Source organism: Prinia subflava, chromosome 11, assembly GCF_021018805.1.
Source record: "Prinia subflava isolate CZ2003 ecotype Zambia chromosome 11, Cam_Psub_1.2, whole genome shotgun sequence".
NCBI classification, from domain to species: Eukaryota; Metazoa; Chordata; class Aves; order Passeriformes; family Cisticolidae; genus Prinia; species Prinia subflava.
In genome coordinates, this window is record NC_086257.1 from 15145135 (window position 1) to 15275892 (window position 130758).

General features: G+C 45.0%; 1 long non-coding RNA gene across 6 annotated transcripts; it reads right to left on the reverse strand.

Annotated features, from left to right (window-relative positions):
• Nucleotides 1-22700: 22700 nt before the first annotated feature.
• LOC134556235 (uncharacterized) lies at nucleotides 22701-95991 on the reverse strand. Of its 6 annotated transcripts, XR_010081626.1 has the most exons (11): nucleotides 91697-91845; nucleotides 90845-91062; nucleotides 68991-69089; nucleotides 56418-56481; nucleotides 50391-50539; nucleotides 50105-50185; nucleotides 44922-45076; nucleotides 44533-44736; nucleotides 43381-43539; nucleotides 32873-32971; nucleotides 22701-23508 (listed from the first exon to the last, which is right to left on the reverse strand). It is a non-coding gene; the product is annotated as an uncharacterized LOC134556235 (long non-coding RNA). The 6 variants fall into 6 exon arrangements; XR_010081625.1 differs by lacking the exons at nucleotides 44922-45076; nucleotides 91697-91845 and adding an exon at nucleotides 95828-95991 and having other exon boundaries at nucleotides 22703-23508; XR_010081624.1 differs by lacking the exons at nucleotides 44922-45076; nucleotides 91697-91845 and adding an exon at nucleotides 91857-91979 and having other exon boundaries at nucleotides 22703-23508.
• Between the last annotated feature and the right edge of the window lie 34767 nt (nucleotides 95992-130758).

A 130758-nucleotide genomic window follows, 5' to 3' on the forward strand; every position in this document is an offset into this window, starting at 1 on the left:
TAAGAGCTCTCCTGATTTCAGTAACCTGCAGTGAGGAATTCAGCCTATGGATCTGCCAGGCCTGTGCCAGGCAAACACATCCGGGCTGCTCTGCAGCAGCCAGGCAGACAGAGACCCATCAAAAGGTGATAGCGATGGCACAGTTGGATAGTCCCGAAATACCAGTTTCCCCATAAATAGGCAAATCAATTAAAGGTTACGAAATGCAGTAATTTTCTCTGGGTGTAGCTACATGCTTCTGAGTTTAATGAGCAAGTAAATGAAGTTGGGAGAGAGAAAGCAAAAACACGCTTGGGACTTCTACTGTTTTGTTCCTCAAACCCTACAAAACTTCACAAGCCTTGGATCACACCTGGTGACCCTTTCAGAACCTTCCAGTTCATGCCATCCTGCAAACAGTCACTCCTGCCCACCATCCCTTTGGGCCTGATGACTCCTGGGAGGAGGGAAAAGTAGAACTGCCTGTCAGGTACAGAAAGTCAGGCACAGAGATGGGATACTATCCAACCCATTTTACAGATGACGTGGGGAAAGGAAAAGGGCTAGGAAAAATGTCAAAAAGCAAAAACCTGCAGAGAGAGTTAGGACTGGAAATGGACTAAGTCAAATATTGCCCCATTATCTGTCCTTTGAAAAAAGTTTTTGCACCTTTTCTTTTCCAAAGCCAGATAAGGACCTCAAGCATCCAGAGAGGTTTTGTATCTCCTGCAGGAGCATGACCGTATCCCTACAAAGGACAGACACTCGTGCATGATCCTCTCTCTTAAAAAGCAGAACAGTTTTCCAGATGAACTCCAGCAGAACCCTTCATTGTGCCCTTACTTTGACTCCTAATTTATAACCTGATCTCCCTGTACCCTACCTTTAAAGCTAAACAATTCTTTGCTTCAGGGGCAAGTGTTCACATTTGCCTACGAGCCTTTGGGCTTGTGTGCCTTGCTTCCTTTACACAGTGAAATTTCTGCTAATTCAGAGCCATGATGGACAACTTTGCCCTGATTTTATTCTCTGCTGTATTTTTTGGGAAGTTCCTCCTTCACAGCAGCCCAATTTGTACAAAGAGGTGGCACAGTGAATCCTTCCAAGTCTTCCCAGCTCTGGGGGAATGATGGGGACTAGCCCATGCACAGGCAATAATAGGCTTTCTGAATCATTCTGCAACAATTTCTTGGCTTTGCATTTGGGGGATGAGATACACCTCCAGAGTTTTCCACTCCCCAAAAATAGAAGATACTGCCACTTGAGCACATTTAGTAATAGAAAAAGTAGGAATAAAGTTCCTGTTCCATTAGAGCTGGCCACAGAATTTCCTTCTGTTGGTTTTTGGTGCACAGAACCATATTTGGTTGCAATTTGCTGGTTGAAGTCACTTCTGGGACCACCTTTGTTGTGCTATGGGCCCTAGTCCTGAAAATGCTCCAGCCATGGTCAAGGGCTTGGTCCTTGATCAGATAGGAATGGATGCTCTCAGACAGGACCAGGGATCTGGCATTCCTTCCAGGGGAGGGCAGGAGCCCTCTCTCAGCGCAAGGCCCAGAACTACTAAAATCACTTTTTTCCTGTCACAGGCAGTTTTGATAATCAGAGTGAAAGATGCACATGCAGACAGGAGCGTGGTGATTTCACTGCATAGCACATATGGAAAGCAAAGACTGCTTCTGATGGAAATGTTTTGTCTTACCAGGAGAGATTGCTTAAAAGAATATAAAAGTTCAAACACTATGGAGTAAATTAAAGTGAGAAGAAAATTGTTAGATGCAAAGTTATTTTCACCAACCTTACCAACTTTAGATTCCCTTTTTTAGATCAACTGTAAGCTTAATAATATTACAGCATTACAAGTAAACAAAATAATTCAGTAGGACTGAAAATTACAAACCAAAAGACCTACAATTTTCCATTAAAAAACAGGCCTAAACATTTTGCCTGACTTCACAACCATTAAAAAAAAAAAAAAAAACCTGAATTCCAACACTGCAGTATTTGAACAGTATGTTTAACTAACAGATGCATCAGCAGGATCAATATGACAGTATTCATGTCCTGGAATAATTTGAGCTTCACATCAGGTACAGAAGGGAGATTGTGAGTGTCACTGCAAACACAAGACCTGCCCTTGCTAATTTTGTGCTCTCCCAAACCAGATCTCAGCTTTGCACATTTGGCTCCTCCTGAGGTCCATTTACTGCTGCACAACCACTCCATTCTCCATGTAAAGGGACAAGAGGAATTCATATTACTTCTAATAAAGAACCACTCCACAGCCCTTATTTTAAATTTGCATTACACAGACACCTTTAAAAAGAAGGTGTCGTTAGGCCAGAGGAGCTGGCTCTGCAACATGCTCCTTTGGTAATAATATCTTCCACATTCTGTAACTTCTGAAATATAGGTATGACATAAACCCTATGGGGCTCATATCACGGAGATACTGCTCACCCCAGCCCTGCAGCCCTTCTCATTGGGTGCACGGGGCAGGCACTGCAGCCAACCACCCTCCCAGGGTAAGCAAAGATGCTTGGATACTGTGCTCTGGAGTCGTGTCCTGCCTTCAGTGGTAACCTTAGAAAGACTATCTTTTCAGTTTGGTCATTAGATAATTTACAAAAATATCCCATGCTGTGATCTCAGCACAAAGAGCATACGAGAGCACAGGTGGAGGGAGATCTGCCTCGTCTCAGGAAGATGCTAAGAGGAAACCAAAGTGAAAGCTGATGATGGCAAGGACCCTTCAACAATATTTGTCTTTCTGAATTTGTCCTCCTCCTTGGAGAACGTTTATTGCTGCTCTGGGAGATCTGAGCTCAGCTTCCTGCTTGGAGACATGCCTCTTTTCAACCAGGAGTGTGTACACTGGTTTTGAGCTGGAGTAAAAATGCCTTCAAGATAGATTTGCAGCTACTGTGATGACACAACCACACAAGGATGTCAGGAAATTGGATGGTCTCCTTCCCATCCTCCTCCCACTCTGGTCAGGATGAGAAGATCTGATGTGTGATGAAGTTGCTATTGCCTAATGAGCTATTGCACATCCTCTGACATGGTGCAAGAGATTATGTCCTGGGCCTTGCCTGCAGCAAATGAAGCTTGGCTCTCTTTCCTCACATTAAATGCAATTCACTGCAAAGTAGGTGTCTGTGTGTGTGCACTGTTGTCATATGACAGTGGATATTGTTGAGCTGCTGTAAAGGGAACAGTGCCTGTGTCCTTTCCTAGGAAGCTGCATTTAACACAACAGGCAGGAACTCAACCTCTTGAATGAAAACTCGGTAAAATGGCGTGGCTTGTAAAACAGGATGAATTTGGGAAAAAAAAAAGATAGGGAAGGAAAAGTGCTGAAAATCTGAACACCAGAGAGAGATCTCCTGTGAACTGCATCTGTATTGAGACTCTTTTTGAGTAAGGCACCCCTGTCTCTCTGCAGCTCCATCAGGGAGTTGTGTGCCTAAAACTCAACAACGGTACTCAGGCTCATGGGTCCTTCTTAATCCCAGCTGAGCCAATCCTTCATGGTTTTGATCAAAGAAATGCAATCCTGCAAAGCACAGGTAAGAAAACCAGATGCATAAAGCAAGGCAGAGGTTGAGCTGCAGTTCCCCAGAGGCATTGAACTCCCAAGTTGTTAGCTTTCTTTTTGTGAGACTCTACCTACAGAGAACAATATGGACTAAGCAGTGTCTCAGAATTGGGCTGTATTCCAGACTCTCTCTTGCCTCTCCTGAGAGTGTCTGAAAAAAATCTGGCATTGCAGAACAAGGGATGTTTGAAAGTTGTAGCCTCTGGGTGCTTCTACGAAGCCTCAGGTGCTTCAATACCTGCATCTGTGATCTTGGATAAATACTAGATTTCATGGAACAATTTTGCTCCAAGTGCATTCACTTCATGCACAACAGAGAGCATTTTTCCTTAAAAAAGAAAAAGAAGGGTGTTTTCCTTTGGCAAAGTCCTTGGAGAAAGACAGGGAAGGTTCACAAACACTTCACTGAGGCACATTCACCTCGAAAGTGCTTGTGTGGGCATCATGAAAATATTGTGGGCTTCAGCTCACTGGGGAGTGAGAGCTGTGCTCGTGAGGCAGGTGACTGATGAGACACCCCAGGGAGCAGCTGCTGCCTGGTGCACAGTCAGAACAATCCCTGCACTGACGAACATCTGAATAACCAGCAGGGTGGATACACCACCAGCAGAATCGGGGTGAATAATTCTGCACAAACAAATATATAAATCTGTCTGTTTGCACAACGTGAGCTCAGACTTCAGGAGAAAATTCAGTAATAAAATTAAATTTTGACTCTTGAGATGAGAAGTAATGGTTGCGCTGGATTTTGGAGACAAAATAAGATGTTTCGTAAGAGTCCGTTTTCAATTTGAGGGACACCTTTTCCTCTGCCAGGTCCTAACCTGACATACCTCAACCTCAGCAATGTTCTGACAGCTGTTGGGATGGGAAAGGCCATGGTCTGTCAAGTAGGAGCCATGTTCCAGGATCACATCCAGGAGGCAGAGCACTAAGAAAAAGACAAGCAAGATTCTGCCACGCAAGGGCAGCGAGATCTGCAGCATTGGACACTGCGGGGTCATCAGCTCAAGGAAAGGGCAGGACACTAAAAGCTTAAACGAGTGGAAGAGGTGACCAAACACATTCATGGAATTTGCAGCTATTAAGTATCATGAAGGTATCAGGATGGTCTGGGAAAGCACCTGGTTGCAAGCACCAGGACGTGTTCTGCTTTCAGACTTATTCCGAGCCATAAATGGGTGCAGCCAAAGGCAGCGCTTGGGTTACTCCAGTCCTTAGCCTTTAGCAGATCTCTGGGCTCCTGGAGTTCTCCTCTTGGAAATAATTCCCTTCCATAGAAATGCTCAGATGTCCATTCTATTACAGTACACACATTATAGCTCACTGGCCAGGGCTGGCAGAGGGTATGGAAAGCTTGAAACCCCTAATTTCTCTTGGGTTTCAGCATGTGAACACTCCATCTGTCATTGCAGTGAGAGACAAAACTACATCATCTTGAGACTCCCCAAAATTTGATTCCCCCCTCAGCAGCTACAATTCTATGAAATGCTGAATTAGCAAAAGGTGCTACAATATTATAAGCTGATGAAATCACTGAAGACACTGGCAAATGGCTCAAAGGTCCCAAACCCTATTTGCTGGTAACCATGGCACTGCAAATTCTGTTTGCTAAATACTGGCCCTGAAGGGAAGGCAAAGGTGAGAGGCTTGCAGGAGGCAGGCTACAGTGCATGTTGCTAAGCCACTGAGCAATAACATGTTATGTGTTTCATGGGTGTGATGGCATCAGTCAGAGCAGGCATGTGACTCAGCCCCTCCAACACTGAATGGAACCTTGTAAAGCACATGGCTAAATTCTCTTCTTATCTCCTGGGGTTACCAGAGGAAGAAAATAAAAACCTGTCAAGAAAAACTTTTCAATTCACTTGTGTTCATAGAAGTATCAAAAGATTAAACTGCTAAGCAGGGTAATTTTTCAAATGCTTGATACTTCCTTGATGTAGGATAACCAGCCTTTTTGAGTTCATCCATCAATACTCAGTCAGTAGGAGCAAAGTTAAGTTCCCAGTCACCAGGAATAACCACTCTCAGCTATCTCAAGCTTTCAAGATGAAGCTGGTTTTGGACAGGAGAGCAAGTAGTGAGTTGATCCCTGAACCCTTGGGGCCTTAGGAGCCCAGCTTCTGCTAATGTCCCACTGACAAGCAAAGAGTTTTGATGCTATGTAATAAAACTCAGCACAGAGATCTTGGCATTCATGAAACAGCCAGTAGGAAGTGGCCTGGCCAGGCTCTGGCAGGGCTGCAACCAGAGCCCAACAATATGGTAATGGGTTCAGCCTCCCTAAAACTCTGCACTGCTTCTTGAGCAATGTCCTTTGGCCAAACCCCCCTTGTATCCCCATTGGGACAATGTGACTTCAAAAATACTGCCCTGCCTGTCCTACAGTCTAAATGTCAGTCAGTAAAAAAGAAGGAAGGAAAGTAAAGAGCTGTTGTAGAGTATGTGCTCTCAACTGCCACTCTGCTGAGCCATTCCTGCTGTCTACAACACTCTTGGGTTTTTGGGCAGGATAAGGCTCTCTCCAGTCATCTTTCATGGTCACCCTATGTAGGTGTTTCTTGCAAGTATGTGTTGAAGAGCCTCAAGTGCTTCTACAGACACTAAACTGCATGTGGTTAGTCAAAATCATAATTTACTGATACCAGCTGACTCCTGGGATGAGCAGAAACATGCTGGGGTCAAGCTGTGCAAATTAACCCTATTAAATTATTCTTCAGTGGCTGCCTGTGCTCGTGAATGCAGTGTGCACATAACTCATGAGGGGAGCTGTGGTGAGAGCAGGTGAGGGCGAGGATGAGGCTCCTGCTCCCCGTGACTGCAGTGTGGTAAGCCTGGGAGGCACCGTGGCAAGACCTCTGGTGAGGAGCAGCTCCCTCACTGATGCTCAGAGTGCAGGAGAAGGCTCACATCAGGAGTTTCACTTCTGCCTCACAGCTGACAGCCACCCAAAGACACGAGGTCAAGGATCAGTGGGTGGATTGGGATGGAATGAAAGCAAACCATTTTGATTCTTTCTCCCAGCTCCCTGCAGCACGTGAATCTGTGCTTTGGGAAAGTCTAAATTCACGCTCTCTAAATCTCTTGATTCCTACATGCATCAACTCGGTCATTCTCCAGCACTGTAGCATAACCTCCAGACACCTTGTTGGGTTTTTGGCTTTGGGTTGTTTTGGGTTTTGGGGATTTTTTTCAGAAATTGTACCCTCACAGCATTTTCAACTCAATTTAGGGCACCAACACAACTGACACCTCTTCTTGCACCCAAAACTATGAACGAGCAGCCTTTCTACCCTATCTTTGTGACAGTTTCTGGGATAGGTCAGCACTATGCTCTCATTTGGAAACTGGTCGATTTTCATAACACATGGCTCAGATTCTAAAGCCTGCATAAAGGATTGAAGTAAAGTTTGTCCCCATTATTTCAGAGGCAGTGTTCTCATGCTTTGTAAAGGTTCCCTGAGACCTGAGCCTTCAAATACACACATGCCACCCACAGCAGAAGACCTGTCCCAAAGCTCAATACCCTGTTATACAGGCAGTGTCCAAGGTGCATCCACTGCATCTTCCACTGGGAAATGTACTGCTGCACATATGGGTGCTACCCACAGCTTTCTAACTCCACTTCTTAATTTCTATCTCAGGAGAGATCTTCAGCATCAATGGGTGATGCTCACAGATCTCTGTGCCTTATAGACAATGCAGGTACTAAGCACAGTCTGGATGCCTTAAAGTAACTATGAACCAGAAATGCTTTTTTAGAAGATGCTGTACTAAAGTTTGGATAGATCAAGAGCATGCCATGGACATTAAAAAGATGACAGATTTCTTCAGTTCTTTAAGGTGTCTGAGGGAGAGAGCCTTGGATGCTTCACTGTGTCACTACACCAGCATTTTCTGTGACCACTTGTTGGTCACCTTCTTGCAAAGATCCACCTGGTCAATTGAGTGTTTACAGAGGTAAAGGTGGTGCAAAAGGAAAGTTCCTTTTGCTCTTCCCTCCTCATTTTTTTTCAGGACCCAGTTTAACCATAATACATATTACTTTGGACTTCAGGGAGAGAATTGTATTTGGCACAAATTCTGCATATTTTTCAGATCTTCTCCATTCCTCATCAGATTGCACACAGCATCTAGATCTGTGCTCTCTTTGGAGCAAGGACTTATTGTTCACATACAGATGGAAGCCAGCAGACCCCATCTCTGCAGCACTGCACTATCAGTAACAAAACCTGGCAATGATTTTAAAAGAAGACCCATTACAAACCTGCTTAGTTTTCTTGTGAGGTTTTCACCAGATTACGACTGCAGGATCCCATGTATCTCATTAACCACATTAAGCTCTTTAAAAAACAGCTTCTGTACGACAAAAAGCCCTAACTGAACACGCAGCAGCCGAGGAAACCTCGTTGTGTTACCTTGTTGGAGGCACACTCAGTTAATCCATGTGGAAAGTCCCCTCCAGTCCCCTGAAGTCATTGTAACATACACGCGAGTGTGCGTGCTTGGGTATAAATAAAAAAATGCATCATGGACCTCGGTCCCCAAATCTGGCCTTATTTGTAAGTGCTCCCCTCGCCACAGCCTTATCTAGCCTTGACGAGATGGGGAGGAGGAAGGTGTCACCTGTTGGTGTCCTTGACAGATGTAAGTGTGGGCATGCGAGGGGAGACATTTTAGAAACAGGGAAGGAGGGAAAACTGCTCTCAGCAGCCACCAAGGGTCCAGCAGAGCCCCTGATGAACAGTTCAACCCTGAGCAGGAACAAAAGGTACCAGAGTGAAAGGGAGGGAGAGACTGGAGAAAACGCAGGGCAGTGCATCTCTGCTCTGGGAGCAATGGAGGGTGGTGAGCCCACCTCCGCATGACCTGCTCTGCCTGGTGATGATCAGAGTTGGTTAAAAAGTTTCTAAGAAAACATAAGGGAAATATGGGTTTTGGATCACATTCATCACACCATCACCCCTGTGACAGTGAGATCTGTTCCATGTGTCTTGCATGTAACCGTCAGGTATGAGCTATCTTCTGGTGAAAATTTAAGATTTTATGGCAGTTTTGTACTTTGTTTGTAATTGTTTGTGCTTTCCAAAAAAAAAAAAAAAAAAAATTCCAAACCCAAAGAAACAAAACACCAAAAACAAAACAAAAAACCCCAAGAAAAACTGAAAACCCAGCCAAACAAAAAAGCCAATGGTTTGGATGTAACATTTTCCCTGAAAATTTGAAACAGACAGAAGAATTTGTTTCCTTGCTATGCTTCTTTACATGAAATTATTGAGGAGAACTTTTCACAGCACTTTACAGATTCTGGTCTCATCCTTCACCCATTTCATCATACATTCTCAGGCTTACATGAGTGTGTGAACTTCACTGTGCACAGGGGTGAGCACAGTCAGAGCATCAGGGGTTCTGGAGTTCTGGACACTGCTGTAATGCAGCCACTCACAGGGCTAGGCACAGTTCAGCATCTGGAGTCATGACATTAGAGCAAAGGAATGGTTCCATGAGTTAATTCCATGAGATATTAGTTGCTTATCTTTGGCTTTGGCTGCTTTAACCAGAAGTAAATGGATCCTTGAAGCATGGTAACAGCACATTGATTTAAAGTGTGCCTTTTTGCAGTCACACGAGTGCCTGTGTACAAAGCCTAAAACCAAAGACCAGCACTGAGTGTGCACACAAAACCCATTCTCCCGTGTGTTAGCAGTGCCAGAAAGCCACAGGGAATGAAAAGCATTCCCTCCTTAGCTGAGCACTGGGAACCTGTATTTCAAGTCATTTCTGTTTGCAGAACTAAACTGAACTCCTCTGCAGCCCAGGTGGGAGGCAGAGCAGCCCTGGCTCCTGGCAGGAGCAGGAGCTGCAGAGCTCCCAGAGCCCCAGACCCAAAAGAAAAACCTCCACAGCAGGCAAGGGCAGAGCAAATGCCACTTCCCCAGAAACCTGACTCTCAAAACACCAGAGACAGCAGCTCTGCTAACCCTCCATGAGCTGAAGGGCAGAGAAAGAGGAGTTTGGGAAGCTTCCTCCAAGGTTCTGAGAAGCAGGAGAAGGTCCTTCATCCTCTAATACCCAGGTGGCAAAAAGTGCCCAATACCCTGTTATTTGAGCAGTATTTGGGCAGCACAGGATGTTCCAGGGTGGAGCAAGTTTTGACAGAATATTGCCAGTGTTCCCAACATAAGGGATGCCCCATTTTCTACACAAGCACACAGCTGCCATACCAGAACTGGGCAGAACTGGAAAATTATACCAGATATTAATGTGGCATGTGAGAGGGTTACGGTTTACCTTTTGTTCTTATTTAATGAGAGAGTGGGAGAGGAGGGGGTTAAGGGAGGGGTGAGATCATGATAGATGAAGGGAACTGGCTTGGCTAACTCTCCATAGCCTGTAGCTACTGCAATATTTATGAAAGAGAAGGTGCACCTTGGCAAGCTAACCTGCCTGAAATTGGAAGGTTTCAGATGAAAGGGAAACCCTGTAAAGTAAAACTGAGTGGTGCTTGAGAGGAGCACGATGGCAGGGAAAGAAAAGCTATCTCTTCACCAAGAGTTTCCATTCCTGAATGCTTTGCTTTGCCGCCCCCCCCCCCCCCCCAAAAAAAAAAAAACAAACCAAAAAAACAACAGAAAACAACCCACAAAGGAAAGCAACTTGGCCAGGCCTGCCTGCTCCAAGAGCACAGGAAACAAAGTGCCAACAAACACCAAATTCCCTTTTCACAACTGGCAAAAGTCCTCTGGTATGTGCTAACACTGCACATTGCTCTGCCTGCGAGGCTGGAAGGGTCCCATCCCCAGACTGGCTGATTTCTACTACATTTTCCTGAATTTTGAGGTTATTTGCACAGACAGGGCAGGGCCCTTGGGTGTCCCTTACAGGTCTGCTTTTTCAAGAGGAAAAGCTTGAAGATGCTATCATGAATGGCATTTCCTGCTTCTCCTACAATGCTTATTGACTCCAAAAAAAAAAGAAGAATTTTCTGTCAATGTTACCGAGACTTCTTATTTACCAAACTCTGTATCAGCACAGGCCTTGGACCTTTTTAGAAGAAAAAAAAAAAGTATGTAGATAATAAAAGCATAACGTCAGGATCCTGCAAAATATTCCCTTGATTTCTTTTTAGCACAAGACATGGAAACAACTTAAAAAAAATCAGGAAAATATTTGATGTAATACAGATAATTTTTAATTAAGATCTTGCCTGTGGGCAGACCCACAGCCCTGGCATCTCTTATCTGCCAGCACAAGGCACTCCCAGTATCCTGTATTCCTGTGGAAGGAGCAAGCTCTGTTCATGCAGGGGTGGGTTTCTTTTAGTTGCTTAGCAGTTTCTTCCACAAGGATAGCTCCAAAGTGAGCTGATAAGCCACTGGAATTGGAGGAAGTTTTATTTTTCAATTTGGATGAAAAATACAGATCTCATTCTCTCCTCCCACCAAAAAGAAGGGTTTCAACCAGACTGGATGAGTGACTGTGCTTTCTATTGCTCTCATTTTTTAAATTATAATTTCCCTAATTTTGATCTAAATCTATCACTAAATACAAAAGAGCGGTCTGAAAGCTTCAGAAGAGAATGGTGTCATTTTTCCAGCAGTTTTTCTTATTGTCCCTGCCTTCCCACGCCAGCCCTGGCAGGGGCAGGGGAGGAGAGTGCTTGGCACTCTGGAGGTTCTCACACCCCTCTCCTGTCTAGACCAGGGCTATGTCTGATTTTCTATCACCCCAAGGCTACAATTTCCAGTGAAGAAAGTATTAAATTCAAAACCATCTGCCCATCTCGGCTCCTTCCGAAAAGTCAAAACCCGTCAGAGGCCAAATTCCCACGTCTGGCATCAGCAAGGCTCCCGTCCCATTTGCAGCTTTAACATCGTCATTGCCCAGCCCATGACGTTAAAGGCTCTCACAGCATGTTTGGGGCAGGGACAGACACTCCTGGAAAGCCAGGATTTCACAGGGGCACTGAGAAAAGGCTGGGTACAGCACGGAGGAGAGGTTCTGGGAGCTGGGCAGGATTTAACCCATTTAAATTCGCTCCTTGTCGGACTCGTTCCATTGTCCTCTGACTTTTCCCTGCACAGACCTTTGGCTCAAGCCTGCCTTGCTGCTGACTGGGCCAGAGTCTCATTTGCAGCATTAATCACGGGCAGCTCTCCCCGGGGCTCGGTGGCAAGGCAGGGTCAGCGCCGGGGTGCTGGGAGGGGAGGAGGAACAAGGCGAGTCACTCAATCTGCTGCCTGGTGTCACAGGTGATTTATGGCCCGCTTCAAACACAGCCATTGATCTGTCCTGCTTTCCCCAGCACGCTTGTCATCGTGTAATAAAGCCAATGGGAATTCCTGGGTGTTGAGTCAAAGTTAAGTATGCTCAGGTTTACTTGTTTAAAAAAACACACCTGAAGTCTCCCCATTTGGGAAACAGCTCAAGATTTACAATCCTGCAGAAATTTGCAAGGGTAAGAACAAGAAATACAACCCCAACCAGCCCTTCAGGCAGCTGGCCAATTAATCTTCCCTTTGCTGTCTGCTGCTTGTTCTCCTTTCTGCCTTCAGCAGTTTGGGAAGATCTAAGCCAGGCAGGAGCAGGGACTTCCTCACTCCTGGCCCGCAGTGAACCCCCGAGAGCCGTCCCGGAGCTGAACCCAGCCATCCCCTGGGCTGCATCTCCCAGAAGGGCTGCTCTGGAAATCACCTGCTGCTCTCAGTGCAGGCCAGCCCCGAGGCCACGCCAAGCACAGTGTGGGCCACGTGAGCTCAGCAGCGAAGGTCTGCTCAAAGCTTTGCTCACCAGCAAAGGTCTGCTCAAAGCTTTGCTCACCAGCAAAGGTCTGCTCAAAGCTTTGCTCACCAGCAAAGGTCTGCTCAAAGCTTTGCTCACCAGCAAAGGTCTGCTCAGCTCCACATTGGGTTGAACTCAGAGCACACTGACCTCAGCAGCTCTGGGGCTGGGGGGCCTTTCCAAGAATGGTTCTCTCCTCACCTGGGATTGCTGCAAGGAGGGAGGAGGTGCAGGGGCAAGCCAGGTCAGGCAAAACATGACTGTGCCATTGGCACTGCAGGATGGTGCATGGTAAGGGATAGCACAAGGCTCTGAGTCCTCCCGGGTCGCCTGAAGCCACAGCCCACGTGTGGGTTTGCATCCAGGCCACGTAGGCTGAAGGAGAGCAGGACTGAATGACAAGAGAGGCACCTTGCCCAGGAGGCAGCCCAGATGTCACCAGGCCGTTCAAACTGTTCTGCCCTTGCAGGATCTGTCCTTGATTGTAACATCAGTGGTTTCTCACTTCCACCAAGAAGGAAACACTGCTCTACGGCATTGCATAGGCTACACATTTAAAATACTGAAAGAGTAACACTTCTGCCCAGTAAAATGATGTAAGGCATCTTATTCTCTTGCTTTGCTCTTGATTAAAAAGCAAATAATAAAAAAAAATCAATAAAACAAATCCACATTTTCTTATGCAACCTTTTAAAACAAAAAATTGCATCTTGCATCACAAATATATCAGCAAACTCCCAAAATTCTGCTTCTCAAGAGTAATTTTCCTAAAACTAGCATTTCCAACACATTCTTCTTTTTCTAATCAGAAAACATTGACTGAGGAGCCCAATAAGAAAGTAGTTGATAAGCTCCACCAATTTTTATCCTTGCAATATATTCACATTCTCAGCAAGGAGAATTCTCATTAACAATTACAAGGCAGTAGAATAATGAGATTGCAGGAGCTGCTCCACGGATCTCATTAAAACTGCCAACCTAGGAGCACATCATGCTGTATTTCAGAGCACTCACAAATGCTCAGCTCCTCTGGAAAGGCAGGGGTGAACCATTTGCCACAGGTATCTAAAAAAAAATTACAGAACTCCCAGTCAGTGGCCATTGAGAAGATGTTGGCCCCAGTTCAATGGATTTAAAATTTCAGCTACTCTACATGTCATAACAATCGAACTGTGTGAAACAGAGAGCAGCGGGTTCCTAAGAAATACTAATGCCAAGTCTGATTGAGTAATGAAGGAAAATGCACACCTATGGGACTTTCCACAATTCTTATCTGTTCTCAAAAAAACCCCAAGGGACACATATCTCCCAGTCTCTTTTTTTTTCTGGGATGAACATCCCAGCACTCTGGGGAGGAGAGAGAGAAGTTGGAGGAATAAAAAATCCCTTTTGAATGAAACATTGGATTAAATGCCAATGAAATGTTGATATTTAAAACACCCACTCACATATGGACAGCCTGGGAAGGTCAGCCCACAGTAGTGCTGGACTCCCAGCCCAGTGCATGAAACAGCTTCAAATTTTCCCTATCTGAGCACTATTTTCATTAAACTCAGTCCTCATTATTGTGTCTTCCCATTTGAAGATGGTGACATCCAAAGGGACAGGGAGAACTGGAAAGAGGTGAACTCCTAGGAAAAGAGGCCATTTTGTGGCCAGAATCAAAACTGCTAGGACAGGAAGAGGCAGTTCTTGCTTTTTGTACTTCAGTTTTTATTTGCCCTCCCAAGTCACAGCAAAGCTGTCACTACAAGTGCAGCAGAGACACCAAATGCCCCCGCACTGGGAGTGCCAGCATCTTTTGTACAGATTAACACCACTAACTCCTTTGCCTTTCTGAGGCAGATTTTGTGACTTTTCTTGTCCAGAAGGCAAGTCTTGAGGTGATAAAACCAGCCAGCTTGTCGTGCTAGCAACACAGACACTGCCTCATCCCTGTAGCAGAGGGAAGTTTTTTCCCTGCCTGGCTAAATCCTACTGTAGCAACCAGCTGGAGTCTGCAAGTAAACAGCACACACACCCGAAAGCAGCTGAGCAGCTGGGCAGCTTGAGTAAGTGCTGGCATTCACAGCCGAGCCCTTGGAGCCCTGCTCAGGCACAAAAATTGTCTGCAGTACAATCCTTGCAGTATGGAGCTCTCAGCTTTGTGACTGAGCCCAGGAGTGGTTACCCTGAAGAATCCCAGGTTAAACTGCTCGCAAGGAAAAGATTCTGCTGGTGCACATCAACCCCTGACTTCAGTGCCAGCATTCTCCCAACTGAGCAGAATTAGGTCTAGAGGTATATGGCATCACCTCAGCAGAAAAAGGATTTGTGGGGATCTGAGGACATTGTTTTATACTGCCTGAAAATCTGGCCCTAAATGTTTTACAGAATTTGGTAGGAAAGTGCACAGACAGCTGCCAAGAGGGGTGCTCATTCTGGGGCTTTAGAGGAAAGACAGAGGCAGATTTGAACAAGTGACTGCCCCAGAATCACACAGTAGAGACCCAGCAAGAGAAGCACTGCTTTGAAATAGGCTCATACAGTGCCAAACACTCCCTCACACTCTCCCAGATAAAGTGAGAGGAGTTGCTCTTCCACTTCTCAGATCAAGCCTTGAACAAGGCAATTAATTTGAAAAGGGCAATTTTTTTAGACTCAGTTTTGCCTGGAGTAAAAAACATCCATTAACTAACACCAGTGAGTGAAAGGGTGCTCAGTTTCCCCTGGGCTTTCTGGCTATGCCAGTTGGGAGTATACATGGTAATGGATTCATCAGAGCTAAAGGTGACAACCTGGCATTTAATACAAGATGCTGTAAACCTGGTATTTTGTATTTTTCAAACTTCACGTAGGAAATAACCCCAGGATGCTCAGGTCTTGACAAGAAGGGGTACATGGAAAAGTGACAGACACCTGCCTGTGTTCCTGCCACCCTGAACACTGTCCCAGTGCAGGAGCTGCCACACCAACAAAACCAGCATTAAAGTCACTTCCAACCAACCAGGATAAAGCCATTAGTGGAAGCTGGGAGATACTGCCCTTGTGGGAGATACTCCCATGATCAGGCTACAACCAGATTGTCTCACTGGTTCAGATATCTAGAAATCTCACATCTCTGCACTCAGGAATGACCTTACAGCCACAACTTCCTTTTACCAGTTCAAATGTGGTCTGTTAAATTTATCTGAGCAGCAGATGAGAGTCCTTCCTGGAGGAAGACAGGCAGAGCTACAAAAACAGTGGGTGAGATGCAGAGCCATCACTGCCCTGTGCTGTGTGTGCTCTCCATCCAGGGTGCTGGAAATTGCTGTCTATGTTCCAGTTCAGTGGCTGTGCATATCCACCCACTCCCCTGGGCTCATTCACTGCTCTGCAGCATTTTCTAGGTACAGTCTGGTGATGAACAGCCCACATTGACACAACCTGAGGTACACTGCCACCAGGCACATGCTTGCACGTTTAATCTGGTAGCAGAAGCAGCAGTGGCTCTTGGGACACCCAATTCAGAGCCATGGAGAGGAAAACCAGTACCCCAATCATACAAATGCCTTTGGAAGCATCTGTCAGTATTGCCATAACATGGTATCTGCTGGTTCATGCAGCAACAAGCTCATTTAACACTAAATGGATAACATTTTGACTAGCTCTGGCTGTTTGAGCCAAGGTTGCAGAGGACACCATTAACCACAGTACACAGCACTACTGCATGCCCCTATTGGGCTCGAGTTCATGGCAACCCCCTTGGAAAAACTTGGAATATCTGCTTATTGTGCAAATTGTAACAATAGCCTTTGTGCCCTGCCAGTACGGTAATGGAGCATGTTTAAGCCACTGACAATGCTGAGTTCCTTGAAGCTGCTAATGGGTTAAAGCTGGGACATCTGGTGAAACACTAGCCTCAGCTGTTCCTCAAGTGACATCTTCTTGGGTCAAATTTATCTCTTCTTGCCAGTCCATCTGCTCACAGCCTGTCAATGATAAACACTTGAGAGCCACAGAGCAAGCGAGGCAGCAGACAGCAGTGAAGGACAGCATCTTGGAGTCTAACTAGATAGTGATATGGGAGCAAAAATAGCCCCAGTGCTCTCCCCCTCCCAGTCATCTTCCTCCCGTTGCGCTCCAGGGTCAGGGTCAGGCCAGGGAAGCAGCCTGTGCCATGCTGAATGCAGAGCCCACACCAGGCCACCAGAGCTGAGACCAGGCTGAGGAGAGACACGTTTGCTCCCTAAGGCAACAAGGAAAAAGCCAACATGCACAACTCCACACACTGCTGTACTTGCATGTCCTTCCAATGTCCCAGGGGAAAGGTTCACACCCGTGCTTCCAGCTGGGGAATGTTCATTTCCTTCTGCAAGGCACTCCAGAGCTTCCCAATCTTTGCTGGCCACCCCTGGGCAGCCCTGCCCACATACCAGCCCAGAGCAATGCAGCAAGAGGCACAGGGGAGCTGGAGGCTACCAGGGAAGGCACAGGAGAAATGGGCTGCTCAGTTTGCGAGGAGTTGGTACATTCAAGGTCCATTGCCTCCTTGCCTATGTCTAGGAAGGACACCTTTCTTCCAGAAGGCACTGACCCTCACTGTAGACGTGGCTATACCACACACACACACAGAGTGCTCTCCAAAGAGCCCCAGGTCACCCCACAGCCTGTGAAACAACAAGGTGGGTGTTGAACATGACTTCCCCCACTGCTCCAAGGGGATTATGTATCTGAGTCCAGAATGATATAAAACCATCCAAAAGGGGAAATAGTCCAAGGATTCTTTGAGGTTAACTGGTGTGTGTATGTGTGTGTGTGAGAGAGAGTGGGCAAGGAGTCACCTCACATTAAAGGTGACATTAAAGTCTGGGAAAAAGAGAAAAAACTTTCCTTGGTGTCAGCTGACCAGCAATGACCTCTGAAGATGCATTAAGCCAATGGGTCTCAATCTGGTGAATAAATATTTTGGTTTAAAATGGGCAGACACAGCACAAAGACCACAGTTTTGCCCCGTGAGTTACAAGGCTATATTCACAGTTAAACAAGCACTCTGTGCTCTTATGCCTTGCTACCACAGAGGTGATGTCCTGCAGCTAGTGAGGATCAGTTTCAAGCTGGCCTTTTTCTATGCAATGAGAAACTTCTACCTTGAGCCACTTGGATTCTTGCACAGCAGTGTCATAACACTGCACTGTGCTATTGCAGTGCACCTGCTCGTGGCCCGACGCTGCCCCAAACACTGTGAGGAAACACCATCATGACCTCCACGAAGCAACAAGGCTTCTTGGCGTGCTACGAATACCCTTGAAGAGAAAAAGCTCTTTCGTGCTGCCAGTGCTATGCAATTGCTCTAATGAGCCACACGACCGTAAGGAAAGCATTTGCCTTCCCCTTCACAGGCTTCTCCATCCCCCCAGTTCAGTGCATTGCCACCACGCCTAACCCCTGTGCCCGGCGCGTGCTGGCAGCTGGCAGAGCCCGCGGCTCAAGGCGTGCTCGGGGCGCTGCTGCTCAGAGGATCAGGGCACAGACATTTCAGTGTGCGTCAGACTCCGCATTTCTCCATCCTTGAAACCGATCCTGCCGGAGTGTGCTCTCCACAGAGCCAGGACTTTAACCCGAGAGCGCAGCTGCATTTGTGAGTATCATGTTAATACACTGTTGTGATGGGGATTTTGTGCAAGGGAGGATGGCTCCACTCTGACCTTTGGCTCCAGAGGCACACTTTAAATTTAAAATCGTTCTTCTTGTGTGACCCACCACTAATTTATCTCCATTCATACAACAGTGTGATTCTAAAAAACGTTTGCATTTTCATCTGGTAGTCTGCACGGCACTTGGCACATGCCAGCAAAGGCCAAGAGAAGAACAATTAGTACTCTTTATTTTTAACCCAAGAAGTCTTTTATAGACGCTTTAACTCACAAAAGGGAGAAAGACCTTGGTATTGACCATCTGGCATGGTGGTATCCCAGCTCTGAGATTGGAGTCGGAGCCACAGACCAAGAAATTACGTTAAAACAATAGCAGAGCCAAGCCAAAGGGCTCCTTTGGGAGTCTGGACTCTGGTGAGGAGGGAGCAATGAGGATGGTAGCCAGGAAGAGCAGCAGCAGCACTGGGAGCCCTGCTCTGCTTGTGCTGCCTTGTGGTCCTGACCCATCCTGGCAAGTCCTCTCCTCGCCATGAGTTTGCTTCTGCTCCTGCACTCCCCCGTCCAGCGGGCAGCCCTGTGTGTCCACGGGTCTGACCATCCCTGCCCTGCATCCTCGGCACAGCCGGATCCACTCCGGGAAGGGAGACTTTCGATGCTTTTAATTGTGCTACCCTCTAGTGGCCAACGCCATCCCCTTGGAGCTCGATCTCCACCCCTGGCTGAGGAGAGGCCTTGGACCACAAACCTTCATAACCAGGAGTGAGCTTGGAGCTGTGCAAGAATGACTTGCATATTTGAAAGGAGAAAGAGACCTGGCAAGGTCAAATGCCATCCCAGACTCCACCACCCCAGCTCTGCTTTGGTCTTAGGAAGGTCTCCCTGCTCAGGCTGAGAGGTCTTGACCAGAGCAGGGTGAAGCCAGCTCAATATCAGGTGCTTGCAACACAAAAAGCATCACCAAATTATCACTCTTGGCAGGCTCTGGCAGAGAACACGCTGCTTTCCTTCTCCCTGCTGCCTCACACCCGGGGCTCCAGCAGCTCAGGTGGCAGCAGGAACACTCAGCATCAATAAAAACGGGTTAGAATTCAAGGAACGTCCTTGCAATTACCGAGATAATTGCTACATTTCAGAACCAAACATTACTTAATGGCGCTCAATTATCTTGTGGCAGGGCCTGCAATGGCAGCAACTAATTGCTTAACTAAAGACTTTCTTCTTTCCACCCTGTGTAAACACGCATGCATGCAATTAGGCCATTGGTGCAGGGAGGAGAGGAGATACCTGTTGAGAAAAGAGGGGTTAAGTGGCAGCCACAGCCATGTTCCAAAGCTCACAGGACAGGTGTCTTGCCTCAGACTTTATAGGGATGTGAAGCAGAACCTCAAAAGCCCAGGAGGGAACAAGGATACAGGCTTTTTCTTCCTGTCTCTGAGCAAAGACCTCAAATGACTACACAATGTGACCAGTGCCCCTCTCACAAGCCTATAGGTCTGCCAGGCTCAGAGGCATGTCAGTAGCCTTTTCATAGTTTATAAGTCTGCAGAGTTCACAGATACTAACAAAAAGAAAAAACACAACTGCCTAAAAGCTAACAGAAGACTTCCCTTTGGTCACTTTCAAGCTTTTTGAAACCCTGCTTGCTCTTAACCTCATCACTGAGCATCTCTCTCATATGAAAGAGAAGCAAAGGGAGAACAGGTGCACTTTCCTCATTATTTGCCATTTCATCACTTCTTCACAATTCTCTACTTTCTTAAGAACACTCTTAAGCAGACCCTTTCACTTTGCTTTGACAAAGAATTACTCCTTGTCCCTTAGGTTCCTGTCCCTTCTCCCTGGCTTTTTCAGCCTCCCCTCTACTTGAGGTGCAAACATAAGACCCCAGATCAGGCCTTAACCCTTGTGAAAACACCAGGTCCTGGTTTCTACCCCTCACTGGTCATGTTTGTTTTGCTCCTCTGACCAGACAGGGTTCACCCAGAACCAGCCCCAGGCCTTGTATCCTGAATATGGGCCACCCTGGATCCAAGGGTTGTGCCAGTTCAGCTCTGCTCATCCTTTCCAGTCTCACATTTCTCAGACACGAATTCCCAAGGCCATTTTGCTGATCAGTTACCAGCTCAACTCCCTCCCTTTGAAGCCTCTCCTTGCTACTCTTAAGGACAGTTTTTTTCTACCATTCATTATAGTTTCCACAGAGGCAGTAAATAAACTAGGGTTGACTGTCCAGCTCAGAGCCCACCTTGGGGGCCTTCAGTTTGATGTAAAACTGTCTGTTCTCGCTCTGGTTTCGTATGTTTGTCTGTTTAACTTATAGTCACAGTTTACTCTCATCCTGTAAGTTACTGAACAGTCCTGGGAAGAGTCAAGACAAAGGCTTCAGGGTCACAAATTTTATCTTTCAAATCTCCATTTTCCTCTTTGCTACATAAGGAGCTTTCACAAGCTAAGGACATGGTCTTGTCTCCAGAACACCACACTAGTTTGTCCTCACTTCTCCCCATTGTTTTTGTCCTGTGCGTGCTCTTTGGACTTGTATTCCAGTTACAAGCTGAGAAAGGGGACAGGAGCCAGTGGGGTACTAAGACCTTGTGGGCTCAAACTGGTCACTTAAAAGAATCATAACCCAGCAAGGGAATAGTTAACATTCCCTAAAACTGAGGCAGTTTCATAGAACAGAGTTCAGTTTGCTAGCAACGCACCCTCTCCATTTTCACACGCACGCACATGGGCTAATTGTTTCACAGGAGTAACCTCACCTGCAATTAGCCACTGTTTCAAGTCTTTGATCTCTATAACTCTCCAGAGGACAGCAAGATTCTCACATGAAAGTGTTTTATTATTTTATTCCACATCTGGGAGTGACCCTATGCTCCTGGATTTATTTAAAAAAAAAAAAAAAAAAAAAAAAAGCTCTTACCTGATCTCAGCAATTCCCATTGAGCTGAGCAAGGCTGTGGCAAGTGGAAAAGCTCCCTTTGGGGGATGGTTCTCCCAGGTGTTAAAGATAAGTGAGTACAGCCCCCACCTGATGGCCTTGACCTGCTCTCTGAGCAGACTGCTGCTCTGCCAGCATCAAACCCATCCCGGAGATGGACTTTTTGGGGACATGTCTTGTCTTGCTGATTCACTTCCTAGGGTAAATTTATTTCTTTGAGCTATTGTCCAACTCACAGTTAAGGATCAGCACAGGTTGTTCCTTTCCAGGAGCCTACCTTAGCCAATGGATAGGAGACATCTGCATCTGATCCTGTAGCACCAGCTCAGGCCAGAGGGTGCACACAGCCCCTGAAGAGCCAGCTGCCTGATTTTGCCTGGCTGTTTTTCTAGGGAAAGGGATGGGGCAGAGCAGGTTGCTCAGAGGCCCAAGCCATAGGTCTGGTCCCAAAGAAAATAAAACATCAGGGCCTCAAGGCTCTTAATTAACTCTATTAGAGTGATAATTGTGGCCTGCCCATCCCCAGGGGAATGGAAAAAACCCTCCAGTGTGAGATGCATGTGAAGGTACTGGACTGAAACATGAATATTTTCACCCACTGTCAGCAGTTAGAAAGCAGTGGGGGGGTGGGAGGACAGTGAAAAGATCCTCAGCTCAAGGAGGTTCTGGTTTAGCACCAACATGTAGGAAACAACCTAGAAGTCAAAGAGATTTCTGTGAAGTGTATTTGCTTTTTGCAGGGCTGCTTTCGAAACATCTGAAAATTTTAACTATATCCTTTACAGTTCATTAGTGCACAGTAAAATATACCCTAACCACTTCCTTTTTGTATTTTTTTTTAATTAGATGTGGCTTAAAAATAAATCTCTCACATTTCCTTGCAAAAGAGCAGACAGGACAGTGCTTTAAGAGAGCCAGCACTGCTTCCATGCCTCTGTGCAAGAGCTGGGCTCCAGTGATGAGACTCTTTTCATCTCACAGGGATGTGCTTCCAGAAACTGGTTCAAGGGAGCAGGAGAGGTGTCGGGACTTTAGGAGAAATGACCTTTTTTCATCTGAGGCAGGAGATGCTGACCCCAGCCAGTCAGTGGGACAAGCACAGCTTTTTCCCCTGTCTTATGTGGTTGTGGACTCCCAGCACATGCTGATAAAGGAGGCTTTAGAAGACAGCCCAAAATGCAGTGCTGGCAGGGTGCAGACCTAGCAGGCTCCCTGGCTCTGCTTTTGGCAGCAGCTTCTCCTGCCAGCCACCCACCAGTGCAGGGTTCTTGTGTTTAAGCACATGGCACACCAAATTCAAAAATCTTTAGGCACCAGCTTAACTCATGGTCTTAGCCCTGAAATGTCTCTTTCACCTTCTTTGGTTGTAAAACCTACAGTGTCAGCCCACCACTTATAAAAGCCTCATATTGCAAAGACTCTCTGAAGTGTGGTTTGCCCCAGTTGTAAAAAAACCCCACAATCACAAATAATGTGTACTCAAAATAATCAGTTAAAGGTTGGCTTTCTGGCTTCTTCACTTTCAGGCAACACACATTTCACCCTTTCAAACTTTTCTAATCTGAGGGAACTAAAATTTCACTTTGATGTTGGTGAATATTGAGGTCAGAGAAGTGCAAGTGGCTGACTGGCCCTGGCTTAATGCACAACCATTCCCCAGCTGAAGCACAGGCTCATCCCCCTCCCACCCTGACCCAGCAGCTCAGCTCAGCTGATGGTGCAGCCACTCTTCAGCAGGAGAAGCAGGTTACTGCCACAGCCTGGACCCTCTGTCACGCTTCCAGGGCTGGCATGTCAAGGGGGAAGGGAAGGAAAGGGTAAATAACATGATTTTCCCAATTAAAAAATCACTGAGTGGTGACACTCAAACTCAGACTTTATTTTCATCTTTAAGCCCAAGAATCCTCTGGGATCCTTCATGCCTCTGCAGAAGGGATGAGCCCTTCTGCATTGGTGTTACTGCATCTCACTGAGGGCAGACCTTGTCAGCTGTTTCATCCTCTCCTTTCGTCTCACAGGCCCCTGACCTTCCCACGTGTCTGGCAGAAGTCAGAAAACCACGGTCTGTGCTGCCCTGGTACCTGCGGGTAGTGTTCGATAACAGGTGCTGTGAGCACAGGGCTGCTCCTGCCCTGACCCTCCTGCCAGAACACTGTCAGGCAGCTGCTCTCTCTGAACTGTACCCTGCTTAACAGAGGACAGTGCTGGCCTTTTTTTTCTCCTCCTCCTCCACTTGGAGCTCTTATTTCTCGCCTCCCACTGCAACAGTTATCAGAGGGTATATCCTCCACCTCTAGCTCAGCGTCCCTTTCCTCAGACTGGAAAGTCACTGATGATGGGGGTGGAGGTGGCAGCTTGTTCTCAGCTCATTAATCTATCACAAACCTCTGCAGCACGCTAGCTGCCTCCAGCCCTGATTCATTTTCAATCACAAAGGATGTTTGTGTTTGATTGGATATGCTGGATAAATGGTTCCAAGCTGTGAATTTCATTTCATCACTAATCACAGACACGGGTTGAAATCCTGTGCATGAAGTCGACAAGTGAACTTCCATTGACCTCCATGGCAAGGTGGGACACTGGTCACCCTGAAATAAATAATAATGTAAATTAGATCAAAGGGGTCTACAGGGAGGGGATATGCAACAAAAGCACATTCACATCATCCTTATCTTTAGTCCTGGTCTGTGGGTTCACATGTGAAGGGGATATTTGCTTCCCTGTATCTCTAGTAGCTGTGAAACAGAAACACATCATTAAGGATCCTCATAGTCCCAGCTCAGATAAATCCCAGGGGCTTCTAACCCAGCCCCAAGATACTCTTATAACATCAGTCAGACCTTTGAGCTTTGCTGGTAGCTTTGATATCCCAATGGATAAGGGATGCTTCTCCTTTGGACACAGAGAAATCTCTGCCCACCTCCAGCAGAAGCTTTCCCGTGGGGCTCTCACCATCCCTGGAAGTGTCACTGCAGGGCTTGGGGCTGGTGGCACAGCTTCAGCACTGCTCATTTTCCAGCAGAGGAGATGACTCAGACTCCCTTTCCAAGGACATAAAGGGTCCCCCCTCCAAACTGGTAAATCAGTCAGGTGTTCAACATGGAGCTCCTCCCAGGAATCAGGAGAAGCAAAAAAAGAGTTTAATTTCTTATTCTTTTCTCTTAAATGCTAGTGACTGTGCAGTAAGGGCTAGATGTGTATGACTGGCTCTTTTTTCACAAAGACCTCAAACCCCAAAGTCAGATCAGGGAAATCAGTTACAGGTTTCAGAGTTTCACTCAGCACCTCACTGTGCCCAGGGAGAGTTGTTCAGTCCTGTATGAAATCAGCTGTCAGTTCTCAGCCCAGCCCTGTAGTACAGCATCCTCTCTGAACAAAGCCCCTGTATCACACATAACATCAAACAGGAGAGATGGGGGGAGAAGGAAAGGGGAGGTAAACAGGTGACAGCAGGAATAGAGAAGAGAACAGGACACACAGTCATGACCTGTGCTTGTTACTAGTGCATCAATGCACATCTGCATTTCACAGCTTGTGGTCTGTGCTCTGGAGCTGCTGAAGGTCTAATGGCTTCTCCCACTGCTATGCCATGATGTGACATGTCCTTGTCTGGGCATTATAGGGACAGGAGGAAACTTTTATGGAAAAGCTGCTCATTATTAACCGTGCTCAGCAGGGCAGCGTCGGCGCTGCCTCCCTGACTGAGTGATGAACGGCTTCAGCACTGCAACCTCCACAAAAATGCACATCCCTGAATCTCTCCATGGCACCTCACTGGCCTCCAGAGTCTAATTCCTGAAATTAGGTACTAGGGCAGAGGTTTTTGGTTTCCAAACTAGACAATGTGCTGGAGAGTGGCCAGAGGCTGTGGGTACACCGAGCGAGGGTGGGGTAATTTGGGGGGAAGCTTTCTGCCTACAGGGAGAGCAGGATGCGTGAGAGCAGGCCTAGAGAGCTCAGCTGGAGCAAAAATTACCGGCAGATTATCATCTTGATAGCAAGATTTAGTGCAAGGAGGACCAGGCCAGGTGAGTCACCCTGCTGCTGCTGCCAGTCCTTGGGGCTGCTGATGGCTGTGATAACCCAGTGAGCAGAGAGCGGGGACCGGCAGGGAGATTGCCAGGTTAGTTATGGAGCTGGGCACTCTGGAATGTCAGCAGCTGCTGTCTGTGCCCCTTTGCAGCACCAGATACTGGAGGCCAGGGCCCCAGGCATGGGCCCCAGGCATGCCAGCTTTTGCCACTTGTCACTCGGGTGGGCTGCACCCTGAGCACAGTGCAGTCAATCCCACCCCAGGAATTGGGTGCTGCAGCAGACTCTGCTCCTCTGCAAGCTCCTCCTCTGGGGTGCACACGAGGAGCTGAACAGCTCCCAACCCCAACAGGGCAGCAGCTGAACCTGGCTCACCGAGCCATGGTGGAGCACCAGCAACTAAAACCTGTGGCAAGCCCAGACCAAAGATCTTAAACAGCTAAAGCAGAAGGGAATAAATTCCCCAAAACAAGAAACAGCCTCTCTGGTTGTTCTCAAGAACACCAGGCCCTAGTGAGACAGGAAGGCCTGGGCTCTGCTGTCTTCACTTCAGTCATTTGCTGCAGCAGATGAATGAGCTCAGATACTCGTGCTTTGCTTCAGAGTTTTACCCAGCACCTCAGATAGTGTCACATCAGGTATAGCTTTGACACCGTGGTCTCTAACCCTCGGTGTGGGTCTAACTAGAACTGGGATGGGCTCCCAAGCAGTCCTGCTCAGTCTATTAGCCAGGGAGCACATCACACCAGAGGGTGTGGAGGGGCCCTTGACACCAAAATGTTTTGACAATCGAACATCCCCAAGCAGCTCTAGGCATCAAGCACAGCTGATGCACGGGTGGCCAAAGCAGGTTTGAGCTGTCCAGAGCTACACAGACACATATCAGAGAGCTCAGCAAATCCTTCCTGAGAAGTGGTGTGAACTCTTGGGTTACTGCTGCACACAAAGCCAGCTGTCCTCTCTGCACACCCAGTGCCACCTAAGCTGGTGATGGGAGCCCCAGCCTGTGCACGCTGAGATTCTGGTGCACACTGGTGCTGCTAACAGCTTGCTTTTCAGGAGCCACATACACCCTACAGAGCACAGGAAAGCCATCACCCTCCACAGACCCTTCCACATGGCCAGCACTGCACCCACAGCCCATCCCACAGCAGAGAGAAACAGAGATTGCAGATGCTGAACAGTCCCTGCAGGCACGAGGCTCCACAGACCCCACTGTAACCCCCAAGGGATGGAGAGCTCAGACTGACACTATTGCAACTCCTGCTTAAGAGCAGAGATAGAGGCTGGCCCTGCTTTGCATCGAGGGTCTCTCTCCCATGGATGCACTCTAAGCCCAAACACATAATCCTCTGCTGGGGCTCCCATCTTCCCTTTGCTCTGGGTGGAAGTGGTGGCTGGATGTGATCAGGTGCTAAAATTTTTTTGGCCTGAAAAATCTTTAGATGTTGCAATTTGTTGCTCAGGGGCTGCAGCTGGACTAGATTAGATTACACTCTCTAACCAGAGAGATTTTTGCTGGGTTTCTCCAGCACCAAGCTAACCACAAATCATGAAACAGCAAGAAGACCTACAAAAATGTTCACATCTGAAATGCTTTCTCACAGAGAAAGTCCAATTAACAAAAAAGTCCCATGAGGTCAAAAGAGAAATGAAAAGTGATCATTTGGGTCAGAGATTGTACAGTGCACTTAGTATTGAAATGACTCACCCTGCTGCAGTCCAGCTGCAAGATTTCCTGTTTGCTTTGCCCTAATCTTTTGGTGTTTTACAGTTATTGGAATCATAAACTGAACTCCTACAATAGAAAATAGCTGGTGGTAATGGAGGTGGGGTAATTTCATGAATTAGCTGTGACAGAACAATGTGAGAAACATTATGGTCTTATTTTGGTTTAAATTTGGAGACAAAAGTACACCTCAGTCCTTATTTTATCGAAATGGCTTATTCAGCTCAAGAACATATTTTGCATCCCTATTTCCCCTGCTGCACAGTGGAATATGATGCCGTGCACTCTGCTTGTCATAGCTCAGATCCTGTCTTACATTTCTGTAATGCCTTGCATGCTGGAGAGGCTCGGCATGCTTCACAAACTGCTGTGTACATGGCCACAATCAGACATGCAGCCACTTCTGGGGTGGAAGGCAGCAAGAACTGTGTGTGCTGCACTGGGGGGGAATAAGATTCTGTCGTGGAAGAGATGTTTTTGCATAGCATGTCATTAACATCAATCTCTGAACACCCAGCAGGCTCCTGGCTACAAGTTTAGCTGCATCTCAAGGATTGGAAATTTTACTGCTGGGATGTGAACCTGTAGTCCCAGGCAATCTATTTCTGCCTAACCTCCTAGGCTGTCAGTAGCTGAGGAGGTACAGAGGAAAGTGCAGTGCCTGTGGCCCTGAGCACTGCCTGAGGCACTGGCTGGCAGCTGAAGAAGACCTGGTGTGCAGCCACACACCCAAGAGCTGTGCTGTGTGTCCTACCTCAGCCTGAATCACAGCTGCCAGCGGGAGTGAACACCTGGGTTTGCAGGGAATGCTGCACCCAGCTGCTCCTGCTCAGGAAACCACAGCCCTGGCTATGGTGTAGCTGAAACTCGGGTGTCTTTAAACAATGGGCAGACTGCAGCTATTTTTTAGAAGGCCTTTCCACTTTGCTGGGGTAAAGGTTACACAGTGGTTGGCTATAAAACGGTATCTCACATACTGAAAAAATCAATTGCTGCTGACACACGATAGCCCCGAGCCAGCTGATCCACCGCTGGTTCCCAGTGGCCATGAGGACACAACAGCCTCCCAAAGCAATCAACTGAATGTTCTGCATGCAAGGCCACAGGATGTGGGTACCCTGCAGGCTGGAGTTTGCTGGAATGTTAACTTAATTTCCTAAGCATGGATGTAGGAGTGAGAGGCCACTGGCAAGCCTGTGCACCAGCCTGTCTTTATGAGGTGCTGTGGCTGAACAGGGCTGAAGCTTCCCCTCCAAAGCCAGTGTCTGGATAATGAGCAAACAGAAGAAAATCATACTCTTTCCAGGTTCTGCCTTTCCTTGCCACCCTGCACCATCCCAGATGCTTCCTGTTCCTCAACAGCACCTTCCACCTTGAGACATCTGAGAGAGTGTTTCCTTTCATCTCAAAAAGCACATGTGGGCAGAGAGAAAACAAAGCTCTGATATCTCAGAGCCACATTTCTGCCTTGTGTATTTCTGTGCAGTGCCAAAAACCCATCAGGGTGGGCAGCTCTGGGATAGCTGCTATCCCCAGCCCTGATTCTTCTCCCTGACCACAGGCAAACGCAGCTCTGGTTTGGGCCAGGATCTTGTACCAGCCTCCAACGTCATTTGTTCCATCACCTGGACCTGTTGTTTTCAAATGTGCAAGGGGCCAAGGGATATATTTGTTGATAGTATGTATGTTGGTTACTACCAGGATTGCAGTTTTAAGGATTTTCCACATATCGTGTGTCCTGTGTCCGTCCATGTTGCAGTGCAGTGACCCAGACACAACACTGACAGCTGCAGGGTAAATAAATAAAAACAGAGTATTTTGATCTTGGAAGGGGAGGTGGTTTGCAGGGGAAGGGGGGCCAGGGTGTCAGCAGCCAGGACAGGGTGGCCACAGCTGTGATGGGAACAGATGCGGCGCAGGGAGCGGGAGCGGGGAATAGAGTTCTGCAAATGCAAGCAATGCTGGAGAGTCTTGGAGAATGGCACGCGTATTTGGGACAGGTGGGAAGTGTTTACATTGAAATAAGAAGGATGATGGCCTGACAGAATGCTGGTCATGTTACCTGTGACCCAAACTGACCGGCCACAGCTCTCGCAGGCCCAGAACATCTGAGACCAGCATTTCTTTGTCACAGCAGGGCCCACTGCATTCATGTAGGGTCCTAAGGAGTGGTAGGGCTGCTGCTGCTTGGAGGTGTTTCATCCCTCTCAAAGCAAGCTGATGTTGCCTCTAAGCCAGCCTTTATCCCTGTCTAGGTCGTGGTGGGTCTCTGTAGGGTCCCTGTGCAAGCCTTGAACAAGACCTGAGCCAGCAAACCTGTCAGTGTGGTCTCCAGCACAGCTGGAGCACAGCTGGCAGTGCCCAAGGACACATATCTGACTCACCCCAAACAGCAGCTCTGCTGTGGCTGGGCCCCAAGCTGGTTACATTGGTTTATTGGCTTTGGTGTTGGTTTTTGTTTTGGTTGTTTTGTTTGTGGTGGTTTTAGTTGGCTGTTTTTGTGTAAGTCTAACAGAAGCTGTTTCTCAACTGATGTTTAAATGATGAAACACTAGAGTTGCACACCCTTCAAGCTCTCAGAAGCTGCCAAGAGGAGCTCAGTGAGGCTCTTGCAAAGCAGGTAACTGGCTGAAGTGGCATTTGGGTACAGAGCCCAAATGTGCTGTGTGCCCTCTGCTGATGGTCATTAAAGACAGGAGGTTATAGGCCTTGTTGCAGAGGATCTTTGCAATGTTTCACTGAATTTCCTCCATCCAAAGGACTCATCACAACAAATGATGTGAACAAAATCCTTCTTCTGGCCCTTTATACCCTTTCCATAAAACGTTAAGGGCTGGGTTTTTCAAGAATCCCAGAGGCATATGTATCCCCATTTGAAATTAGTGGAGGGCTGCGAACCCATCTTGAAACCCCAACTAAAGGGGTTTAGCTGAGGCAGCAAAGGCAGACAGCATGGCTCTGTCACACCTGGATTATCCAAGGGTGGCAAGGAGACGTGTCCAAGGTCATTTGAAGTGGTGCACTGAAGAAGAGAGGCTAGAGGATCCATCTCCTAAGCCTCCAGTCTGCCTCCAAGCTTCCCTTCTGCTCCTGGCTGCTTGCTGACTCGTGAGACCCATGGGAGAAGAAATCCTTCTGACTGCAGCAATGCCACAGGAGGATGCTTAAAGGCAGCTTGCAAGAAAGTTTGAGCATTTCTAATCAAGTTGGAGAAAGGCTCACAAACACAAAGTCATGTTGAGAGACATTCCCTGCATTTATTCACACCCTAGCCCCTAGATAAAAATGGCTTTGTATGTTAAGTTTAGGACCACAGAAAGTCCCAGCGGATAGCAAGGGATTATCACAAAAGGGCAGCAAGGCAGTCAGAAAGAGCCTGAGGGACATTTTGTACGATTTCCATGAAGAGAATAATTAATTCAAACTGTATACAGAGAGCTCTGGGAGTGTCCACTCTGGAGATGTTCAAAGACTCCTTTGCTGCTTTGGGCTCACTTTAAAATCGAGTGTCCTAAAAAACCACTTCAGCTATGCTTTTCTTTTCAGTTGTACAGAATGCTTGAATGCCAAGGGATCAGGGAAAACTTTGTTATTAAAGAGCTGCAAGACTTTAACAAGGTACAGAGTCATTAGAAAGCTGTTGAGTCATGAAAATACTCTCAATAATTTGAAATTAATGTTTAGTGTGGGCTGTTCCATAAAAATGCTTGGATATCGTGGGCATGGATACTAAAGAAAAGCCTTAAGGCCATGACTACATGAGCAAGTTACCACAAGGGGAGCGAGGGTGTAATTTTAGAGCACACCACTCATACAGAGGTAACTTCCCTTTCTCCAGCTCTTGTCCTGGGACCAGGGAAGGTGGTTAAGTCCTTGCTGAACATGGCACAGGCTGTCTTTTGAAGGCTGCTGGCTGAGGGCATGCATGTGGCTGGGTACAGCAGAACAGATAAGGTGTAGTTAATCTGTGCAATAACTGATCTGATCTTTAGTAATTTTGCTCTCCAGCAGAGATGCAAGGATGGATGGACTATGTATAGCAGCCAATGCTGTAGGAATGGACAATCAGATAATCAAGAAGGTAAATAGAAAGGGCTGGACCTTAATGTGAAGATTATGTTTCATAAGAACACACACACACATATATATATATATATATATATATATATATATATATATATATAAATGTTTGCAAATAACAAACAAGGCTGTAGTTCCCCTATACCAGCAGCTCTATTGACAAGGCCGGGAAAAATAACAAACTAACAAGTGTTTCCTTCTTTCTTTTCCAGAAAAACACAATTATCTGAATTTAGTCTGCTTCTGGTAGTCTGTCCTTTCTTTTCCATTTTTGATTGTGCCAGGCAAAGTTCATCAGGTTTCATTTATGATTTGTAAAACTTATTTGTGGAGTGTGTTCCTGATAAAACAGGGCTTCTATCCAAATGAACAGTTCATCCTAGAGCCTGGCCTGAGCCTGTCCAGTGCTAAGTGGAGAAATACTGTCTTTCTAACACAAGACCAGAGTATCATGGAGATTTTTATTTTCAACACAGTAATGATCATTGTCTCTCTCTTCTCTTCTCTTCTCTTCTCTTCTCTCTTCTCTTCTCTTCTCTTCTCTTCTCTTCTCTTTCTCTCTCTTCTCTTCTCTTCTCTTCTCTTCTCTTCTCTTCTCTCCTCTCCTTCCTCTCCTCTCCTCTCCTCTCCTCTCCTCTCCTCTCCTCTCCCTCTCCTCTCCTCTCCTCTCCTCTCCTCTCCTCTCCTCTCCTCTCCTCTCCTCTCCTCTCCTCTCCTCTCCTCTCCTCTCCTCTCCTCTCCTCTCCTCTCCTCTCCTCTCCTCTCCTCTCCTCTCCTCTCCTCTCCTCTCCTCTCCTCTCCTCTCCTCTCCTCTCCTCTCCTCTCCTCTCCTCTCCTCTCCTCTCCTCTCCCTCTCCTCTCCTCTCCTCTCCTCTCCTCTCCTCTCCTCTCCTCTCCTCTCCTCTCCTCTCCTCTCCTCTCCTCTCCTCTCCTCTCCTCTCCTCTCCTCTCCTCTCCTCTCCTCTCCTCTCCTCTCCTCTTCCTCTCCTCTCCTCTCCTCTCCTCTCCTCTCCTCTCCTCTCCTCTCTCTCTCTCTCCTCTCTTCTCTCTTCTCTTCTCTTCTCTTCTCTTCTCTTCTCTTCTCTTCTCTTCTCTTCTCTTCTCTTCTCTTCTCTTCTCTTCTCTTCTCTTCTCTTCTCTTCTCTTCTCTTTCTCTTCTCTTCTCTTCTCTTCTCTTCTCTTCTCTTCTCTTCTCTTCTCTTCTCTTCCTCTTCTCTTCTCTTCTCTTCTCTCTCTTCTCTTCTCTTCTCTTCTCTTCTCTTCTCTTCTCTTCTCTTCTCTTCTCTTCTCTTTCTCTTCTCTTCTCTTCTCTTCTCTTCTCTTCTCTTCTCTTCTCTTCTCTTCTCTTCTCTTCTCTTCTCTTCTCTTCTCTTCTCTTCTTCCTCCCACTAATTATTTTGAAGAAGGGAGAGCTGTAAGTGTATTTCCTATCCAGATTTTGGAAACTGCTTATACCTCCTCTTGTAAAAATATAGAGCTTCACCAAGAGAGTCCTGCTACTGCTCAGGTAAGCAAGAGGAAGATCAGTCCTCCAGGGCAGGTGAGTAATCCTGATGTTCAGACCATCTCTACAGTCTCTCCTTCCATCCAGATTGATGTTATCAACGTTTGGGGAGTGAAAGAGGCTCCAAAGGAAGCCATGAGCCTGATGAGTACAGCAATCAGCTTTCATTGCCTCTGACAAGCTAAAGACTTTATTAGACAAGAGTGCAGCCTTTGGAAGGCTGTATTATACTCAGCAATAACACCCCTGCACAACCCTCTTCTTGCAGGTTGAGAACTCAGGGTCCCATAACCCAGCTTGCCTCCTTCCCCTGTGGGCTGGCCTTAGGTCAGGGTTGTAGGATCTCACTGGCACATGGCACCTTACCCAAAGCAAAATTCTGAACATAAGGTTATAATCCTAAATGCCTGTTTATATGCCCCAAGCCAAGACAGAACTAAGGTACCTGCTGAAGGCCTGGCCTGTACTGCGTAAGTTTTGCAGGCATTGCACAATATTTTGTGTTTTCTAGGTGTGAAAAGGGGAAGAGGATGAATGGGAAGGGTGGGAGGACTATGAATGCCCTTTCTGGCCAAGGGCAGAGGGATGTGTTTTGGGGCTGTCATACCTTTGGCTGAAGAGAATCAAGTTGTGGTGGTGCTGCTCAGCGTTCCTCATACTCCTTGTGGAAGCAGAGAGAGAATGCAAATCCCAGCCAGCACAGTGCCTGAAATGACACAGAAACTGGGAAGAAATTATGCTTCCCTTGCTAGGAAAGAATAACTCATATTTCTACACTTGCCCAGCTCTACACTTAGGAAATATTGTTCTGATGGTGGGTGTCTGTAGGCATCTGTTTTCTTGAGGTGCTTGTTACACCAGTGTCTCAAGAGTTAAACTACCTGGAAGAAGGGGATTTTAGCAGAGGATCTCGAGTGGTGAACATTATCAGCAGAGTTAATCTGTCACATCTTTCCTGGACTGTGCATACCACGCTCCACCACTCTGGCGTGTCACGGCCTGCCTTGTTACAAGATGTGCTGAAGCTGTAGCCAGCCATGGTTTGGCACCTCAGCAAACCTCCCGATCCAAGAAAATACGGGAAGGAGAAAATAATAGTGCCATTCTCAAAAAGAAAAAACCCTACATGCACAGACCAACCCACCTTAGAAAAATCAACCAAAACTTACCCCTAGACTTCTAAGTAAGTACCAAAATAGAATTTTTTAAATACAACTTTAGAACAAACCTGTTTGAACTAAAGGGGAACTAGACCCTTGATTGCACATCACTAAGGGATGCCAAATGGCTCAAAATACAGAGTTTTTCTCTCATATTCAGACACATACAAACTTTAAAAAAAAAGTATTTGTTTTCCTGGTTCCCATTTCCCACTTCTGGCAAGAACTCGGCCAGCAGCCAGGCTGACCTGAAAACATCCTGTGTTATCTGAGCTTGGAAATGCAGCAGACTCAAGCTGGAGCCATCCTTGGAGCTGACTTGGAGAGCCCACACCCCAGTGCAGACACTGGACTGCAGACACCAGATGAGAGGAAAGGCCCTTGGCCCTATTGTTGTTGTTGAGCTCCTGGAAAGGAGCTAGTGAGAGGAAAAATCTTCTGGATAGGATAAAAAAAACTCTCACAGGAATGGATGATCTCACTTGTCCACACACACACACCCAGATGCACAAATATATATAATTAACTGGAAAATACTGTGTGGTACAAAGGTTTCTTCAGCTTGGGATCATCACAGTTGGGCTAGTTAAGGTTGGTACAACCATAACAAAGATTACTTCCCACACATCTCCTGCTAAGAGCCCTTCTACCACATCACAGCCTTTTAGTAGGCATTTATATCTGCTGATAGGTACCTCTATGCTTTTCACACAGAAAAAACTAGGCATGTGATACAATTATTAAATGTACATGTAACAGCCCATTTAGTCATCAGTGGAGCAGATGGGCTCTGTGTGCACACTTGCTTTTATATGGACAGTCTGTGGACCCCTTTAAATGGTCACAAGGGTGTATAAGGGACAGGAAACTAAAAGACTGTGCTTTTTGAATACCATAAAGAATAAAAACAAAAGGAAGAATAAAACCAAAAGCCACTCAAGGCAGATCCATCTGGTTTTGCCTCTGTGCAGGACATCTGTGGTGGAACAAAGGGAGGACCACTGAGAGTACTGTGGGATTCTGGAGTTTCTTAAGCAGCCCCATGACAACCTGGACACAGTTCCAAAAAGCAGCTCAACTTACAGACACAAGTTATCAGTGTCAAAGGTGTCACAAAACATCTCCTGCATCTCTTTCCCCATTTCCTAGACAATGCTTGCTAAGGGACAGACCAGAGTGCTCCTCAGAGCATGGCTGAGACTTTACCAGCTCACCAAAGCTGCAAAACCATTGCCAGGAACTGCTGGGCTGCCATATCACAGGACAAACAAGTCCTTGCTCCATCTTGTTCCAAAGATGATATATATATGTACGCATATATATATATACAAATATGTATAGATATTTATATTTTTTTTATAATCTAGGCTTGTTTCTTTTAAAAATGAAACACATATGCCTCTATTTGTTTTGTGATTTGGTTGGATTTTTTGGGCTTTTTTTGCTGGGTTGTTGCTTGGGGGTTTTGGGGGTTGGTGGTTTTTTGTTTGTTTGTTTGTTTTTTGGGGGTTTTTGGGGGGGTTTTTTGAAAGGGGGGCAATTTGTTTAGGTTATTGTTTTGTTCTATGAAAAGCTATTAAGCATTCCCACATACTTTCCACTCATGCTGAAAATGAAGTTGTGTCCTTAAACAGAGCTAGTGCTACCCATTGTTTCCCCCTCGGAGGTGCACACAGGCATCCATCCTTTTCCTTACAGAAGGCCCACACAACATTTCTTAGAATTATGCAAGGACTAAAACTACCTTAATAAAACCAAGGACAGCAAGAAAGGAGGTATGTTACCTCTGCTTTGATAACTCCAGAAGGCACTTTGTGCTTGTAGCATTAACTGGAAACAGTTTGCTGCCTCCAGTGTCCTGCCAGAGCAGGAACTGCTCCGTTGTTTGTCTCGCCCTGAAGAAGTGGGACAGTGTTTCCCAACAGGAAGTCTTGTCTGGATCCCAGACAGAGAGGACTCAGGAGCATCAGCCCTCAAATAACCCAGCCACTCACTCATCCCAGCCCTTCACACCTTGAAGAAAACTCACCATCACAGCTGTAGGTTTCCATCCAGCTTCCCCAAGAAACAGTTAACGTAATCCCTCAGAAGAGATATTAACGTGAGAAGCCAAGAATGGTTATTTTTTAGGTAACGAGAATGCCCCAAATTTTACTGGTGTTACATAACTTTTAGCTTCTTGTTCCAAGCCCCAAGCTACTGAAAAGCTTCTCTGTTTTTTAGGACTACAGGTCATTCCTTTCTCTGTGTCCAAGCTGCTCTTCCAATATATTTTTAAACTGTATGCTTGTTTCCAGTGAGTGGACTCCAAGTGACAGGAAAAACTCTGTAAGAGAGATTGTCTTCTTGCATATAAATCTTACTTTGAAAGGAGACAGTATTTTTGGAATTCAAGAGCTTTTTTTTTCCTCTGCAATATTTTTCTTCTGCCACTTACAGAAATACTTTCTCTGTAGAAGGAAGTTGCTTAATCAACTCTAAACTGAAGCAGGAGGCACAAGGCAAAAATGTCCTTTCTAACCCACATATATTGGATGGAGGAGGTATTTTCTTTTAGACTGTTCAGGACATTATTCATTTGTCTACATCTAGGCATGCAGGATTTCTGTTAGGGAATGCTACATCTCCTCTAAATACAATAGAACACAAATTTTTGGTTGTTTGGTCTAACTCTAAAATGCCCTAGGATGTCAGTGCTTCACCTAATCCTAAATCAGGAGGATTGGCCCTCATGGTATAAACAACTCAGAGACACTTTGAGGTTCACCGACCCATTTTAAGAGTCTTGACCAAAACATTATTTATTACTGGTTACTCAAACAACACAACAAATATAAACTTGCAAGAATGAGTTGGGAGTGTCAAAGGCAGAAAAGTTCTACCCCAAAGGCTTGTTCTTTATACAAACTCGATGGAAAGAAGGAGCACAACACAATGATGAGAAGCTCAGAAAATGGCTTAGCATCTCAGACAGTGGACAGGTTTCAGATGGGTGCAAACACACTCCTAAAGCCAGCTCCTCACCCTTGATGGCTCCTTGCATCCATCTCCTTATACACTGCTGTTCTGATGGACTGGCTGCTAGAGCTCCTGATGAATGCTGTGCCTATCACCAGGATCTGGAAGCAGCCCAGAACAGGAGAACAGCTAGCAGACCCTCAGCCACACAGTTAGAAATCACTTAGAATCTCCTCTTTTTGTTGAAGCCTGGTGCTGTGGGCTTTTCTTCACTAAGGAGCCCAACTTATCCCCACACAACAGGTAATGATCTCATGCTTGGGCAAAGGAGACATCAAGATATTTGGGGACTTTGTGTGTAACTGATGGTAGCTCTTAGTAGGGTCTGACTTCCTAGAGAGAGATACAATCTTTGCTCAGCACTGTGCCCAGCTGGCTGCACTGAGCACACTGAGGCACACTCCAGGTGTACAGTTCATTATAAGAAGAAGAGGGATACATAAAAATTCAAGATGGGGCACTGACTTGATAGTTGAATGTTCCTTTCTCAACCCCAGAAACAACAGAAGACCTGGAAGACACAGAGACCAGTACAGAACAAAACCAGCTTTCTCATCTGTTGATGTTTTACATGGCCACATCCAACACAAAACCAGGGAGAGGGATTCAGCTTGCCTTACAGTGCAGGATCTCCAGCCAACCTGAGCACTGTGGGCTTGTGTTGCAGCTTCTGGAAAAGAACAGGCATCTTTTTAGGGCAGATTAGCCAGGCTTGTTTGGGCTGTCAGGTTAAAATGACTCAGCCTCTAGCCACACCTCTTGCTTTCTGCTTGTTAGAAGGGGTGTCTTGACAGCTCAGGTAGGGGTTGCTGTGTCCACATTCAGTGGGATTAATCCCTGTTGGAGTACCACAAGCTGACACCACCTTGGTGAGCAGGGCAGAGGGCTGGGAACAGGCAGAAGAGGCTCAGACCCCATGAGGGTTCAGTGGTCTCAGTCCTCAATGACTTGCACAGCCACACTGGCTGCAAGCAAAAAACAGTGCCCAGAGCCCAGCTCTCCTCTGCTCCTCGGGTATTTTGGTAACTGTCGTTCCCCTCCAGGAGCTCTGCAGGGGCAGCAAGGAGCCACATGGCAAGGAGGGCCAGTGCTGATGAATGCCCCGATTAACCTCCCTGATGGACAGGCTTCTCCAAGCCTTATAAAACTCCCAGCATCTGGATGAGAACAGGAACACTGCCCTTGCTGCCATGTGGTCTCCAGGGCAACAGCCCCAATGTGTACACAACAGGACCATCAGGTAGCTGTTTCTGTGTCACTGATCATCACAGCCTTTTATTCCTGGCATAGGACAGGGAGATGAATGAGGTTGATATGAAAAATGGCACCACCCTGCTGTAATGGAGATAATTCCTCAGTGTCATTCTCCAAAGCTATGTGTCTACATACACACACACACCTCACTGCCCCTTGTCTCAGATTCTCTCAGTTGTACCAGCACTGCTTACCTTTAAAGGTACCTTTTAATTTTGTTTTCCTTAAATTAATTTTCACTACTTGTGGTCCAATCTTAGTGATGTCCACCTGTAGCAAAGAGCATTAGAAATCACGTTTATGTTTGGGAATGGACTCAAATGGTTTGACTGGATAGTAGTAAGTGAATAGTTTTCATAAAAATGTCTAAATGCAAACCAAATTTGGAGTCCAGCCCTGTGTCCATTTGCAATCAATTGCTTCCACAGCCAGGTCCCAAGAGTAACTCAAGATATTTCCAGTGAGAGAATAAGCAAGGTATGGAAGATCCTGCGGACACACTGCCTGTCCTAAATGCAAAAAGGACTCCAAAGAGAGGATTTAACAAATGAGATTTAATGCCTCACCCAGCCAGCATTCATGTGAAGACCTTTACACTCCATGAACCAGGTACAGTGATTTCAATGAGCACCCTGGTGCTCTTGCCTGATACCCAGTAGGTTTCCAGTGGTCCAAACTTTGGGAAGCACTGTCAAACAGCTTGTTATAGTCTTGCCACATATATCAAAGTTGAAATAGCTGTTGGTACCTGAGGCTATCATGATGACCATGAACTTAATCAATGAAGGACTTTTCAAGCACTTCCCAGACACATGAAGAAAGAGCAGCCCTGGAAGCCAAGGCACAAGGAATGCACTAACAGGTAGGTATAGAGGGACTTGTGCAGAAATATCTGCATGTGCATGTGTGAGGGGAAAAGACAAGATGAACTAATCCCTTTCCTCGGGGCTATGTCTTTACTATTTCAGACTGGCACGTGTCTCCTTTGTTTTCGATAAAAGGTAATTATATCTGAAATGTTAAACTGTAAATCCATCACATAATTAAGGGAATTCAAACTGCACAGAACTCTGGGAACATTTAAGGATGGATTAGGGACAGGGACTCAGAAAATCACAGTCTATGTTTTCCATTCCTTGACTCAAAGGCTCAGGGAGTTTACTGCTTTCCCCAGGGACTGTCTATCTCCCCACCACAAGATAAAGGAACCACAGGCTGATTCCAGGGAGAATCACTAGTGTACTGTGGTGGAACAAAACAGTCTTCAGAGAGGGGTTTATGGCTTGTGTTTCCTTTAATTTTTTTTGACCCTTCTTATCACTAAACAAAAGCTTGTGGTCTTTCCTAGATAATCACATTTAAGCTCTTATAAAACCACATGCCTGGATAAAGCAAGTCTTATGCAACTCAGATGAAGCTGGTTTTCCCCAGTGTCATTATTATTGAAGAAATCTATCATATTTTACAGCAAAGCCCAAAATGCAAAGTGCTTAATTAAAAATACAGATGAAGCACTGTGTTTCCAAATCCTCCCACCCCTCTACCACTTGTATTTGCAAACAAAAGAAGGAAAAAAAGGAGTAGTACTAAAAAAGGAGACTCATTTTTTCCTCATAGGATCACCAGTGACACTCAGCTCCCGTGGGCAGTGAAGGAGGGAGTGCCTGGGCTTATCCCACAGTACTGCATGGAAGCCTCTCCAGGACAATGCTGGAGTGGTGGTTATGGTAAAAGCAGGGATTCAAGCCATGGAGGCCTTAAATGCAGGCTCTGATGCCCTGCATATCTCTCCCTATTGCTGGCTGCTGGCCAAGGCATCAGTCCTTGCTTAGAGTGAGCTTGGCCCTGCTGCTACTGGGAAGGTGCACATCTGTGCACAGCTGGCCTGGGCTGCCACGCCAAAAGAGAGGAAGGCACCATGTGCTTCCTTACAGAAAAGGGAGGAGAGGGTGGTTTGAGCACAGCTTCAGACACTGGCTTCACCACAACGACAGGGCAGACATCAGGAGCTAGAGATTGTTTGGGTCCTGCTGGGTCTGTCCTGTTCTTGGTGTCCAGGTGATCTGTATCAACATCACGAGCAGAGGCAACAGTCATTTGCACCTTTCTCCCCAACAGCTCTTTCCAAACATGAACAGAGAGTGATTTTTGGGGGCTGATCTTTGGGCAAGGAATGCTATTACTTACACCACAGTCACCTGGGATAATATTTATTACTGATAAGCTTTCGTGGGGCAAGCTCAGGCAAAAGAGATCAAATCACTGCTTCAGGGCAGCCCATGACTTATAACTGCAGAAATGCCCACACCACAAAAAGTTAAATGCAAAGTGGAATATGAGTGTACAGGGCTTGACTCAGAAACTGTAAGATTTGGTGAGGTATTTTTATTTTACTTTGGGGTGTACATGGGTCATATTCTGCATAAGTGTAAGGGCTAGAAACACATTATGGACTGGTTGGGTTTTTTTAAATGAGAACTCAACTTAGATATCAACAGTTTTTGGGGTTTTTTTGTTGTTGTTTGTTTGTTTGTTTTTTAATAGCAGCACAGTTCAAAATTCAGAATGAAATTATGAGAACTGGCTACATAATAACTACTGCTCCAACTTCTGCATCCAGTATTGCAAAAATGTTGATTAAAAGCTAGACAACTTTCTTCCACTCACCACATTTGGATTGTTAAACAACCCAAATATCTTCACATATCAAGTATCATCCAATATTACTTGAAACCTTTTGACTGGCGTGGATTTGTTTCCTTGCTGGAATAGGAGGAACAAGTACTCCACCCTTTCTTTTAAATAGACTTAAAATGTATCATTGAAGTTACTTGGAACAGGGTGCAGTGACCATCAGGAAAGGATTGACTGTAACAAAATCTTTGTGGGGTTAGAAACTGGGCAAGCTGGTCATTTAAACTCTGTGACGGGTCATTTGCCTGTAGCAAATCAACTTTTCCAAAAACCAGCCTAACTGGGTGTTTCTACCTTGAAGGGGTTACATGAGGAATTCTGCTGTTGCTGGAAGATGCCCCGATGGAAATGCCTCCATAAAGTTTTTAAGGAGCCACCAACTCGGCCAGAGCGGACGGGTGGACTGCAGACTGGGATTTATTTAGTGAGAGGCGTGAAAAGCCAGCAATCCAGCCCAGCATTCCCTGGATTTTGTCTCTGGCACAGGAAGGGTTTGCATGTTTCCCGCTTGTGGCTTCTATTTTAGCCTGTGTTCATTGCTGGGATGCTTGGACACAGCTGTGCCGGTTCATTAACTGCCCAGCATGTCACTCAGCCCAAGCAAATGGCTTTGGGGTGGTGTTTTCCAGTGACCTGAGGGGAGGGTGACCTCTCTGTGAGGAAGGGAAGGTGTTGGTCTAGGAGGTATTTGATAATCTCCTGAGATACATTTAAAATTAGGAACGAAGAAGAAGACTCAAGCAGGAGCAAGGCAGATTCCCACAGCAAGAAGGCTGGGACTCAAATGAACATTTTAGGAATAATCCTCAGCCTATGAGAAACCATAATGAGACATGACCCAAGACCACAAAGTGATCAATGGACCAATATCCCCTTTGTGTTACAGCTAATAGCTGCAATAGAGAGCTCACTGCTCCTGTGGTTTTCCCTGTAGGCTCAGAACTGAACTGTTTGAGGACACTAACTGGACACCAAGAACGAGGGAAATGGATCTACAATATCCCCACCCTTTTCTGGTCATTACATCCTGCTCTCGGGTGAGAGCCATTCACAAAATTAGAGCATGCTCAAGCCTTGCCCTTGAATGCTTTGGTTTGGAAGGTGCCCTGCCCTGTTCCAGAAGCTGTGTCAGGGACGTGCTGAGCTGTGCAGCTGCTAGTTGGGTGCTGCTTCCAAAGAAACAGGGTCCACATCCTGCTGCAAGTGACTCATGCTGAGATCATCCCACTCAGGAAGACACAGAAGGAGCTGTCTCTCTTCCTCCCTCTTCCTCCAGCAAGGACTCGTGGCACGGAGGAGCAAAGCAGGTGCTGTGAGTGCCGAGGTTTGGGGCTTTTCCGTGCAGAGGAGAAGAGACAGCCCCTAAGGAAGGTGTTGTCTGCCAGCCCATGCTATGGCATCTATCACACTGACAGCCCTTGGCTGGGAGAAGCATCCCTGGCATGCCTCTGTTCCTTCCCTGAGCCCGGCTGTAACCCCTGCAGTGCCCTGCCACAGTGCTGCCCCCTGCTCCTGCCTACATGGGCATTAATACAGCGCCCAGGGACTGCTCACTTCAGCCTCCCCGTGGGCATTAATACAGCCCCAGGGACTGCTCACTTCAGCCTTTCCATAGGCATTAATACAGCCCCAGGGACTGCTCACTTCAGCCTTTCCATAGGCATTAATACAGCCCCAGGGACTGCTCACTTCAGCCTTTCCATGGGCATTAATGCAACCCCCAGGGACTGCTCACTTCAGCCTCCCCATGGGCATTAATACAGCCCCAGGGACTGCTCACTTCAGCCTCCCCATGGGCATTAATACAGCCCCAGGGACTGCTCACTTCAGCCTTTCCATGGGCATTAATACAGCCCCCAGGGACTGCTCACTTCAGCCTTTCCATAGGCATTAATACAGCCCCAGGGACTGCTCACTTCAGCCTTTCCATGGCTAGTCTCTGGAAGGCCCATAGACTTGGGGCTGTGGATGCTTGGCTTTAAAGGCAGGAAATTCACATGACACCATGACAAGCACAAAGTCCCCGTGACTATTGCCATGCTGGTACCAACCCTATCTCAATAACGAGCTGTGGAAGCCACTCATCCTAAATATTTCCCAAGGCATCTAAAACTAGTTCTAGCTTAAAAATTCAGGCTTAGACAGGCCAGCAAGAAGTGAGCCCAGCAGCCCTAAAGCTGTCAGTCCATCCTGTGGCACAGCATTGCTTGGCACAAACCATTGGGAGGTCCATCCTTTATACACTCATGTCTACGTCTCTAGAAACAGGTATGCTTAAGAAAATGAGGATTCTGTAGGGTTGCTTCCCCATCCATGCCTGTCTGCTTGTCACTGGGTTGTTGCAGCCTTTGCTCTGCACCGTTACAGTTCTTCCCCAATGGGATCCTCTGTAGTCACTTCCATGCACATGCACTCACACGTGCCTGCACCACACAGGCTGCTGACTCCTGCTCCTCCAGGCACTCAGAGCTGCTCCAGTTGCCCATTGGAAACCCAGCTTGGCCCAAAAACTAAAGAGATTGACAAAAACACATTTCGCTGCTCTTCCTGCAAAACCCTTGAACTCGTGAAAGTTGAGCACATGAAAGCACTCTGAGGTTAGCATGTAATACAAAAACCACATGAAAGAGATAATTTAGCATTGGGCACATGTTACCAGGAGCAGGTTGAAACTAATACAGGTTTTGCATTCAGGTCATAAAATACAGCCCTTACATTGCCTTGTGAGGTGTCCCTACTTAGCGTGCCTTGACGGGGGAACAGCTACAAGTGCTTCAGTGCTGATACAAGTTGAACACACGAGACATCCTTTTCCTTCACTCTTTTCACCCACTCAGTGAAGGAGATACTCATACCTGCAGGACAGACTCTGAATGGGTCAAAACCATTTTCTGTTCCCATTCCAGACCTACTGAAAGGCCAGACCAACAAGCTGAGTCCAAGCACTCCATCAATCTTGTAACTGCTGTTTATCATTGCCATAACATACCTCAAAAACCTGGTGCCAGTGATCCAGCTGGAGCACCAGAAGGGAGAGTGAGTGGTCCCCAGCACTGCCCCCTGACTGAGGCTCTGGAACACAGGGATGAGGGCAGACATCGGTCCCCAAGCAGCACTAAGGAACCTTTGTGGGATCTCTGTTCTGATCCTGGAGGAAATCACACACAACCTGATGTTAGAAACATCTGCCCGTGGTTGACTTCTGCAGTTTCAACCATGTTACCACTATTTTTACAGAACCCAAAGCACTCACTCTCACTTTAGGCCGGAAAAAACCCAACAAATTTCAAACAAAATGAAGTTCTGAAAACAGAGCTGTGTTGCACCTTTAAAAAGTGTGTTGGCAGAGAAACTGGATTTACTTTGAAAGTTAGCTTGGTATGAAAGAGCTACACAGCAAAATTCTAAATCCCTTTAGAGAACAGAATGAAATAAAAGCACATCTTTCATCTCTTAACACCTTGTCAGCAAAGTTCTCCTTCTTGGGGAAGACTTTTTTTTCTTTTGAGAAATTACTGTGCTTGTTTGCCAGTGAAGCTTTTCTAAGAACAACATAGCTGTTTCTCACCCTGCCTCTCCCAACACACCAACACTCCCTTCTGTAGGCCAAGCAGAAAATTCCTTCCCTTGGGGCCTGCAATGAAGCTCATACAAGTTTTTGGGAGAAAATGCTGCACTGGTGTAGAACCCACGTCCTTCTCTCCTCTCTCCCCTCCTTTTTAAGTTCCTGGCCCTGACTTTCAACTACTGTTCTAGCTGAAGTCCCAGAAATGGATTTGATTTGAGATATTTCTACTGGTGTGCTTTAAACAAAAATAAACCTGTCAAGGGGCACTAAAAATATGAAGATCAATCAACTCAGAGTGGGGCTGAACAAAGTTCCAGTGTGACCGATTGCCAGTGATGGACTGGAAAATACAATTCAATTGATCTTGTGGTCTGCAATCAACCTAGGCCTTTAAAGAAAAACCTGGATGGAAATGTGAATATTAATCAAAACACATTATCACTGAGAAAGGTTCTATAAACATGCTGGGCTAGCAGTAAAGACCACAGAAGAGGACACTCTATGTCCTATTTTTAACTCTTTATTCACCAGCCGAGAATAGCTGGAAGAATAACAAAGGTATCACATACTGACCTTAATTAAGGCAGTGATTCACCCTTTCTCTCTGCACACAAATGGAACAGCTCAGAGCTGGAAGGCTGACATGAAATTAGAGTTTTTTGGGTGAAGAGGTAACGTTTACCCACGCAGGGCATCTTTGAAGGGGGAATATAGAGTTCCTGATAGACACATTATCCCAGAGAACACACACAGTCATTAATCTGTTTTTCTGAAAACCTAGAGAAATACAAATATGAAAGGCATTGATTTTTGAAAAACTGGAAATCACAAATTAATTTATCATTTTATTCTGACCCTTATACAAAGAGGGCTTTCATCAGTCTAATTATAAAATATATTTATTTTACAAAAAAACAAAACTTGTGACATCCAAAAAACTATTTTTTTTAATTCTTCCTCACCTGGATTTTATTGTTCCAGGTGAAATGTCCTTCCAGAATAGCTCCAGAAAGAATGTTTGTCTTGTAAGAATCAACACAATTTCAGTGTTCTTTTTGCTTTGACTGGATCTTCACAGAGTTAATTTCAACAGCAATCTTTTCTTCACTAAGGAAACCTGATATTGACAGTATATTTCAAAAGGGAAAATTTCTTTCTAGTTTTATTATTAGGTTGTTCCAGAAGTTTCCAACTAATCCAAACCAAAGCCACTTCTTTATAAAACAGAATATATTTTAAAATATATTATTAATGGTATTTCTACCACTGCTCCACAAAGGTATCAAACGTAATCATCCCACAACCCATCTTGAATGCCTATCAACTGCTGATAACTAAAATATTTGTATCACTTTACAGTCATGATACCAAAAACCTTCAGATGAAACAGGGAACTACATCTCCATCTACCACATTGATAAGGAGCTTACAGAGAAAAAATGAACAAGAGGTATCCTTTAGAGTTCCTGGGGGATGGGATTTCAAAAGCTCAGCTTTACACAAGCAATTGAATAAACACACCTGCTCTGATGCCCAGAGAAAGCCAAGGGCCCTGTGTAGGGCCAGCATGGAGAGCCCAGGACAGACCATAACCAGCTGTGGGTGCTTGTGCTGGGCTCTCTTCTGCAGTCTGGGTAGGGATAGAAAAAGGGAAGTTTCTCCAGTAAAAATAGGGAAAACTAGGAGTACAGAACAACTTCAATCATAGCAGAGTCTGGGTCTTACAAAAGTGCTCCTGGAGAAAGCTATATATAGACATGAAAGTAAGCAAAAAAACCTCCCTTGAAAGAAAACATTTCACATCAAGGCTTCAGCAAAATTGCCTCACATCATTCTGGTCATAATACTCTTTTGTAGGAGGAAGCAAAGTGCCCTCTATTTGTTAAACTCTGAGCTCAGAAATCCAAGCAGCCCAGTAGGGAAGTGGAGAAAACCACAGATCTGGTTTTATTTGAAAAGTTTTGAGTGGTTTTAGATAGACAGACCAGAAAGTAGTATTTCTAAAATGTCAATAACCCAAATTCAAGGCTCAGACATCCTCCAAACTTGAGGTTTGATCAAAGGATATTAGAATTCAATACCAATTCAATGAACACTGAGATGTGCCATGCCCACTTCTGTTTTTAAGGGCTGGAGAAGATTTCAGAGGCTTCTTTCTCACAGGGCGTGCACAGTGTGGGCAGCAGAAAGGCAGAATTTCTCACTGTGCCATAGCCAATGTGCTTTTTTTTTTTAGTGCCCCAGAGGAACTCTCTCCTCAGAGAGGAACAGCCAAGGCCACAGGGCACCACACAGACTGACTGGTAGTCAAATTGCAAGGTCAGGCTCTGTTACAGGGAACATCAGGGGTAAGACCTGGCACCAGAGAGATGGTTCTTCTCTTCCCTGCTCTCCTGTGTCCATTTCACAGATGTTGGTGATCCTTCTGCCAGACCACGACTTCAAGCCTTGGAGGAGAGGAGCCTGACTCTAACTGTTCGTTCAAGACCTCCTGCCCTGCTCCCTGCCAAGGGCTGTGTGCTGATATGGGGACTGTAAACATGGAGAAATGGTTTTAAAATTAACCTTAGTCCCCAAGCTTTCCACATGGTCAAACAAAATCTCACATACAAATTCTTCCACAAATTCTTGCTTTTTCTATCCAATCCTACAGTGAAACTGAAGAATGGGGTTTAGCACCAGCTGAATTAGTATGCTGAATGATATTGTATCTCTAGATCACAAACAGTTTGGAGTGAGAACTCTGATCTGTAAATTAACAGAGCCAGAGGGCAGCCATGGTCAGCTAGGTTTGACTTCTGAAAGGATGCCAGAAACAAGGCTGCTCTGAATGAATATCCTGCATGGACCTGAGTGTAGCTGATGGGAAAAGCATCCAATCTCTGCTGCAAATGATGGAATAGAATAAATCATAGCCGTGGTTTTTGCTCCAAGAATGGTTTCAGCTGTTAAATGTTGAAGATTTATATGCAGTATGAACTCGTCCAGCTTCTAACTACTAATTCTTATTACACTATTGCCCAAAGGAGCTTCTGTTTCTGAATTTCTCATCCTTATATAGCATACTTGAAAACCAGACTTCTCTTGACTTGTTGTTTGGTAAGCTGAGGGGATGGACTGCACTGAAAGGCGTTTGCCAATCCTCCAGTCATTCTTGTGGCTCCCTCTGAAAGATTGCCAGGTTTTCAACATCCTTCTTTAATTGTGGGTACCACAGCTGGATGGAATGTTCCCAAAGCAGCTGCACCAATGCCAAACACAGCAGTAAAGCAATCCCTGAGTATAGAGACAGGGAATATCAAGCAGGCATTAGAAAGGCTCCAAGGATTGCTTTAGACCCTTTGGCCATGGCACTGGAGTGAGAGATGACACTCAGCCAATTATGCACTCAGGCCCTCAGACATTTGCCAGGTTGCAGTTTCTCAGCCCAGTCTATTCCATCTGGTACATAGATCTCAGATTTTTAATTTCCTTTACCTGTAGGATCCTGAAAAGAGAAATTATTTGCTATTTCCATTCTACAAAAGGACCATAATAAACGGGTCCTTCTGTCATCTGCTAACACCAGCAGAATGGAGTTCTCCCCTTCTGGCAGTCACTGCCACACCATTAAGCAACTCAGTGCAACAAATGGAATCGCACTAGGAACACAACTATTTGATGTATTTATACTTTAAACCTCTTTACAAATCCCACTTTGAAATTTGTAACTGAAACAGCTGGAATCCATCTGCTATTTCTTATTTGGTACTATACCCTATGAGTTCATGAAAAAATATCTATGGGAGCAAATTTAAGGCATACAGAAAGTTCTTCCATCAACATTAGTGTAACAATCAATCAGATAGATTTTTTTTTAAATCCAACTGAAGCTGACCCTAATTAATTTCCAGAAAACAGTACTAGATGTCTCTTCATGTGATACATTGCTTTAGTGTGTTATTCCTTACATATTCCTTGCGTATCCTTGAATATCCTTGAATTAATATTAATGTTAATTATTAATGATCGTAGCAATCTATTTAAAATATTGATCTAAATTTAGATTTCTTTAGCCTCTGGAACTTCCCTAGTGTTTCTTATCAGAAATCAAAATAAAGACCTAGGGAGCTCTTTGGCTTTCTACCTCTAGGATTGGGAGTTAGAAAAACCCAGCGAGATTTGCATATGTAACTTTAAAACCTGATTAATATACTTACAAGTACCAATGAAGTGAAAATTATTCCATTATCCAGAGAAAACATTCATCTTCTGTTTATTCATAAGATACAAAGAAGGTTCTTTTTGTGCCACTATTATCAATTTTACCACAACCAGTCAGCCAATTGAACTCCTATGGATTATTTAGTTTAAACTCTATTATCTTCTTTATTTATCTGATTTTCCAGGCAAGAGTGTCCTAATCAGACCTTCCTTGAGGCACCAGCATTGAAGTCTAATTGGGCATTGGTGTGCAAAGAAGCAGAAGCAGTTTTCACACTTATGAAAACAAGGAATCCAAGCATCCTAAAAAAGATCTGGTGCACAGCATTTTTTTTGGCCACAAATCTACTGTGAGTATTCCAGTATTTTCTTACTCTATGAAAAACTCTAGGTTGCCTTCTGCCTCCCTGGTGGCAGCCCCACTCTGCACTGGTTTGGCTGCTGAAAACAGGGAATTCATATTTTTTCCAGGCAGCTGCTGGGGAGATGCTGAATTCAGTTTGTGACTCTACTGAAGGTCATTTTCTCCCGTGTGCAGCCTGACTGCTGCAGCAGAATAAACAGATGCTATCAGCACCAGCAACAAATTATCTTCCTAGGCTTTGTAATTTCTGGAGAGTAGCAGGTTGCAGCAAGTCAATTTACATTGAGGATGGAGAGGGAGGGAAGAAGAGGTTATATTGGCATTAGCAAGCAATTCAGTGCAAGGGAAAGGGAAAGTGAATTGGAGCTAGACAGATACAATAATGACTCCAAAGAAGTCATTATCTGTGCACCCATATTGCTCCTAGTGAGGGTACACAGCAAACCAGACATGAGGATATGGAGGTTTCACACCTGAAGGGGATTTGTGTTTAATGCTCAAGTAAAAAAAAAAAAACAGAGAGAACACATGCATATGCTTGTAAATGTTTAGGGAGATGTAACTGTCCACATGAAATGCAGTTCCTTGCACCAGGACTTGGGGATAGGCTGCAGCAGGAGGGGACAATTCACTCTTTGTTTGCTGTTTCCAGGAGAACACTTTTCTACAAGGGAGATTCCAATCCCAAAACCAGAGTGGTGCCATAACTGCACTCAGGAATCCTTGCACTGCTTCTCTGCAAGAGTGGGAGAGCACAACTCCCTATATATTTTTAGATGGGCAAATATTTTAGCCTATAGTGCTATGCATTAGTACCTACCCATAAACTGGCAGAACTGGCAGAAAGACATGGAAAAACTCCATAACAAAATGAGGAATGGAGCTCCACGTTCCTAAAACCCAACGTGGGGTTCCAGGGAACAAGACCTGCTCTATTTCTGTGACCCAGGCTGGTCTCTGCTCTGCTCAGACAGGGCACACATACCTATTTGTGCACAGAACTGCAAGATAAGCACAGAAGTTTATGTAATTTCTCCAGATAAGGTACCCATTTAAGGCAAGCCTTACACTTCTGCTTTTATCCATGGTATAAAATTTCCTATTTCACACCGGCACACAAAGCCTGCACTGCTTTTTCATAATATTTTCCTTCAGTGTTTTAAGAAGAATTAATATTTCTGATTGAGACTGGGGAGCAATGAAAACATCTGCTGCAATCATATTTGCAGGAGACAGGAGACACTCATTTCAAAACTAGTCTGGCTTTATCATCAAAGTGAAAGACACTATTTCAGCATTCCTCTGCTGAGATGGAAAGAAAGAGCTGCCACACATCTCCATGCAGGTGACTCTTCCTACCTCTAGACTCAAGGGAATTGTACTTCCTTTCCCATATGTGCTGACAAAAAAAAAATTTCCAGCACCCCACTGCTCCTGCCCTGCTTTTTTCAACTGCTGTCAAAAAAATATCTGCAGATATTGATGAGTTTTGATGATTCATTCATATCAATCCACAGCTGCCTACACAATCTAGTATTAGTTTGCATTTGCCCAGCCAGAAAAGGAAATTAATCTTACCAGTCATGAAAGACTTCAGTACAAATGTGAGGAGGTAAGCTGCTCACGAAACTCAGAGATATAGAAATTCCTTTAGTTTTTCTGTAAGAACACATTTATATTTTTAGTCTAGAGGAACACAAAAAATTTAGTCATCAGTAACCTTTGTGGACTATATTAGAGACAAAAAAAATTAAAAAGCCCCAGCCACTTACAAAGCATTATTAATATTACTCTATGCTCTCTACATCATCCTTTAGATACTTATGGGTTTCCACCAGTTGTCCTGATCCCTCCTTTCCCTTACCTGACAGAGCACAATGAAAATTCTACTGCCATTCTTTGATGTTCACTAAAGGTCTCCAAGGGGGCATATGCAGACCAAGGGTTTCAGTGGAGCAGGACCAATCTTTCCTTCAAATGATTCAAGGGATTTCTCATGCCTTCTCCTCTCCCCTATTAAATAATCAAATCAGAACAAAAAAGTACATTCAATAACATAGCTCATAACTAAGACTTCTCAACAATTTCAAGTTAGTAATATTCCAAATTCCAGGACAGCTATTCACACAGAGCTGAAAGCAATCAGTATAAATCTAGATTATTTTATGAAGAGTCTGATGTCTCCTTTTCAAACTGCTGGGTAACTGTAATACAAACAAAATCAGGCTGCTGATTCTTTGATTTAGGAGCTTGCAACATTAGAAATAAAAGAATCCAGTCTCCTGACTCATTTCCATGCCTTTGGACTGCTATCAAACCTGGGTGGGTGCAGCTTCTCATCCTTCTAGCATAATATTTACAATATTCTGCTATTCCTCTCTCAAGCACTGCTGAGGCTCCTTGATTTTTCAGTTCCATTCAAAATAGGAGCAGTACCTTTTCTCTCCTAATATTTGTTCATATTTTAGGCAAATCTTGTTGAAATAGCCTGTGGTTAGCTTTCAAGGGGCATATCTATATGTTATGTTATAGGTTATGTTATGTTTTGTTGTGTACAAATCCCTGCATTACTCAACATTTTAAATGGTGCTGAAAAAGAAATCTTAGCAGAGGGACAAGTCCAAATATTCTCCCAAGAAAACTGGGCTAGCACATTTAAAGCACAAAAGTTTCCATAGCCAAAACATTCACATCTGGATGTTTTTAACTTAGTCAGCATGGCCAGACACCCACTTGTATCTGGGTGTTGTGCAATTCCAGCATGAAACTCAAATTCATACCATGAATCCAGAAGCAGCAGCCTAACACTCTGCCCTCACACCCTTTCTTGTAAATCTTTGGTCCTAGAGAACTTCTTCCAGCTCTAGGGTTTGGAATAACTTGTTTTCAGACCAAAGCTGTCTTCTCCAAACCAAGTCCTGTATCCTGGCTGAATTAGCTGGAGTTAAATCAGCATAAAACTAAAATAGTACAATGGAAAGTCAGGCTTACTGTTAAATCATGCTTCTATTTTTATCTGGCAAAGCACTTAAGCATGTGGTTGAGATGCACAGAACTTAAGCATATGCTTAAAGTTAGTCCTCTGTTTACATGCATTATTAACTAAGGGCTTAAAATACATTGATTTTGTGAATCTGGCTGAAATATTGTGATTTTTTTAAAGAAAACACACAGTGCTGATCTCCAAATATAAAAAGGGATCCACAGGGTCAGGATGCAGAAACTTGTACATCAAGCAGGAAAAGCTGAGTATCAGCAGTTGGGCCAAAAGCTCACACAAACCTACAGAAAGGAAAAGGAATATTTCCAAGTGAACTGCGGAACAACACAAAGCAGGAAACAAATTTTGGAGTTAGGCAAGCTTAACCTTAATAGAATAGGGATATAAACATGGTGGTGCAGGTAAAGCCAAGCCTTATCTGGGCCAGCACTTTAGCTGCAGCTCTTGTCCAAAAGCAGATACTAAGCAAACACAAGACACAAACCATGCACAGAATGGTCACAGTCTCCCAGCTTCTGGCCATTTGCAATTTAAGGACTTGAAGCAATCTCCAAGCCCACACAGGCCCTTGCGTTTAGCAATCTCTGGTGAATGGATCCTACAGAATTTTGACTTACCTTCTCTTAAATTTATTTCATTTTGCAGTTTCCAATATCTGTCATCACTTCCACAATAAAATAATGAATGTTCTCCTTTTATTCAATGCCCTATCCATCTAGTTCCTTTAGCACCCTTAGTTCTTAGATTGCAAAGAGAAAGGAATAGTCAGTTCCCATTCACCTCCTCCATAGCACTCATGATTTTATGAATCTCAGTCAAATGCTTCTTCAGTTTTTAAGGGTGAGAAGCATTACTTTATTTAGACTTCCCCATTAAAAAAAAAAAAAAAAAAAAAAAAAAAGATATTTCATACTTCTAGCTACTCTTAGTGCTCTTTTCTATGCTTTCTACTTCTAATACTTTTTTTTTTTGAAATTGAGCAGTCCTTCATGCAGGAACACTGCAGGAAGGTCCATATCTCTGTCTCTCTCCTCTACCTACTGCACTGGCACAAGTTTTTTATTTTTCTGTCAATTATTAAAAAAAAAAAAAAAAAAAACCAAAAACAAAAAAAAAAAACCACTCCAAAAATTTCTCTTTAACATTTATAGGACTTCTAGCACTTGTCTGACATTTCAGAAAAATGAGCAGCTATGACTTTATTAATCATTTTCCTGAGTACAGAAACCACAGAAAATGTAGCAACCTGGAGGCAAGAATTATCAGGATTATTTTCCCCCCTGTTATTTATGTATGTTAACATCAACTTTTGCCTGCCACTGTATTGCTCAGTCTCTCAAGATCCCTGAGAAAAGGACCAAAAAGGTTTAGTTATCACTGTGATAATGATTTTTTTGGCCTGAATGACTTTCCTGCTCTCCCTAATTCTTTTTTCAGGCAGGGCTATTGAACAACATGGTTTCCCCTGCCCCAGAAACTCTACAAGGATTGCCCTCCCCTCCTCACCCCCAAAGGATCACTAAAAGGAACATGAACATTTTCTAGTGTGAAAATTGGCTAGTTACAGCTATCTTTTTCTTCATACCTTGCTGAGACTTTTTTAAAATCCATTCAATACCCCAAGCACACCATATTAAGTGTCACATGCTTTTCCAGATGCTTATTCATTCCTTTGAAGTTCTCCAGGGTTTGCAATGCATGCCTTAATTTACAAAGGTCATGTTAGCACATCCAAAATACATCGTATTTAGGTATGCTGCCACTAAATCTGTTGTAATTTCCTTTCAATTTTCCTGGTAGACAAGCCAGACTTGGGTCACCTGCAGGTTTTTTCATCCCTGCTGGAACACTTTTTAAGATTGGTGCCTCATTAGTTATCTCTGCTGGGTAAGGTAACTGAAGCTGACTGAACCCAAAAGTTTCACATCAGAGCCATTAGAATATTTGAGTGAATATCATTTGTCCTGATGATTTGCTATTGTTCATTTCATTTCTTTCATGTCTGTTTTAAAAGCTTTTCTGTTAACAATTCAATTCAGGACCATTCCTTGGCCTCAGCCCTTGCAGGACTTTGCTGTTTGCTGTGCAGGCAGTGTCTGCTCTCAGTGGGTTTGCTGATCTCCCCTGCTCCTTTCACACCTTGAGTGTTTGCTGAGCCCACCAGACTGTCAGCTCCTGTGGTATCTGAAGGAAATTTGTTACAATTTTCTATGGGTTTTGTGAGTCACCCCTTGAGCCATTTTAGTTTGTGTCGCAATGGGTTTACATTTAACTTGTAAAAAACTATATTTCTCTCTGATTTCTTAGGCATGATTTCCACTTTTTAGAGGACACCATTGTATTGTCCCCTTCCTCCACTGTTTAACTAGTAACTTTTTGGGGGGGTTAGGTGAATTTTGGAAACTGGTATGTTTTCTCCAGTATACAGGCATAGTACTTACATTCTTAGTTAATTTACTTACTAATCAATGTTGTTAAAATTAAATTTCTTGATATTAAAATGCTTTTGAAATAAAAAGTCATGGTCTTTGGGTTTTTCTTAATGTTATTATTCTTGCTAAAGTAATGAAATTGACCATGAATGGTCACTATTGCCAAGCCATTCGTCAGTGCAACAGCTATAATTTAAACAAGGTCTTAGACAAAAATTACTTTTTTACTGGTCTGTTTAGAAAGGTAAATTAAAATTTGCCCCTTATATCCTTAGTGTAAATCTTCTCCAGTCTACTTTTTTGTATACTCTCCATTGCCTCTAATCTTTTTTAAGTATTTCATAGATATTTTCACTGCCATGGTCAGCTGTTTAAAAGGATAAGTTTATTATAATGTTTTTCTTGATTTGGCATGGCAACATCCAGTTCATAGAGAGTGGGTGGCAAATGATGATACAGACAATTGATTTATCTTACTGGACTCTGATTTCCAACAGACTGTGAGTCACTTCTCCAAGGGCAAAACCTATTCCTGTTATTTCCACATCACGAGTATCGTGGTAGTGCAGTGCTGGTACTGGTCAGCTTCATTCAGTATGATTTCTTTGAGGCTAGTACAGTGAAATTCACCCATCCTCATCTTATATGCCTTTAATATTTCCAGGAAAGCACAGATACTTTTGGTCTTGGTCTGCATGTGCCTGGTTTAACCGGGCATTTGCTTAGACTGTTGGATTGTCTGAACATTATTTGTGGCCATTCTGTCCTGCCATGAAGGCACAGGAGGAAATTTGCCATCAGGACGAATGTGTTCTTCTCCAGGACCTCATCTCAAAGAATTTGGAAGACTGTCCCAGTGTTTGTTTTCATCCATAGTGCCACCAGCCTGGCTGGCCCCATTTCAGAAGACATCATCCCCCCTTCCATTTCTGAGCTTCTCTCCTGTTTCTGAGATGTCTCTTCTGTTTCTTCCCACACCATTTCCTTAGATACACAGTGGGTCTCTCATTGTCTGGAACATTTCTTGAATGCTGTAATGGAGCTCCTCTCCTGCTCTTTATCATCCTCTCGTATCAAAATGTTATGTTTTGCCTCCTGGACCTCTCCCTTGCATTTCTTGGTGCTCACACAACCATGACCAGACACAATACACAAGGAAGGTCACCAGCTCCTCTCCAGCACCCTCTCAAAGGCTGCCCAGACACCACAAGATACAAAGGCCCAGAGCACAGGCAAACCACTCCATGTTCCCTCCTGGCCTTGTATTCCCAGTTATCCCAGCCTGTTCCTCCTCAGCAGGGCTGTGGTTCTGCCAGCATGTGTCTGCCTCAAGTGGGTACACAAAGCTGCCTTCTGGCAAGAGAGAGAGGGCTCACATGGACAGTATCTTTTGCACACATGTTTACTCATTCAGTCTGAAACACGATTTTACTGTTTGTCTCATTGTCTCATAATTCAAGCACCAACAGCAAGTCAAGCCAATTTTCCCAACCAAATCTCTTCTAAATTTTCTGAATTTTACATTCAGCACCCAGAAAACAAAGCTTCTTTTACCACACACATAAAACTAGCGCAAAAACAGGTGAACTTGTGTTTTCCAGAGAGAAACCTTGATGCTTATACTTCCCATCACCACAGTCCTCACTTTCCTGTGCTTAGGGAAGTTTTCTTCTATTTAGAAGCCAATCTTCTGGGGAATACAATTGTGGTTTTTGCAATATTTTTATTTTCTAAAGACTGACCCTGTGCTTAATTTGCAGAAAGCACATGGTACAGAACAGATCAGGGAGTTTGGCACAGAGGCGGGAGGTACCTTCAACCCTTGGTCAATTAAACAAGAAATGTAAAACCTGGCAAGTATTGCATTTAATCCTCTTTGCACCCCTTAGCCTCCTGCCAAGGATCAAAAGTACTTCTCTTCTTAAAAAGAATAAAAGATTTCAGAACACATCATCAACTCCTCCCTCCAGACTCAATACTGACAGTGTTATCTCCATACACAAAGCTTCTCCCCCTTCCTCCAGCTTGGCAACAAAACCCAAGCTCAATGAATATTTTATATGTGTGTGGTTAATGGAGCATTCTGGCTCCAGTCCATTAGGAACTTTACACAACGGTGTATTAACTGCTTCTCAGTGTAACATTTTGAGTCTGTCCAAAGGGGATGTGTGTTTGCCAGTTCAGCCAACACACTATTATTGTCCTGTCAGCCTAGTTCCTGTCTTTGGCTGAAGAGCAGGGTCCCCTGCCACAGCAATTTGCCACCATTGTGCTCCCAGCAGCAACCCAAGAAGATCAGTTTGCTCCAAGCTTTATTTTCCCCTTTGTATTTTAAGGTCTGCGTCTCATGCAGGGTGGGGAACGCCTGCAGTATTTCCCCTTCAAAGATATACACAGGGATAAGCAATCACATCACAGATTAGCATAAGGGTAAATATAAAGTAGTTGGGATCTTTACCTTTAGTGGAAATCAGGCCTCCATATATTTTCATCAGCTCTGAAACTGTAGACTTAAAATCCACCTGATTGATTGAAAAAAAAAATGATAGCAGAATGACAACATTTGACAAAGTAGTTATTATCTTCTCACTTTACAAACCTCCTCTGTTCCTCTGGGCCACTACAAACAGAACACCATCTCCATCAAAATGAAAATCATCACAAAGACACCTCAGCAGTCAGATGGGCACAGGTCACTCCCCTTAAAACAAGTGACAGTGTAATTCTACCTTGCACATAGGCAATATCCATGGTAAATGGTAAAAAGAAGCAGGTGCTGGATTTCTCAGATGAAGAGGCCTGTGAGGGTTAGGGGTCCAGATCTGAATGTTCCCCTACGCCTCCCAGACAGTTTGTGGAGCACAAGGGCTTCCAAAGTGTGAATCATCCCAACCCAAGGCAGATGTCTAGAGTGGGTAAGGTGAATGGCATGGGCTGTTTATCACTCCTCACTGAGCAAAGAGGGAGTCTAGATGACAATCTTAAACTTTATGTCTAAGTTTTAGATAACTAAAATCAGGTGAGACGATTCCCAACCCCAAGGTTTGCAGACTCATTACCAGGTGAGCCACAGACCCTGACAGACTTAGGGCAGAAAACAACAAGATAAGAAAAGTGCTGATGTGGAAGGACTGATCTCATTCCTTCCTGCCCAAAAGCAGAAAGAGCTGATGTTTCAGAAGGCAAAGCCCATCCTCTGCTCTCACATCATTGCTGAAACCCACTGGAAGGAAGGGAACGCCGTTGCTGGACTTGCCAGGATGCTGCAGTGCCTTCCATAACATCTGTAGGAGGCACTCACCACCCACAAGGGGCTTGGGGATTGCAGGCTGGTCAGGAGGGCCCAGAGGAGCCAGGGAGGGACAGCTGGCCAAAAGACAGACAAGGTGGAGGCTTTCAGTAGGTAGGGAACACCTCTAGACAAATGGTTCCTCCTCACCCAGCAGTGCCTGCATACCCATGACTTACCCAAAATGGGCACTGGTGGAAGGGTCTGGAGCTGAAGGGTGTGGGGAAGGGTCTCCAAGACACATAATTCGGGGAAGCTCTGTGCAAACTTTGAAGGAATTTTCCATTGCAAAGATTTGGAAGAAAAAGCAATGGTTTCCCCAAGCACACTGACAGGATCACCACATCTCATGCCACTCTTGAGAAAGGACAGGCTCTGCACAAACACAATCAAAAGCCATAAATTTGGCTGGCCAGAAGCTCAGCTGCTCTGAATACAGCTCAGAAGTCAGGTTGTTTCCCTCTCCCAGAGGCACAGGCAGCAAATCAGTCATCCTACCAGTAGATAATGCAGTTACCAGCCCTCCCTCTTCTCCCTTCCAGATCCCTCAGCTCCCCCCACGCCCCTTAGTGCTAGCATCAATGGAAAGTTTTAGAGAATTAGCTGAAAACAAGCAAAGTGCTTAATTGACTGAAGAAGGGAAATGGCAACTTCCATCATCTCAAAAAGCTGCACCTTTCTCCTACTCATCTCAAAGCTGAATAAAGGAATTAAAAACACAGCCTGGGGCAGCCAGCAGAGATTTACAAGAAGCAGACATTAGTTCTAACTCTAAAGGCTGGGCGTGTTCATGAGCCAGGAGGAGCAAACAGAGAAAGGGAGCAGAAACATAGAGTCTTTGCATTTAAAGAAGAGGAAAGAGAAGGGAAAAAAAATCAACAACCTTTAAGCCCTTCCTAATAAAACAAAGATCATCCTGGCAACATGAAATGCTACCCTACTTTGTTTATTTATCGACACAAAGAAAGAAGCAAGTTGGCACCTCAGAGGGTATTAAATCCTCGGTTTTTTGCTGACTGAATGACCTCAGCTGAAATATTTTCCATGACAAGAGCCCAGAAGACGCTGGCAGAGTGTCAGACAATAAGATTTTCAGAGTGTATTTACATTCTATCCATGGCCCCAGGCTGTTCCAAACCCATAGGCAGGTGCTGCCTTTATCTGTACTTTGCTCACCTGGCTCCCTAGCAAAATGTTCTGAGACCTGTGGCTCAGCTGCCTTAACTGTTTGCTGCCTGGTGCTCAGAAAGCTTCAGAGACATCTGGAATCCTGCAAACAGAGATGGAGACACTGATTGCCCCTCAAAGCTGACCACTGAGTGGTGTATAAGGCACTCTTGCCAAAAAGCAGAGGGAAAACAGTGGTGATGCAATGAAAAGACAGCTAAAACCCCATTAATTCATAATGAGAAAAGTGATACTTTTTAAAAAAGGAAGGGACAAGGTGGTTCTTTCAAGGATGCACTGCATTTTCCATTACTTAGGATCTTTAAACTAGGTCTGGGGAGCTCTTTAAGAAGCAACAGTCAAGATCCTGAAGAAGACCAGAGGCGAGGGTCAGAATTTTACAACTTTTAGCCTTGAAGTCTGTGCAGGGCAATACTCCACTGTCTAGCAGAGGATAGTCAGCAACTCACAGCTGTACAGCAGTGGACAAAAGGGAGAGAGGCAGGCTAAGCCACTAAGAACCACACTTGTTCTGCCTTTCAGCTCCATAGCACAAATTCCCTACATCACAGGCATCCAGCTCATTCTCCCCTAGACCAGCTCCCGACCTGGTCTTCAGAAAACAATCTGTTTCATCCCTGCAGTGGAAATGGCCTCCTCTTTGCTCAGTTTAATTTGGCTTCTGGTGCACAGCTCCTCTCTCTTGAGTAATAAGCCTGCAGGAGATGCTGTGAGAGGCGACGCCCTTCATGCCGCCCAACCAGGAAGAATGATAATTGCACTTCTAACAGCACCATGTACAAGGCAGCCACCAAAGCAGAGGAAGCATGGATTAAAGCAGGATAAAAAGGAGGGGCTTTACCCTCTCCCTAATAAGGTATTATTCATGCTTTTGGAAAGCTTCCTTGTAGAGAGATAAAAACAGACATAATGGGTATTCATAAGCAACTGCCTCTGGAAAAGGAAAGGCCTGCCTGCCATCTCACCCCCACTGTCATGCTGGGCTCACCTTCTACCTTCCCAGCCTTCAGCTCCCTCTCCCCTTCCCACCTCCTTGCCATGTGTCCTTGATTAACCTGTTTTGTACCCAAGTCAGCTCCCCCTTGCCCTCATGCATGGCTCAGGCCTGACCCACTCACTCACATCTTCACCAGCTCCTCCAGTCTCATCACCTTCACCCAAACAAGGAAAACTTCTTTCTTCCTTTCTTCTTCCCTTTCTCTCATTCCTGTCCTCCCTGCAAAGTTCTTCAACTCAAAGTCCCTCCAGGCCTACTGTGAGCAAATAATTTCCCCTTTCATACCCCTCCTCCAGCCCACAACCACCAGGTCACTCATGCCACCCCATACCTGAAAGGATGCAGACGTCTGCAAACTGTGCTGGTAACTCTATTTCTTTATTTGTCTGGCATTACTTTTCACCCAGGAAACAAAAATGTGACCTCACCCTCTGAAAAATTTATCATAATAAACTTCTACTCATGAGCCCAAAACAGTGGTGAGTTTTTAATATGTTCACAAAATGAATTACCCACTGCTCGCTTGCATAACCTGCCACTGTCCTGCTTCAATCCAACTGGCTATCACAGTGTGTGAGCACCTTTCAGCCTTTGCCATTTCTGAAGCTGTTCTGTCCAAGCTGGCATGACTTGCCATGCTGGGAAGTGCAGCTCCAGGCACAAACCCAACCAGCCAAAAAACAAACTCTGGTTATACTTTGCAAGGATTTTGGGTACATGGCAAATGGACTCCTGGAGGAATTTTCAAAAGATCCTGAGATCTTTTAGATAGATATATCAATCCATCAAAGTCACATCAGTTTGGGTATCCAATGAGCTAAGGGCCTTTGAAAGCTCTGTAGGCATCTTCAGGCACTAAAATGCCTTTGGAAACAAGGCATAGAGGCTGCAGCTAGGTGGTAAATGTTTAACCAGGTCTGTGGGCAGCCCTTTGGTGCCTGTCCTGGGATAAGATCATATGCACACATACACTAAGACCACCACACAAGTAGATGTGCAGAGAACTTTTCAAAGCTGTCCCTTCCCTGGCTCTGCATTCCCAACCATTGTTACAGACTGGTTTAAAAAACAAATCACAACAACCAACCAACAATCCCCCAACATCCAATCCATCAATCTGCAGACTTCCTGGGATGAAAAGAATAAGCTCTGAAGAGCTCCTCTCAGCTAGAACAGCAAGGATAAAAATGGAGGAAAACAGAAGATTAACCAAGTACTGCACATGATACCTGCCACCTTCCACTCTCAGCAGAAGCTCTGAGTAATGCCTGCACTCAGTGTTGCTGCCACTGTCCAAGCCAAGGACGTCTTTTAAACAATGCCTCATTGATAATCCTGTAGGGATTTCCAGCTCTGTCCTGCACAGCATTTTAATTACTCACACTGTTGCATGAGCTCAATCATTTACAGAAGGTATTTTCATCCCACTAATTGTAGGTTTCCCAGAGGACTCAGCACAGTATTTCATGTCCTCAGTACTATTAAATGCATTAGGAAAGTATTAAGACTTCCAGAAATCAATTTTTTTTCATGCATGCATATGTTTTAGGAGAGGAAGAAGGAAAAACAGGTAAAGGAAAATTTTAGGCATGAAACAAAAAAGAAATTTCAACCGACAACTTTCAAGAAAAAAAAATCCAACAGACAAGATTTCAAATAATGCTACAATAGGCTCATTGAAGTCAGCAGCAGGTCAGGAACCTGAAATCTCTAATGCTAATGCCTGCAGGTATACCCCTGTGCTGGGAAAAGCAATTTCATTAGTTAGTAGGTAAAGGTTGTATCTGTATCTCCAATGCCCCCAGCCTAGGGGCAATTCCCAGCCTCCCAGGACAGGGACATCTCCTGCTGACACCACCCAGGGCCAGCCTGGCTCTGGGGCAGAACAGCCATGCCCACAATTGTGGCACTTGACCCTGTGGCCTTAAGACACAATGGTTTCTCGTGAGTGTGCTTGAATTCAACACACCTAAAATAATTTGGGAGCTGTGTGGCAGCCCACAAACGACTTTCCTGCCTGGGGTTGAAGGGCTGTGCTGCAAGGTCTGCAGGAGGAGGGTGGTGGCAGGGCACAGCCACGGGCACAAGGTCTGGGATGGCACAGAAGGGTGCAAGGGCAGGTGGAGGCTGACCATGACAGTGCTGTGCTGCCCTATGGGAGCAGTCCTGCAGGCTGTTTTTAGAGGAATCTGGCTGCTTCACCCCAGTGCCAGACACAGAAACAGGCTGGGAGGCTGAGGTGTCTGGCATGGGTGAGCCATGACATTCACTGCAGGCTGTCGCCCTGCACAGGCAAACCATGAGAGTCAGAGACCCACAGCTCCCAAATGCAGCAACTAGGGCCATGCATTTTTAGGGAAGGAAAGAATGGAGGTCTCCAAGTGTATCTGTATAGCATATCTGGAAGGTAATAATGCAGTATGCCACTGCATTCCCTGGAGTGGTGGTAACGTCAGCCCTTCCCTCTGTGCCAAGGAGATTTAGACACAGCCCAAGGAGGAAACTGCAATTCTAGTGGAAAAAGGGCTAAGATCTGCCAAGTGCCTGGAGCTCACCACACTGGGTGGGGTATGGAGATACAGCAGGTGGGGGACCTGTAGCCCAAAGGAGAATCCCTTTTCTAGCCCCTTCCTATTGGGTACAAAGTGCTCTAAAATGAAGATAACATTCAGCCTCGTGTTCCATCATCCTGTAATTCTTTCCTGGTGGAACAGGCTCACAAGTGCTCCCCCAGAGATGAAGGCACTTGCACATGAGCTGGGTAGTGGTAACCCTCAGTGTAGATGCTCTTAGTTGTGTGAAAGGCAAGTTTGGTACTGTGGCTCTCAACAGGAGCTGTGAGCTGATCAGCAGTTAATTATTGGATTGCTGTATCTCAGCTGGGACCTTGAGTCTTCATCAAAAGAAATCTCACTATGGTGATCTCTGGGCTGCTGTGGCATGCAGATCCCAAGAGGGAACTCTGGTTTACTCCTGCTGTTAGCAAACAAGAATCTGTGTCACAAAACACATGATCACAGTTGGTGTTAACCAGTTAACATCTTACTAGTTATCTCTGCAAAAATACAAAGGTGAAATAGTCCAGACAAGCCAGAAGACCCCTACCTGCATAAGAAATGTCCATGCTGATGAGAATTGGCTGCTCATGGCATGAGAACATGGAGCAGTTCTTCCAGTGCTGAAGAAACATCCTCCAGCAGCTCCTTTTGTTGCTCCTTGTAAGTGTTTTTGATGACAATTAAAGGTGACGGATCTTAACATTAGGTGGGAATTAAACTCAAAGGAGTTCCACCAACCAGAAACAAAAATAAGGACAAGACAATCCTTTGGGAATTTCTTTTGGCTTCAGGTGTGTTTCCTCTCAAAAATTCTCACATGGATTGCAAGGACAGGACCACCCAAAGCAATTACCTCAAATACTGACAGCAATTGTATCCTGAAAAAATCCACTTTCACTACCCACAATCCTGCACCTTGGAACTCTCACCTGGCACATCTGACTGGGATGGACCTCGGAATATTCCAAAAATGGAGCTTTTGCATCCCCCGCAGGGGTACAAAGCACAGAGCAAATGGTGTGACTCAGATACCGCCTGGAACATGTAATGAGGATATTAAATTGCATCGTCGTTTTATAGGTTACCTTATTTTTAATTGGGGAAAAAAAAGAAAGAAAACACAGAAGCCAACCAACCTACATATTTGGCCTTCAGATGAATTTTTTTTGTTTTACGTGACAGCTTTTTCCTCTATTTAAAAATTTGCATAAATACTGTCAAGACAGGACATGCATGGTAAAGAATATGCAAAATCCTGAGCTAAGCCCAGCTGCCTCTCCCACTGTGCTGTGCCAGGGCAGAGCAGCGGGGCTAACACTGGGAGCACCCCTCCCTCTGCATGTCACCAGGTCAGGGACAGGGTCCTGCTGGCACACAGCCCTCCAAGGGAGTCCTTCTCCACAGACCCCACACAGAAAACCTGCTTTGGGTTCTCTCTGCCCTTCTGCTGGTGGTGAAGGAGGATTTGCTTATGTTCCTGTGGAAATTGAGCTTGAGATGCTTCAATGTGACCTCCCCTGCCAGGAGGGGAGAGCAGGCAGGGAGAGCACGGCAGGGAAAGCCAGGGATGCTGGAAGGAACACGAGGTTGTGTTTACCCACACAAGGGCACCCTGCTGATTTCACGCAGAATTAATTCAGCTCGTGCAAACTCCCATGCAGACACTTGCTTGTGGTTCAGGGAGATTTATCTCTGCTAACAGGATTAGGAAAGATTTAAGCTAAACCAAAAGAGAAGAATGCACACAAGCATATTCACAGCTTAGAAAACAAACAAACACTGAGCAAATCTGCCTTTAGACATGGCCAAAGCAAGCAGAGCTCCCTTCCCAGCAGCCCTCAGCACACAGAGCATGTTATCAAATGCCGTCCTCTCTGCTGCTTTTCCTGCTGCACCCCTACCTTACCACCCACTCACAACAGAAATTTACTGCACTTTACACCTACATGCTGCTAAATAACTTACCTCACTTCAGAACTTGGCCCAAGTAGCCACAATGGAATATGAAGAGATGTGCAAAACAGCTAAGATTTTTTTTTGTCCCTCTAAGAGGGCAGTGGGCAGCAGAGTGTGCCTGTGCTGTGAGAGCCTGGCACTGTGCTGCAGTAGGAAGAGACAAAGGCAAAACAGAGAGAGGCACCAGCTGCTACCTTCAGCATAAGGAGGCCATTGCTCAAACCAGGTATCATCAAGGCTTTCAAAATCCCTACTGGTGGGAAAACACTTCCCATTTGAACAGTCTCTTTACAGTGAGGACACTTGCACAGGTTAATTTGCTGCCTGCCCCAGTAGTACTGCTGCCATCTGTCCCAAGCTCTGCAGCAGTTCAGCTGGAGGTACCACACGACCCAGCAGGGAAAGCAAAGTTTACTGCATCCCCCTGGAAGGGCAGGGTGGATCTCCATCTGCAGGGTGTGGTTGCTTTGAGGTGGAATTTGGTTGGGACTTTGGGGTAATAGCAGGAGTCCCGTGATGTTCATTCTGGAAAGGTGAGGATGTTGGGTTTACATTTTTTCCAAAAGGTTAGGAGTTGTGGTGAGCCTAATCATTCTGGCATGTCAGCCTGAGCTACCTAGGGGGAAGAGCACCACCTTCTGAATTACCAAGTCAAATTGACTGTAGCAATCAACTTCTCCGTCTTAGTCCCCATCCAAAAACAAACAGGCCCAACCCTGCCCAACGAATGAGATCACAGCCCAAGGCAGTGCAGCTCCCTGAGACATCACTGCCTCACCCATCATCTACAAACATCAGTTGTGCAGGATGGCATGGATCTCTCCCTGGTTTTACATACACAGAGATCTCTGACCAATGACAAGCCCACTAGAAAGTGCCTGCAGCACCTCTCCAAGGTGGTAGGCAACCAGCAGAGCCATGGAAATGAGGGCAGAGCAGTGGAGCCATCAGGATCGTGTCCTGTGTGGATCTCTAATCTCTTCTGGCTGGCTCGGAGTGAAAACCTCACTCAAACTGGGGCTTGCCATTCAAAGCTGCCTTTTGTGAACCTTGCCACAACAACTCTTTGCTGCTGCTAAGTTCTGCTCTGGGTAACATATTCATCTTCTCATCATCGCCTTAGAATTGATTTGCATTGTTAAATTGCTAGAAGAAATTGGTTTTCCTGTGATACCTTCAAATCAAAGCTGCTGGAGCTGGAGATCTTCTGTTAAGGCATGTTACTAACCCTTAATGGGTTTCTCAAATGCATAATCCATACCTTTCCCTTCATAAATCATAGTCTTATTGTCCTACAATTCATGCCTGGCTCATCATTGAAGCAAAAAGTTCTTGTTGACATTTTCTTGGATCTGGCCTTTTCATAGCATTGGTTCCCTGACATCAATGCAGGATCCTTCACCACTGCTAGCAGAACTAACTTTATTGATCCACACCTTACACATGACCAACAGAGGTGTGACAAGCTGCAGAGGGTCATGACAGGTCAGGCTGGGACTCTACGTGTACATGACATCAGATGGTCTGAACTCTGGACCCAAGACAGCTCTTTAACTATTTTCTACCATTTTTTTTCCCATGAGATGCTTTCATGAAACAGAAACGATAGGAGAAAAACAACTATTAATCTCCTAAACAGAGCAGAAGTGTTGGAGCTGGTACACCTGATAAGCATTTCATAAGTCACATCATCTTGGGTTCTGCTTGGCAGCCTTGATGCTGGAAATTAGTTCCATTCAATAGTTTCATAAAGAAAATCACATTAATTAATTGACAATGCATATGCCACTTCTGCAGGGGAAAAAAAAAAAAAAAGCTAAGATGAGGTGACATTATATAGAAGAGCAGATCAAAAGTCAAAATCATCTTGATAATTTGTGAAAATTGGGGGTGGGGAGGTTTAATTTAGTAAAAATCAGTGCAAGATACTGTGCTTGTAAAGGCATCCTGCCTGCCTGCTCAGCAGAGGTAAGCTCTTGACTGGTGGATTGCCTGTAGCCTCACTCACCCTTCAAGAAAGATGTGGACAGATCACAGAGTCCAGGGAAAATAATTTGAGAAACATCATTCCAGCAAACACATGAGCTGGGATGTTTAGGCAAGGAGAGGGCTGGGTACAGGGAGCAAGAGGGACTTCAACTGTGGGGAAGACCACGCAAGAAAAGGCTTCCAATCACCCTTCCTTCAGTAGGGCTGTGTAAAAAAATTCATTTTCGATCCCTGGACCCATTTCTGTAACAATTGCTTCATGGTTAAGAAAGAAGCTTGAAATATAATTTAAGGGTAATCTAAAGGTTAAAAAAAAACAACAACAGAAAAAAAACCCCTTAAAATGTTTGTGTTATGTCATGATTTGGCTCGTACTGGATGGGAAGATCCAGAATTTTTGATCACTAATTTGGCAATGCTTACTTGCTTCCCTAAAGGGTTTTTAAATGGCACCAACATTTTATCAACCATGTCACCTCCTCCCATTGTCTGTATTTTCCTTGACATGGCTATCTTGAGCAGCTTTCCAAAGCACCCAGGCTGCAGGGGCATAGAGCCCCTCTCCCTATTTCATTCAGCATCAAATTTCTCCTTATCTCCCTGCAGCACTTTCTAAAACTCAATCTGATTTGCTCTGCACTGACCTATGTAAGTCTTGCAGTGCTCCTCACCTCCCAGATTTCACTCTCTGTGCCCTGCAAGCATCAACATCCAGAGTAAATTTTCCCTCCAGCTAGGAGTTTGGCTTTCTCTCAGAGCAGTCTCATTTTCCTACCTTCATGCACACTCGCATTTCCTCAATCAAGAGCACGAACTTCCATTAAACAGGAGAGTTTAAATGACAAGCTATTTATTTTTTTAATCTATTCTCATTCAGTAGGTGCTCTGTTTCCCTGCAGATTAGGCACAGCCTTCAGCCAACTCACAAAGCTGTGCCCTTACTGACACCAGCACCTCATTTTTATCCCAATTTTTAGCTCCTTGTAGGCAAAAGAAAAAAATAGCAACTTGTGTGGGTCACATCGTGCATAAGTTCAAAGATAATTAGCCTTTTAGTTACTAAATGCTGTGCAAAGCACACATTTAACAGCTAAAACTGATTTTAATCTTTGCTTAATTCTTTTGCCAGAGAGCCCCATTCATAGTGAGGCAGCTGTCTAAATATCTGAGCCCCTTGGGGTGAGGAGACAGGGGAGCCTCTTGCAGAGCTCGTGGGTGACCTCAGCTGGCTTCTCCCACTGAGAGCTGCTTCAGCTCATGTGGGGCAGAGGATGCCACTGGGGCTAGGTCCCCCAGGAAATGGTTTATCTGTGAAGGGCAAAACTTCTCTCCTCCCTTGGTTTGGCTAGCCCGTAATAAAGTTGTAACAGAAATATGGGTAGTGAGAGTGGCCAGATGAATTCAAAGTGATGGCCATATTAGTAAGGAGGGATATGGATTTACAACCCCTTGCCTTCACACTGGCCAGGCACAAAACCAGCAGCCACTGCATCCTTCACCCTTACGACAGTAAAAAGAGTCTTCCCTTGAGTCAAAAAGGCTCTGAACAGCCAAAGCACAGCTGCAAAACAGTCACATGGCTATACCCCAAATTCTGTGGTTTGACTGATATTTTTTCTTCCACAACACCTTGTCTAAGCTTTGCCATGCTAGAAGTGCCTGCTTGCAATTACACTCCTTAAAAATAAGTAAACAGAACATTTTTTTCAATCATCCCAAATTGCCTGCTGTGGAAAGTGATTAGACATTAGTGCTTTCTACATCCAGGAGTGTGCACACTTACACAAAAGGGATGACACCAGGACCCAACAAAAAAATAACAGATCTTCCCTCTGCAACAGGCAGGACCCTACCCTAAGGTTCATTTACCTCAGTGTCTTAATATTCTCCAATATTCAGGGAACCAAGACATTATGGTGTAATCAGTTAATACTCCTTCATATGGGATATATAAGGCACTGAGATGGGAAGAAGCAAAAAAAAAGGATATGTCTCTGGTGTGATGAGAAAATGTGTTTTGCTCCTTCTCAAAAAAGCTGGTGCAGTCCTCAGCTCCAGACCAAGGTTAATTATCATTTAAGGATTAAAATGCCCATTATGGTGTTTTTTTATTATTTTTGCTCAACCAATTTCTCTTTTACTGGCCCTTGGGTTTTAAAATATAGGAAGTGGCATAAAAATTGCATTATTTTCAATAAGTTCCTGACACCTAATCAGGCAAGGGTTTCCATTACAATTGCTGGCTAGTTCTTTTCTCCCCCAGAGCCTGGGAAACCATGGTCTTGTGTGAGGAAAGGAGATGAGAACCATGAAACAGAGCCTAGAGAGGACACAAATTGCAAGAGACATTTGGAAAGCAAACAGTCCCAACACAAGATTTTCCTTTCAGGCCTGTGTTCAGACAGTCTAAATTGTCAGTCAGTCCCTCTGCCAAATATTTCCCAATGGGTGGCTCTCTGTGGCTCCCTGCTCAACACCACACTCAGAGACTTAGAAAAATTTGAAAAGCCTTACGAATGGCAGGGAGTTTTATTTACATCCCATTTACCTGGGCTGTGCAGTTAGCTGAGAGACAGCACAGCACTTTGAAGTGAGAAAGCTCTAGACAGACGAGTATTAGAGTTATTAATGAAAAATAACATGAAGAAAAGGCTTTTTAAATTTTCTATCAGGTTCCCTATAAACACAGTATCTCCAGGTCTAAAAGAGTGTCAGCTCACACAAGAATTATAAAAGATTTATCTTTAATAAAGAGCCAATAGGACTCAGAAATCACACCCACAAAATAATATAAAGGCTTGTCTAGAAACAGAGATATAAAAAATACCAACAAATCCATTTGGGCTCCAGACTTGCCCACAAGTCTTACAGGCACCTTCCTGAGAGTTCACACCCACAATACAATTACATAAGCCCTCTTCTCTTGCAAAATCAAACAAAACCCACAGCCTGTGACAAGACAGGTAGTAAAAACATGACAGTTTTGTCCTCAACATTGTTACTTTTCCCAGTTTGGTACCCCTTCTCCCAGCCTGCTCATCCAGGAAATTCTACCTTTTCCTTCTGGAGTGAAGCTGGCGGTTGCTGAAGGCCTCCTACAGCTCACCAAAGGTCTCAGCACTTCAGGATACAGCTTCAGATCAATGTTCCTAGCTGGAAGGATAAAAATACAAATAAATCAAACCACAACCAAAAAACTCCACCAACCCCTGACTACCCAGAAGAAAGCTTATAGTCATTATATTCATCTGCAGGATGTGAACTTTCCATGTGCTTACTGATTTCTCTTATTAAGCAATCATCAAACACTGATAGGATTTTTTTTTTTTTTTTTTTTTTTCAGGAAATGGAAGTCCAACGTGTTCATTAAAAAGAAAAACAAACCAACACCAATAGAGCAGGCAGCCAGTTTAAGCCACTTGACATTTCAGGAAATTAAGTTATACTTTGGTCTCAGCTTATAAGTTCAGCAAGACCCACGAGAGGACTCCTTGGAGACCTGCTGTGCTTTTGTTTCAACAGTGATGGCCACACAGGCTAATTGAGGGCAGGAGCCACATGCTCTGCACAGCCCCACTGCTCCCTTCCTCCTTCCCAGCAGCTCCTGCACTGCTCACAGTCTGCATGCTCCAGCCAGCTCTCTCCTTTAGGTGCTGAGCATGCTCTTCTGGGGAAGAGGAGAAAAAAAATAGGATTTAGAAGTTAAAAAAAAATTACAGTGAAAATAATAATAAAGTTTCAGAGAAAACATCTGTCAAACAGCTGAATGTATTTTTGGGGTGCAAAGTTCAAAGCCCAAAGCATCTCACCCCTGGAGGGCAGATCACCTTGGAGCTGCAGGTATTACAAGTACAGACTGGAGATGCGGGGTCAGGCACTGAAGCTCACCATCTGAACAGATTTATAGGCTGGTTTTGGCCACATCATTGCCAAAAGGGCAGAAAGGAGGAGGTTGAGCAACTGCAGTACATGGGCCAGCTGTGTGGGAGATGAAGAGAACCCATCCTGGAATGGTGGGAGCAGCCACCAAGGCTGGTGTGGGCCAGCCTATTCCTGGTGGAATTTCTGCTGATAGAAAGGGAAAGGCAGTGAGTCACCTGGCAGGGAAACATCCTCTTCTTTACCTGAGACAGGGCTGCAGCTGGATGCAGAAGCTGTGAGCTGCCACGTGTGGGCCTGTGTCCCCAAGTGCTCTCACCTGCTATGGTGGCAGGAGAAACACAGCTACAGCAGGGACAGCACACCCCTCCTTAGTGAGGGGGACAGAGGGAAGGGAACTCCTGGGGGCTGTGCCCTGGCAGCCTCTCTCTCAGGGGACTGACACATGGACTCTGAAGTTGAAATTTGCTTTAAGTGACCAAGGGCTGCACAGGTACAGACAATCCAGGTTGCCAACACTCCTGGAGCTCTCCACATTTTCACGTCCAAAAGGCTCAGATGATCTTTGAAACCTTGCAGGATTGCAGCCAGTTGCTACTATTCCCAGTTAAAGGTGCCTCTAAGGTGTCACATAGGAAACCACTTTTTCCTGTCCATTTGGTGCGTGCTGAGGGTTTCTTTCAGCCCACTGAAGCAATCAGTACTTGCAGGATGTGGCTTTGCACTGATTTGGGAAGGGCAGTCCCTTCACTACTGCTACACTGTGTAGACAGCCTGGCTAAGGGCAACTTCCACACCCAGCTCAGCCTTCAATCTGTGTGTGACATCAGGCACACAGGAAAAACAGACTCCTGAGGAGCAAACAACCTGTTTGAGATCACTCAGCTGGTCAAGAGAGGATCAGGAAGCCATCGGTGCCTCCCTGTCCCCATCATTCTGGCAGAGTCCTGTTCCTGAAAGAGGAACAGTCAGGGGTGAATCAAACCCAGCACACGCTGCCCAGTGAAGAATTATGAGACTATAAAACAAGACAGCCACAGACCAGCCTAACCAAGGAGTAGCCAAAACCTTTTGTGGAAGAGCCACTGAGAATCCCATCATATTCCAACCCCAGTAACATCTGCTCAATCATTTGCAATATGAGTCTACAGAAAAGTCATGCAAAGGTAAAATGCGTAATTAAAACACTAATGCTGCAAGCATTCACCTCCATGTAGGTGTGGAAACCTTCAAGTTTCCTTTTTATTATATGGATGGGATCCTGCTTTTCATTGGCACAATAGAAAATAGCCACAAAAATTCCACACACACAGCATCAGGCCCCGCGACCGGCCTCGACATGCAGAGCGTCAGTAATAAAACACACCCCTACAGGGATTTAGCACTTTGGCTTGTGCTCAGCTGGGGGACTTGGGCAGGACTTTCGCTCCTCAGACAGAAAAAAGCATTAATTATAATCAGCTCTGTTATTATTCCAATCCCTGCATCCCCCCTTCCCTGTTAGCAAAAGGAAGTGGAGCCATGTGCTGATGGGATTGTGGGTTTGCAGGAGCAAGATGGGGCTCTGTGTGTGTGTGTACTGATCTGCCCTGGAAATCAAACAGCAGCTTCAGCAAGGGCATCCTGGGAAGGGCCCTCAGGTGCCAAAAGAGAAATTCAGGGAAATGTTCCTTTATTAAAACAATTGCAACAGCTGCTGCAGGTACTTCCTTATGCACACATGCAGGCACTCCTCCTTCCTGTCCATCACACACTTCCCCTCTGCCTCAGACTCTTACACAACCAGAGTAGTTTTCAAGCTCAATCTTTGCAGGACCCACCAGCCCTTCTCTGACCAGCCTACCCATTTTTCCTCCTCAGCCCTACCCTTCCCAATAAACACCCTGCCCTGTCCTACCGCAGGAGTCCCCAGAGTGTACACACCAGTAGTTTTGCAGTGGTACCACAACAGGCAGTGTAGCCAAAAGGGCAGGCCAGAGAGTGTGCAAGGTCTGAGAAAGCCAGCCAAAGCAAGGGATTCCTGAAATTATCTCCTATAGACTACCTTTTACTCCCTTTCTGTCTCTTCCCATGAACTGCAGTGGTGGTATCCTGCAGCACTCACTAATCACTGTTTACGTGAGGGGTCATGCACCAAGGTTTGAGAATTACCTCTTTGCCAAAGCCCTCCCCATAAAGGTGTGCAAAGCTGCTTCCACAACACCTGGAAACTTTCTCCCTTAGGGTCCTGGTTGGACTAGTTGCAAGGCACAATTCCTGATTTTCCACTACACCTTTTCTCTGCACTATCACTTTCTCCTTCCAGCTCTACTCCACCCACGAGCTATCCTGCCTTGGCCTTTTATATGGTATCTAGTCCTACAGCTTGGCTGGGATGGTCTCCTTCATAGCTGTGTGGTGTCTACCAACACGGGGCTGTGATCCACACCTTAAGGTTTCAGGAAGGAAGCTGCAAACCCATAACACCAAGGGCCATGCAACTATTTTGTCTTTCATTGAAAAGCCTGGAAAAGGCAGGAAAATGCAAACACACTGGTGTGCCTCCTTTGTCTTTACACTCCCCTCCTTTACAGTTTACCTGCACCGCAAATAGAGTTTGGGAAGAGCATGGGACTCCAGGCAGGACCACTGAGCAGGCCAGGCCATCCCTGGACATGCTGCATGGTGCCATACATCTGTGCTTCCCATAGCTGGCTGCAGGGCTTGATCTGTAATTGATCCAGTTGGACAATTATCAGAAAGATTGGGTTCCAACACAGGATGGGGGAAGAGTGAAGATACACAGGGCTGGAGCCCAGTGGAAAACCCTGCTGGCATCATTTTCACCTTCAGTGCTGCTGCTGCTGACACCTTCACCTGGCCATGCACCCTGCTGTGGTCAAACAGGTACCCAATGATGCTCTTCAGGTCTGTTCTGCCTTTGCTTTGTGCAGGTGTTGGCAACCACACTTAGACACAAAGCCAGGCAAAATCCAGCCTATCCTGGAGAGCACTGCTCCAGGGTGATGGCTGGAGGCTACATTTCACCTTGCAGGCACACCCTGCAACAGGGCACTGTGATGCTTCAGCACATTTGGCAGAAGTCACCTTGCTCAAGGAAGATGTTTACTTTTGTTATTCTCCATAGCTGGTTCATCCATGACAAAGGTTTGCTCTTGCTCCAACCATCTCTTTGTTCATTTTGGGCACACCAGGAGAAGCAGGACTGCATGCTCCTGGTAATTCCCATTTAGGAAAGATGCCTTCTTTCTTCACACAGATGCCAGCAGGCTCTACTATCAGAAACAGAAGAACATTCTTATCAAGAATCTGACTGATTAGGAAGAAATTTGAATTTCAAGCACTTTTCTAGTTAGACTTGTTTGGGACAAACCACTGCAACTCACTATGCCTCAACTTCTTCATATGGAAATTGGAGGTATATAAGACTTCTCAAGCTCATAAAAACCTAAAAGGGACAAAGGTTAAATGGTTGCTAATAAAGTTCCCACTTGCCTCGGCAGCATCTGTCCAAGTGTAAGTGATATCCATCTAGCCTTGGTAAAAAGGAGGTCAATAAGCAGACAGAAAACTCTTTGACCTGCAAGACAGCCATCCTTCTGTCAGTGGAGGCTTGGAAAATGCTCAGGCACCTTTAACCACCACCCTTCAGTTCTGAGATTTGAAGAAGGGTAAAAGCACATGCACTGGGCTCATACTGGGCAGCATAGAGGTCTCTCAGAAACATGACACCTAGATGGGCAAAGCATTAATGTCTGAGAAACGTTTCTGTAGGGGCAGAAGATTGGGTGAAGCTGCGAAAGATCCAGCTCAGCAGCTCAGTCCATTGCCCAAAATAACCAGGTGGTGGCATGTGGGCTCCTCCCCCACCAAGCCCACCAGCAGATGCCCCAGCAATCCCAGGGCACGCTCACCCCATCCTCAGGCTTTGCTGGCCATTGGTGGTGGACAGCACCCCACCCTGAGAAAACATGGGGCATTCTTGGCACTTTGCACTGCAGGCAAGGTCATCAGACACGGTGACAGATTCCTTGCCTGCCATATCCACGGAGGAATGCAGGGGAATATGATCCTGCCCTGAGCAAGTGCCAAGTTTGATTAGGGCTCATGGCTCCAAGATCCTTCCTGTGAGGATCTTGCAAAGAGGGAGTTGCTTGCCACCCATAATAAATCCAAAGGCAAGACATGGAGGTTTGAAAGGGTTTTGGCCAGGTCTCCCAAATATATAAAGTGGAGTGGCAGAGCCCACGAGAACAGACAAGGTTTCAGTTAGGAAGTACTGTGGAAAGTGACACTTCTCCCAATGCCCTACAACCCAGCATGCATAACCCACCACAAATGGACATGGCAGAGCCCTACAAGAATGCCTTGCAACTTGGCATTAATTTGGCCCTTGGAACATGGAAACTCTGGCCTGTTCCAAAATGATCTGCCTGACACAAGGCTCAAATAGTTGGCTGAGCAGAGCTGGGATCCACCCTCATTCTCCTTCAGTCACCCTCTGTGGGATTTTGAATAGGTCCTGCCTCCTCTGTTCTCTGCTTCAGTTTTCCACTGAGGACAGCTGCCCTTTCTCACTTCAGCAGAGAGCTGTATCTAAATGCATTAACTGAAAGGACACCCCAGTGTCAAGGGGATGGCCTCACCCCACCCCAGCCAGCTCCAGGGCACACATCTCATAAAGATTTCCCTCCTTCTGCTCTGCAGCAGCACAGAAATGCTATCACAGATGCCTCAGAGGTCTGCTGAGGCCCATGGGGCTCCCCAGAGCAGAGCCAAGTCAATGTACAAGGCTCCCCTGATGCTTCTGTACCTCCACCAGCACCAGAAACTGGGAGTTCCACCTTGGCAAAGATGCCCACAAAATGATAGCTCAAGTCCAAATTATATTTATTTTTCCCTGGGTACAAAATGAATATCAATTTTTATGTGTTGTTTTTCTTCTCCCTGTGATGGAAACCCATCCTGCTTCAGCCAGAAAACAACAAAGAAAACTACAGAGACAGCAAACATTAACCAAATCCTGTCCTGAAGCCTCCCTTCTCAGACATTTTCCCCTCCACCATCTGTTTTGCAAATGTAACAAACTAAATTAAATAAGCTCCAGGTAGCTAAATTCCTTGCATCTCCGAAAGCACATGGATTCCTGTGCCAAAGTAAACAATCTCATGGAGACTTTACATAAAACAAGTGAACTAATTTCATCGTAAACATAGGAACAACAAATTGGTTCAAAGCCTGCCATGGTACACTGTGGAAACATCCCCCAGCAGGGAAAGGAGTAAAAATAACCATAGTGGGACGTTCAGTGCATACCCAGCCTGCAGCCTTACCTTCAAACCAGTGTAGGAAGTACAAACCTACTCTTCCTATGTACAGAATAATGCCAAGCAGCTTCCTGCTAATTGCTGCAGGTTTAGCAGCAGTGCAGTGCAAAAGGTAACGAAGATGATCCGTTCCAAAAGTCAGCAGAGGGAGAAGGGATGATGTGGCTGTGTCACCCTGATGCATGGGAGAACTGGCTGTGGGCTGGTTGAGAGCTGGATCTGCTGCAGGGAGCTATTGCAGCACGATGTCCATGAACCCATTCACACCAACATCTGATACAGTGATGGGGGGGAAAGAAGGAATAGAGGAGCATTTCCCTCACGTGGAGATTTCTTTTTTCTTGGGTTCATGGGCATACACCAAACTCTGGGATATTAACAAGAGTCCAAAACCCAACACAAAACAAATCACCAGCCTGAGAGTAGAAGAGGCTGGGGAGTGGAAAGACGAGCTCCCACTTCCATACAGGGCTGGAGCTGGCCTGGCCTTGACTCTGGTATTTCCCAAACTTCTTTTGGGAAAAGTCCTAGAGCCACAGCTCCATCTGGAATCTCAGATTTGGCTAAATGCAGGCTGAGGACATCCCCACATAGACTGGTCTAGAAATCCTACCTGGAGTTTGACTTCAGGGGCTCAGGATTGGAGATTCACTCTTTCAATACATCAGCCACCAAATTCAGCTCCTTATAAAGACACACTCTGCCGTGTCCTAGGTGAATTCAGAGGAAACCCCAAGCTTACACCAAAAGACAAGCATCCAGTTAGACTTTTCCATCACTTGGGAAACAGATTCTAATTAAACCTATGCAATTTTCCCAAAGAGGCTGCCCTGTGCAGCTCAAACTCAACAGCTCCTGTCAGAGCCCAAAGCTGGAATATTCATCCAAATCACCCATTAACCTGTTCTATAATCAATTTTTTCCAAGTCATCCATGCTCATGGCATGTTTCCATTACCAGCACTCATAAAAAGATGTTTTTTGATCCAGACTTTAAAGAGGTGAAGCCTAAATGCACATCCCAGAGCATTCACTCACCCATGTCACCACCAGGAGTGCAAAAAGTGCCTCCCTTGGAGCAAAGGGGCTGCGTGGTGGCACTTCTCCTACAGACCAGTATGGTGATTTTCAAAAGCTGCTACCAAGAAAACAAAAAGCAAATTAAAAATCCCTCCCTATAATCACCTCAAAGCACATTGATTTGAGTCAAAATGCAGCAAACAGATTACTCTCACACGCTCCAGGCTCCTGCAGAGACCCATGGAAACCCATGTGGCACTCCAAGTGCAGAGACTTGAGAAAGAGTCTGAATCTCAGGGGCCTTGCTAAGTATTACAGACAATTCTCTCTTGTACCAGTTACAGCAAAGAATTGGGAAAGATGACATATTAAAGAAGGGCAATAGAAAAATGTGATTTTGTCTTCTCATTATGCACTTCTGGAGGTGACATACGGTGGACAGCAACTGAAACAAAAAAATGCATTCCAATATTCTATATTGTATTGATTAGTTGATGGTCTCCTTTTAAATCAGTAGCTTTAAAAGCTCTTATTTTAAAAAATTGCTGAAATAGATAGAAGTTGAGTTTGGATACAGTCTGTACTGGCATAAATAGAAAACAAGTCCACGGATAAGAAGGGAATTAGAGTGGATATGAGTACACAAAAATTACTCAAATCAGCTTACAGATTTAATGCATTCTGCTGACAGTGGTGGTGGGGGAGGTTGTTTATTTAATCTAGAGAGTTTTCATGCATACTGAAAAACAGAAGTAGGGAAGGCTAACCCACTATTGCTAGATCCCACTGCAGTTTGAGGTTTGCCTCTCCATTTCTATGGCTTGGAACATTGGCTTGTGAATGCAAAGTTCAAATGAAAATTGCCCAGGTGGCACTGTACAGTCCCCACTTTGCTAACGTTCATACTGGAGCAGACAACAAATGGGCAAAATTGGTTTGGAGGGCAGTCAGGGAGGGATGGAAGCAGCATCCTGTTGCCTTGGAGTTATCTAGGTTTATCTACACATCACACTGTATGCTCCCTGGTTCTCATAATTAGAGTGTCTAGACAGGAGATGATGCCAGAAAAGTAGCAAGTAAAAAGGGTTTTGCAGAGTTTTTCAGAAGAGTCCATCTAAAGCAGTGACTACAGAATAATGACAGACACCAGAGTTGCAGAACCTAGTTAAGATTAGAGCAAATTTTGATCCAAGTAAAGGTCTTTTCATAGCCCATTCACGTCCCAAAAGAGCTGCTAAATCAGAGCACTGATAGCTCAAGCACTCAGGAGGCTCAGAGCTTTTGAACCAGCATCAGACTAGAGTTTTCTGCAAAAGTAATTCCAGCTGCCTCAGCTTCATCCAAATACTGGCATTTAGCAGCCTCAACTTGTGTAAACCAGCTTCAGTCCACTGAAGTCAATAACAATTGACACCAGCTGAGAATCTGGCTCTCAGTGTGGTTTAAATATAGTCTAAAAAAGAACTTACACAGGGATTGCCCAATCCCTCATGTCCATTTCCCCCTTGGGCTAGGACTGAATAAGATTGATTTTTTCTTTATAATTTAGCTCCAGTTATTTTTAACAACAACATTATGAGCTCACATTTATTATAGCATCTTCCATCCTCCAGCAGTCAGGCTGCCTTTCAGGCTTCATCAAGAACCACAGAGAGGGATGGACACAGCACCAGGATGGAACCACCTCGGGATGCAACTCAGCAGATGCTCAGCATGCACGGAAGGCTGGCCACAAACACAATAAATCAGCAAGGGTACCAAGATAATTCAGCTTCAGCATTGCAAGTGTAAGCCTCAGCCATTCTCTAAAGAGGAAATTTAAGGAGTAGTTTCTAATCCTCCCTTGAGCTGTCCATGAGAGGGACAGGATGTTTGTACAGCAGCGCAGGATGTCATGGTCACACACTGTGGCCCTACATGCACAACATGAAGGCAAATCACACAGTGCTGGGGAAAGGCAAGCACGAGTGACCTCTGAGAAAGAAAAAGTAGCTGGGTCACTCCTCCTGTGACAAACCAGGGCTCTTTGGTATTGGCCCATCTCTTTGACCCAAGTGTCCCTGCAAAGCCAAAGGATGAGGGTCTGAAGACATGGCAAGCTCCATGCACAGAACAATCAGGTTGTGAGCCCCCAAAACTTTAGCCACCACACAGTGACACGTGCACTGGTTGCCAACCAAGGCACGCAGGTGACTGGTTTTGAAAAGCTCAAAGGCCTGACATCCCTCACCAACCCTTTTTCAACATGAGAGAGAGAAGCTCAGAAAGAGCAACAGGAAAAATTGGTGGTCTTGTGGGCTTACATCTGTGCAGATATGCTGGAGGTAGAGTGACACCAAGTTTTGCCAGCACTGGTATAGTCTATTTTATCTGGGATCAGAGTAGGAAACCAGGGCCCACTCAGATCCTACCATATGGGAATGGCTCGGAAACATCTTCCAGATATTCCCCCTCAAGCCACCACAGAGCAATAAAAATGCAGCTAACAAGAGCTGTGGCCACCACCCAAATGTTCTATCAAAGACATGAACTCTGTCCTCTTCCAAAATAAAAAAAAAAAAAAAAAAAGAAAGAGAAAGAGAACCAATACAAACAAAAAAATCCCATATCCATTAATGAAAACTAAAGCACAAGGCAAGGGGTGATGAAAACAAATAAAACTAGGGCTATAAAACGCCTGGTATGTAAGATGTGTTGAAACTTGCTGCTGACAGCAGCTTGAGCAGACATTCACATGCAGCCGTTCATAAGATGCACAGTAATTACCTTCTCTGGGAGGCTGCATTATGATGATTTCTTTAAGCAGAGCACAATATCTCTAGCAACAGGATATAATTACAGCAAAGGATATGCCTCTTAACCTCTTTTCTACCCTTCCATCCAGTTTAGGGAGCAGATCTGGGAGCTCTGTGGCGAGGGTGGAAGTGTTTACCCTGTGTGCTGCCCTCATTACCTAGAGCCAAGCACGCTCCTGATGGGAGCTCGTGGTGGTGTTGCTCTCACAGGAACACGATTCTCTCCCCCTGGCCTGTGGGTGAACCTCTCCCAGCACTGCAGGACTTGGACAGAGCTGGCAGCAGCCACAAGGCCACTGGAGGGGTTCGGCACAGTCAGCCCGCTCTGGGCCGGCACCTCGGCAGTAAATAAATAAATACCAAAAGCAAACAGGCAAGGGAATGACTCAGGGCTGGAACACGCTGGCAGCACTGTGAGGCAGCAGGACTTCTCACCTCCAGACTGGGACCTTCCTAGCCCCAAATACCCCACACTGCAGAATCCCTCTGGGGAGCTGATGGGCTCTGAAGAAAAACTCAAGGCTCCCACGTAAGGACTGGTACCACAACTAGCATGGGCTGTGGTGTCCCCAGGGGATGGATGCCACTTCCTGGTCATGTCCTGGCTCACCTGGAGCAGACAAAATGCCAGAGATGGCCCTGTTCTGCTCCACTTCCACAGCCCTCCTGCACAGAAGCACAGGAAATCTTATTGCTGCAGCTGTTGCATTGATTTATGTAGGATGCAGAAACAGAGACGCAGGCAATGACAGGGCTCTAACAGCTGTGTGCTCAGCTGAAGGACTCAGTCTTTCACATTGCCTCCATCCATTCCCAGAACTCACTTCTTTGGATTCCCCTGGAACAGTGAAATGTTCAACACAGTCAGTGGTGGTCAGCAAGTTTTGCTGCACTGGGAAGCAGCTCATGGTGAGGTCCCACGTGCAGACCAGCAGGTAGGAGGTTGTGACACAGGCACATGCAGTCTTCAACCCCAGAGGGAAAAAATAAAGAATTAATCCTAGTCCCCAATCCTCTCCAACCCAAACCAAAAATGCAGTGCTGCATCTGACCCTAGGCTCTGTTGTTAATAGTCCACACACTGATTATCTGAAAATCACCATCACAGCTCAACCTTTTTTCCAAAACCAGCCACAGTAGCAGGGCTCAGTGGTTTGGGTTCTCCATGCCAGATACTGAGAGCAGAGAATCTGGGAACCTTTCAGAGCCCTTTTTCAAGATCCAGACAGGTTTCCATTACAAAATAGAGGATTTTTTTTTTGTAGATGAGAGACTGGGAATCTTTTTCTCTAATATGAAACCACTAAAATTAAAGAGTAACCAACATTTTGCTCACTGGTCTGGAAATTGTGTTACAAGTGAGAATCAGCTTGGTCCAAGTTTGCAAGCTGTGATATCAGTAGGAGAATTTCCCTTCACATTTACTAAAGGAAATGAATTTTGCATCCGCCGGATGGCAGTGTAGGGAGAGCAATCATATTAGTCATAGTATTATTGTTTTCCTTTTAAGCCTCTCAAAAGTGATTGCAGACACAGCAATTCATTGCTTATTAAGATTTCCCTGCATTACAACCAGGGAAAAAAATCTAGGTCTCATTAATAAACCATCTTCTAGGATCTCTATAAGAAGACAGACTTTGATTAGCCAAGATCAGTCAATAAATGATTTGGCTTGTCTGACAAAGTGAAATGATTGATTGGAAAGAGTGTGCTGTAAATAGTTCACTCTTTATAGTAAAAGCAAAGGCTTCAGATAGAAATACAAATAGTAAAAAGGCAGTATTTCTGCTTCCAGAGAAGATCACTGCCTGTACCAGGCTGGTGGGTGCTGGCAGCATACACAAAGTTCACTTCAGAATTCTGACTGCACAACTGAATTATTCGAAGCCTGAAACGGGAACATCTTCTGCAGTTTCCCTGGTAAAGCACATTGATGAGCAGGGAAGTCTGTTCTACTCCCAGACATTGCACCACATTAGTTATCAACTGCAGAGACCAGATATTTGTTTCCTGCATAGAATAAAACTGAATAACAAAGCTACATGTAAAAATGCGTGTAAACAACATCACAACATCACACAACCAAGAAGGTAGCCCCAGAGGAATAAGACAAGGGAGAAAAGAGGGCTTGGGAAGCCAAGCCACCGGCCGTCCTATTTCCACTAGAGGGCAATAGCAAATAAGCGACAGAAGACTGGAAGCAAGAAGTGATTGCGATGAACCGGTGAGAAATGGTCCAGCCGTGTTTCCCGAGGCCCCGCAGCACGGCAGGTACCGCCTGCCCTCGGCTCATCGGCTCAGGCACTGGAAAATATTCACAGATGGTTTGGGTCCAGAAAACAGCCACAAGGAAAAGAAGTACTTTCTGCAGGATGTATTTAAGCATCGTCAAAAGGTGGTCAGATGCCCCTCTGAACAGATGATTAATTCAACTTCACACATCACTCAATTCCAGATGTTGCAGTGAGCGAGAAAGATCAGGCTGCTGAAGCCTTTCCATCTCCCTGTTTGGTTTTCCAAAGGGAAGGTTTGAGGGTGATTTGATCTAACTCTATTAACATTTCTCTGCAGGGGACTGTGAGAGATGCTAAAGGACTTCAAAAATCTAATAAACAAAACTATAACCAGATCCAGAAGCTCAAAGTAAAAGCTGGAAAAAATCAAATTGGAAATAATACGAGTATTTAAAAATTAAAACTTGCAATAATGCCAGTAGTTAATCACTTGAACAAATGATGTAGGGGAGAGTTTTATTCTCCACCCTTGGAGCTCTTAAAACAAGGTTTGCTGTAAAACATGTGCTGTAGCTTAACAGTGAATTATGAGCCTTGACGCAGACATTACACGTACAGGTCTCGTCTGAATGAGGCAGAAGGTGAGATTAGATTAGCAGCGTGGTCTCTTTGTGTAATTACAGTCCACAAATATCAAGGTTCTTGTCACAAAGAATTGTCTTTCAGCTGTAGGGACTGACTCCCACCTTGGCAAACTCACTTCAAAGGCTGTGTGACACAGCCAAGGACTGTCACATGCCCTTCAGCTAACAGGGCAGTTTCTCCTGCCCAGTCATTACCTGTCTCTACAAAGAAAAAGCCTTGAACCTAAAGAAACTCCTTTCTACACCAAACTGTCCAGGATTAATAGATAGACCATTCTGTACCTGAGCTGCAGTACTGTTTCCTGGGCTGTGGTACCAGCTGAGAGGAGACTTGGACAAGAATCAATAAGTGAGAGAGATAGAGAAGATGTATGGGCCAGTTTCAACATTTTGAAGCCTCAGAGATGCTTCCAAAATCATCATAGCATTGAAGCATCACCAGCCTCAGCCCAGCCCTTACGAGCTGCAGGGCAGACAACACCAACATAAACAAAAGCTCAGCCTTTCTCACCAGAGACATGGAGCAGTGCTATTCCAACTGTGATCTGCTTCCAACCTAACCAAATGCCAGTGTTCTACGAGACTGGACAGTTATAAAACAAGCCAAATGTGATGACAGTGCATTGGTCTTTGCAATTACTCTGAAGCATTGCTGTTGAAACAGCATGGGAAGGTGCAGGGCTGAGGCAGGCAGAGACCAGAACCTCACAGCACTCAGTGCTCATGCTCTTCTGTGGAGGAGAGGCTTGCAGATGCTTCTGAGTGTTTTGTCAAGGCTGAAAGGTGTTGCCAGTGATCTGAGGGAGAGCTCTGGGAGATGGCACAGACATGGCACACTGTGCCAGTCAGGGCACAGTTGCTCTCTGCACTGAAATGGGAGTGCTGGCCCAGGGGTCTACACCTGCCAAGCCCCAAGAGGTCCCTCCCAAGGTAACTACACCTGCCTTGAATAGCTCTATATACTGTGCTGATGGCTCAGTTTTCTAAACTGGAAAAAAATACCACTAAATTGAAGCAAAAGGATTTGAGGTGTAAAGGAGAGTAAAGAGAATATGTTTGGACATTGTACTGCTTTGTAGTTTCCTCCAAGCACTGCCTCCATGACTCATCTGCACCAAGTCTCCCCTCTCCTTCTTCCCACTAACCTCAGTCACCTGCAGGAACCCACAGATGTCACCCCCTGTTTTCTTCAATCCTCACATATCTGCTCACATGTGATCTAATATCTGCAGCCTACCCTGCATAAGGAGACCCCATCTGAGGGACACTGCTGTTTACCCAAAGTGATCAGCAATTAAACTCCATCTCTGAGAATCAGCTTGCAACAAGTCCTACAAATCAACACTTTGGACAGCTTTTCTGGGCAGCTCATCTCCAAAGCAGAAGGTCTGGAGTGACTGTGGCTGTTCCCCTTCTCAGGGCCACAGGCATGTGAGATGTCCCTTTATCCACAGTGACACATGGAAAGCAGACACCATGATCCCAGCAGTGAGTGCTGGAGCCAAGACTATGCTCCAGCTCTGCCCTACTCAGTTTGTAGAACACAAGAGAGGAGGTTATGGGGCAGCAAATCTGATACAGGCAGGTGTCAGACTAACACAGTGCTGGTGAAGGCAGGAAAGTGAAAGCATCTAGGTGGGAGTGGAAAGCCAAATTACAGGTCAAAGGGTTAAGAGCAGAGAGCCCATTATTCATCAGTACTACTGTGTTCCAGGCATAAGAAACATTTGGAGATAATTAGCGGGAGAACAGAACAATGCACTAGAGAAAGCAACAATGCCCTGGTTCAACCCAGCAGATGAGCTCCGTGCTCAGAGCAAATTGGTCTAAAATAAGTATTGCTCCATCTCAAAACCAGAAAGGTGTGACCTACTTCTCTGACCCTGGCATCAGCTGGCAGGAAGGGAATTGACAGAATGATTCTTGGTTCCCATCAGTGGAGATGGAGCATATTCAGTTCCATTTCAGAAATAAAAGCCAGTAGCTTTTCCAGCTGATTTTGGGTAACTAATAACACAGAACTGCACTCATTAACTAAGCTGGCTTGTATTGTAAAGAGCTCCAAGGCAACAACTAAATGGACTCGATATTAACAGCTGTGATAGTGCAAATGTTACTTAGAAGCCTTAACTAATAGCCTTAATATTTTCAAATGTAAAGTATATTCAGTTTTTAAATTATTCAAAGGCTTTTGTGAAATTTTGGTCCCAAATAGTAGCACTTTTCAAAGCTGTAAATATAGGACCTGAGTGCTAGGCTCTGTGCAAGCCCTGCGAAGCACTTTGGTCCTTCTCAGATGAACATTCTCAGAGAATCATAGTTACACAACTGTAGTTCTGAAAGTTATTTTCCAAAGATATTTAGAAGTTGCAGTGTCAAACTGGTTTGATTTTATTACCAATTGATTATTTGGGTATTGTCTTTTACAGAAGATACTCTCAGACACTGAGCTTGCTGATCACAGGGCTCATGCTCTAAAGGAGACATGAATACTCCAAGTTTCAATGCTTGGGGAAGGAGGGCATATTTTGAGGTCTCCAAAGAAATTAATTTGTCAGTGACCTTATGGGCTACAAGCACGTATTTTTATGTATCCTGATTCCCTACTATTTGCCAACACGGAAAATCTCAAAAGCTCCTGGGTCCCAAAAGGTCTCAGTGAAAGTTGCGTGGGCACTTGTCGTGGTTGGGGGGGGGAGGTGAATTTTTCCAGGGAGATGTGGGCAGTCTAATCAGTGATCAGCTTTTCTGCTGGCACCTGGGTTGGTCACTCAGAGGTTTGGACACGCCTCTGAGGACACAAAGAGTTAAAAGCAGGACCCCAAGGGGGCTCGGCCTCTTTTCAGATCCTGGCTTCAGCAGAGAGACGTCTCCAGTCTCCTTCCCCCGCCCGGCCACGAGGCTGGGTGGGGGAGGGGAAACACGTGGTCGGCTCAGGTAAGCCGGAGCCCCCGGGGGGGGGGGAGAAGAGAAGGGACAGGACTGGAACTGAGCTGCCCCGTCCAGGATGGAGGGGTGGAAAACTGTGGAAGTGCCTTCTGTGTGTGCTCACCCTCTCCTCCCCCCCAAACTCCGGGAGAAAGTGCTGAGCCGAGCCACGTGGGGGTTTGCAGAGCCTGGGAGTGCCTCAGCCTGCACCCTGCCGAGAAGAAACTGTTAACCCTTGCTTGGCAGAAAGAAACTTTTCTTAGACATTAATTCTCATGACTGGTGGTTTTCGGAGAGAGGGAAGCGGCCTGGGACCGAGATGATAAAGCATGATTGGAAGGAATTCGATGGAAGAATGAGAGGAGTAGCCTTGGAGCTGGACTTTTCTTGCATAATGTCAGCCATAGACTGAACTTGAGTCTCTTTTGAACATAAACTGCATTTTTGGGTGGATGCAGCTGCCCCTTGCTTTTGCTACAGTGACTGGCACTTGAAGAGTTGGAGCGAGCAGAGAAGAGAGGGGGAGGGTGAGGTGGCGCCCTCTGCCCTCAGGGCAGACCTGCTCCTGGAACCCTGGCCCCTGGGTAAAAAGGAGAGAGCTCGGCATGCAGCATCCTTAAAAAGCCCTGTATGTAGTTGTGGCCTATGAGACAGCGGTGAGAGCGCTGGACATAGGAAAAAAGAGAGTGTCACCTTAGCAGACTTCTCCGGGCGGTGCTATGGGTGACATGGAAACACATAAGGGGTGGACCCGTGTTTTCTGAGGAACAGTCTGTGGTGCGAGAGAGACTCCTCTCTCCCTTGCTGAATTGAAGATTAGTTTGTTTTTGAGTGGTGATTGTTTAATCTAAAACCCAAGAGTTGGTCTTTGAAGAGTGATGGGTGGGGAGGTAGAAACTGGGAGAAGAAATGTTCTAAGAAGTTTTTATTTCTGTCTCTGTGTGTGTTTAAGAGTATTTCTGTCCCTGTTCTTATGTAATTAATAAAGTTTTAGTGGGTTTTTTTTGTTTTCAAGATTTAAGCCTGCTCTGCTCTGTTCCTGATCACATCCCACAGGAGTTGTTAGAAAAAAACATATATTCATGAGTGCACTAACATCTGGCCAGTGCTAACCCATGACAGCACTACTGGTGTTTTGTAGGCTCAAAAACTTCTGTCTGTGGGCAGAAATTAAGGCATCAATATCTAATGAATAACATCTACCCTCTATAAGAGATGACTGAACAGAGGGTACTGTGTTCCCAAAACAAGCTGAAGAAGCCTATTGACAGTGTCTCTCTGTTGCCAAATGGTCAAACCAGTTGCTGCAGAAACCTGGATATATTCTGTGCTGTCCATATCAACCGGATAATAGTAATATTTCTGAGAGCAGCTTCCTCTGTGCCCATACCAGCTAAAAACTGCCTTTCTGAAAAGACCTTCTTCATCCCCATCTTGTCTGATTGCTCCAGTCACAAATTCTTTGGAGAAGGGAATGACTAAGGCTCAGGGCTTGTGTGAACATCACCCAGCACTTGGAAATGCAGCATCAGTTTTGGCCTTTTGCAGCCAACACCACATAAAAGGCAGACTTAGCACCTTCAACCTGAGATTTAGCAACAAGGTGTTTCAGTGACATCTGGAAAGAAAGCTCTCTGATCACATAGTAAGGCTGGGTTGAAAGATTTTAATACTGTTTTAGCAAGACCCGCTTCTCCAAGTGGGAAAGGCATTTACGGAAAGGCATTTACTCAGTCTCTTCTACTCTTTTGTGCCTTTACCTGCTCCAACAAGATCAGGTGATGGTTCTTATGTGAAGTATCCCTTTCTACAAAAGGAGAAGATGAGCTTTGGTTATGGACTTGGCCTGAGAAGCAAATCAGCTGCAAAAGGGGGTGGTTCTGAGGCTAGAGCCAGTCTTAGAGAAGAGTGGGAAGCATTCTCTGCCCTAACTTTGTGATGGAAATGGATACCTTGCAGTAATTCTGACCTAAGGTGTCTCCTCCTTTCAACAGTCTCCAGGCACCTTGGATAACCTGTGAGTTTTGCAATGCCAGCTCTCTATCAGTGATGTGGGCTCCACCAGCAGCTCTCCATTCTCCTACTGGTATAAACTGGTATAAACCTTCCTTCCAGCCACATTAACCTTCACTAACTCAAGATTAATCAGGGACTTCTTTTCTTCTGCTCTTTTGGATGACAAATAGGAACATGGTAAGTTTTTCAGAAAGTGTCAAGAAGGGAAGCAGTATGTAAGAAGGAACAAAAATTAAAAAATGCCTCTCCTCAATGGGTGACATTTGGTGGATGATACCTCAGGCTGATATTCTGCTATTTTGTACACAACAGGTTTTCAAAGCACCTAAATGTGATCCTCTGCTATCTACTTCTACATTTTCAAATGGCTTTATGGGATGTAGGAATTGTCAGGAATGGCAATAGATGTTATTCTTATCTCTGCTAAATTGAGGGTGCCACCTGCAAAGATTTTTAAGTTCAGAACATTTACACTCCCAGACAAGAGTGCTGTGCCACCTATTAGACTGAAGAGTTGTCATTTGACAAATGCTGGGATTCTCTTAACTAGAAGCACCAAGTCACAGCAAAAAGAAGAGCTCTGGCATCAACTTTTATTTTTTCCTTTAAAGAAATAGCAGAGAACTTTAAAATGAAACAGTAATGATTCGAGTTCCCATCCCTCCTTGCCTGCTCTGAACAAATTAGATTCACTGAAGTTGGATGTTATTATCTCAACAAAGAAATTGGTAATAACTTAAAAAATATGTCCAGAATTTGTAATCAATAAATGTCTGTGCACTTTTTAGAAAGGAGAGTATAATTAACTCAGTTTTATAAGTGATTGACTGCATTTTAATAGTGGGATAACTAAGGCACAGGAAGAGGAATTTACTTGCTCAGTTAGCCAATGAAATACAAAGAAACAGGGTGAGATATCCTGAATCCCCATCAAGTGCCCTCCAGATAACACTCTTGCTAATATAATCAATTAGAAACATTACATATCAACCATCTTCAAAGAATTTCAGAAACAGTGAACAGACATCACCAGTGTTAAACTGCCCTGTGGATCTCGGTATTCCATTGCATCATCTGCTTTGATCATCTTTGCTCTGTGCCTTAACTCAAGTAATTAATAGTTACCGTTCTAAGAGGAGTGAGATAATTGACTTATCTAGCAATCACTTCAGAAGGATTATTTTTAGAAATAGGTCTGCATTCTAAAGAGACACGTGCCTCTAGACAAGCCAGGCCAAATACCAGCTACATGTGGAGCACTGAGGCCAGCACAGCCCAGGTGTTTTGGGACCTGTCCTGTGTGCACAAAGCTCATGTGCACCCCTCTGCTGCACCCCTCCCAGCCTGGCCAAGGCTTCTTTCCAGCAACCCATCACCCACAGCATCACCATAGCCTGACACACAAGAACCTTCACAATCCTCAGTCAAATCCCAGCAGCTGGAGTAGTTTTCTCTGTACTCTTGACAACATGGACCTTCCATGGCTTGGTCAAACACTCCTGGCTAAAGTCAGGAAATGTTGCAAAAGAACAGTAAAGTAAACCTGGCAATAAAAGAACACAGCTAAAATATAACTGCTTCAGCTTGATTTCCAGGTCATCGGTTCAGTGATAAATGTGTAGGTGGTGCCTTCATAGAAAGTCACTAACATTAGTTTCTTTTTCATCCTGTACTCCACAGCAGCCAAAATGCTTAATCAGCTACCCCTCACTTACCTTCTATTTGACTAAAATAAATACAATTTTTTTTTTTTTTATTATCTGTGTCTCCACATATCTCATGTAGATGGCAACGAGGCAGCCATGACATCCTCACTGACATTCTGTCATGGAGTTCATGACAGGGAAAGATCAAATAGCTCTGAGCAAGCAACATTTCAGTCACCAAAAATAAAGCATTAAAAATTACCAAAGCAATCTCGAAGATCTTGAGTTATTATAACAGAACCTGAGGTGGAAGAGCAGAAAGCCTCACAGGTTATTACAGTCATCAGATTATAAGTTTCTACCTTACTTGGATTCCTTGTTGCATGTGTGTTATTTCAGTAGGTTTCCTGTAACTACATCAAATTTACAGCAATGTTAAATGAGGAGAAAAAAAAGCATAAAGAAGAAAGAAAATCTGGCTGATCCTGCATGAAGCATTACTATTGACAGCTGACACAAAAGGCAGAGCTGGAGGGGAAAAAAAGCATGGAGCTACTGCATCTCTCTCCTGAGACACAAAAGAGGTGTGAAGGCCTCAGACCTTACATATTCCTCTACCTAGAAATCCAACAAGCTTCAACATTAGTGTCTCTTCATGTCAGTAGCAAAACACAAGAATGAGGGGCATTTTAGATTATTTCAGCCTCCCTAACATTCCTCCTGCACAGCTCTAATGTGACTGTTTTGATGTCTTCCTCAGAGGAGATAAAATTGCCCTCCACAGAGAAATGCAGAGCAAAGGAACTAGACAGAAAGGACTATAATTAACAAAGTCAGATATTTTTTCTACTCAGCAAGTAGGACTAAGTTCTGCAAGTTATTGTCTGTACCTTTATACCAAAGCACCTCTGATCTGCCTCCCACCGCTGGATTCAAAGCCAGTAAATAATGACTTTCTCACATAATCATTACACTTGGGGTTTTAACCAACCTCTAAATACTAACCTCTACAATGAAAGCTCAGTTATGAGTCTGTGTGTATGTCTGATTTCATACATTCCTGTTGTTTGACTGACATAGACAAAGCATTATGTGGCTGAAAGCTCCAGATTAGTTTTTGGGAGTATGTGTCAAGCCTGAATTGGTAAGATCCAAAGCTAGGCACAGGGAACTTGCCTGATGGAGTGTGTGCTCACAGCACAGTACTGGCTGTGGCACAGCAACAAAGAGCCATTTATGAGGCAGCACCAGTCCCATGGGTTTAGCTCCACTCCTCTATACATCACATGTTCTGAACTGTCAAATCTGTTCTGCCCCCCTTTGTCTTTTGGGTACAATAGCTCATGGATAGCACTGACGGCAGCTTATGAATATCTCTGCTGATGAGCATGGCCCTCCTCAGGTGATTTTTTGGAAGAGCAGTCTCCAAGACAGAACTAAAGATCACATTCACGTCGTATCACAGATTAGTGGCTTTCAATGTAATATTTTTCATTTCTGAAAGCCTCTCTGCCCATCCCTTAGCCTGGAACAAAAACTAAGGACACAGCCATGCAAGGTGCGCAGCAGCTTCTGTCTCAGTGAAGGTAGAAAGAGTTGAAAGCACTTAGAATTGAGTCCTTAAAATAAATGTTTGGCACAATAAACAGTAGGGATTGACCAAGCACATCCTAATGCCATCCTTGTACATTCCCATATTACAGTCACGACTACCAAAGAAGCTGTTTCAGTTGGTCATTGCAAGGTAATTTCAATCTCCTGTACTGTACTCTGCTTCCAAAACACTAGAGAATAAACCACCACCAATATTAAAAATTAGATGGCACCTGAATCTGCTGTAACTCCAGCCCTCAGTGACTAGCACAGCTTCAAGTGTAAACAAACAAAGGCTGCAATTTGCACCAAATGTTTACTCTGATTTTAAATCAGGGTTAGCTTTGCCAGTACAAATCACGCCTCCCTTTGTCTTCAAGAAAGCTGGCTGTAGACTAGAGGAAGTTAGAAAAATTTTTTGTGTTAAATGAGCTGTCTGATTAGATAGATTTTCTTACCAGCTTTTACTTCTCCATCTATGACCAGGGATTTTACCAGTGTTTATTGTATCACCCATCTTCCAACATTACTCAAACACAGATTTAGTTTGTATCCTCACTAGAAGTTAGGAAGACAGAGACTGATCTGCTGCTGCAAATGACAGCATGAATGCCAGTGAATGAGATCAAACTATTGGGCATTTATTCACATTATTAATGTAAGTCATGAAACTCCAATTCAAATTTGGGGTCATGAAAGCAGAGTGCTTATAATTTTCTTGGCCATATAAAAGCTGAGTATTCCAGATAAAATTGCAGCTCCCAAACAATTCCCAGCGTGGATGGACTAATGAACAGTGAAAATTAACTGTTACTGGCTTTGCTTACCATAATAATGAAGAACTTCCTCATGGGATGTTGCTTTGCACAAGGGCTTGCACAGAGGGTGGGTTTGGAAGCCACAGGTGGGAACCCCCAATCCCAAGCAGGGGACTTCCAATCCAGTGTGAATCCGAAGCTTTCCCATTACCATCTTTGTCATGTTTCTCTTCCAGTTGCTCCATCTGGAGCTCCTGCTTGTTTTCGCCATCTGATATTTCAACAGCCTGAAAACAAGCAAAACAACGCCTGTAAACAACCAAAATGTTTGATCAGATCCTTTATATAAATGAAATGCTAGTGTATGCCAGGCATCTGAACTTGGTAAAAATAAATGAGTGCTTCAAACCCACTATTGTTCTCAAGGTCCCTGACCTTCAAAACATCATTCTATTCTATTTGTAAACAACACAGACATGACAGAACATGTGAATACCACTTCATCCTTTAGTAACAGTATCTATCCCAAGACCTCAAAGTGTTCTGCAAATATTAGCTAAGCCTCTCATGCCTCTAAAGAACTCGTACTCTTCAACAAATATTAGCTGAATCTCAACCTGCACCACTCAGCTCATAGGAGACTAGTGCTGTTCTCCAAGTTCAGAAAGGTTGAATACTCTGGAGAAGGTTATTCAAGAGTTTTTAAAAGACTCAGGCAACAGAAATACAAGCTTATAAGATTTTAAGTATGCCTGGACCTCTGGAAGTTTGTCCAGAGTATCATCCAAACCTGTATGCTACTTTTGGCAACTCTAATATTAAACATCAGACCCAAATCCAGACCAATCCAGATTTCATTTAAACAAGAGAAAGCAATCAGGAAAACCAGAACACTAGTTTAACCATTCATTTTCCCACTACCTTTTCAGGTCTCGTAGTTATTTATCCTTTTGTGCAGACCCAGATGAAACAAGGCACAGGTTTGTCAGCTTGCATTTAGCAAGGATCCAGAGGAGGTGTGGTGGGGAGCAGAGCACCACGGCCAGTCCAACACTGTGGGATGAACGCCAGCTGAACTCACCCAGGCTTCAGGCAAAGAGCAGCTCAGCACAACTGCACTGGTACAGCTGGACCAGCTCCTGACCACAGATGCAGGAACACAAAGATGAGGCCATAGTAACTTCCATGTGGTAAACAGTCTGAACTTCCTAGGAGGAGTCACTGAAGGCAATTCATTTCCAAGGCACAGAAAACGTGCCTGGCTTTGACTCATGTCTCTCTTTTGCATCTTTTGCAAAACTGGTCATGGACATCCATGTAATGGAAGTTTTCAACACGTTTTTTTTAAAGGGCATCACTCCAAGCTCTGCCCAAAACTGTACCTTACATTGATTTTGATTCCCTCTGGACTATGCTTTCATCCGAGGGGAGAAACACCTTCCCTCTGTGGTGTTTTGGATCATTCAGACTTCCCAAGCAGCTCATCTATGTCAGTATTAACAAAAGAAACCGGTAACAAAGCTAGAAGCTCAGACCCTGCACATTGCAGAGTCGAAATACATAAAAAACTTCCAACTATGCTTTTATTGTCTGTACATGACAATTCAATCCATTAGTGAATCAGTTATCTTCCTAAAGAAGGGTACTACTCTCTATTAACATAAAATTGTACTCAGTCTAATACAATGGCCAGTCTATAATTATAGATAATGTGTAAGATTGGGAGTTTTCCCCCAGAATTTTCTCTTCTATATTTTATGCTGTCTTCAATTGCATCTCAAATTAAGTTGAAAGCTGATAGATAATGACACAGGAGAAAGCAATGGTAATAGCAGCCAGCATGAGGTTAAAATTCTCCAGAGGTTACTTTTTTTGTTGGCCAGAAGGGGCCAGTCCACACGGGTGTTGGCTTTTGGCCTTTTTACAACATACTGTTGACCCTTGGAGTGCACTGTGACCATTGCACAACACTAATAATGAGTATTCTCAGAGCCTTCTAAGCACTCCATGAGCAAAAAGAGAAGGTCAATGAACAGGTTCACAATAGCCTAAAAGTCCTGTCTGGTCCCCTCAGTACAGAAAGGTATTTTTACTACAGTGCACTTAAAACCACAGGTAAAATGCAGAGGAAAAAGTGAGAGCTAGGAGTCTGGACCAGCCAGACAAACTCAGGAGGAAAAAAAAACCTGCATCATTACCCTGAGGATGGGTGGGAAGGATCAACACATCTGAAATGATAGATTGTTTCCCTGAATGTCTGCAGCCCTGGACTGGGTACCTTTCCAGGGGTAGAAGAGAGATCCCCAGTTTCAGCAGAAGAGGAACCGTGCAGATTTTGGTGGCATGACTTACAGAGTTGATCAAACAAGAACAACCCATTTCAGCCTTCAAAATGGGGAAGAAACAAAAACCCAAGAGAGGCCTGACACTCACTTTCCCTATTCTGTGATTCAAACTGCTAGAAGGAAGAGTTCTTCAATCAATAAAAGTGATTCTTCAATCAGCAGAACTGGCACACAGGTCAAAAGGATTGAGGAACACTTCTCTTTGTAAGACTCCTGTAGGATTCTCTCTTCAAAAAGGTCTGCTGGAGGGCCTGATCAGGCTGGTGCTGTGCTCACTTCCCAGGCACTGTTTGCTATTTTGGAGCCCTCCTTCCATCACTGTACCACCAATGTCTTGAGTCTGGGTATGTGGTTAAACACTGCACCCTGGACATGGTTACCAGTCTTGAGACTCTTCAAGGCTTGAAGTGCTTCTGAGGCAATACAGTGGGGAAGAGCCTCACAGCCCTGGAGAACTTCCTTTTCTTCAAAAGTAGATAGGAAAGTGAATCTTCCTCCTGTCTGAATAGGCTCCTACAACTTTTCCCTGGATAAAGAGCTGCTCTCAAACTTCTTCTTAACCAGTATGATGTCAAGTTTCCAACTGCTTGTGCTGCCCTCTTGCAGATGGTACAGCAGAGTGCCCAGCTGGAATTACCCTGGCACAGGGAGGAGGACAGAGTTGCTCTATTGCACCCCCCTCACTGTATGGAGCCCCAGAGGCTCCCCTGTGTGACTCTCTGAGCTGAACTGGCTCTGCAGGCTCCAGACTTGCTGGGTGAGTCTCCCCACCCTCCCGTGCCTAGAGGTTACAACCAGCAGTGCCAAGAGTCCCCCGTACCATGAGCAGGTTCCTGTTCAGCAGAATACTCCAAAAACATAAGCTAAGACACTCCCTGCCCTGAAACACCTCATGTTTATGCAAAAAAGGAAAACAAAAGATAACTAAAAAAGGGGTGGCCTTAACCAGGACATACAGTTAATCCAAAAACCTGGTCTGTTACTGCAGAGCAATGCACATTTTACCACCGATGCTGCCAGTGGTGTTTGTGACACAACAGTGGAGTCATAACACTCCTGATGTGTCTGGTGCTTCCTATGGGCCATGTGTGCATTCAGAAAGAGTTCGGAGTTAGGAAACCTCATCTTTGGTGTTGGGTATCAGGATGAACAGAAGATCTGCTTTCAAAATGATGCCTTCATACCTATCCACTTACGTCACACCACAGACTGCTCTTGAAGCAAGAGCAACTGCACAACATCCTCATCTTCCTTTTCCTGCTGTCCAGACAGCCAGGAGGAGGTCACATACCATCTAACAACTTCTTTGCTTTGCAGCTCTCTCCTGCATATTTCAAAGGAGCTGCCAGCATTGCATTCTTTTCATAGAACCCCAGGGAAGTTCTAACCTCCAAATTAAGCAAAACAAAGTCCTTTGAATATTTTCCAATTAACTTAAGATTGACACTAACATTTGTCTCTTCATGTTTCCACTACTTGAACAACTGGGTTTCTCCTGCATGCCCCAGTTGTCAGGCCTTTTGGACCATCAAAGATCTAAGTTATTCCTTTCCCAAAGATTACTGTGGTTTTAAAACTCAGAGACCTTTTTCTGCTAAGTTCACTCTAGGTTGTGTCATTTAGTGGAAGAGATCAGAGAAGCCTCTCAGCAGCACAAATTCAGGGAAGATATCAAAGAAGAGACAGCATGGCAAGTTTCTCATACACTAGCAATGAGGGCAAGTTAACACTGCTGAAAGCCTTCAGGCTTGCATTCTGCTCCCAATCTTACAGCATAAATATCCAGAGAAACAGATATGACAGAGAGTTAGTTCTGAGGGTGTAGAGCCAGCAGAGAGCATAATGGCAATGCCATAAAAAATTCAGCATTCAGGCAAGAGGCTGGAGGTAGCAGGCACAGTTCCATTCTGGGGCTTGCGGAAGTATGTTGGCCTTCAGGGGCCTGCAGGCACCATGGCTCATTAGCCAAACTTCCTCTGAGTTAAAGGGGATGCTGAAACACAGGAACCCCCTCATTTGGCTAAAAAAGCAGTTCTGCCAGCAGAATTGCAGGCAGCTCCTGTGCAACCTGGAGCAGAGGGAAGAGAAGGCTCCTAACACAAGAGCAGCACTGCCCACAGACAGCACGCAGGGAGCAGCCAGCACTTTGGAGACAAAGTGTTTATGCCCTTTGTTGCTCTTTGTTGCTTTGGGCATCTAAAAGCTGTTGGGCAGATCACCGAGGTGTCCCAGCAGCCGAGGTGGGGAGTTCCTGAGCACTTTCTGCCCATTAGCATGGAAATGTCCCTCTGAAGAAGGTAAAATACTGTCACCCACACTTTATAGATAGGAATTGTGAGGCACAGAGGGCCAAGTATCCCACTTCTCTCTCCCTGCTTTCTAAACCATAAACAACAGTAATTCTTCCCACAGTTACTGGAAATGACAGGCTCTTTCAGAAGCAGGGAAGCTGCCCCTTGCCTGGAACCAAGTAGATAAAAGCAGTTGGAGGTGACAGCCTGCAGCCTATGCAGTGCCCGACATGGTTTTAACCCTGAGAACTTTTCCTCCAGCACATCTCTGGGGTTTTTTTCTGTACTCACAAAACATTCTGTGCTCTGTATGCTCAAGGAGTTCACCTTCAATAAATAATCCGAACAAAGGGAGTTAGTGCTGGCACAGTTGCATGGGTTGCTTTAGGGACAGTTTGCAGCAATGTCAAACTCACCTTTGCTGGTGGCTGCTACCATTTGCTGGGAAGGAATCCAGCCCCCAAAGGGAACACTCAGTAGTATCAAGAGCCAAGAGCAATTTCGTCCCCATTAGTTAATATCAAATATAAAGGACACATTTCAGTACATAGCAAGGGTCTTTGCCTCCTTGAAAGACAGTTATGGAAGACCTGGTGTTTAGGCTCTGTAAATGACAAAACAGAAATATTTAAAAAGAACTTTTTTTCAGATTAATTGCAGGATAGCATTGCTCAGACAGCACCAGTAGCTCTCAGATTACTAACTGGAAAAATCTTGTATTGGGTCAATGGACCAGCCTGAAGCTGTGCAGAGATTGCTGTTTGGTCTGCAGGTGTGCTACAACAGGCTGCAGCAGCCAAGGTGCCTCTTCCCAACACTGCAGTTAGGGGGATGAAGGAAGAGATGCACTCACTTCATGGCCCTTGAGAAATGATTGCATCCCTATGGAGAGCTGGCCAAAGGAACAGGAAACTCAGTGTGGGTCATGAACTTCTGTGAGAACAGTAGTCAGCTTGTCTATGAGTGCAAGTTTCCAGTCAAGCTAGCCCAAAGCTAATGGCAAAGGCCAGGTTCATCCATTAACTCCTCAGGCCCTCAATGGCACCCTGGAACCAGCCCTGGGACAGCACAGAGCCTGCCTTCACTTGGGCCAGGCCAGAAAAGGGAAGCTGGTGGAGGGTACATGTAAGGATGGTGGATGTTCATAGAGCAGGGCTGAGGGACCCAGCAAATTCCTGTCTGACTTTGGCTCTCCCATAGATACTCTGCATGGCCTTTTGACAAACACCTCCCTCACCTTCCTTCTCCCTCCTCTTCTCAGCAAAGTCCTTTGTTTCTCCATGTGGAAAAACTCAGGAATAAAAGAACTTTCCCCTCTACCATGAGCCAAATACATCAGCAATAGCAAAGCATATAATGGAAGTTATACTGCCTAGAGGAAGCAATAGTTCTCCCTTAAGATCCTCTCAACAACCACATTCCTGCAACAGTTTCTAGTTCCTGGCAAAACCTGGATCAGAAAACAACTTCACTGCTAAATAAGTGCTAGTAGAAATAAGTAAACAGCCTTACACTGTCGTATTCCCTGAAAGACTGAGCATGCCAGCAAAGGCAGCACAGACTCTCAGAGCAATAAACAACCAAGCAGGCAGAGCAAACAAACATTTAAAATCCCATATGTCAGAAAACCTCTCTTTGTAATAAAGAGGTGAAAACAGTTTTGTCAGAAAGAAGGAAGTGTTTACCCCTTCCTTTCTCCCCACTTCCCCAGCCCTTCCTTCCCTCATTTACTTTGTTTCCCTGTTTCAAACCAAGCCAGAGAACCTTTGGTATTTGTGGAACTGGGCTCTTTCTGTTGAACTCCAGCTGTGCCCACAGCCCGCATACTGGTTTGGTAAAATTTGCCCAGTCTGACAAAGTGGTTTCTCAAGCTTGAAATAAAACCATAGTGATTTTTACACTACTAAAATGAATGGCCCTTGACAGGACTAGCAATTATCTATGGATTCCAAAGAAAAGGCTTGTTGCATGGCACAGCAACGTGCTCCACACAGCACTGTGGCAGGGGGATGCAGGGGCTTTCTGTGCTCTTGCTCTGGCATTTCAGCCTCTTCTGAAAGGTGACAGCACTGGGGGCTCCAAGGTAAAAAACAAACAAAACAAAAAAAACAACTAAGAAGAAACCCCCAAGACTCCAAAACTCCAAAGATCCCACAGGAAAACAGCTCAGAGGATTTTTACCTGTCAGAGGCATGGGGTTAAAGGAGCTCTTTGCTAGTCTCTGGTCAAGGGAGAAGCAACATCTGAATTCAGAGGACAGCCCTTGCCAGGAACACCAACCATGAGGCTCCTTGTGGGAAAAGGGGATCCTGTGGTGGTCCCACCACACCAGCACAGGGTATCTGTACCTCTTTTTTATGGGGAATACTTGCATACACAGACTCAGAGATTAAGAAGAAGGCAATTTGTTTCTTTATGTTTGTTCTAGGAGTGGCTTCTTGGGATCTAACACCCTGCTGTTATCAGAGAGGGTCTGTGGCCCACAACTGTGTTATCAGGTATCAGAGAGCCCCTTGTGCAGGGACTGTGGGAACAGATGCTGACCTCAGCCAAGCAGCAGGAAAACAAACCTCAGCACAAAAGGGCAGGACGCCATGAAATAAGACTCCTTGAGAAAGGAAACAGGGAGAAACCAAAGCTGAAATCTTGATGCTTCTAGGAGCCATGGAGAGGGATAAGTGAATAGGATGAGACTTGGCCAGCACAGGGTTGCACAAGGACAGGCTGAGGGTCTGAGCAGTGCCAGCAAGGCTGGGCCAGCCAGGGAAGGAGAAGCAACACCTCTGCTGCAACCAAGGGCTGCTTCCAGGGTGGCAAGGAAAACCTGCGAGTGCCAGCCACGCTGCTGCTTTCTGTTTGTCTGCTCACTGAGGTCTGGCAGACAGACTCTCCCTTCCATGTGTGCCTGGTCAGTGCCCAGCACAGCACCAAGAGCCTCTCAGTCCTGCTAGAAGGGGCAGAACAAACCTTTGCCCGGGGTGAGACCAACATGGGGGAGGTAGGTGGCCAGCCCGTCCTGCTTTCATGTCTTTTCAGTCTGAACATTTTGGAAGGAAAGTTTGCCTCAGATTGAGCCTCTGTCTGGGATTAATTCAGCTCAAATTTGTAGTCACCACAGGCAGTGGGGAAGCTGCAATAGCTATTAGAGAACAAGCCAAAGAAGTAAAAGCAAGCAGGGACAAACAATAGTCCTTGCTCTCCCCCCAAAACAGAGAGGAGGCACAAGGATCCAAATTAAAAAGCAGCTACCAGTGGCCAGTGCTGGCGAGTCCCCGTGGGCTGGCCGGCAGCAGGACTGGCCAGAGCCTGGCTGCCAGCGAGCAGCTCTGGCACAGGAGGTGGCACACCCTGCCCTGTGCCCTGCCAGGCATTCCAGAGCTGACTGGGAAGGCCAGCGGAGCCGGGAGCCGCAGCGAGGGGGAAAAGGGAGAGGAGTTCTCCCCTGCTCCCCAGTGCTGCTCTGCCAGAGGGAAGCAGCCAGCTCACCTCCTGATATTGCTGCTTGCAAGCTGTTAGTATTGGTCATTCTTTGGTTGGGCGATCTGAAAGGCCAAGATACCCAGAAAGAGCAAACAGTGGAAAGAAATGAGACCGTGGCACGGTGGAGACAGGAGAAAATGCAGTGAGACAGGTCAGCAGGCAGCAGCAGCACCCAGGGCGATTGAGATCCTGGCTGGCACAGGGACCCCTACCAGAAGCTCAAGGGGATGGCAATGCCGTGCCTGGAGGCTGGAGGTGCTTTCCCATCTGCTCCCCGCGCCCAGCATCGCCCTCCGGACGGGAGGTGGCAGCAGATGACCGGCACCGCCAGCACCGGCGGGGACACCCGGCACCCGCGGGACAAACCCACCCGCCCCAGGCACAGAGGCGCTCCCCCGGAGCATCCCTCCCCCGGAGCATCGCTCCTCCAGAGCATCCCCCTCCGCCCGGAGCATCCCCCTCCCCCGGAGCATCCCCTCCGCCCAGAGCATCCCCCTCCCCCGGAGCATCGCTCCTCCAGAACATCCCCCTCCCCCGGAGCATCGCTCCTCCAGAGCATCCCCCTCCTCCGGAGCATCGCTCCTCCAGAGCATCCCCCTCCGCCCGGAGCATCCCTGCCCCGTAGCATCCCTCCTCCCGGAGCATCCCTCTCCCCCGGAGCATCCCTCCATCTGCCCATCCCGCCCGCTGGCTCCGAGCCCCGGCCGATTCCACACACGCCACACCCTGGAAGCGCTTTGCCACAAGTTGAATTGTTTTAAGAACAGCCCTCATCGAGAAAACAGATGGCAGCAACTAGGAAGCTCTGATTGTTATTGATTAATGCAGGATTACAGCTGGGAATAGGAGATACTGGGAGCAGGAGAATGAATGTGGATATTACCAGTGGAAGGGGAAAAAATCATGGAGTAAAAGGAATCATAGAATTATAGAATCATAGAGGAAAGGGCCTCTGAGATCAGCAAGTCCAACCTTGGAGCTAACACTGCCAAGTCCACCACTAAACCATGGCCCTAAGCACCACACCTACAGGTTTTTAAGAACAGTTTCAGGAAGACAAAGACATGTTATCCAAGTCCCAACAGGCTCTCAACAGTCAAGAATCATCCTCAGATAACATAAGGATTCACAAATGTTTGGCCCTCACATCATTTGTCAGTTTTCACCAGAATAAAACTCTTTCTGAAGTTAAAAAAAATAATAAAGAGTAACTGGAATTATTTTCCAGCAATCTATAATTTACATTTTCATCTGCCATCTTGAGAAATGCCAATGGAAATCAGACCAGCCCAACCAAAACAGGGAGGCCCAGAAGCTTGTCCCCCAGAAGCTAGTCCCTATGGCTACCTTCCTCAGGCCAATAAAACCTGAAAATCAGCTGGATTTTAGAGTTCCAGCAAGTCATCTCTCCAGAGCCACACAGGAAATTTGAGGATTAGGTCATAGTGCACTGAAACGAAGACACAAAAGGGTATAGATACCAGCACAAGGAATGGATTGGGACGCCCTGTAGAGCAAGCCCTACCTTTCATCCCTTTTCCAGAGCCTGGTGCCTGGGTCCCTCCAGTTTCTGTCCCCATTCATCTGCCAGTGCCACACAGCCAACCTCCAGACACTGCACCAGTGGTTTAATTGGCTCCTCTACCCCAAGTGAAAGTTGAACTTGAAAGCAGTGATGTTTGAAGTCACTTCTTCCACCATCCTTTTTTATTTTCATGTACCAGACCTCACTTCTGTCACCTGGTATCTGCCCTTCCAACAGGAGAGGTTCACACACAGCTGTCTGCCAGAAACAGCAACAGACAAAAACCAGCAGGCAGCTTTCATTTCCTCTGCCCAGAAAAAAATACCTGCTTCCTAGGAGAGCCCCCTAGGAAATGTAATGTAGCATACAGTACTGAATGGAAACTCAAAAAGTCACTGATACCACATGCCTAGTGTCTCAAGGCATGGTTATATCCACTTAAAGAATTTCTGTGGTTTGGTTTTTGGGGAGTTGGGTTTGGGGTTTTTTGGCAGGTAAAGTGTATTTTGTTTTGTTTATTCTTTTTTTGATCTCAAGCAAGGAAAATTATATAGCCTTGCCAGAAATCCATTAACTCCTTTTACCCTCAGAAAATACCACTGCATATCTAGACTTGAACACATCTTCTGTCACAAGGTAAGTTTAAGACTTTTGGCCCTATCTACAGTCAGCAGAAATGTTTTCTCTTCACAGTGTCTGTTTACACGTTTAAAGGCTATTCACAATGCCCTGTCTCTCCACCTGAATAAGAATCCTTCAGTCAGAGACCCCCTTGATGGAACAGCAACTCACATCTGCTAAAATTTGTTGGCTTTCACGGATCATTTTAAATGTAACAAAGAGGGGGAAGCAGAGGGACAGATCTTGAACCCAGAAGCTATTCAGTAATAATGGAAGACACATAATCCAAAAGTGTGGTTTATTCTGTTTGATTTTTTTTATAAACCAGATGTAAAATCTGTTTACTGAAGACTGCATTGAAGTGGAAGAAGTAGACTTGCCTGTTTTACAGGTTACTATGGAGACATCTTTCCCTTCATTACTCTGTAAACAGACCATGCTGCACAGAAGTGAGATGTTCTTATTTTTGGCCATTCAAAAATTGCCTGTGATTAGAGCATTTCACTTGCTATGAACGAGTAAACATCTCTGGGTAATTTATTTTCTGAATCTCAAGTTTGGCCAAGGGAATTTGAACTGACCAAGTGATGAATGTCAAAGATAAATATTTTACAGTATTAAAATTCTACTTTCGAAGTCCCATCAGAAAACCAATGGCTTCACTTGCTACTAAGTTCCCAAAACCTTTGATATTTGTCCCCAGAATAACAAAGACAAATCTCATCAAGCATTAATAATCGCAACCCTTTTTCCTCAAGCAAGTTTCTAAGAAATTATTGTGAATTACTGTGCACAGCATCAGAGTATGAGAATGAAGGCTATGAAAAATTTGCTCTCAATTCCCAATGGCCTTCGGGTCACAATTACTGTATTTTTTTTCTTTTAAATCATTACAGGTAAACTAACAGCTAAACTAAACAGGTCAACTAAGGCATTGCTTAATCAACCCCATGGCAAAGTTGTTATCTATGGTCCATGGATCTCCAAAAATATGCCTTCAACTTCACCTTTTATTTCACCAGCACTCTCAAAATGCCCAAGAGGAAGCACTGGTCCATCCTGGCCCTTCATACAGCTTCCTCTGTACCAGCTTCTTGACACTTCACTGCAGCTTGCAGAAACTGTAAAGAATTTTTACCTATTTCTATTGCTGAAACTGCAGTTTTCTTCTTTCTGTAAAGCTTCCCCAGAAATCAGAACTAGAAACAGGACAGGGAAAGCTGTAGCCTTGGGTGAGGACTGAAACCAAATGAGAAAAAGTACCAAATGAGAAAAAGTACCAAAAGGTCAGCAGGTAGAAGCAACCACTGTGAGAGTGGCTCTGGTGAGGAACTTGCTAGAGTCAGTCAAAACCTGAGTCATGAGCCACATACACAGCATTCCTGTTGCACACATGGACAGAAGGAGAACCTCCTTTTGGAGAGATGGCCACAAAAAACAGTGCTCCCACATAACCTGGGGGCACTCAGGCAAAGGAACACAAAGCCCAAGCAATTTCAGTCATCAGAAGTGCTCAGATCACCAAGCAGGGACAGGACAGAGGAGGTCTCTGTCAGACTCCATGAGGACATTACACACACAAACCAGACCTCCTGCTTTTCTAGACAGGGGTAGCAGCTGGGCAGATCTAGGTAATCTGAAATGAAACCTTCCAGACTCAATCCACAAGCATTTGAGGTGTGGGTGCTGCAGGTACTTCCCCAGCAGACAGTGGCATCAGTGCCAACAGAGCCTTGTGCAGAACCTCCCAGATCTTGTCTGTCCTTGTCATGGGGCACCAAAGCACAGGAGCTGAGAGGAATGCAGCACAGCTTAAAGTCTCCAGTGAACCAGAGGATACAGGTTAAACCCAAAGAAAATGCCTCCCCAAAAGAGACTCTTCCCTTCTTTTCTTTCCAGATGCAGAGATAGAGGGTCTGCTCAGTTATTTACTTTGCAAAACAAAGTTATTCCAACAATATTTTTTTCTTTTTTACATGGAAATATGGATAATTACCAGAAAAACAAATAATTGGGATGGAGCCCAGTTGGATATCATTGAAACAACTAAGTGAGAATGCCATGTGGAGGAGGAGAAGAGAGAGTTGCACAGTTAGGGATTGTCTGTTGTCACATTTAGGATAAACATGACAAGCAATAGCTGCTTGTCCTCTCGCTACTGAGGACAAACTAACCACTCACAGTCAGGAAAAAAATGACATCTGGGTTTTCTCAGAAAGAGGTTTAAGGATCTGAAATAGGAAGTTACTTGGAAATACTCCTGTTCCTACCCATATTCATATAAGCACATAAACACACAAGTTTATTTTTGAATTCCATCATGTTTTTCAGATTTTAGATCTATGCCAAGATACTTCCTTAAAATGCATTTTTATCTTCCTGGATTAAGTTTGGATTAGTCACCTCCTGAGGGAGATGAGATGTCTCTTGGTCTATTCAGCTCTCATGATGGAGATTACCCTCATTTTCACTGGCCACACAAAGCAGAAACTGCTGCAGCCTAAAGCTCAAAAATGAGACCCTAGCAGGTCAATGTTCACATTTTTAATTGAAGTAAAGATAATAGGAAGATGAGGCTAGGTCAAGGCTAGGATGAAGACACCTATTTTTAATCTCCATGTAAAAGATTTCTCCACAAGTGCACACAGGAAATATTCTGGCCATCTGGAACTGAGAAAGGTCAAAGTCTACCTCATCTGCTCTCTGGTCCAGGTCTTTCTGCTGTCTAAAATAATTCTCTAAAAAAAACCAAAACCAAAACCAAAACCAAAACAAAAAAAAAAACCCAAAAAAAAAAAAAAAAAAAAAAAAAAAAAAAAAAAAAAAACCAAACAAAAAACAAACAAACAAAAAAACCCCACAAACAAACAAACAAACAAACCACCTAAAAAACCATCACTTCCTTAGCCAACAGCCTGTTTCTATTTTTCTCACAAATTTGCCCATATCTGTGCCCATCTGAGATTTTAACAGTATTATTGGTTGGGACACTAAAATATTCACAAAGCAATATTGCAGATGTGAGAACAAATGAAACAAGAGTCCAAGCCATGTAATACACAGTGTTCTATGACTTAGCTCTACCAAAAAGTATAGAGAAGTGCAATAAAGAAAGAAACAGCCATGTCCAACAGGCACATTAATGTTATTTAAACACAATACTGTCAGGAAGCACTTTGGGATGCTGCAGTCATTTACAGAGTCAAGCATCCAGGGCTGAAGATTCCAGGATGGAGGAGTAGCCTTTGATCTACTGCCATTTTTCCCTCCTGCATCTCAGGATTTGAGGTTTTTATAATCATACTCCTGGAGCTAATGAAGCTGCTTCTGTCTCCAATTCTTCTCAACAGGTCTACATTGAAAGAACTTCCACTCATAAGAAATTTTCAGAGAAGTGTCTAAGAAAAACAGGTGTTAAGATCAAATACACTCACTCAATCACTTTTACTTCTGGCCACAGCCCACAGCTGAGATTCTTCAGACATCAAAGGCTCAGGGCACCAAACAAATTGGTGGTTTTGCAAGTAACAAATAGCATGGACGTACATAGTAGAACAGATGCTTGTGGTCTTCAGGGTGGGACTGACCAAAGACAGAGATGAATAAGCAGCACTGTGAGCTCATGACTCAGATGTCATGTCCCTGCTGGCCCACGGCAACTGATGACTTGCCTCAGACCCAATTCTCTTGAGATGCAGCTTGTATCTTTCTCACTAAGGGCAGTGCTCTGAGCGCCTCAGGGAAGAGGAGACGAGGACATCCAGAGCCGACAGTGAGAAAACACTCTGAATTATTCATATCACTCAAATAGCAAATTAAAATTAAACTACCTTACATGACAATGGGGGACATGCTAGCACCAAGGAAATTCCACAGCTACTTTTATGTGCTGCACAGTGAACTAAAGCTGTAATGAAACACTTAATGGTTAAAAGGCTCACCTGTTCGTTCCCTCTATGGATGGATGTATGTCTTGCTTTGCTTACATTTATATCAAGTCTTTACATAACTGCTGGCTTCATATCCAAGACTATTTTCCTGAATCAAAATCTCACCCATACTGGTAGCAGAAGAATAGACTGCTTCTAGCTTTTTAACTTGTTAATAATGAACTTGCTCTTGTCTGATTCTCCTTGTCCCCTTCTCCCTGTGAGATACCTGCCTTGGTAAGTACATGGCTTTTGCATCAGTGTTCAAGTCAGCTTTCTGTTCTTGCTTGGACGTCTGTCAGGACCAGTTTCTGAGGTACAGTCCCTTTTGATAGCTCCTGACAAGCTGTGCTGGAGGAGAGCTGGTTCCCGAAATACATTTCTCTCACACTTGTTTTTCAGGGTTCTCCACTCCACAGGGTGGTAACGAGAGGCACTCCAGACTGGGTTTAATGCTACCATATGCTAGACAGCATGAAAATCCATACTGCAGGAGAGCAGCCGGTACATTTCCATGTTAGCAGAAGCCTGACTGCAAATTGCATTTAGTCTCAACAGCTCAGTTCACTGCACACAGATGCCATGGGGGACTGTAAAGTTAGCAAGATGTGGGGGAGTATGGCTAAATTTTTCAAAAAGAACCTTGGCTGATCTGATGCCACAGACATTTGGAGCTGATGCCACAGAAGAGAGTTGCTGCTGCATTTCTTTTACCATAAACAAATAAGAATAATAATGTCATGAGCTGTTAGTCAAATTACACTCTTGCAAGGCTGGTGATTGTCTGCTCATACAAACAGCAGCACCAGCACTGTCAAATGCTGCTCTTATAACTTGACAGCCAGCATGTAAATGAAGTCAGAGAAGAGGAATTTAGTCTTCCAAAACAGGTCAGCATGAGAGGAGATGGGTTTCTAGTCGGAGTATGCAGTGTCTCCCAGGGCTGGCTGCAAAGGGCACCTCAGCTCTTACAGCAGATTTCACATCACTGAAAGTACAACAAGACTAAATTAATGACCTGAGAGGGCAAACCTGCCCCATTGGATCCTCTCAGAACAGGTACAGGAGGAGACCTCTCCTCCACTTACCTGTGTATGACCAAACAAATCACCTTGGCAGCCTCTGTCCAAGCCCTTTGCCACAAAAACACCCAGCTCAGCTCATCCTTGTGGGCCTTATAACAAGCAGACTAAGCAGAGAGGCCAAAGACTTCTCACTGCCTGGCCTGAGCCACAGGGGCACAGACTCAGGACAAGGTAAAGATGCCTGGCAGTGTTTGTAGGGATGGCACAGAGGGGTGGTTTCACCATGCAAAGCTCCAGGGCCAGTACTAATGCACAGATAACTTGAGTACTTAAAAACATGAATTACAACACTGGTGCTCAAGCACCGTGAGTAAACACAGCCCTCATGCCATGGGATAAATGCTTCATGTGAGCCAGGTGAGATCTTCTACTCCCTTCTCTGTCTCTCACCAGAAAGCATCACACATTTCAGCTGCGTAGATCAGTGTTGGTAAATGAAGTCTCTCAAGGTCTCTTTTCCAGTCTAGCATCTCTACAAAGCATTCCCACATTCTTCCAGAATAAGGAAAAGCTTTCCTCACCCCTAATGTATAGCCAGACCATAAAATTCATTGTTAGTGAAGGTCACCAAGTCAAATACTGCAGCTGGGTCATTTTATAGACATTAACAATCGCTGTAGCTATGAGAATAAAGATAAAAGTGATCTAAATCCTGCTCTTTAGGACATGAGCCAAATGTACACCATGGTCAGGAAGGAATTGCTCCCACACATGCATCACATAAGGGATTGCACTGCCTATCAGGTTCATAGTGGGGTTCATTTCTTCCCTGCCTCTCCCACCATGTGTTACCAGAAGCCACAGGAGCAGACAGGAGGGTGCTGTATACCCACACTTCTGTAGTTTCACAGAGGAGTGACCACCAGCCAGAAGATTCAGGGCTCCAGGTTGCTCAGGCATGAAAGCAATTGCAGGATTCCCCAAAGCTCTGTGTCAGTGAGGTGGGCAGCAGCTTCCATGCCCTGCGAGCTGCCTCATGCAGTTCCAGGAATCAAGTGCTATAGCTCAGCAGAATTGGCTTTACATTTCCAGGCAATAACACCACTGCCAGGCAAAAGGCATTTTTCAGACTCTTCCTCTAAATGCATTCCCAGGAATCAAGCATTCAGATGAAGAGAGAGAAAGAGAAGAGGCATTTTCCCAGGAGATCTCCTAATAGACCCCCAACAACAACAAAACCTGTCATAGAGGAGCTTGGGATTTCAGACAGTAAGAAAAATAGGAGTTCTCTCCAGATCTGCTCACACCACAGAATGGGGACCACAAACCTGCTGGCACGGGGCTCCATGCCTAGGGACCCAGGAGGATTTCATGAGGAGTTAGGATCCATATAGGGCTACCAAATATCAAGCTTGCACAAAGAAGATTTCTTCCTACCCCCAAAGCACCTAAAGTGCATTAGTCACTTGCCTAGGGATGCTCAAGAGAGCAGGATAAAGCTCTCAGTGAGAGCTCTCAGTCCCAGACTCATAGGAATTGCTGGGAGAAGACAGCCAAGTGCCTCAAGTTGTTGGAACCATCAGCAAGGAGCTTTGTATGAGAAGAATCCTACTGAAGCAGGCCAGCTGCTGAGCTGGCTGGGAGTAACCCATGGAGCTGGCTGCTTCTTGGGTGTCCCATGAAGCATAACAAATCCATTTAGACCTGTAAAGCCATGAAAGCAGGGACCAGTTCCCAGCTGGAGCTGATTTCTCCCATGAAACTTGTTCCATGGTTCCAGGCAACCATGCTTCATACCATGAAGGTAGAAAATCCCCATCCTTTTATGCAATTCTTGGCTTTAATTTTTCACTCCTTTTGTTGTATGAATGGGTGGTCTAGTGTTTCTTTCCACTGCTTGTACTACTTTGTGATGCTGCTGACTCCTTTTTGCCCTCTAGCACGGATGGTCATGTTGTGTGCTGAGCAAGCCAAGGCCTACGGTGATCCAAATGCTGAGGGTGAGCAACACTGAGCTTTGTGGCCAACTCTCATAGTCAGCTCTTTCACTGAGTCACACCTCATTACTCAGCCTTAATCACAGCTATCAGAGCTCTAACAAGCACCCAGAAACATCACAGTCATAGAATGGTTAGGTTAAGGATGGTTAATGAGCATCTCATTCCAGCCCCGCTGCTGTGGGCAGGGAAGCTCCCAGCAGATCAGGCTGCTCAGAGCCCCCCCCCAGCCTGGTCTTGAACACCTCTAGGGATGGCAAGTCCACAGCCTTCCTGGGCCACTGCCTCACCACCCACATAGCAAAGAATTTCTTCCTGATAGCTAAACCTAATCTAAACCTACCCTCCTTTATCTCACAGCCATTCCCCCTTGTCCTATCACTACACGCCTCAGAGTCTGTGCTCTCCAGGGATTTTTACCCTAAGGAACAACAGCATTTCTAGGAACAGCCCCTATCCTGAATTCCAGAGGCATGAGGGCAAGTCAAGTGGATTCCTGAAGCTCACCAAAGAATTATTGCTCCAAGCAAAGTTGTGAAGCTGCAATGAACTCTCAGAGCATGCAAGATTGATTGTTCTCTTATGACTGTGAGCAGTGGAGACCAGTCTCCATTGGTGCTGTCCATAATACGGAGACCTGCTTTAGTTTAGGCATTGTCAGTAAATAAAAAACCCTAAGAAGTCTAGTCCTAACCTCTGTGGAGATTCTTCTAGTGTCAGGATCCTTTGTTATTTCCTGCCCTGAGCCATGCTTCCTCTTCTTTTTCCCATTCACCAGTTTCACCTGTGTTTTTAACAGTCTCAGCAGGGGAAATATCAGGAAGAATAGCTGGCAGACAATGAACACAATGAAACTGCTTTTCCTTTTTTTTTTTTTTTAAGAAGAAATGTATAATTTGGCAACACACAACCTCCCATACACGTCATGCAGGCATCTCCTTAAAATCATTGGGACCCCATGAACTTTGTCCTCTAAAGTCCAAGATCCTGCTATAAAATATGGAACTTGAGGAGGACAATTAAGCTTAGTTTTGTTATTAACAAACAATTTCCAGTCTCCTTCTCCAAAACAGCTGAACCACTCTAACTGGAACTTTCCAAAACACAAAGAAAGAAAAAACAAAACCAAGACCAAAATGAGAGAGAAGAATGACCTTTCGCATAGTAGGCATCAGCTTAAGCAGTTAAAGTCTGCAACCTGGGAGCTCTTGCAAACACTGGCTTCTGGTGGAAAAGCCTTAGTTGGTGATCCTGACATCTCTACCTGTAATCCTGTGCTGTAAAGACTGACAATCTGCTGAATGGCCTGCACCACAGAGGAGAATTACATAATCCTGCTGCATAAAGAAACGTCCCAGGCCTGAGTTCAACTGTTAACTTAACTGCAGATGCAAGGTTTGACTCAAACGAGAGCAATTCTGCCCTGGACAGGGCATTGCAGCTTGTCTACTGCACCATCACATCACCTCATTTCACACTGCACAGAGAAAGTCACTCTAAAGATTGGATTAGGACTAATCTGGGTGCCAGCCAAGCTTCCTCAGCAGGAGATAACTTTTTTTTTCAGAATTAAATAAACAAACAAAAAACCCAAATCAACCAATCAAGCAAGCAAAAAAAATTCATAAAAAAAGCGTTCCTGCCGCTCTAGAATTCATGACCTTTTAGCTCATTTACTGACCAGGCACCATGTTAAGAGCCATAACTCAATTAGTACTTCAGAGTTTTTATTTGGCCTCTGCAACTAGTCTTTAAAACTTCCTTGAATTTCTTGCAGAGCCAAACTTTCCCTCTGAGTTGTACTCATACTCCAAAGGAAAATAAAATCAAAAATTGAAAAAATAACAAACACTTCCCACCACCTACAAAAGCTCCTGTATTGTCCAGCAAACAAAGGCTGTCTGCTTTGGGATCTTGCTGTTTGGTACCTATAGGCAGCAGCTGTTTTTCCCTTTGCCTCTTTCTATCCACATCCAGACAGCTACAAAATACAGAATGTAAATAATGACAAGTTGTACCTGGATATCTAGCAGAGAGCAACTCAAAATGGATCTTTTCTATGGCTTAAGGGTAATGTACCTGCCATGCTTCAACAGAACAACTCCTTGACATCTATTCTGGGAGCTTTTTCAATACCAGGTATGTTGGAAGAGGAAAACAAACAGAAAACCCACAATGCAGAACTCATTTCATATTGTCCTGATTTAGGGACTGAACAGCTCTGTCCATGAGACATTTTACTTCAGTTTTCATCTACACCTCTAGTTCAACCCCCCCTTGGTGAGTTCTCTGGCTTGGGACTTCACTCTTAGCTGTCTGAGCAGGCTGCCAGATGCCACCTCCATTCTTAAGCAGCTCTTACCTCAACCCATCAGGTTTACATTGTTCTGCCTTCTATTCTCCTCTCCACCAGGGCCAGGGGAGTGAGTGGCTGTGTGGAACTCCACTGCCAGGAGGGTTTAAATCACAACACCCTCACAAACACAGGCTGATTATGCTCCATCTCCAGAGCACCCTCTGCTCAGAAAGTTCCAGGCCATCCAAACCAAAACCATGGAGCTCACATCTCCTGAGTGGGCTAAGCACACCTGGGGGTGGCAGAGGACATTCCTCCTGGGACAGCCTCTGGCATTGCTCCAAGACAATAGAATTATGTTGGGCTTGGCTGCACTGTGGACACATCACCAGCTCTAGACATAAAAGCAGCTAGCTGGAATTTCGGTGGACATCTAAGGGTTAATCTGCACTTGTTTGATTGTCAAGCACCTGAAACAGGAGGACAACACATTGGCACACTGTAATTGCAACATATTATTAAGTACCTTCAGTCCCCAAAGGCTAAGACTCTTTTGAAAAAATAATAAAGCTAATGCACATAATAGCCTGTGCCTTGTTATTTAAGAAACCTCTTCCCGGCATCGGACGTCGACAGAACGTGTAAATGCACTTTCTCCAATAACTATGCACAAGGAGCAGTTTGATGGAGTGCCAGAAAGCACAATGACTGCTCTACCTTAGCAGTGTACTGAAGATGACATGTTCCCTTTAATTGCTTTATTCAAAAAAAGAAAAAAAAAAAAAAGCCATTTACTAAATCCAAGCCTGGTCTCTCCCCTTGATGAGCAATTTTAGACTGCACATCAGAGCTTTTGTTTGTTGGTAAAAGACAGGAAGAAAAAGCATGTTTTGTATGTTTTGTTAAGTAATTTTAATTTTCATTCTCAATGGAAAACCATTCAGAAGGGTATTTTTCATTATACTACGTGAACATTTGCATTATATATTCTGCTGGGCCTTCCCTTATGTTACTCAAGGCTGACAAGTTCATGCCGTCAAACAGAACCTTTTGCATCTAATAAATTACCCTACACCAAGACAGTTATAACTATTGACACAGACCAAGCTATACCTCAGAAAGTCAGAAAATACTCTTCACTTTATTATCCTTGTTCTGAATTCTCACATGCATAATAGGAAAGCACTTGCAGAACTGCTTCTAAAATTCTCTGCATTCTTACTGTCAAACTGCTTCCTACTTCCCTATATGAATAAAAAAAAATCAGGAATTCCTCTTCTTGTGCCTTCAGGAGAGAAACAGCTGTAATGACTTCATAGACAAATCAATGCCATTTCCAACAGAACTATTTCATTTTTTTCTCCCTACTTCGAAAAATTAGAATAATTTCACAACGAGCCCCAGGGAACAAGCTCATGAAAATTCACAGAGCAGACAGCATGAGGAAAAGTGTTTGGTTATATATTTCAGGAGGCAGGAAATGGGCCTATCTGCTGCTCTGTGAGCAGTGAGAATAATTATGCATGCATTTGCTGCATCCCATAATCATCATCACCACAAAGATGACATTTCATAGCTGAGTTGAGAATGAGTCCTTCCCAAAAATATTTTTTGTTTGGAAGGAGAAATTGTTCTAAATAATGTCTGTTGAGGATAGATACAGGAAAGCATAGATTTGCGAGTCAGACTCTGTAGAGTGAAGACCCTATCACCAGCTCTCTAAACAATTCTATCATTAATTCCACATCACCAAAATGGTAACACATCTGTGTGTAGCAGAGTCCCAGGCTACTGGGAATTTCTGTTAGATATTGTAGATTGGTGCATTAATGTGAACTACTCAGACTGTGTTTGCATAGGGGAGCTCCTGTGGGCTTTGTAAAACCTTGGAAAGATTTGGAAGGGGACAACAACTCTCTTCACTGTTTGATCCTGTGAATGTATTGAGGGCCCCAGTCACTGCCTTGCTAGAGAATGACAGGCACTAAGAACAGGAAGAAATCACTAAGAGTTGGGTTTCCCAGCTGCACCCCTCCTTCCCTCAGACAACCCAGAAGCAGAGTTCATCTCTTAGCTCAGTGGTGAGGGACAGGACAGGAGGAAGAAGGACCAGCTTGAGGCACAGGGGGCTCAGCAGACATTCCCTCTCCAAAATTTCCACCCACTGGGTCATGGCTACTACCAAAGATACACCAGTCCTGCTTTCAAGATTACTTGCCCAGTTTCTCTGGCTGAACTTGCTGCTGGATCCCTACAGCAGAGAGGAGCTGCTGCAGACCCAACCAGGCCCTCACACCAACCCATGACTCCTCTGCACTCTGCTTTTCTCACTGGTTCCGTGTTAGACCACAACAATCAGTCACAGAACCACAGCTCATCACCTTTTCTTACTGTGATGGTGCCAAACCTAGCCCTGCTCCTCATTGATTCTCCCGCCTGGGTGGAGTAAAGATCAGGACACAGCTGGACCTGTAGCAGTTTCTCCATGAAATAAACTGGATGGACATGTAGGAATCATAGATACTTCTAAACATAACTCCAGGTGAATCATTTCACTCGTGTCCCTTCTTCTGGTAGTCCTGACATCTTGATGTTTTTCTTTAAGGGACTAAAACTCCAAAAAGTCTTTTGAAAAGCTGATTTCTATTCTCATTGGAGTAGCAAGAAAGTGGGGCCCTGTTTATGACATAGATTTTAAAGAGAAATGAGTGCAAATAAACCCTCACCTCTGGAAGAGATGTATTCTCATATTAGGCACGAGGACCTCAGAGTTGGCTCTCTGGATCACAATCCTCTTTTGCCCAATATTCCAGTGGGACTTTGGCTTTCTGTTCCACACCAGCCTCTTCTCACAGCCAAGAGGTTCATACAGGCTGACTGGCCGGCTATGCAAGAGCTCAGAGCAAACTTTAGTTTGTAAATTGTTCCTTGCAGGTAAGCAGTGCCTAAATCTTAGTGCTGGGAAGAAGTGCCTGCAAAAAAAAAGTAGTTTTCAATGCAACAAGGGTTGAAGATCTAAATTAGCCACAAGCTTGCCTTTGTCTGCCTAGCACACACAGATCAGAAACCCTTGCTCCTCTGCTGTGAAAATATGTAGCAACTACTTGCAAATGCAAAGCATAATCTCCAGGTGTCCTGTGCAGAACAGTACACACTGTGCAGAGAACTGCTACCAAACTTCAAGCCAGGACAAACTGCTGGCTGGACAAGAAGGCAACATTTACCCAACAATATGATGTCATTTGTGCACTTGGGGGAGGAACAGAAAAATCTTGATTTGTTCTGGCTATAGATGAGGACACAGCTTGAAATTAATTGATCGTGGGTACATTCAAAGTAACAGCTTGATCCACTTCCAGCAAAACCCAATGGCAAAACTCTGGTGCAAACACTGAGCATGCCAGACTTCCTTCCCAAAGTCTTCAGCTCACACTTCACTGTCCAGAAGCTGTCAGGCCCTCCCTGTCACATTGCTGGGGAAGTTCTGGAAAAATAGGCTGATGAGTAAAAATTTTTATTTGTCTAAAGATTTAGATTATAGAAACAAATTAATTAGGATGACGCATGCAGATGCCTTAGCCAGGAATCCACTCCACAGCTTGTTTTTTCTTTCTACCTGTATGGTCTCTACTATCACAACATCTCAGCATTTTGGAGCCTCACATTACACCCAGTCTTTGAGGCATGAGGATGTTTTCTGCCCCCTTTTAAGAGAATACATCTCTGCAGAATTAAAAAAAGGGGTCTAACAGTGGCATTCTGCAGGACAATCCATTTCTCTTGCACGTCCAGTCTTCATTTTCTGCAACAGAATTTTTCCTACTGTTTTCTCCGCTTTCCCTTACTGATACCTTACACTTGGCTCAGAAAGCAAAGCTCAGCCACTCTGCTTTACTGCCTTTTACAATCAATTTAACTTCCTGGCTCTGGGGCACCTTTTGCTGGTCTTGTGACCACTGCCACACAGTTCTGTTTAAATCCAGAATAATTTGATGACGTGGAAATTAAACCATTGTTCTTTTGATGCCATTAAACCAAAGTGCTGACAATTGGAACAATCATTCCAGCAAAACGGTCAGGAATACCCACGTTTGTCATCCAGATAAAGAATGTTCAATTCGTAAAAAGCCAAAAGATGAGTTCCCAAAGTACCAATGTCACAAAATTGGAATCTGAGTGTGTTTTCTTAGAGCTACTTAATAGAGAGAAGTGTCTTTATTTAGCACCTGTCATCTTCAGTTCCCAAAATGCTCTCTCAAAAATTAAGTTTCCTAATAAGCCTTCCTAGCCAGACATCAGGCTCCAATTTACAAGGGGTAAACTTGTTTAAGGTCACCCAGCATGGGAAAGAAGAGCTGGGAAGCAGCTCCAGGAATCCAGAGGACCACACCCTCACTAGCCACTAGACCACACAACTGTCCCCATTTCACTTGAGTCATTATTAAGCAGGATAGAAGAACACTGTGGTTTTATTTTATGTCAGCTGAACTCTTGTATTAACATTTTACTGTCCCACTAATGTTTTGCCTAGAACATTCTGTAATCCACAAATTAATATGTGAAGAACATCCAGTACAGTTTGGAGGAATAAAAAAATTATCCAAATGGCAAAGAAGTTCTGATTTCCAGCAGTTTCATAAATCAGATGTGCCGGACAAAGAAGGTTCCTTATTTTATCACACATAGCCTTTTGTAATGCCAGCAAAACTGCTGCCCTTCCCAAAACCAAGCAGAAACCCTATTGTTGTGGCAAACCCCATCTGGTCACATGGAGAACTTAAAACCTCATAGCATTCTGTTTCACACAGACAGAAAGGGACTTCTGCTCCAAATACATGACAAGAGCCAAAAATAATTTTGCTTTACCTATGCACAGTATCTTAAGTTTTTGTTGCCTGCTCTTATTCACCACTTCATGTTTTCTGTGATCCTGCCTTTAGCTTCTGGGATAAGGGTTTCTCTGTCCTGCCAATTCTGCCCTATTCTCATTTTTGCCAAATAACTTAGTTAAAGGATTCTTCTAGGTGGAAACAGACCCTCCCCGTCTAAGGACAGATCTGTGCTGCACGCCATGCAGTGAAGTGCAAATCCAAGGCAAAACCCCATTCCAATTCAGAAAGTCTTTGAGCAAAGTAGCAGGAAACTCGGCCAGGCTTGGATTGGACACTGGCCCTGCTTGTCCAGAGTACAGCTGGGGAGGTTAACAAAGACCATCGCTGCTCCCAAAGTCCAAAGCTGCAGCCTGAGCTGGAGAGTCAGCACGGAGCTAGGCAGAGCATAAACCTAATCTGAGCTGAATTATGCAAAATGCGTTCAGTGCAAACTAATTAGCAACCATTCCCTGGCTGCCCGAGGCCACGGGCTGCCTGTCCCCGGCACGGCCGGAGCTCTCCCGGTGCTGAAGGCTCCGGGCAGCAGCGGGGCTCGGCCGGGGTGAGGCTGCGGGAGGAGCGCAGTGACAGCGCTGGAAGGAGCCTCGGCAGGAGCAGCTGGCACGGGAATGCCAGCAGGGAGCATCGGCATTGCTGGAGGAGAGCAGGCGTGCTACGTGTCAAGGTGTTGAGAAAAGCACCTCCTTTCTACTGCCCCGGAGCCTTTGCCTGATAAAATGGTGCTCTCCCTCTGCCTCCTCTTGCAAACCTAAGAACAGCGTAAAATTCCTCACAATGATTTAAGGGAATGTTTAAGGGAAACAAAGCCTGGTCCCTCTGGTCATTAGAGATATTACTCCACTTCACCCAAAAGCAGTTCACCTTAGCATCCTCAGCCAGCTTCCAGCTTGGGATATCAGAGCCTGCACACCTGAATTCAGCTCTCAGCAGTAATCAGGGAGCCTGTCCTGCTTCATCCCTCACAGGTAAACCCCATTCTGGATCACAATTCCAGCCAGAAGTGGATGTGGCTCGACATGTGCCTGGACATCCAGCACTTAGAATGTGCTTCAGCCACATCTAGAACAGAAGAATCTAAAACACAGATTAGGTCAAGAGGAGGTAGTTTTAGCAAGTGTTTGGTAGGAATGAGCACAACACAGCTGTCATGGCCTTGCCCAGAGAACAGAGACAGTTTGTGGGTCTCCTCTTTAACTCACCTGGAATGGCGAAACTGAACTTTGATGTTCCAGACAGAGGCAGCAACTTCCTTAGCACACACAAAATAGATTTCATTTTCTCTGTCAGCATAACTTCTTATCCTTTATGACCACCCACAGACTGATGTAGAAGTGATTCCCATGAGACCAGCTCTCATTCTGTGCCCCGGTTGGTATTTTTCCCAGTGTTACTGTGTCTTTGAGGTTACTTCAATGATCCAGCATGGTTGCACACTCAGTGCTGGGCTGCTGAAAGTTTGGGTTCTGCCAGACTGCATGTTACTCCAGAAACAGTATTGGTAAGGGCAGTACTCAGTGGGCTAATGCTGGGTTTGTACTGCACAGGGTCAAACATCAGATTACCAGGTATTTATGTTGCTTTTTACTGAGGAGAGCAAAAATATATGGAAACAAGTTTCAGCACTCTTGGGTCCATAACAGGATAACTACAGTCATATCAGGAGAGTGTAACCTAGTGTTATATGGGATTGCATCTGTAATCACTTCTCCAAATAGGAAATCTCATAATAGAAACTATTTTAATAGGACAAGCACACTGCAGATGTGCCCATTGCACCCAACAAAATATACACTCAGGGAAAAGAAAATCTGACCTGCTCCAGCATTGGTTGTTATGAGGTCTCAGAACATACACAGCTACCCAAATTACTGTGTATATTACTATTGTGCTTAGAGGCTGCACTGGAGACCTTAGCTGCCCTATAATTAGACCTGCCTAATACAATCAAAGCTGTTCTGCAAGTGAAAGTTCAGGGGCTACTCCCAACCGAGTGACAAGCTAAGACTGAGTGTGACAGGAGTGACACAGCTAAGACTTTTCTCCAAAGGCAAGGCAGACAGAGACAGAATGGCAGAACAGGGTAAGGCAGGAGGAACGTTTTAGAGCAATGCAGTGTAAGTGATGGTGATGTCACAAGGCTCTGGGGACAAGCAATAAAGACCTATAAGGACATGCCCCAGAGGAGGGGCTCAGCCTCAGGAGAGGATCAGCACTGTGGGGAGCATCACTGCTGGGTGTTACTGCAATCCACTGAGGTGACAGAGGGAACCTGGCACTGAGGTAAAACCCAGTATGTGCCAGGGAAACCTGTGCCAATGACTTTGTAAGGACACAACACATTACCTAGATGAGCAATGGTGCTTTGCTTATGACACTGGCAAAGGGCAGCCAGCACTGGCAAAGCACATTAAAAGAAAGTGCACAAATACTTAAACAATAATGGGATGCAGCCTCTCGATGCAGCCTCTCAGCTCCTCTGCCAATGTCTACGTGCACAGTCCTTCCAAACGTGCAGCTGGGTGCAAAGGAAGCTCCAGCAGAGGTTATGGATTTCTGCAGGCTAATGACACAGTTGAAACAGATGAGCTTGAGCTACTGCTTGCAGAACAGCAGTGTCCAAAGGTTTGGTCCAGAAAGCAAATTCACTGCACTTTATTCTGGAAACAGTCAGCAATGTCAGACTGTTCTAAAGAATGTAATATTCAAGTGAATAAGATAAAGACAAAGTCATAAACATGTTTCATGGCTTGCTGTGGTCATGTGTCATTGACAGCCTACCCAAAAACACAGCATACCCAAAAACTAAAATCTCCTGAGCTACAGCCTATCCTGTAATCCAAACACCTCACCTTCTCCTTAGCCAATATTCCTTCTCTTGAACAAATCAGGCCACAGAGAAGACACTTCAAACTGCAGTACAGCCTTTGCACTGAAAACAAACACATTTAAAGACACCAGCAACTATGTTGCTTTGTCTACTATCAACTGACAGCTAATTTGCTTTTTTTTCTAAGTATCTATGTGCCAGCCAAACCTCCAAAAGAGCTGAAAAAATAGCACCCCCTTCTGCACACAAACAACTTCCTTCCCTATGGGACAAGATCCATCCCCAACACAGTGATGAAAAGCTGTGTCTGTAAAAGCTCAAAAGAACAATTCTTCCTGCTCTTGTCAGTGGCAATCAGTAAGGTCACTGCAGCATGAGCTTCCACTGAATGTGTAGAGGCATTCAATTAATCTTTGTTTGCTGAGAACCCAGGGAATTTAAGTAAGGTCAAAGAGTTAAAAGAGATCAGGAGACTCCACACTCCCACTGACACAATACTTCCTGGAGAGCTGACACAGACATAAGTTACTCCACTGACAAAAAAACCAGGGTTTTTTTGCAATCAACACCCTAAGCACATATACATTTACTTGGAAAGACAGTAAAACATCTGGACAAGCCACCCCTGCTTGTTGCTCCCCCCATCCCCATTATAGTGACAAGTTGTCCTTCTGCAGGAAAAGGCTCCAGCTCTGTTTTGGTTTACAGACTATTTATTCTGTAATTATCACAAGGTTACCCAGACATGCTTACCTGCTTCCTCAGGTGAAGACTGGACAGCCAAGCATCGACTGCTCCACTCCTGGGGACATCACCAGCCACAGATGCCTCCTTTTTGTCTGCTGGGTGTGGGGTAGGGCTCTTGAAGAGCTGGGCACTGTTCTCACACACCAGAAAGGAACAGATGAAACAAAAGCAATAGGAAGGGTGCAGAAAATAATGCTGAAAATAGGGGAAGTCACATAAAGAACTCTAAGCCCACAAAAACACCCATGTGGGCCCAGACATCCCACAGATGCCACACAATTGAACTCTGTTTAGGCACATTAAGATACCAGAGGCCTTAAAATTTTGCCCCTTCATCCAGCCTCTGCTCCTCAAGGAAGCTCACCACTTTAACCCTGACCCCTCTGTACAAGGGAAAGACCATGGAGCTATGAAAAAAATGGGACAGAAACCAGGCAATCAGGGCAGGATGAGGATTCCAGGAGAAACGGGAAACAGTAGGTGCCACTTTGAGAAAGATCTACAGAAGTCATGGATTGTGCCCAGACACAGGCAGGTGACAGGAAAGCAACCTCAGACAGAGAGACTCCAAACCCAGGTGCCCACACATGAATCAAAAAGTGCTCAGGCACAGCTGCACTGCAGGCACTTACTTCAGCAGGTCTGAGTATGTGCTCAAAGCCCAAAGTTCCCCTCAGTAATAGAGACAACATTTGGGACTAGTGATGAAGATACCACCACAGTAAAAGAGGCAGCACTGGAACAGCCCAGCACGCCTGTCAGCTACCCCAGGCAGGGCTGGTAATGGTGCACACAGGGATCTGCAGCCCCCACCCAGGTCACACCTCTGTGCCTAAGGGCTCAGCAGGACAGCACTCAGCCCAACTTAAATCACCAAGATGTAGCTAAAAGGATCTGGACAGCTTTCCATCAGACAAACTTTCATTATTGCTGCTTGGACTGCCTCCATCATTTGCTAATGCAGAACAGATTAGAAGGTCTATCTATACATTATAGGAGTCTTCCTGCTGGTGCAGGAATCCATTTCAGTATTTAGAATAAGTAGCAGCCCTCAGAAACCTAGCTTTTCTGATCATCTTACAATTGCATCCTTGTAAACAAGGAGACAGATGTTGCTCTGATCATCAGCAACAGGAAAACAGCTCCTAAATGCACATGGAACACAAAGCTGTGCTTGTGTCACCCCCACAGCTGCACACGTAGCAGGGGATTCCTGGCATTACCCTACCAGGGAGGGCAAGCCAGGGCAAGGAAGAAGAGTGGCAGGAGTGTGATTTTGCCAGCAGTGTTAAAGCTGAACAGCCTCCAGGCAGCTCTGTGTTGAGCTAGGATGAGGAAGCAAGGAGTCATGATCACAGTGAATCCTTGCTCCAACTTCTATTTCCTCTCTCCTCAACTGAGCAGGGAAGCTGGGTGAAAGACAAGACTGTCCTATTCCTGGGAACAAAACCAGGAACACTTCACTAGAGCTAAGTCACTCTACGGAGTGACAGTGAGAACTGTTAGCCTTCCAAAATAACCATACACAGCATGTTTATAACACTGACTGCTACAAACAACATCCTCTCCCCTTGTCTTGGTCTACAAAATTACCCTGACAGGGAGGATGGAGAAGATGGTTAGCAAAATGGTCCTGGGAAAACAGCCCACTGAAAATATTTACAAGGGAAAACATGCATAAACTTTGAGGCAGCCACTATGGTTGTCAGACCAAGCAGAATGAATTCCTGCCTTCAAGGTGACTGCTAGGGTTTATAAGACCTTTTTCAGAAGATGTCAGCACCCACAGTGTATGGATTCCCACAATTTCCCTTTTACAAATACAGAGCACCACGATCACCATCCTGGTATACCTGCCTGCCCCTCAGACAGCTGCATCTCAGGCAACACAGCCAGGCACCATTCCTCCACATGCCAGTGCAGATCCTGGTGGGAAACAAGGACAGCTTTATCCAGGAAAAAAGTTCAAAAATGAAACACCATTTTGGGAAGACACAGCAATAATTCATCTGCTGAAAGGATCAACAAAACACTTTCCCATGTCACCTTGGCAATCGCTCGACAGCAGCATTCCATGACCAAAAGTGGTCCAATGGGCAAAATCCCTTTTCCACATTACCTCCCTCTCCCATCCACTAAACCCCACTCATGGTTTGGCATCAGTGGATAGCAGTGACCTAGCACAGCAAGGTCACTCAGGGAACAGCTCTGTAGGGCATCTTGCAAAGTAATTTTCGATTTGTGGTGAGAATTCACCACTGAGCCCAACTACACGGCACAGTGTTGCGAAGGAATTTACTGGAATTAACTCTGCTCATTTCTCTGGCATCTCACCCAAAATTTCTGCTCAGAGAGCTGTTTCTGCTTCATCATTTGTTGAAGATTGCCATTAAATGCAAGTCTTCAAAGGGAAAGTCATTGTTACACAAGAGTGGAGCAAAGACCTTGCTGCAGGGAATCCATGTCCCACTAGAAAGTAAAAGCCACTTCCCCAGTCTGTAATTCAGCTCCCACCACTCAAATATTTTAAGTCTGTGTCATACTGCAGTGACTCCCAAGGCATCACTAGAGGATTTGTGAACACCTTATCTCTATTTCCTTATCTCCCAGAGCTTCTCTTTATATCATTGTATATTAAAAACTTTTGTGGTATTAAAGAAGCAGTTCTGTGCTCATCTTTTTTCTGTTGAGCAGTTCTGTGCTCAACAACACATGAGCAGAAACCTCCACCTCACTATCTTCTTCTGGGCCATCAGACTAAAGGTTATTAAGTGGCTTCTTATGAAGGGTCAAAAGTTGAGTATGAGTTTACTCACTGACCTTCATACCATCATTTTTAACACCCCACATTTTGCAAAATACATCCCAAATGGGAAAATCTCATTTCATTATCTGGAAAGCCAACATTTCTCATCTACATCCTACGGCCAGAGAAGTTGAGTCATCAGCTGCTTAAGTAACTTCCACTTCTCCAGAAGAGAAACTGGCATTTGGATGACCCTCCTCTTAAATCCACTCAAACACAAAGCTGACACAGACTCACCCCTGTTCTCTCTAAAGTCTCCAAGAAGGAAAAGCACATCTTTTACACCAGTCTGTGCAATATCAACCTTAAAGATGCCTCTGTCCATAGGTGCTCCTAGAGGTACTGCAGAGAATATCTTGTACAGGCAAAGGCTACAGATCGAGCATGGGATTGATTTCAAGCGTGACCTTAAACCTGATTAACAAGAAAGCTGCAGTCTCTCAGCCTGCTCAGAGAGGAGGGGCTGGTGTGGGGCAGCTGCCACATTATTTGTTCTGCTCTAGGCAGACTAAATCCTGAAAAACAAGGAGAAATGCAGCCTCTCCCACCCCAGGCACAGCCAAGGGCTCCTGCATGAGAGACCCTGCTCTCCAGCTACCTGCTGCAGCACTGTCAGGAGGCACACAGGGCCTCAGGATAGCCTGGGCTGCTGAAACACAGGTCCAGACCCTCACTGCCCTCCACACAACCCAGGAACAGCAGCAAACCTCCTCCTCTCCCCCATTCACAAGCCCACTCCGTGTGTTTTGGGGTGTTTTTCTATTTATAGCTCACCTCACTTCACACCTGTGTCTTTAGCCTGAGGGCTGGGACTAAGTTGGCAAAAGCTGAAGTTCAGAAGAGAACATACCCGACAAACAGGCCTTGCTTCTCTCACCAAACAAACCAAGCTTAGGGCAATTCCCACCTTCCAGGCATCACACCCAAAGGACAACACAAATAGAAACAGCCTTGCAAGCAACAGTAAACAGGATTGAATGGAGTGTGACTTGGCTTTCCTCAGTAGGAGAAGCATTAACCTCCCCTGAGGTCAGATCCCACACAAACATGGGCTTTATTATCAAGGAACAGAAAGAGGCATTGAAGAGGCACCAACACCTGACAAAAAAGGTCTCCTAGCCCAAACCACACACTTGGTTCTGTGTATCCACTTGTCCCTAGCTCCCTACCCAGTCCCAACATTCCTATACGCCCAGAAGTGCCACCAGCCTCCTGCCAGGCAGCTACCCCTTGGATGTTACAGGTGCTCTTTGTTTCAGGAAATAAGCAGTGAGTTATTTACTATGTTGATTCATTAATTTTTCCCTGATGGTTTTGGATATAGCAGACTTCATTTGGCTTCCAGCGAGTCCCACAAGAAACAAACCATGACACAAAGAAGGATCCTTGTGCTTACCACACAAATTTAGGATTTTGCTCATGAGCTGTTGATACAATGGCTACAGGGTGTCATACAGCATTAGTGCCTAGCTACAGAATCATTTGTTACCAGAATTGTATTCTAAGCTACAGCTCAAGTTCTCCCCAAATCCTATAATGGGTAAGTTAACATCAAAGTAAGGCTTCCAGCTGGGAGAAATTTAATGGTACTGTTTTACACAGTATACCTCGTTAATAATAAGCAGTGAATTGGACAGAGAAAAAATACCTACCTTGCATATATTGAACTAACAAGGTCACACATTCAGATGTTAATTTTGGTATGGCATCATGCTGAGCTAGAAGCTCCTGGAGCAGTTTCTATCTCTGCATTACACAGATTTGTAATAAAGATAGCCAGAAGTTGAAGGACAGTGCAGACTGATTAGACACAAACAAGACTCTAGCAAAGCTGGGAGAAGCTAGGATAAAAAGAAGACAGCCAAACCAGGCAAAGAAGCTAGATACTCAGGAGTACAGGATCTACAGACTTGGAGAACAGAAAAGATGCTCTGGTGGGTTCCAGGGCTTTGCCTTTCCCAAATGGGAACACAAGAATAAACCTGGTTAGATAATTTTTCTGCATTTTAGAATTTCTTCAGATCCATTTACATTTTACTCCCGGCCATGTGCAAAAGAAATCCCAACATCAGGCTAAATTCTGACCTCTAATTGTACATGATTGATCCAGGAGTATTTGGAACATTACAACAATCTTTTTTGACATGTATCAAGACTTTTGCTTAAACATCTTCTCCACTGCTATCTGGAAAGATAAGAGCATGGTAAGTAGCATTGCTTGGTTAGCCATGACAATCAATCCTGTGTGCTTCAGAGTGGAGTATTCTACATCAGAATAATAAGGAACAAAGCAAAACAAACAAACAAATTCAAGCTGTTCTCTGAAAAACATTAAAAACAATGCCAGATCATACCAGACTGTGTGTCACTTGGAAAAAAAAACTCTCAGAGGAGGGCTCTGAGTAAGTTCCTAAAGAGATATCTCCATAGGTAATGCAAAAGAACAGGCATTGCTACTTCCTGGACCAAAGGAGAGTTTGAGACCTACATTAGACCAACAGGCAAAGACACCATTCTCATTCCACTGCTGGCTCTTGTACAGGTGAGTGATGGAAATGACCCCATACAGCTGCTACAGATGTCACACTGCTTTCTAAAAGCAAAAAGCAGGGAATTAGCTGAGATATCAGCACTTTGTCAGAGTGCCCAAGACTGATTGATGGTCCTCAGTTTTGTGATAAACCTTAACTACTAACTTTCAAACACAGGAATGTATGTGGCCCTATTTTGCTTTAGCATCGCTGCTGCTAAACTATACACACAGCATATCTGAAAGCAGGAGTAGGATTAGATCCTACACCACTTCAGACCCTCCAATCAGAGTAGCTCAGCACTCCCTGCTCTTCCCAGCTGTAGATCTCAGAAAAAAAAAGCAATGCAAAGACACAATAAAACAGTGACAAAATAGGAAAAAGCACCCAGTTCAGATGCCCCAATAGAATGGAACTTCTTGTCTCCAAACCACACAGGACAGGACCCTACATTTTCCAGCACTTTGTCCAATTCACTTCTAAGCATCTCCCAGAGGGGAAAAATTTCATGGTCTAATAAGCATCAGTGTTGGGAAAATCAGCTGACTTTTCCCTCTGGGGTTAATGTGGGCTAAACATCATGAGAATTACATTTTGGCTAAGTAATTCTGCTTCCTCTTGCATGATTTCAAAGCACCCATCTCAGCTGAGGTCTCAGGTCTCAACTCCTTGGGTATCTTTGCCTTGTTTATTCTCTGTCATATCTGCAAACACAATCCAAGATCTGCTGAAGTCAATGGAGGAGGTAGTTTAGCTTAAAACTGATTTTTCTATTTTATAAATCCTAAGGTTTGCAATGATAAGGGTGGCCAAGTTTCCCACTATTCAAAAAGCTTGAATTATGCATTAGAGAGTTATTAGAAAGCATCCTAAGCAAATATTGGTCCCTTCTGGTAACTGAGCATGAGGTATGTTATTTTTAACATGTTTGGATAACCTCACCTTAAAAACTTCCAGTGACAAGAACCCCTGACATTCTGAAATATTTCAAAGTACTGCATCAGTGTCTACCACTGGGAATGCTTCCTAAGATTTCAACCTGGTTCTTCGTTGTGACAATTTAAGTGCATTAAACCTATCTCCATTAAACCAGTTAAACCCAACCTATCTCCATTGCTATGGAGAACACTGTCTTTCTCCCTCTCTGCATGAGTTTTTCTTCATTTTTTGAAAACTCTTTTTGTACTTTATTTTAATTACAGTTAAGTCAGCTTTCCCCCCCTCCTTGTTCTGAGGTTGTTTTTAAGACCTACAATTGTTCTCCCTGTTCTCCTTTGGCATCTCCCCATTGTCCACATCTTCCCTGAAATGTGCCCAGCAAATTGTACACAATGCTCCAGCTGTTTCCCCAGAACTCTGTAGAGTAGAAGAATTATAGATGACTCTCCTGACACTGCATGAGTAACTAGCTCATGGTTCTTCAGAAATTTAAGATTTGTACATTCTCCTGCTCCTACACAGAAGCTGAAGATATCCTCTGTTCTTCAAGATGTGGAAAAAGCTGGCAAAGCTCTTCAGAACTACAAGTAAGGGATGTTATAAAGAAAATAGGGTTTCATTAGAACTTATTACCCTTAGTTTAAAGGGAAAAAATTAAAAATCCCAAACCCTCTGCAGACTTTCATTAACTTATCTGTACTGTCAGTGCCAGATCTGTTTTGAAGTACACAAGCCTGACAATACCCTTGGAAGAGAAAAAGAAATGAGCTATTCTCTGGAGACATTATTATGAATAGCGTGTGTTCCTGGCTGGTTTCCTCTGGGCCTATTTTATGAATCAGTCCCACCATAAGGTCACCATGAACTCAGCTTTTTATTTTAGCAGGACAGTAACTAACCTAAAAGATCTGGGCTGCTTCTGGGCTCCATCCTGAAATGAGATGATGCCACTGGAGCAGAATTAAACTGTCCTCCATGCTCCAGACTCAGCACCATGGGTGTCTAGTTTGGGCTGGGGATGTTGACAGAGGAGCCATCCCTCAGGAGGGAGAGCACCTAACCCAGACGGATGACAGAGAACAGGCAGCTTTTTGATCTTTCCATCCCAGGCTGGCAGTATCAGCCCCCAGCAGAGCATCCCCAACACTGACAGGGACCACACAGCACCTGCAGCTCTGCTGCAGCACAAAGCAATGGTTCAGCTGCTGTCTGGTAAAAAAGTGCACAAAGCCATTGCAGTGCAGGGAAAAACAGGTAATCAAACAATCCAGTGTGGGTTAAAATACAGAGGCCAGGACATAAGGTAAAACTAAAAAGAAAGATTATTATTTGGAAGTCCCACAAAGTATGTATTTCCACTGCTTTGGTCCTGCAAGCATGTGAAGACAAGCTGTTCCCTCCCAGGTTGTCATGCTCTCTCTTTACAGGCTTCACTAGCCTCTGAGGAGACTCGTAATAGATTTTTGAAGAGGAAAGGCTTGTACTGGACTATTATTAGTCAATGGAAGGAGAAGATAAAGGGAAATGAACTTATTTTTTGAATTCAGTGCCCAGAATTATGATCGAGATTCATCTAATTGTACTTGGATCCAGAGAATTAGTTCCATCCACTGTAACAAATTGAACCAATTGCAAAATTTGGATGTGGGTCAGTATTTGGAGTCCAAGCCAAAGGTTGACAGCAAGCTTTGTTACAACTCCTAGTATTTAAAGAGTAAGGGAAGAAAGAAATGAGAAAAGAGACACTATTTGGCACAAATTTGCCTCTGAAATGCTGAAGCTCTGGTTATCAGGATACCTGCTGGTCATCAAAAAGACAAAATGAGAAAAAAGAAGTGGCACCAACCAGCCAATCTTCTAAACACAATTAATAATGGAATGTACTAGGAGGAACATTAAAACAAAATTCTTGATCTGAGTGAACCTCTTTCAGTATTCTGATTTGATTTATTGTTTGACAAATAATTAGGGAGAGCCTAATAGAAGGCCTAAACACCTTCAGGCAAGTAAATGAACAGCAGCAATGCTTTGATGCCATTTAATCTACTGCTGCTTCCTAAAGGCTCTCTCTACCCCACTCACTACCTCAAAACCCATTATTTTCATCTCACAGGGGCTGCATCAGCCATGTAACTGTGCTGTGCTTCCAAATACTGCAAGTTGTAAAGTTGGGTTATTCTGCTTCCAAAAATACACACACACACACACAGGTTCTGGACACTCCAGGTGAGCTAACACATTTCAACAAGGCCCATTTCATGCTTCTGTTTCAAACTGTTTTCCAGGCTCACACCTAGTGGGTAGGAGGAGCAGCAGTGGCCGACACTGGTGAGCCCCGTGTGCTGACTCAGTTTCCGCTCGTAAAACAGGCTGGCAGCTGCAGGACAAGCAGTGCCTTTGTGAGGGGAGGCACAGAGGTGTCACACCTCAGGCATGGCAGCAGGAGCCAGGAGCACCAGCACGGGGACACGGATGGGCAGCCACCCCCCTCACCTCTTATGGCCCCTTTTCTTAAGCAAGGGTTATCCTCCCCACCAAGCAGCCTTCTAGGGGCACCAAGAAGGCTTGGTGATGTCTAAATAGTATTTAAACATCGTTGAATACAGAATCCCAAAATCTTTTAGAAGGCTAAAGCTGGAATTTTGGGTCAGACAGTTCAAACAGGAAACAGGGCACTTACTTTTGACATGGGAGGGGTAATTGGCCCTTGGCACTGCTGAGAATCTCACTCTGGACAGAAGAGCTTTCTGCACACCATGGTTCAGCTCAAACACCAGATACAGGCTGTCTGCAGGAATAACTGGCTGCAGATCCCTGCTCTGTGCATATTAGCCAGTGCCATGCTCCTGAACCAGCTCTTTCTAGGCAGAACTATTTTAAAACTGACCTTAAAGTCTCTTCTATGGAGCCAGCAGCAGTAGAAATCCTTGATTAGACTGGAGACTGCTTGGAGACTCACCACCATTTCCAAGCATTTGCAGAAGTAAATTGGCTGGAGAACCGGAAAAGATGAAGGTTTCAAGAAATGCTCAGACACAGGGACCTCAGCACTGGTCTCTGTGCAGCTCAGGCAGCAAATGTTGACAACACCAGGAGACTGCCCAGCCCTGCTCGATACAGGGAAAGAGTGGGGAAAAAACACACAAATATTTCAGCTTGTTAAACACAACAGCTTCATTTCCCAAACACTGGATACAAGGGAAGGTTTGCCTCAAGTGGCATTTATAGCCAGAGCATGGGAGCTATGAGCAGGATTTAAATTCCAGCCCAATACAGAAAACTTTTGGTTTCTCTGAACAGGGCTACAGAAAAAAAAAAATCAAGTCCTCCAAATTCTAAAAGAACCCTGAGTTCTAAGCTTTGATAGTTTGAGCTTCTTAATCCAGGATCACTGCCTCTCAGTGGGTTCCCACCCCAGTTTGAGGCTGGGGGTTGAGACCTGGGGAAGAAGTGAGTTGTCCCTGCTGCCTTTGATTTGGAGGACAGGGAGCCCCCGCAACCTGTGTTGACCCAGGACAAATCCAAAGTGAATTTGTCTTGAGTGACAACAGCGATGCCAAAACAGCCTTGTGAGAGTCAAAATCAACCCCTGTATCTACAGGACTACAGCCAGAAGACCTACAGCCCAAGCTCTCTCAGCTGGCATTGCTCTGAAATGTTTTGAGTTTTATTCTCACCTCTGGCTTTGGTTGTTTTAATTTGGGGTTTTTTTTAATAGGTTGAAAGTTTAAATTAGGCATGTGGCAGAGATCATCATCCACACCAAATTGTAATCAGTATTTCAAGTTAAGGGATGCTTACAGGGAGAAGTCACATCTTCAGACTTGAATTTCTCCCTTTAAACACTAGGGTGGAATCCTGCCTCAGAGATAAGGTCAGGCTTGAGTCCATCTTCCAAAGAGATCTATTCCAGGCCCAGTGAGTAATGCTGGGTGAGACTCAAGAGAGCCAGCAGGCATAAAACACCCTCCTTCTTTCAAAAGTTAATTCTGAAAAAAATGAAACACAGCTGACATAAACAAGGGGACTCTAATCTGTAAAGGGGGTAAAAAAATAATAAAAAAAATTGCAACCAAAGATTTTTTTGGTCTGCTAAGAGTGATTTTCCAGGCCTGTCCCATGATTTCTGTGAGCGCTATTTGGACTGACTGTGGGGCGAGGGGAAGAAAACCATGATTAAAAAAAAAGGAAAAAAAACCCAAAGCAAACACCATCACTGCTCATAAGAGGAAGGAACGCTGCTCCAGAGGGGAACACCTGTGCCGGGAGAGGGCGCCCGGCCCGGCGGAGCCCCCAGCCCCGGCGAGGAGCGGCCCCGGCGCCTCCACCTGCCGCGCTCGGTCCTGCGCTGCATCCATCCCTGCATCCATCCCGCACTGCCGCCCTCCAGCAGCTCCCAGCCCACAAGGGGCTTTTCTCGCTCCGCTCGCCTGGCTCCATGCTAGCGCTCAGCTGCCTTACATGACACCATGACCTACTTTATTTTTTATTTTTTTATTTTCCTCCTGGAGAATAGCAAAGCGCTGCTTCAGTGTGGCTCACAAGGAGGAAAGGCAAAATTAAGGAGTGCTGGCAGAGCAAACCAAGGCCCTTTTCAAAAATTCGTGGCTGTTTGTGAGAGGTTAGGCAAGGAGAAGCGAGGCCAGTCCAGGCACTCTGGGCTACACAGCTGAAAACAGGGCGATAACAGGAAGAGTAAGAGGAGGGTCTGGTATTTTGAGTCTGAAAGACAACGCCTGCAGTACCTTTACCAAAAATCAGAGCCCCACAGAGCTCAGATCAGCTGGTTCAGAGGCAAGGGTAAGAAACACCATCACAGGGAGCAGCAGTGACTCAGGGAAGACTGGCTCAGGAAACACAGGCTTATTTCTGTCCTCCCCTACAGACACCATCTAAGGAAAATGCTTAGACCCAGAGCCTCCAAGATAATCAATTACATGCCTATATACCAGAAAAGTCAATCAGCTTAACCATAACCCTGAGGAAATCCTGCTATCTCCACCACTTTCCAGTGCAAATTACAAATCTACATTCCTTTGAGGATGTGGATTTTAGTCTCCATATGTCTCACTTCCCTGGTGTTTGAGAAGAGATAAAATTTCCCTAATTCTTCAAGGTATTCTCTGCAGCAGTCTGTCAGGCATGCCTAATAATTCAGTGAAGGGGTACCTAAAAGAATAATCTGGAAATATCTACTCCTAAAATAGCTAGAATTTGGTCTGTTCTGCGACACCAGATAATCCTTCAAGAATTTTTGATTCTCTCATCCATCCAGACTGCCTTAATTCTTGAGCTTTCAAAAGCTTGTCTAGCCTGATTTTAAGGGTACATTGCTCTGGTTTACCATGGCTTTCTTGAAACACAAGGATGGTTGTCCTTGGCAGGCAAGCTCAGAGCACAACTGCAGCAGGGCAAGAAGTATTAGTCTGTACTCTAACAAGACTGAAGAGTCAAGACAAGCAGAAGAGTCTGATTTCCAGACTGGTATTTGTTTTCTTCATTGCTGGAGAGCTTACAGGACCAACAGAAAGTATTGCCATGATTGTCAGACCCAAAAGGGTCCCCACGATTTTTGCTCTTTTCCTTTCAGGACCTGGTTTGCAATGGGGCCAGTGCAGACATGGTTTGGCAAGAGGGACACAAACCCTGGCAGCCCTCATGTGTCTTGAGATAACACTCAGTGGGAATCACTGGCAGAATTGTAATCTTGAACCAGGCAGTGAATATGTGAC